The sequence below is a fragment of the Hylaeus anthracinus genome, unplaced genomic scaffold (assembly GCF_026225885.1).
Source record: "Hylaeus anthracinus isolate JK02 unplaced genomic scaffold, UHH_iyHylAnth1.0_haploid 11982, whole genome shotgun sequence".
Taxonomy (NCBI): Eukaryota; Metazoa; Arthropoda; class Insecta; order Hymenoptera; family Colletidae; genus Hylaeus; species Hylaeus anthracinus.
In genome coordinates, this window is record NW_026534330.1 from 9,270,427 (window position 1) to 9,382,130 (window position 111,704).

General features: G+C 37.0%; 1 long non-coding RNA gene across 1 annotated transcript; it reads right to left on the minus strand.

Annotated features, from left to right (window-relative positions):
* Positions 1–3,950: 3,950 nt before the first annotated feature.
* Positions 3,951–74,157, minus strand: LOC128886196 (uncharacterized). The gene is made up of 3 exons (XR_008459779.1): positions 74,091–74,157; positions 27,509–27,550; positions 3,951–3,992 (listed from the first exon to the last, which is right to left on the minus strand). It is a non-coding gene; the product is annotated as an uncharacterized LOC128886196 (long non-coding RNA).
* Between the last annotated feature and the right edge of the window lie 37,547 nt (positions 74,158–111,704).

The following is a 111,704-nucleotide window of genomic DNA, read 5'->3' on the forward strand; positions in this document are numbered from 1 at the left end:
TGCTGCAAATAGAAGATCATCATAAAGGTATGTAACAAAAATTTATTTATAGTATAAGAACTCGAAACACTGAACGTAAATATCGAGCATTATTTATGAACTGCCAAATGAAATCGGTTAAAGTAGCCTAATTTGCCAAAGTAACAAAAAAACACTGTTTAATTAAGGATCATTAATTTAATATGTCACGCCATCAATAGATTAATACGACAAATAAATCCTTCCATGAAAAGAACCTCTACTGGATGGGAAATGCGTGCGTTTTCGTTCACCCGTAAAAGCTTTCTAGAAAGCGACGAAAAACGTCATCTCTGGAATGGATAAATCTAGAAAAATACTACGAATACACTTCGCTTCCATTAGCTTAATAATTCTGCAAAACGCTGTCTTCTAAAAATCATCATTGAACACAACGAGCGTATACATTCATTCTCGAAAATTGACGAGTTAATTGTCTGCGAAATAAGTAAGTCTAGTAATAAGATCTTTATGACGTCTCGCACGCTGATTGCAAATGGATTAGAAATCGTTTTCCTCTCCCCCCTTCATCTCATCGTTCGATCAGCCGATACAGTGACTCCATTCAAACGAACCTTGCATTATTTTTTTTTTTTTTTTACTCTCTGGCCGGTGAAATTAGTCCGCAGTCAATTGCCGCCATAGTCCCTGCGGGTTATTTGGATGTCTCTCTTAAACGGCGCAGAACGTCGCCTCAGATCCAGGATATTGCGAACGATGGGATCAACGTACGGAAACAAAGCCGGGCACTTAGCGGCAAATTAGCAATGGTTTGGGGCGCCACTGTCGCTCTTCATTACACCGACACCCTCGCACGCCCACCCCCCGACATCCCCTACTCTTCTGGCTAACCCTCTTAATATCCTGCAGACAATGCAACCGCCTATCCTCCTGCCTACATCGACGAATTAAATCTCCGCTATGACGAAAAATCCCCTCGAACACTCTGTAATCACTTAATTATTTTCCCGACAAGTTTCCACCCCTACTCTCTCCAGTTTTTTTTCTCTATGGGAATCACGTTACCATCCACTCGAACGACAGAATCTAATTTTAAATCGAACGATCTCGTTACTCTCTTTATAGCTTGGTCGCAACGAACTGAGCTTTGTATGCAATGGCTGCATTCATGGACGGAGTGATTAATTATGATGCTTCTTTTGTTAGCGGGTGGATAAATTCTTGGGTTGACGCGAGCTTGCACTGGTTGACCCAGAGAGATTTAGGCTTTTTATGGGAAATGAACGTGAGTAGTGGAAGTATTGTTTTTCTTTTTTTTTTTCTTTTTTTTTTTTACTTATTTGGAAGAGATATGAATAATTTCTTTTTCTAGAGATAGTTTTCAGGAATTAGGTCTTCCGGTTCGTGACTTAGTAATTAATACATTCGTGACCGCTTGCGTGAATTCACGTCACTTGCATCGCAAGGCGAAAGATGATTCAGTGACTTACAGCATGCAAAGTTCTCGGGAGCACAAATGTAAGAAATGATGACCATCGACAGAAACCTGTCAAATTATACTAGCATACTAAACCACGTTTTAGGATAGAGCAATTTAAGGGAAGAAGGCAAATTTTCTATCGAGTTCATTATTAAAAGAAAAAAATTGTTGAATGTAGCTATGATTATCACGCGTCCAAGGTGACTTTCCTCTTTAAAAATACACCATTCGAGCCAATGATTGGTCCAGATCACGTGCAACGTACGATACATCGTCGGAACAAAATGTCGTCGGTAATGGAAGAAGCGGTTTCACTTGACGCCGGCCGACGATCACCTTTACATTTTACATCGACATCGTCACGATTTATTTCCAATTTCCGAGCTAGCGGGGCGGCTGCACAGACATGGCTTTCCTGTCTCGGAAATTGAAGGAAACCGAAGAATAAGGGGTCGAAGGTAGGAGGAGCGGCTTCGTAGCGGGAACGAAGGTACCAGGTACCGAAAGTGGGATGAAGGGCGCCAAGGGAGGCAGAAAGTAGGAAGGCTCGTGTAACAGACTCCATTGTTAAAGCTTATTCAGAATCTGCCAATAGCCTGGGATTCAATTTGACTGGCAAACCATTAACGCCATTTAATATACAGTAGGTGAGAGAGCGTCGGGGAATACCTTGGCGTTTCTGTTGTCGGATGAGGACACGCAAAAAATTAACGGGGCGGGAATACTTCCGTGAAACTCGATATTAGTCGATAGACGGCCGCGATGCTTTTCCTTCCATCGACTTGATTGATCAGTCCGTTAATTACTGTAGGATCAACGAAAGGTTTCGCGCACGTTTCTCGATAGCTGCCCGAGGGAGGGTAGTACAAAAATAGCAAACAGGTTAATTTACATGAATTTTGTGAGAGCACAGAAAGATAGCAGATGGTAGGTATTTCGAAAGGAAAAAGATAATATTACTGGTGACACGTAATTCTCTGATTAGACTTGGGGTATCGAAGAAATTAATGGTAGTGTTTAACCCTTAGAAGCTTGATTTTCCAAATTAAATTTAAAACAATATCAATGTATTTATTATTTGAACAGTTTTGACAGCTGATGTTTATTTTTTTAACTTTTGTTCGAAAAAACATTGTGCAATGGTAACATACATACAGCCAAATATTAAAAACAAGCAAATCGCAAGTGTACTTAGGGGACTTAATGATTAAAGACTTGTACGATATAGTAGTATAAAATGATGAATATTTTATCTAAAATATTTTGTATAAAATGATGAGGATTTTATTGCACAAATACAGGTACTTTAGGTATTTCAAACTCTATTTAATCCTCTATTATACAATATATATTACATGTCTATATGTATCCATGACATAATATATGTAGATATATCTAATTTTATCTGTACAACAATTTTACTATAAATATATCAAGTGTTTTGCAAAAGGGGTCTTTATTTTATGTAATTTTATGTTATTGTATGCATTGCATTAAAAGAAGTTGTTATTGTTTTTAAACGTAAGTGTCATTGTTTTGCAACGATTCAATAAAGAATGGCACGTGAAAATCATAGAATTTAAGCATTGTAAAGAATTACCTTATTGAATTAACTTTTTTCTTTAAACTTTTGTAGTCGTTGCCTCTTATTTCATAGAGACTTTACCTGTTCAACGAATGATCTCTATGCGCGAGAATGCAGCATGCTGCAAACGGTTTGCTTTCAATTATTATTCACGATATTGTATTCTCCTTGAACGTACGTCTGTCTAGGTATCACGTGATCGCGCAATCATAAATACCGCGATGCGTCTGATTTTATGGAAAAAATTAAACGTCTACGGCTCGAGATGCTGCGTCTTTAAATGGAGAAGGAATACTGTATTCTGAATAATTTGTACGTGTCTGTGCATTGTATCGACAAATAATGAATGCCGAACGAACGTAATTTATTCATTTGTATGTCTCCCAGACGGCAGAGAAATAAGTCGCGGGGATCATCAATGATCGAGGGAAATGCACCACTTGAAAATTAATCGGCCGTTTAAATTCAACGATATCGATAACACTTTTAACTATTCTCTTGTTCATTGTTACGTTTATTCTCTGGAATCAATATTATTTTATGAAGGAAATAATATTTCGAAAATATCAACGCTTTAAATATAAAAAGCTGTTGCAAGTTCGCATTACTTGCTGTGTTAGTTGACACGTTCAAATTGGCCATTAACTCTTGTTGTTCTACGTCATTGACTAAGGCTGTTATTGCTTCTTTTGTGTATAGATAAATGTTTATTCCGTGATTATGTTTTTGTTGGACCAACACACAATATTCACCGTTCCGTTTATTTATTAATTTCATATTTGTTCCATGCTATAAAAGATGATTTAACATTTGTCAAATCTTAGTGCATAACGTTCCAAGTACCTCAATTTAAAATAATTTAATATTTTTTCATTAACTATGATCTATTTTGATAAATACCTGTAATGAGACCATTTCGTGGAAAGTTGGCGTGGATTCGCGACTTACCTGAAACAAGAAAGAAAATTTGTGTTATACTTGGATTATCACATAAATTGAGAATATTACTTTCCATTAGGAATAATTTGCAACCATTTCGATACTATATGTATGCATCACTATTTTTGATCTTTTGGCTTGTACACCAATATTGGTTTAATCTTTTGAGAGAAATTGACACATATGTGTACGTTTGTATTTATATAAAAATTATTTAAAGTTAGACAGCATATTTGTATGCTAAAAAATATTTACAGATACAAATTTCTCTGGTTTGTGTATATCCAATTAAATCAAAAAGAAAATATTCATTTCAAATTCATCTCTGAAACGGTTAAAAGTCTATAACCTGTTTATTCTGTTATTATTTTTGTTATTATTATTTAAAATGGTAACAATTGGTACAAGCTTCCGAGGGCAAGGTAAAAGATGATTCAGACACTTATAACACGCAGTTCTCATCTAGAAAGACTCAAAAACGTTTCCTCCTGAGTTTTTCTTATACATAGGTAGTGCTTGAAACGTCAACACCAGGTTACCCAATCCGTAATAAAACAAAAACAACGTTTCTTCCCTAACAAAGATTCACTCTATCGTCCCCGTCAGAAGTCTCCGTATCACCGGGAATCCGGGGTGTGACGAAAAGAAAGCGGGAAAAATTCCGCTGAAATATTAAATACACGCGGCCAGCAGTTTCACAGGAGCGTGGCAAAAATTGCCAAGTTTCACCGAGGATTCTTTACAAAGCCTGACTTATTTAGCCCGAAGCTGCTCGTGCTTTTGGCGGGGGAGGGGACGCGGCTTTCCCGCAACCCCTTCCGACCCCGCCAACCTACTTTCACCCCCGACGATTCGCGATTCGGCTAGGCGCGAAGGGACAGGAGGTGGGAAAGCCTCGGATGGTTGCAGGAGCGCGGTGAAAGGACGAAATGCTCCTTTGTCGGCGCCCTCCGCACCGCGGAACTTTATTAATTGCGCGTTTTGTTATGCAGATTCCTGCAGAGCGAGACCCGACCCAGCCTCCTCTTCCTTTCTTCTGTCTTCGGCAGCCTACCGAGGCGAGGTCTCGAGCGACTCGAGCCGGTGACTCGTGTGTCCAGGACCTTTAAAAGATTACTCTCGAATTCGTCGTCTTCAATTAGACCTGAAACTTTTCCCTATTTACACGCTCAACTTCGACGCCTCGCGCGGGAGATCTGCCACCGGCGCTGATGAAAGATGAATTTGCCTTTTCACGGTGGGACATAATACCTCCGCGGAGTTTCGAATCGGCGCCGGATCGTTTATGGTTCGTGGCGACTCTTGGGCGAGTTGGGTCGACGATCTTTAAAAGTTCTAGTGCGACTGGGCAGATATGGGTTAACATTTTTTAACCGACTTCGAAAAGGAGGAGGTTACTCAATTCGACATGTATATATATATTTTTTCATCTTTATGCCTGAATTTGGGTTAGTTTAAAACATGTTTCATCTTATGTATACATCGACCATAGTATTTTTTATTTTACGCGTTTATTTAAAATCGTTTTAATAACAGAGATCATTAGCAACTAACTGAAATCACAAATTTTCGTTCAGTCATTATATAGTACAATGTTACGTGTGTTTTTTTCCAGGTTATTTTACTTAAATTAGTCAAAAAATGATCACTTAAGCTGAATTTAGTCCTCTCAATTTGAAATACGTTACAGTCCGTTAGAATATGAGGGATTAGATAATAGAATTGGGGACTTTGCATTACAGACTAGCCATTAAAATATGACATATTAGAAATGTATAAAATGTTTTGATAAATTACATGATTTTGTTTTCATTTGCAGGATAACAAATAATTCCTCTAGATCGTCTCGGTACGCGTTTAAAAAATGATAGAAGTAAGTGATTCGATCATCAAAATGTAATATTAGATAAGTATGTTCATTATTGAAGAATATCAAAGATAAAATCCTGATCAACTCAGAGTACAAACGTTTCCTAGAAATAATGTAATTGTAAAGAGTTCGTTCCCTACAAAAGGCAGGTACGAGTTCAATTAAAAGGGAAACGTTAATTGACGAGTTCAGCTGACTGAATTTACTTCGCTGTAAATTACGAGATTAAGAAGCTAATCACTCAGGTTTGTTAGAGTCTGCTAGAAACAGACACTTTTATTTCAATCGTCAGATTCCTCAAATGCCGATGAGAAGACCAGGGATGTCTCAATCCCGACGGAGATTTAGATCGTCGTATATTATGTCAGCGACACGTTTTAAGAAGCGAAGAGCGAGGAAAGGAATCCAGGCTTTGTTGAGAAACTTTGCTCTTGGGAATTCTAGTCCTGGAAGGAGACGGCGCCTAGCAGCTTTTAATTTCGTGCTAAAAAAGGAGAGATCCTCGCGTCTTCCAGCGCCTATTCATGGAAATTGAACGTTACTCTCACACCAACGAGACGTTTCCCTTGATTTACCGGCAACTCTGGTGAAGAAACGAAACAACGAACACCGCGAAGCCGGAAAATCACTGAAGTTTAAGAGGCGAACTATTTTCATTAAATATTTGTCCTGAACTCTAGCGAAAAGATACTCTTCTTTAAGCAAAAATTATGATTTTATGCTGACCATATTAATATGTTATCTTTGACTGCAAATAATGAAACCGTAAATCAGTTCATAGAAAAACAGGTTATTAAATAAATTCAGAGAATATTGGGGTGAATTAAACTAGATAAAACTTTTGGTGGTCAATTTAATAAAACTCATAGCTGAGCTAGTTAATGAAATAATTTTAGGGATACATTCTTTTGTATAACATTGATTCGGTAAATTTAGTTGTAATATTTGTTAGGTCTCAAAATAATTCTAAATCAAAGAGTTATTTTAATAGTATGTTATATAAGCCTCGTGTATTTTTTATTTTTAATGGAATATTTATTCTAATGGTTATATTCCAACTTGGTAGATTTATTTTGCTGGCAGGTGGCTACTACAAAATTTATTAGTTTATAAGTTATATTAAATTAATCTAAAGGCGACAAAAATGAAAGAATACACTATACCTACCAGAAGAATTGTTATGACTACATCAATTGAACCTAAATAGAAATTTATTTTATTCTCCAAATATTATAACATGAACTTTACTTTCAATCTTTTTTATATTCTTGCATATTGTTTGCATTTTGTACATTCAAATTTCCTATAAGATCCGCAGTCTAGTTATGACATGTACATATATATATATATATAATATGTACATATGAATGAATGAACAGTTGGTAACTCAGTGCATATCACAGATTTTGATTTCTGTCATATTTCACGTTAATCGATTCAGCTAAGAAAACTATATAAATAATTAATTATCAGCAATAAAATGAATATCTATAATCCAATATGTTACCTATTGCTTCAGTTGCCACATAAAATACTCAATACAATTGCAGCACTTTCAATAAATACGCAATTATTTAACACGGTCGATCGAGAGTTCATCTCGAATGTAAACAACACCCTCATCGATTCTCGAAGAGGATTATCACTAACACAGCGAGAGCCAGGCAGGAGGACAGTTCGTCCCGGTGTCTTTCTTTTCATTAAAAGCCCTGGTGAACTTTTGAATGAAAATTCGCTTCAAGGACGCTCGAATTGAATTGCTCGCGCCTCCAGGCCGGTATCACGCTGCTTTCCTCTCTTTCTCTCGCTCCCGGTTCGTGCAATCCGAAAGTTTTCCCGCGCAAAATGCGAGCCGCATTATTTATCAAACGGGAGCAGCTAGTCGGCCGGGATTTTAACGTGGGCGCTATCCTGCCTGCTGCCGTCTCGTTCTCCAAGGTAAACAGTTTTCAGTTCTCGGTCGGCGAAGAGTCTGGCTGCTTAATATTTCAGACGACCCCGAGCTAACTTCATGCATACTTATGTGGCAACGCGTGACTCCCCGCACGAGATAACCCCCCTCGGCAATATTCTACGCTAGATTTGGCCAGATTTCGGAATTGCCAATTTTTATATTGTTTTCCTTTCATTTGCCACCCCCGCGTGCCCGGGGACACTCGCTTTTAAGGGGCGGTCTTTTATTTTAGGGTCAAATAAATTAATTATTTGTTGATAGTCTGGTTGCTGGAGATCTTTTAAACAATTTTACTGAATTACTGGATCTAAAATTAATTCTATAGTACTCAGTTGTGTAATTAAAAATTGTCTAATTTTTCGTGGATATTTTCGAGAAGAAAGAATTTCCACAACCACAATGCACGAGCAATTAAAATTACGTTCAACTTCTTTATTTGCAAATGGTAGAACATATGAAAGAATTCACACAGGAGAGGAATTGTTAATTTATAAACTACGATCGATAACTTATTAATAAACACACACATTTTACGAAACACCCGCCAGTGTTATAGTTCGAAATTCGATCGTACGATTTCTCGCTTCTTTTTCGCAGCACAAAGGAATTGAAAAAGCGGGCGAGGTGATATTTTGTAGGGTGAAATTGTAAAAGCAGCGTTTAGCGAATGCACGGAATATTGATTCGTGCGCGTGAATTAGTCGCTTTGACATAGCCAACGCTGTTTAACTTCGTCGGCGGAATTTATTGAAATATTGTATGGTACTCTGCTGACTGCTGGGAAAGCGTTAGAGTAAGTGCTTTAAATGTAGCATTATATTCTACCAGTATCCCGTGGATTTCGTATTTTCCTGTGAACTATATTGCGAAGAATGCAGTGAACTAAATAATTGAAAAAAAGAAAGAAAAACACTTTGTATTCACTCGACAAGGAATATCGCATGAAAACGCTGAATTTGTTGAGAAGCATAATGAAAACTCTTTGATCAGTAAAAGTGAAGTCTGTTCCCTGTAAATGACAAGCAAAACGTTCTTTGAAAATTGGTTAAAGACAATTTTTTTCTCTTTCGTTAACGGTTCCTCTTTGTTACAACGGTTATTGTACAAAGTGTCCAGTGTTATGCGAAGCAAGTTGCTTTAACGAACGCAGCTTTAATTAGCTTTAAATTGAGAAAGATGGAAGTTTTGTAAAGTCAGTTGTGCATAAACGTAAATTTCAAATATTCCTATGGGTAACTGGACTGAACAATGTTTAAGTACGGCGTATTGAGTATCTTAAGTTTCATTTCTTCAAGTAATCGTCAAGAGACATTTACCACGATATCAATATTATATGTTGTTTGCACAATCATGGTCTCATCATGTTTTAAATGCCAAAGCTTAGAAACAATATAGTTTAAAAATAGATGTAAACAAAAAATTATACATATCGAATCGAGTAACTTCCTCCTTTTCAAAGACGGTTAAAAATAAAACAATTTAAACACACTTTTATAAATAATTGTATGTTTGTACGAACTATGTATAACATTGATGATTATGGCAAACTGTCTTCATATAATTCCACAATTATTTTAAGACATTAAGTTTACCAACTAGATTAAAAACACTTCTATAAACAATCATGATCCACTTATATAGTTTTTAAAGCTATGTCAAATTCATAGAAACCGTTAATGTTCTACAAAATTTACATTTTAACCAAATCTACCATCAGCAAATGACATTCTGAGTGGACAATTTTCATCTAACAGCTAAGAGTACCATCAATTTCACAATAAATTCGTCCCTAAATGATTTTTCGGTTAGGAAGATGATCGTTCCGTTGGAAGTTTCTGTTATCTTTTCACTGGCGTGTACGAAAACGTCATCAGTCTCCGGTTCGCGGAATCGCCGTCAGGTTAAACCATGTAATAAAAACAGAGAGTCTCTCCTTTCCTGCGGCGTTCCCAGCACCCACGGAAGGGATTCGGTCAACAATATGGCAAGGTGTTTGATGAGCCAATCGATCACGGCTCTCTGTCAGCTTTCGAGCTGAAACGAGCCGCGCCCCCTCGTGTGTGCGCGCTAGCACGTGCCTGATCTCGTGTGAGAGCGTACGAACCTCCCTCCGTGAGTTACGTACCGGCCACGAAACCCTGTCCGCTGGAATATGCGGAGATGGTCGTCCGTTTGGCCAACTATGAATATGCATTTGGTGATCTTCTTTCCTACTAGCTCTATTTCTGTGCGGCACACGGGCGAACGTTACGCGCCTGTCCCCGTGCTCTTGTATGCACAGAAGGATCTCGATTAACCGGAATTCGATTCTATGGTTTCCCATATATGGTTTCACCCTGTCACCATCTCTACCATTTGATGTCGAAAGTAGGAAAATCTTAGTCTCGTAAGTGGACAAATTTTGTTCTTTTTATATTTTTGTTGCTTGAGATTTAATTTAATTATATTGAATAAAATAATGATATGAGGGACATGAAGGAAAAGAAATGTCATTTCGCTGTTTTTCAAAGCAAAAGCTAAAAAATGAGTCTATTTGGCATCTAACTTTTATGACTCTTTTCTAATAATGTATTTATGATACTATAGGAAATGTAAAAACACCTTGAAGAATATGTATTCTATCAAATTTTAATGTAAACAAGAAAAATCCTATAGTTTTTATTATCATAATCAATATACTATTGTACCGTAATATATTAATATATGGAGGTAAAATAATTATGGCAACTAACACTTCTTATATGTCCAAACTTTAGAGACACCTTGTACAGAGGATAAATATTAATAAAAACTACCCAAATGAGAGTATTAATTATATTAGGGTCACACAGACCCAAGGAGAATTTTAAATTCACGATAAATGGCAAGTTTTCATCGAAATTATCTTTTTCTGTACATTCAGAGTATTTACGCACAGTTTCCCAGACAGAATTATACTTGAATAAGACGACGAATTGTAACGTGGGTGGCAACCTGTTAATAGTAGTTATGTAGAAGCGGAATTCTAAGGAAGCAGAATATCTGTAGCGGTGTCCTCATCGAGAGTTTGCAAGATACTCTACTCCTTCGGAAAGGTATACATTGGAGAATCTGGGCAAGACCATAAGCATAAGCACACGACTCGAGGAAGACGAGGGTTGCATACAACCGGTCACTGCAGAACACCAAAAGATTACTGGATGCAAAAGACAAGGAAGTTTTCGACGAAATTGAAGTGGTAGGATAAATACTTTAACAATATTCAGTGAAACGTTTAGACCGAACTATCTTAAAACATAATATAAAAGAATAATATATTTATTACGGCTTGCAAATAGAAAATGCATACAGAGAATGGTATAAAACATGAAGTCGAGCTGTATTGCTGGTAAGTCTGACACGGAGAATTTTACACACGCAATGGAAACCAATTTGCAGTACAGAATTCGACGAGATAGAATATCGTCGTTTCGATTGTGTCCCGTTTGGTCGTGTTTAATTTCAAATACGGCTTAATTTTATGATATCAGTTTTATCAAACGCGAAAGCGGTGAGTTTTTTTTACCGCGTAACGTCTGCTTCGTCAACTGAGCATCGCAATTATTCGATTTTATCGTGCATACATAATTGCACCGTTTTTGCTTCGCGAAGCCCTTTATGATGCAAGAATTAAGCCCTCGAGGGCTTGTAATTTCTCAACGAGGGAAAAAATACGTTGCATCAACGTGAACCCGGTTTTCAGCGGTCTCTCGGAATACATTTAAAGAATTTTCATCGCGGCTACTTCTTGATCTTTTCTGAAACAAATGTCTCGTATAAATATTATTCAAGGAACAAAATTATTTCCTTTGAAACGTCCTCGATTTTATCTTTTTATAAGAAAATACGCCTATCAGCGTAATCGTGGTGTACACTTACAATTAGATGACCGACGATTAGATCACCTTTCACATTTAATTATAGTCATGTGTACTTCAATTTAAAATGAAATGAATCAGATATATTCTATTAGGTATAAATCAGGTCAGAGGCCAATAGACACACATGTGCATATGTAAACTATTTTCAAAAATGATGAATAGACAGTGGATTTTATGTATTTATGTATTATTTTATGATTGATATTATTTTCATCAATTTATATTTATATCGAAGAGTAGAATACGTAACTGATAAAATATAAGAGAAGTCTACAACTTCCTCATCGTCGACACAGGAGAAAGCAAAGCGATACAGACACATTGCTTGCCAGACGAATATATTAGTTATTAAGTATGCCTCTTCCTCGTGATCGCCAGAAACAAACAATACCATCCCTTGAAAATGAGAAATTCCGTCGTATTTTGTTTACAAGCTTGGTTCCCTCTCTTATTCTTTCCCATCGCTGAAGGTGATCTGCATTGTTAATAATAGCGTTCGTGAAGCAAATCTAAAACTTGAGAAGGACAAACGTATTTTCCTGATTAGTAAACTGTACGCGTTTTTTCGTCAAACTGCAAATATATAGACGGTAAACAGAGAACTATAGTCATCTCTGAGTCACCGTTTTCAATGATTTACTAGATTATTTGTACCCGTAGACTCAGAGAATTAACAGAGCATAAATCAATCTTGAAATGAGATGTTTTTTCAAGCAAATTATGCAAACATCTTGACAAGAGCATATTACACGTTGACGTGAGTGATGTTTTATGGCGCAAATAATGTACTGACTTTATTTTTCTTCTGGGTGCGTGAACAGCTTAGAACTGAAAACAAGGTTTGTTATAAATAAAATGAGGTAGTTGTCTCAGTAGATTTTGAAAAAAAAAATGAATTAGAGTCGAACGAACGCGTCCATAGAATGGAACACTATGTGCTCGAGGTTCAGATCCTATTAAAAATTAATTATACCTTATTTTTTGGATTCTTATTCTTCTTTTTAATTTTCTCTCAATTTTTGCAACGTTCTTATTATTTCATTAATACTTTGCTGAAATAAAATTAACTCCTCTACTCTATATTTTTCATTATCAGGTTTCCTATCTCGGATACGTACATAACTTTTGCGTCGGTGGTGTGTCGACTCATTTGATCGAATACCTTTTGCCAGGGGTAGAAGTGGGTATAGTGTGTCTGGTTACTCGCGATAAATTGTACAGCAGAGTGGAAGTATTGATTGCCGTTCGAGTCATTCTATCTTGATATATTTCTCTCAGGATACGTGGTCCACGTCAACGTAGATTCTATCTTGCCGCGTCAAATATTGCGGCTCGTGTAAACACCGTAGGGTGGTAATTAAAGCAGGCCCTTCTCAAATTATAAACGCCAGACTGGAATTCGCTTGTAGGTGAAAATGGGCAACCAATTTAGGAAATTCGTCGTTGGACACGGTGCATGCAATCTTCTTGATTGCAGTCGCGTTATTTGCGTGGAATATCAATTTTTAATAATAATCGAAATTATTTGTGATGTCTGCTAGGTTGAGACGAAGTCGTCCCCACCCTTACTTGGTACTGCTCGCCTCGAGGAAGATCTTATAAGCATTCGACAAATACTCTGGAAATAATATTTAGATGCTTTATAATATTTGCATTTTTAAAATTTTCAATTTTTCGTGCAATGTAACAGTTTATAATCTGATTAGTTATAATCAAATTATGCGGCAGTCGAGAATACGCGAAAGAATGATTGGAATTATTGACTACAGTTCGTCCAAGTAATTTTAAAATTGATTACTATTGGCATATCAGCTTCGCATGAAAATTATAATAGCACGTTTCACGATTAGAAACATGGAAGGAGTAATATGTAAGCGTTGGGTCTGTGGACGTTTCATTAAAATGGGTTTATCGTTAACAAAGGAGGAGGACGTCGAGATAACACCGCATATGGTAGTGTATATTTTATCAATATTCTATCTACCTATGGTTTAAAATTGTGAATTTAGTAATTGTGACGACTCTGCAAGATTGCCATAAAACTTGACTGTAAGATTAATGCCAGAGAACTGTACCTAATTTTCGTAAAATATAATGAAAATTTAATTCATATATACGTATCGAAATATCACTTGTGTCTTATTAAAAAACAAAATCATCACTGAAATTATAATTAAATATTCATAATTACATATCTCAAGCATCACAAGATTCACTACTGTTAAATATTGTCCATATCCACTTATATTTTGGGAGAATAATAATATAATTTCACAGTCAGATTTAAGAAAACCCAGACAAAATTATTTCATCCCTGTATAACATAAGTAATATTTAATCCATCATCTGCAAGTCAATTTTTGTTCATCCGAATCAAGCATTTCGACCAGGTCGCTGGGTGTAGTTGGTCACGCGTTCCCCGAGAAGAAAAGCGCAAGACTTAATTCAACGAGATTTGACAAATGGTAATGCTCGCGACGGTTCTTCGAGGGAAAGGGGTAAAAATGGTAGCGCGCACAGTCAACTAGGAAATTGGTATTACATATTTATACGCGATTCAGCATTGTCTGCTAAAAAATGTTCCGCCATTTCGCACCGCCTTCGCGCGATTCGTCGTTTCTCAGCCGTAGGTCGGAACACGCCCGTGCTGGCCGACTACTTTTCCGCGCCCCTGACAAATGATAGCACTGTCAAAAATGCCGTCTACCGCGGGCGTCACCTGCGTCTACCCTCATAAGTCTCTTTTTTGCTGAAAATTATTGTCGCCGCTGCTCTACTTCAGTTACTTCATCCTTGATCACTTTGTTTACCCTGATGCTACGCGCTCGTAAATTTGCCCTAGCTTCGGAAAGTAATTTTCCGATCTGATTGATACGGTCCCCCTTTATCCTCGAGTGATCATTCGTTCGTTTTGTCAAACTGTCACACTCGACTAATCAGTAGCACCCCTAATTCGTTAAATAATAGATGCGTGAACGTGGTTGCATAACAGTATTTGTTAATCAATGATAATCCGAGGGAAATGCCACACTTGGCTTGCTTGGTAAAACAGTTATTAGGGTGTTTCAAATTTCTGAAATATAATAAAATTATACCGCAGATATTCTACTGAAGTATAGTAATAGTTTCATTATATGTGGCTCTTGTCATTTGAGAGGCTAATTTTTCTTTAAACTCTAGTCAAATGGAGTAATTGGATTCATACGTTAGAATACTATGTATATGTATATGGAATGTATAAAGTGCATCCTAACGTGTAATTTTTTATCTTAATAATTTAGATAACATTACAGTAAAATGCATAAAACAAAACTGTAACACAAACTTCGCTGTTTGAAAATTCTGTCGTATTTACACAGTAAAGAAATTATCGATATTCAGGCTTTTCATTTTCAATGAAAAATATTTATTTTCGTTCCTTGAAGAGATTAATAAATAAATTCCGCATTGTAAATCAAAATTTTTCATTCTCCGACTACACACAATTGTCCCAATATAATCACAAAACAATACCTTGGTATTAAACGAATTTAATGGCGCTAATTAATTAGCGTTAATTAAGCCTTGAATGGTGGCGGTCGCTGAAGTTCGCCGCAAATTCGCAAGCTCTACTTATAACAAAGATTTCCTGCCTCCGCGAAGGCAACAGGTTGTAGAACTAGAAGAGGTTGCGAACTTGGGCGAAGGTTGAATGTGGCGACATAAGCTCGCAAATTGTCTCCATTTCCGTGCAAAAAGCCTGGAGCAAAGTTTGAGGAACTCCCGTACGTTATAGTGCCAGCATGTGGAGAGCGAAACAAATTGTTACTGGAGACATTCTAACATTTTTAATCTACTTAAAATCACTTACGCGTGCAAACAATTGTTTTCTGTCTTTTGTTAAGTGTTTTGAGACACTAGAATGTACATTATATCAATAGCATCATGCTAGAAAACATGTCTTGGAAAATTGTAGTAATTCAAATAAAAAAATCAAATGTTCAGTTTATTCGAAAATTAAACATGTCTTAATCATATAACGTGTCGATTTATTAACAATTGTTTAAAAGTACCTAACAATGGTAATAACTATTAATCAGATAGTAAAGATTCGGTCTTTCAATTTGCATTTTGTTAGAATCAACTCGGACGATTCCACCCCGAGTTACAACACTTCAAAGTCGCCTTCATTTTTATAAATAAACAATTGGTTAAGAGTATCTGACAATGATAATAATTACTCGTTACTATGTAAATTCATTTGGTCAAACTTATTCAAAAATCAAATGGAAAAAGAACGATATTAAAAGGATTACTCGAATGTTCAACAGAAAATTTGTAACACAAACACGATGTATGAAACGAATTGGATTAACAGTTAATAATTAATAAAATTAATATTCATATACAACAGTCATCGAACAATCGACGTTAAAACAAACGAACGAGTAAATGTTTCCTGTACAACGTATTTTAATGATATTCAATTTTATCAGTCGAACGAGACAAATTTATTAAATAAATACACGTACTTAGTATGATTATATTTCACAGGCGAATTACGAAACTACGACTTTAACGTTTCTCTGATCAATTTCTGCCGCATGCGAGCACATAGCTCGATTCGTTCACGATTTAAATGTACGTTAACGAATAATTTCGTACCATGGAGTATTAATGACGTACACGCACCCACAGATTTTTCATTTCATTGCACACGATCGATCATGACAAGTGGACAATATTACTTAAATTATTCTCGTATGGACATAAATACGATTCGTTTTGTCGTCGTTGAAATATTAATTACCCTCGACAGCCGCGACGCTTTTGACGCTAAAAATCGTTCGATACAAATTTCGGGAATAATACGGACTGGAAATTACGTTCTCCATGCTTATTATCCGGAAGCCGAGTCCTCGCACAAAAAATAAACAGAATTTGGCTTGTAATGGCGTAGGCGACCAGAGTTGTAAACTTCGATCAATTTAACTTTGTTAATAATCTTCGTCGCGAGGTCGGAATAACAAGATAGATTCAGTATTTGTGGCGTTTGGAAATTCATTGACACTTATCAACGCCTTTCTTCGAGTAAGATTCAGATTTATTACATAATAAAAAGAATATAAAAGCTTGAGACACTTGAAATTTATAACACATGTATATTAATGTTTGAAGAACAATGAAAAGTCTTACTACGTATGGGTAACGTGACGATGAATTAAAGTTATTCTATAAATCCTAGAGATCCTAGATCAATCGACGATTTAGTCGATACAAGCGTAACTATCATTATCCAAACGAACCGAAAATTGTCAACGATCCATCGATTCAAAACTAAACGTAACCCATGACAGCTCGGTTCCCCCAATTAACAGGATTTGCAATTACAAGGACGGAGAAACTACGTATCTCAAGATTATAGCCGATATCTCGTCAGATGTCGATAGTAACTCCGTAAGCGGATTACGCAAAGTGAACTATGAGCTCTATGCCTAAGTACTTCGTCGCAATATCGTAAATTGATAACTACTGCGTTTGCATCCATCGTGATGCCGTGTATGAACCAAATCCCTCAGGCTGTTGATGGAAAGCCAAACAGAATTTCATCAGCAGCCAATGAATCGTAATGGCGGCTTATATGCATATACAAATATTATCGAAATTCGTTTCTTTGCGTTACGCGAATTGATATTGCCACATGTTAGCGTGCAAGTGAATTCTTTGGCAGAAATGCTACGGAAAAAGGAAAGAAAATGTAATTATATTCATTATTTATCGAAAAATTTGTTTTTCCCTTGTTTCGTGATTCTTGGAAGTATCATTGCCACTGATGAAGTGCCTTTCAACTGTTTTAGCTTTGCAATGGGGAATACGGAAGAGAAACATGATGGCGGATATTTTGTGTTAGTTCAATTTTGAATAGTTTTTTTATGAACTATAAAACTGGAAACTTCTTGTTTTTAAATCATTTAAAATTATTACAGAGGTCAAAATGAATCCAGGATATTCAATTTCAAACCTTTCAATTTTTGTTCGGAGTCTGAAATCTTCCAATTAGGATCGTTTCAATTGAACGACCGGAGTTATATTTAATAATTTAACGATTCTAAATAGGTACCTACGAGTAATCGACACTATTTTATTTTTCATTCAAATATTTAAAGGGATAGAAATAATTCTTCGACGTTGTATAACTTTCAAAAGCACAGCCTAACGAAAAGGCTCGGTATTAGTTTTGGTGAAGAATATATATGCTATATCAAAGCACAGCTTGTCAATAGTCACTTGGCGTTTCGACATCATTCAACCCGTTCGGTGCTAGAATTTGAAAGCACGGCATTCGGTATGAATGGAAATCTGATAGTTCTGTTTGTCAAGCGTATTCAACGAACGCGAATAGGGGTATCCACAGGCAATGCATTGACCGATGACCGAACTCAGCATTCAAAGGATTACGCTTTGCGCTCTTGAGACACGCTATGCTCGCTATGAAGTTTAGTGACAATTATGTACAAATTTTAACGTTAACGAATCCATTTCTTTATTCTACTTGCAAACACAATTTTAAGATATTTAACGAAGCTACAACAATTATTTTCTGATTTAAGCAAAAAGTGATTTAACTTTATAAATAGGAGGAATTTGTTTTTTCCAGCAGACTGAAATGACTAAAGTAAAATTTAACGAAACTGATTATTATTATGTCACATTTTTATCTTTAGATTTTTTTCAATTTAACAAGAAAGATTTTGGTTAATGGCCGAAACATTGTTTAATTCAAGAATAGTTTTGGTAAATTCAAATACGTTTTCCTTAGTTTTTAATCATGATTTCCCAAGTGATTTCATTTTCATTTTGTAAAGGCTACTTTAGTAGATGGCTATGTACTTTTCAGTATCTTCAATTATTTATAGTTTGAACAGTTTAGTACCCTTTCAATTATTTATATACATGTACAATTATATACAAATTTTCCAATGTTACTAACTTCTTAGGGCACATGTAACGGGAGAGAATAATTTGTTTCTGCCATTCTTTTATTGGATTTTAAAATCATTGATGTCTTCTGCTCTTAGTGGAATCATACATATATTTTACACTGTATAAAAGTAATAATAAATAGAATAAAATATAAATTTCATTAACAGGACAAATATCTGAATGATTTTGAAATTGAATGTATATAAAATTCAATATACATATACATAATGTATACGTTGACATTCATTACGTTTCCAGCGATTACTATTCGTCACCAACGAATAAACTTCGACAACTATTTATACATCGTGTCATATTTTAAAACAAGTCCCAGCCAAAAGTCAGCAATTCCAATTTTTATCTAAATAAGGAAACAACGCATTTTGTCAATCGAAGCTACAGAAACGAAGATAATAAAAACACAACTGAATATCAGCGAGTCCGTGGGAGCAATTGGAAAGAAGAGAGAAGAAATTGTATCATCGTGGTGCTAATTTGCATAAATTGCGTCGACGCAACAACACCCTACACTCCGCTAACTACGACAGCTCACGGATAGGACGATGCAACGAAGAGACCGCGGTCGACCGAGGAAGCCGAGATCTTTATGGTAGCAATAAAGCCAACCTCGCCAGCTTCGCGTTACAAATGACTACTGGTAGCTGAAAACTATTGCCCCTGGTATACGCGTGCCCCTACCACGGGACCCCTGCAACCCCAGCGCAACTCCTGCTTCGCCCTGGTAGCTGCTGACCCCACCAGCCCAGTCCCCGCAGCTGGTTAGGTGCGTGAAATAGGACCTCTCGTAAATCCTCGTAACGCCTAACTAACTCCCGGCGCTGTGTGCCTCGACTTTCTTTATACCGCGACGCCCGATCTAAGGATTACCTTCCGTTAATAATTGTTATTAAGTAACTATGAAGGCACACCGGATCGCTGGAATTCCTCTTCCACAGCGGCGCTATCCGTTGTAAGCTTGTACAGCAGGATGGAGCGAAGTCGTCAATTTTTGGTAATTAAATTGGAACTGTTTGGGGGGAGTGTAAGAAATGAGCCGCTCATTGCACAAATCGATTAACACCATAAAAAAGAAAGTTGAGAAATGCGGTCAAAGTGGCCTCTGAAATAAATTATTTATTATTCAATGAGAAAATAAATTTTGTCGTTTAATGTTGTTAATCTTTATTATTCAGGAAAGTTATTATAAACATAAAAAAGTTATGACTGTACATAATACAAAACAAAAATTACAAAATATCCTTTGTAATATCAATGTTGTAAATATGTGGTGTTTCGAATAAAAAGATTTTCATAATCTTTTCATAACCAGAAATAGAATTTGAAATGACGCGAATTTACGTCAGCGGTCGCGTGTTAAGAATTCTCCCGGTAAATCAAATACTACCCTTAAAATTCCCTCCAATCTTCATCGAACAGAAAACATTCGATGATTCCAGGGTACGAAAATTCTCAGCGCGAACCAATTGGCGCTATTTATCAGGGAGTCGAAAATTCGCTCGTAATTTTGCCGGCACGTCGACGATCGCTGGCGGCGCTGCTTCTCACTCGATGCGCCGGAAATTAAGCAGACCGTGATATCTGATCGTTGTACCGTTTTATGTTATCTTTCGCTTCGTAGCGTTACATTTTTTCCCCTCTCTTCTCGACGATCGGTTAGCAGCCGCGGCGGGAAAAGCGATAGGGGTTTCGGGAGGTGAGCGAAGGATGGTTAGTAATTAAGGGTGAAGGGTAGGTCGGCAAGAGTGGGTGAAGCGTTTCTGGCAATTAATTTTCGCGCCGTTTCAGTTTACAGTCCCGGCCTGTATGCCTCCACGCACAATCCTCCCCCTCACTCGGTCCTGTATCCGTTCCAGGGCCGACGGAAATACAAGTATACGTGGCACGGAGGATGTCAAGGAGGCGGTTGCGCGACGCTTTTCACCACCGTTGGGCACACGGCGGTTTAGGCTTTTGCTCGGTTCGAGTGTTAATACCATGATTAATATGCGACACCTCGCTTTTCACCGGGCCATCCCCGCGGCTAAAGCCACCCCCATAGGTCTCTCCTTTCACCAAAACGCGGCTCGCGCTCTCAGCAATCCCCGCAAACGCTCTCCCCGTCCCCATCGCCCACGCATCTATACCTATTTCTAACCAGCATTCACAGCGGATGCTTGCCAGTCGCAACAAATTCCATTTCGTGTTCATTAAACGCGTATTCGCGCCCGCCACTCGCGTCTCGCGGCCGGGGTATTGTAATTAATTATGCCCGAGCGGACAGCTGGGTTGCCCGCACCCAATCGGTAGGCGGAAGTTGGCATCGGACTTCGACGATCCGTCCATGTTTAAACGCGGTTGTCTGCCGAGCAACGCTCAGGCGGAATTTTTGCGGTGACTTAACTTGATCCGTCGAAACGCGATTATAAGGCCAAGAGGATTGGCGTCGCGCGGATTTTACCCCGCGGATTAGACACGTGCCGCCCCGGAAAACGTGGCGGTACGGTGGGAGAGGGACGAGCTCTTCCTTTTCCGAAATTTTCCAATGCGATCGGGAACGAATGGAATAGTGTTTTCTAAGGCCGATCGCACATGGCGCAACCGATTTGAAATTTGTGTTGCAAACCGATTGCGCTCTTTGTTTTACCTACTCGACTGTCTTTATTTTACCTAGATTCACGGTCGCATGCAGCTACATGTTGCTGCAGTTTCAGAGTGGTTTAAAGCTGATCGGTTGCGCCCGTGTGCGATCGGCCTAAGGCAGTTTGTAAAGGGTTGTTTCAATAGGAACGACATGTTTTTGACCGTTTGCTCCCGGAGCCATTTCGTTGCGGAATGAGCAAACAGAAATCGTGTCGCGTTAAGTAATGTAATTTATCAAGTACGTAATTTACTGTACTTGACTTTACTGTACTTCATGGTACTTGAGATTCCAATCAGTCTGTTGAAGAATTGGTCGGAATTAAATAACAGGATGGATGATTTCAAATAAATTTGTTATTATAAATATATACACATGTAAAATTTATTCGCACGCGTAAAATACGACTCCATCACTTCCAACTAGAAATAATGGGAAATGAATAAGCTCGTGAATTAAATCGTACATAATTGCTCTCGTATCAATCAAATTTTCAAAATTCATTTCTCTGATAGCATAGCCCCGAATTAAATGATTTGATAATTTCATTTTACATTTTTAATGTATTCTCAAACATTCGGTATTCTATATCATTTATTCCTCGTATTGCTCTCCTAGTGATGCAATTATTAAACCAATTTAGACGATTGTCAACAATATATTAGAAACAAAATCAGCAACAGTAACAAATTTCGACATGCTCGACAATCTTATTTCCATGCAGTTGCGAAAGGAGGAGCCACGGATTTGTAATACAACACACAGGGAAAAAGAATCCCCGACCGAACTGTATTGCTCGCAGTTTGTTTCGTTTTGCAGCTGTCGAAGGAAAAATTCCTCAGAAATAAAACGTAGATACAAGACATCCTATGTTCTTTGTCACTGGACACGCGAAGCAGGAAATAACCCAGGGCAGGTAAAACGAAAGCGAGGTCTAAAAAGGCTACGAATAACGTCAACTTACTGAACGACGCAAACTGCATAAAAGCATCGATCCAATTTGACGCGTAATGTGAAAAATAAGGAGGAGGGAAAAGAAATGTTAGACGTCAAAGAAAGACGCAATTATTCACAGCAAGGTACTAACAGTCGAATCAATGTTTAATCAAAGGAACCACGTATTTTATGTACGTGTTTGTTATGGTGAATTATGTATGCATAAAGTGCATGAGCTCTTGACGTGAGAAGTAAGTTTATAATTGTTTTGTATTTTGACTTAATTTAAACCTGGTTGTGTGAAGACTTTAAGATTCTATGCGAAATGTGTTAAGCAAGTATGATAATCCTAGTTGTTAAACATAGTCGCTAAATATCAGTAGGTGTACATGTTGCACTCACACAGTTAAAGAAATATTAATGAAAAAATTAATAAAATAGTTGAAGAAATAGAGTAATACTGAATATCTATAATGAATTAATCAGGCCTACATGGAGCTAGCTGAAGTGACGATAATTAGTTGAAACATTTCGCTGCTTCACTTATAAGCAGTGCCATTTAAAGTATTAGTATGATTTACAACAATGGTGATAAGAATTGCATTATCTAAAAAAATAAATGTTTATAATTGATCTCACCCTCAGACGCATTGTCTAAACTAAAAATACAAAAATGTCCCTGAGTCCTGCGATTAACATTGATACCAGAATAAAATACGAAACAACTCGATGATATTTCAAATGGAGGAACAGTGATTCCATAAACCTTCATTGGATCCAAACGAGAATGACGGTCCAGGTTACGCCGGGGTCGCGAAACTGCATAAAGGTGTCTATCGATTTGAAACACAAGATATCGAAGATGGCAAGACGTAGGAAAAGAGAGTAAAGGACATCGATGGGTGGAGGTGAGAAACGGGAAGTGTCGCTACGTCGAGCGAATCCAGGAATAAGAGGAAGGCGATGTAATAAAGCGAGTCGCGAGTAAGGCACGTCTCGAAGGCAACAGCTACCCTTAGAGTTACAATCTTCTTCGATTTCAAGAGGTCGACAGATCAAGCTGCTTACGCAATATCCGCTGTATTCTTACGGGAAGCACGAGGATGACCCTCGGAGTTCAAATAAGCATCGGCTATAGTACATCTCTTGCATTTTCTCGTCGTTTCGAACTTCTGTTACAAAAGAGGAGACCTTACTCCAAAATTTGTCACAGATCAAGAGGTGATTCTATGTGGTACACTTTGAAATAGATATGAGATTATAGCGAATAGTTTTTTTTAATGTTCCTATCGTTTCGCGATTTTGGTAATTATTTAAAAGGATAATCTACAGACTACACATTTGGTAAATATGTTAAAATGTTTATGTAAATACAGCCAGTCCCATAAATATTCGTACCCTCTATGTCTATTGAAGAAGTTTGACTAAATTGAATAATAGTTTTGATATTACCAAATGAATTGTTCATTATAAATATGTATATGAATAAGCCTATACGTGTATATATTTATATATACTTGAATATATATTACAAACATACACTTGGAATATGGATTATGTTATATTTATTTCACAACTTTAGCAATATTTCACATCTAAGAATTTGTAAAATATGCTGCCATTCCACCATAAAAAAATGTGTACAATACATAAGTACCTAAAATATTTCTCCACTTTATAAACATAATCACTGTTATTACTTATTCATTCCTGTACGGTATACAGTCACTGCAAATTTATTCTTCTTCTGATGTGCCCCTTAATAGAACAAACACAAACATTCCGTGACACGTCGTCGCCCAAAGTTCTCCCATGTCAGACTCCAAAAAGCTCTAGATTCTGCTCAAGGAACAGTTTCACATCGTTTTGCTCTTATTTTCACTCCGTTGGTTATCGATTTCCTTTTACACGGTGTTCAATTTTTCGGATAAAATACAAAACGATACACAGGGTGGTATCGAACGAGTATAGATAAAAGTTTGTCCGTCCCCTAGTAGAAAAATACTAAAATCGGCAGCTTCCAGTCGTAGGAGAACGAAACGTCCCCCCTCCCATCCACCGTTACCCTTCCTGTAACAGGGCTTGTTTATGAGTATCGTTTGAGGCAAAGGACCAGCAACAAGCTTTTGTCAACGCAGATACCGATGATATTGAATTTTCACGGTATGCCAGGACAAAGTACGCCGCTGCAGGGGCCGTTCGCAGAGTACACGAAGAAAGTGGCAACTCTAAGTGCATAATGCAACCAACAGTACGCACTAGGAAGACGCAGACTGGTCTATTCGACCAGTCAGGCCTCGCCGAAACCACTGGACGACCAAACGGCTCGTTTGTAATAGCCCGGTAATCGTGTTTGCTAATTGAAATTATGTCCTTACTGAGTCGACGTGACGCCGCACCCTCGCTCGCCATGCATCACGGTAGATAATGCACTATGCAACGGGAGTCACGCGAAAAAGGAAACAACAAGCGTCGATATTTCATTTTTTCGTCGTGGGGAAAATTCACGCACAGTTTGAGGGAAACTTTGATTGAATTTCCAGGCTGGCTGAGAGTCGCAATAAATTTTGACGAAATATTGAATCGAAAAAGATTTCCGTTTTTTTATAAAATTATGTTGACATAGGTTCATGCAAATATTGATATGGTGCATTCTTCTGGTTGATATCGTTTGCGTGTCGTGAGTTATGTTGTTATTCAATAAATGTTATTAAAGTATCGAGTTCACTTATGTATTTGAATTTTAATAATTGCAATTATTTTACATTCACTTCTAGTACAGAAAATGATTATTTACTTGTGAGGTTTCTTTCAATTTCTCTAATAGTTAGTTACAGATGTAGGTATCGTAAATTTTGCATTGTTACTCGTTTTAACGCGTCCAATTATTCTTCATTGCTTAGAGAAAAGTGCTATAGTTACATTTTGCGTGAATGTAAAAAATCCAGGAACATGATCGAAGTGCAAGGATTCTCATTCCCATCACGTGCGATACTACGACCAATAAAACTTTGTCGACTTCCAGCGATCACGCGAACGACCTCTACGTTCCTCAGAGAGAATAAAAGATCCCTGAATAGAAATCGCGGCTGATCAATAAGGAAGACATCGAAACTCATTTTACGACAGAGAAAAGCTTCTACTGTAGTAGTCGCAGCTCCGTAGCGTTTATTTATTAATCCACTATGTCGACTAATACGCAACTTTCTTCTTAGATACATAAATGGCGCCAGTACAAAGATTATCGAGAAAATTCATTTATTTTTTTCTAAATAAATTCAACAAGACTTTTTTTAATTCGAATATTCTTAATTCTCTAATTAGTCTGTAATGAACACTTAAGTTTACACTTAAATACAATTCACTCTATGTGAAAGTACATTCTATGAAAGAATTCTTTCTGCTCAAGCTATGATTTTGTAAAAAAATTCTTAATTTCGAGCAGCATGTTTATTGTTCTTATCAATCAACTTGATCCATTTTGTGTTCCCCATAATCTCTCCTTTGATCTCGTGATTTCCTCAAAATTGGGTCGCTTTTGAAGATTACTAACGTAAGCTTCTTTTTCGTCAAGCTTTCCATCGCTTGAGTAACTCTGAAAATCTCGACAAAGGAAGCATTGCCTTGGAACGATAATTGTTTTGAAAAATGTTACTACAGTAACATACATACATGATACATAGATATACATTAAAAAATGGCTGGTGTGTGTGTTAGATAGCGTGAGTCATATTCTGTTTTGCTTAGTATACTTTAGTTTCACGTGATTTGGATTAGTTTAGCGACGTTTGCTTAATTCTGTCCTGTTTTTTTTTTTTTTATTGTAGTTGCGTATAGTTTTGTCTAATTTTATTTAGTTTAGTAAAATTCAATCAGCTTCGTCAAGCTATCACCAACGATATTGTATAATCCTCTTAATACATGATGCTCCACTTTAAAAGAATTATTTGCGCCCTCAATGAAAATTCAACAAATTGTCCAGTTTACTGTTTACTCGATTACTGAAAACAGAACCGTTAAAACCCCGACAGGCCAGCAAAACTCTGGAGAGGGTTTTGAATTTACGCGAAACCCCGTAGACGCCGAGAGACTCGATCGTCTGGCAGTTGGGAAGCCCTCCTCGAAGAAAGCAGGAAGAGCAACCAATAGGCTATGTATCGTTCCGGATGCAATTGGGTTATTAATTAAGGGTATAAGCTGCCGCGAGAGTGGTTCGTGGACAGAGGATCCTTTTCATCGAGTTTTAATGCCCGTGGTAAAGGAGTGGGCGGGAGAAAAATATTCGAGTGAGTTGGCTAGCCTCTGTGGGAGGCATAAGAGAATCGGTGCAATTATGCCGACGTTGTTAAGGACAGACTTTTAATTTCGCGAATCCTTAATTATTTCCGGGGCTAGTTTTAAAGCCAGACTGGTTCGGCCGATATCAATCTGCAAGGTAACTTTGTGTCTGTAATTGAAAAAGCTTGAAACCCTCGTCCCCTCCGCCCCTCGTTCTCCGCGTGGAAAGAAGGAAACGGATCCCCCAGGCCCACCCTATCTACGAATCGTGCCCCGTAAATAAAATTCTGTTGCCGGTACTTATTTCTTTTCCTTTCTCATCTTTTCGTGGCTTCCGCTCCGCTGTGCCCGCGAGTCCCTTTCTATTCTTTCTTTAACCCGATGGTTTGCTGATTTTTTATTGTGAACGTGTAACGGTCGTTGGCCTTTTATTCGAATCGTTCGCCCCCTCCGCGTTTCTATGTTTCAATCTCGGTACAAATTGCTTCTTAATTTCTCCGGACTATTTCGGATTGAGATTTAGACACGGTTCTGACACTTAGGGGCGAGGGCACCTGGTTATAATAAAATAATAATGTTTCAGGAATTTTTTAAATGTAAATCTCTGGATAGAAATTTTTAAAACATTTACTACTTTAAGATGATATTTTTGAAAAGTTATAAAAAAGATTTCAGTTGAAAAAAGTTTACTCTTTTAAATGTTATGATTACCTTTCTGGCTAAACAAGCACTCTCGATTTTGACAGCAAATCAAATATTCGAAATTTCATTTATTATACACAGTAATAATTATTGAAGGTAATAATTTTTTACTCTAAAAAAAGGGGGGCTTACAAAGCCTTATAAATCATCATAATATATTAAAAAATAAATTGTGTACGTTCAAAATTTGTATAATCAATTGAGTTCCGTAAATTTTATTACATACGAGGATTTGCTTTTCGTATAAACAATAGATCTAACAATAAAAATTGTAAGTGTACGTACTCATATGAAGGATGATGCTGCAAAACCATTTTGCTCTCGGATCTGAAACAATGAACACTTTGTTAATTCATATTAAATAAATTGAATCGAACGTGTTTTCCAATAGGAACTTGAAAATTTTGGTTTTCTAATAACAAAACACAGCCTATTTTTGCGTTCAATTATAATTATATGTACCTTCATTTGCAATCAAACAAATCCAATATACCCCCTACCACTTAGATTTGATTAAAATCACAAAATTAAAAAAAGGAAAACACTTTGGAAAGCCCTTTTCTTCCCATGTTTGTTTTCCAAACAATTTCTGCTTATTTCAATTCGAAATCAAATTTATCCAGTGCCGTAGCACGACTGGTCATTCTAACGAACACGTTCCCCGAGTTTATCCACGGTGAAGTGTTTAACTTGCAAATTTCACAGATAAAATCTTCATGAAACGTTCATCCTTCGGATATGGTGGATCGTAAACTTTCATCGACGGCGCGCACCATTTGTGGTCAAACATGATAAATTTTGAGCGGAGTGGGTCGGGGGGCGGACGGGCGGGCGGTGTCCGTAATACGTGTCCCGATGTTATGTCGTTGATCCAAGCGCATATGTGCGCGTGAAAACGATATTTCACAGGCAGTTTGATGAGCTCCCCACATTAAGCCGGGGGTAAGTAATTATCGACTGAGCAATGACCAGAATGGCCGGGTTGGGCCACTCCCTCCTGGGGTGTCCCAGTGCGTGTCACCGCATTAACCACCCCTATACAGACATCGTTCTCATCAAAGTTCAAACGGTGGATATCTCCGATATGTCATTGTAACCTCTCCATGGCTTAATTAACGAGACTTACCGGGGGGTGGGTGGGGGGAAGCTATCCACGAATGGAAAGTTACTTTATTTTCGCATTTTCCACCCGTCTATGCCGTGTCCAAGGTGTTTTGAAAAGTAAAAGGCAATATTATATTTTTACGTTTCGACACTCTGGCAAATTATTTTACAAATAAATAAACTTATAATATTGCAGAGTAGGCTTTACTAGCAAAAATTCATACTAAAGAGTTTGAATTTAAATTACGAAATAAGTTCATGTACTTGGAAACGGTTCCGAAGTAATATAGGGGTATAATTAAATAATGAGGTTGTAAAAATAAGGTCGATTTGATTGTATCGATTGAACTCTTTTGATGTTACAATTTTTCTTAGACTTCTGGAATGTAAAGTTATTCTTCAGAAAATTACTTTTTAAGCATGTTATAGTTTATAATATGTTCCAACAAAAAGATACATTTGTGAACTACTGCTTTTACATTAGAATCACGTAATTTATGCCTGCTAGGGAGCTAATCACATGCAAGATGTTTTATTTGGAGGAAGTGTGCGTTCTATTTTCAATGATAGACGAATTGCTGTAAAACGAGGCCAAGGAAATAGCAATCTCGATCTATTCTGGGAGGAATATCGTTCCGTGTTCGCTGGTAATGTTCCTTTCTTCGTTTCACCCCTTCGATATCAAACTACCACGAGTCGAAGAAAGCGCGAGCAGTTTGGGTGGCCATTGCAGCAAGCGAAACTTCGACACTCTTGCACTAATGAGAAACTATTGCAAAACGTGATTTGAATGTTCTATAGTAATTGTAGAATCGTTTAAATTGTGGCATTGTTTCTATAGTGAAAAGAATTTATTGAAACATGCATTCTAATGACAAAAACGTGACTCACGAAGTAAAAAATGTAAATACAAATATTTATGTACTCGACAAATAATGTTATTTTCATATACTATAAGCCCAATCTTTTGGAGCACGTACTTCCACTCCAATTAATTCTGAAATAGTCACTGATACTGTACGTTTTAAAAAGTGTTAGGCAAATAATAGATAACTTTGTGAAAAGTTATCTGGACAGACGTTTATTATGGACAGATGCCAGTGGGGATAAAAAAAAAGTATCAGATCGTTACCTCGCAGCTCATTAAATCTGGTTATATTACATCAATATTACAGCTGAAATATACTTTAATTAATTAAATTCACGACTTTGATATTAATTCATGATTATAATTAGCGCAATTCACGGAAACGTCTGGCCAGAGAACAATGGAAACCTCAGGAACAGTTGTGTTCCTGGAACTCCTGGAAATATATATTCGATTTAATACATTCCTCTTTACATATATAATATGCACATGTTTCATTATAAACATATTAAAAAGTTTTATCCGGAACTCTCAACGTTAAGCATGGTTTTTCACAGCCTGAAAACGAATCTGGCGAGAAGCCAAACGAACTGGATATCCTTCTTCTATTTGCAAAAGGAATCCTTCAACTTTTCGTATGCAAACATTGAAATTGTGAAAAATAGAATTTTCACTATTCGAATTGTTCAAGGAAGCAGCAATTAAGTGGATACATAATTAAACATTTGTGGTACATGTTTGACTAAACATTAATAACAATTTGGGTTCAGAACAAGTATTCATTCGAGACATCATTCGTGAGAAAGTCAATATTTTAATATCTATTGAATGCACCAACTAAATATTAATTTCTGATAATAGTTAAATTAATTATTAACAATACTTATTATTTAAACAATGGTGGAGAATATGATTTTGTTTCACGAATTATTTTCTCGATGGTTCCAACGTGTCGTCGAATCGACCGTCATGTGGTTGTTGTTCGCCCTTTCCCTTCTCTACTTCGAGAGGCACGCGCGAGCCGCGACCCTCGACACAGGTATACGAGGGGTGAAGCTCATTCTTCGACGATCCGTCGGTCGATATGGATCTCGCGATCGGGCGTCCGCGTCTCGTGTCCCTCCTATTTTTCCTTGTACCTTAGTTTGCTTGGTATTGGTTGTGGGTACCTTAGTTTGGTTTGGTTAGTTCTAAGTTAGTTTTAAGGCATGCGTGTACAAGTGTCTGTCCTCTACCAAACAATTATTAATCATTTCCTCAATTCTTTTGATTGTTCGTAGATCCATATTGGACTCGCAATTTCGTTCTCCACTTCGGTCACTATTACTTGATGTGATAAGTGAAGTGACCAACTGTGTAACTGGACAGAAAGGCGGTTACCGTTCTCCTGGTGGATCTGTATTCGAGAGGACGACAATCGGCTCCTCCGGATCGGTTCTCTACTTCCTGCATCACGTTTAGTGTAGTCCAAGGCTCCCGGCGCAGTGCAGTAAGTCCAAAGCGCAGTGAGACGGGTGCAAGTCGGGTCCTACAGTGGCTCCCAACGGGGTGCAGGGTGTGGAAGACTGGTTCGGAGGCGTCGGTCGTCTTCCTCTCGAGTCCAGATCCAACAAGAGGAAACGGGACTGACTCAGTAAGTCCGTTACATGGTCGCATCGTGTCGCGATTTCCATTTAGCTTTCATCTAGTTCAAATAATTATTTGGCAGAGTCAGACATAGACTTTGGAAATCAAAGGGAGTTTGTTTTCTTTGATTTCCATGGTTTCGTACTTAGTATTAAACTCGTCGACTCTATGTAGAGTATGCATCTACGTATGTATACTCTATGTAGAGGGAGATCGAAGGAAGTTTGATTCCTTCTATCTCCGGGTCTCCAGTCGTAGCAACCTCCACGTGGTGAGACCTGGTAATCGGTATTATTCGTGACGAACAATCCTTCGTCGCGAGTAATATCGAGCTAATGGCTGCGAACTTAGAATAAGATCTTTAGATATAAAAAGTGTAGTGTAAAGTGTAAAGTCCAAAAGTGTAAAATGGAAAGTGTAAAGTGTAAAGTGTATCAATATCGAGATCGCAAGATTCTCGTCTCGTCTCGGGCGCATCACTACTAATGGAGATTAGTAGTTTTTGAACTGTTTCTGAAGTATTAGACCTGATCTGCAGTGTTATTTATATTATTATATTATTTAATCTGAATAAGTAATGAAATTGTAATTGTGTGTAGCATAAGTTTTATTTTTGTTTCAAGAAATTAAAATGTTTGCTTTCCTATACGATAATTATATATTTTGAAAGTTCAGGAATGAGAATACACAATCACAATCATAGCCTTGCACAATGGTATACGTTCGTAAACCAAGAATTACCTATATTTATATTTACGTTCTCCTTCTTGATAAACGAATCGAGATATTCTTTAAATAATCTCGCAATCAGCGCGGAAATTGTAAACCACTCAAGAATAATGATTCCCGAGCTGAAACCGAATTCCTGATTTGTTTCACCGATTTTATTAGTAACCTCGTTAAACTATGGGAGAGAAGCAGCTCTCTCGATCCTAACTCGCAATCAGTCGACGACTCTCATCGGTGTTCAGAGCTTCCTCTCAAATTACCGCAGACGATGGTCGAGACTGGCGAAGTCAATGGACCGTGCCTTCGTCTCTCCTTCTAGTGAGAAATGGAACGGTGGCTCCTGAATTGGGGCGACAAACCGAGGATTTTCATGCCCCCCAAATCATGCCACCTGACCAATGAATAGTTTTCGGACGGTATTATAATCCAATGCAAGCCAAATTGCGTATTCTCATACTCCTCAGGCGATACCACTCAGACAAGGTCCATTTGTTTTTATAATTTCGTCCAGGCATCCAAATATTCATACTCTATACAGTGATCACATAATAATGAAATATATTCCCGTATTTATTCGTTTCTATAATTTTGTCGAAACCTTCAAATTTTCAAAACATCTTAAAATTTACGAACATATTTCAGTCTTCGCTAAAATTGCATTTAAACAGCAAATAGCCATAACACATAATATTGTAATTTCCTAATGACGTGTATAGTCGTCACAAACCTCTGGCTGGTTAATTATGATGTCCACTAAAATAATTATAACATTGCCAATAACCAAGTAGAAAAATTATTAAAAATAATTGACTTATACTAAACCGTTTATAATTAGATGGCTGGGTTATGTTAAAATTCCGTGTACCTAAAAATTCGTACCTTTAAACAAAAATTCATATAATCCCTCAAACGCATTTCGATAAGAAAGCCAACTTGTATTTCATATTTTCTTCTCGGCTTTGAAAGACAAATCGCAATGCCGATGCCATCCAAAAAATGTCCTTTGTATCGTGACAGAGATCTGCGATATTAGTTCTCGTTGGTAGACGCAACAAGCCCGTCGTGGTGGGCGATTCCAGTCTCGGGAGGGGAGAGGGTGTCATCCCGGTTCACCCATCGCCCTACACGGTTCCCTTTATTACTTTATTCCTCGGTTCCTCCGCATCAGGGAAGAAAGGAACCGTGCTCCTCCCGAGACAAGGACAAAGAATTGAAAGATAGAGAGAGGAGTGGATAGGAGAACTGCATGGCGGAGGGCTGGGGGAAGAAGAGCCGAGTATTATGAAAGTATTTTCCTAACCGACTGGCAAAGCCCCGAAGACATTTATTCTGCGAAAAATGAAGTAAAATAAATGTAATGTAAAGGGCAAACTGGCTCCGGTACCAAAGAGGGCGTTGGTCCACGGAAGAACCACAGGAAGAGAACGAACTGGAAGGTGGAGTGTAAAAAGTCGATGGAAGAGATATCTGCAACGAGCTATTCTGTCTTTTAAACCACGGCATTCCTCTAGTGCCTGTTCTTTGCCCCGAAGGAAAAGCCTTCCTCCTTTAACGTTGGCACTTCTTTATGCTTCTTCAATATGTTCTTTTATCGAACATCCGCCTACTCCCTCAAGATTCACCCTCGTACGGTAAAGCTCCACTTTTCAACGTGACATCTTTAATTCTTTTTTTTGACGTAATCGTCTTAGAAGGAGTGGGGGAGGGCAACCATCTGAGAAACGCTTGGTGACACCCCGCGAGATTTCTTTCGTCTCCGTCGTCAGACTTTGCGACTACCAGTGGCGAAAGGCGACTTAGAAGTATGTCAACGGTAACGGAAGGTATGGTCGTTATGCGAACTATGTTATAGTTGGAATACTATCTTCTTGTAAACGAATGGTAGTTTGGCTAACTTTTAGTTGGGGGGTAGAAGGTATTTGTATAACGAGCAATTTCAACGATTAGTTTCTATAACTGTTTATTATTTCTGAAATACAGAGCATATTATTATAATAAAATATGTGGTCGTCTCATTGTCATTGAATTATTTCATAGATTAATTAATGATTCTGTTATTTTCATGTATATCTTGATTCATTTCTATATTTTTACCTCCATTTCTATTATTTTTGTTCATTTTGTTTCAGGGATCACATGAAATTATTTTAGCGTCGAAAAATGTTTAATAAATATATCGAATACAGGACTCAGTAGTGTTTTAAATACATTGAATATACCTAGGAAACTATATTTCGTGGAGGACTCTGATTCGGTCATTGTACAGATTGGCAGGGCTTCGGTATCTACAAGATAAACATTTAAAATGATACTAAAAAATTAAATAATACTTCCCAGTCTTCCCGATAATTTTCACTAAGATTCGTGTCAAATCATCTAACCTAAATCATTTCCTTCGTAATCTTGGATTTCTGACAACATGAATGTTTGATAATTAATTTTATTTACAGTATAACAACAATATATAGAGTATATAGACTATACGCTACCATACTTTAATATTGTATATTAAATTCTAAAAGGTATCGCGATGGTAGATAACGATAATTTTTATATAAAAGCAAACGTACGTGTCAATAACCCTCAACAGGTTAAAAATGCTCATCAACTAATTCAAATCGACGGTAAACAATGACGAGACGTCTCGTTTGCGAGGGTCGCATTCAACCAGGAGAGCAACTATCGATTCCCGAGGTCGTGCAAGTAAAACGGGACCCGAAACGAACACGCCTGGCGGAAGACGACAAAAAGGTAAGGCAGATATTTACCAGCGTCTCCTCTTACAACCTCTGCAAACTTCTATTCCCCTTTTCCGCGTCTTCGCGGCCCCCGCCACGTGTTTACAATCGGTTACTCGATGCTTAATCCGATGAGAGTGGAGAGCAATGCGGAGAAAGAGAAAACCAGGCTGAAAGGGATGGTGAGCCCGGAAGGCGGAAGGAAGAAAGACTGCTGCGGCGTAATTTAAGATGAACGCATCGCGACTGCACGGAGAATCGAAAAGAGGAAGGAGGGAGAAAAGCGAAATGCTTTCCCCGCGAGTTGCCGGCGCTGGAATTGTAACGGGAGACGGGATGGAAGTTATCAAGCTTCGAGTGAATCGAGATTCGCTGTTTTCGGTTTAATCCCGCGTCACGGGCAAACAGACTGATTCACTTCGAGCCCCGATGAATTCTCAAGCAGACGGTATTAAGCAAGAACAAGAAAATACAGATACATTAGATGTTAGGGCGACGTTAGAGATCGAGAATGTATTGTTCTTGAACGAATGGAGATCGTATTCGTTAGAACTGGGAGAGTAGCTCTAGTAACACCTAGGGCTAACAATCAGTAAGATCTATAGGCCATTTATCGATGTGAATATTAATCACAACAAAGAATGTTCCTAAATAATATTTATGATGTATGAGATATTCAACTGTCAATCAATGAATCTCCATGTCAGAAATCATTATTTTATGTACTACGTGATCCTTAATGCAGATGCTAGTGGTTATGTGATAAACAGTTAGTTGTTTTTTATTGGGTGGGAATCCCACATGACCCGGGACAGGTGGTCCGTCTTGAACATCAGAAGATTTTTCAGCTATTTCCATCACCAAAACCACAAAAAAAAAAAAGAATAAATGCAAATGTTAGTCGCCAGAAGTAAGAGTGCAGTCTTAGTCTTAGTATGATTAGAGCCAAGCACAATCTACAGATAGTATCATTTATAGGTCAGTGAACCATCTTGTTTATTAGCAGATAATTAAGTCATACTGTAATAAGATGTAAAGAATGCCTAAATAATGTTTACCACCTATGTAGCATGAGTGCTTCATAGGCTGAAAAATTCAACTGTTGGATGTGACTGATTGAGTCGAACGAGATTGACTCCAAACAGTGGTTGAATCGTACGGATATGGGCAAAGGCAAATCGAATACGACATTTTTAAAAGCGATTGGTTGTACTGCAGGTCTAACAATTGTGTACATTGGGGAGCTAGGTAGATTGCCTTGGGATGGGACATAGTCTCGGTGACCAGAATTTTTAGAAATGTTTACTTCACTATTTTACTCCGTTATTCGCTATTTATATTATCAATGAAAAGCAGGACTTTCCCAAACCACTTATATATCATTTCATCGGATGTTGCCTTTAGTTTTTGAAAGTGCATAAAACAATAAAACATTTGGTGACATCGTCTGATGGAAGGTGCCTTCTATCTTGGCAAAATTCTGGTTGTTTGATTTGATTTGAAAAGTCTATAGAATACATACATGTAAATAAATATACTAATAAATATATTGGATTGCTGGGAATTCTTGGTAGGTAGTACAGATTTGTATATATGGAAATGGTTGAATACAAGTAACATGTTGCGTCCTTTAAAAGGTGAAAAGGTTACGGAACAAGATGGTACCTATGTAATTCAATAAATACACGGCAAAAGTTAAATGTGCCTTTGAGTTTTTCTTAAAAATTGGCTCGAAATTTCTGGACAACACAATATTAATTATACGCTACATATACTATATTTTAAAATATAAATAAGGTATAAAAATTGCTGCAACTAACTTTTTACCTTAAGAAATACAAAAAGAAACGAACAAGCTAAGATACATTTTGAAAATGACCGTCACTTCGTAATATATTCGCAGATCATAATAAGTATTCCATCTCCCCTTCCAGAAATGAAAGCACAGTGTCATTACCAAAACCACGTCCCGATATTACACTTTTCTGTACATATATTAAATTTTCACCATCCAACTCAGACTACTCTCTCAAGCTAGACAAGGGAAAGAAAAGAACTCGACCAGCGTAAAAGCACAATTAAGGAATATTTTATGCTCAAAGGTAAAAGCTACATACTCCGGGGTTCATTTAGATTTCCGCAAGGTCTTTTAATGCCTTCCATTCGAACCCGCTCGCCAACTCTGGATACGGCAATAATTGTACAAAAATAATTATTTCGAACGGAACGAAATTGTTCGTTAATTTTCGCTTCTAATTCGGAAATACTACCAAGGCGCCGGCGGGACAAAGTGTGCCAGATGAAAGGGAACTAATGAAAATTATATGAAAGAACTTTTGTATAACAAACCAACCGCGCGTGCGATTATTTCAATTTTTTTTCGCCCCGAAACGGGCTTTGTAGCCGTTGGAAAGTATGGGGAGAAAAAAAAAGGGGAATCTCTCGTTTCGTTTTGTCTCATTAGGCGACAAATATGCCCCGTGGAAAAACAAAACAATATTACATCGCGGGGATGATAATGTGGAGAGAGAGGTTTAATTGAAAAGTCGTCTCGTTAGTGCTTTCTGGATCAACACAATGTTTCGTGTTTCACAAAGCGTTTAAAAGGGACGACCATGGGAAAATAACCACGAGAGTAAAATTCAGGCGCGAGAGCGGTCCGCGTGTACAGATTAACCGTGAGGGTGAAAAAAAACAAAAATAGTAGAAAACGGAGGGAAATCCATGAATTTCCAAGAGTAATACGCGGTCGACGAGCTCCAGTTTGTCCTGGGGAGAATCGCAGGGCTCGTGATTTATTGTTTAACGGATGCGCTCAATTAACGCAATCCCGATATCAATTCGTGATTCGAGCTCGACGATAAACAAACGAGAAGGGGTGAGCTCATTTAATTTTTTGCTCTCCGTTTCGCGTCCAGCCGATTATTCGTAACAAATAGTCTGTATAATTGCTTGCACGTTTCAAGTTCAAGCACATCTGGTAATTGGTCGTGTTGCTTTTCTAGATACATTGATTTCCAGAATTTCTCGTGTTACCTCAACTGCAATGCGATGGGGAATTGTTATCGATAAATATATGGTTGTGACTATATTTACGAATACCAATTTAGGGCATCAAATATGGAATACAAGTGGAATAATATTTATTCATGCTTTGGTTTATAAAATATTCATTTCAAGCACACATGGTTATTAGTCGTAATATTGTACAGATACACTTAATCTGAATTGATTAACTTTTTTTTAGGAATAATGATTTAGTGCATCAAATATGGAATACAACAAAGGTAATATTTGTTCGTGATTGGTTCATCGAATATTCGTCGAAATTATTAATGGTTTCGGATATTTGGTTAAAGTGAATCCGACAAAGAGAATTCTGATTATTATGTCAAATACAATTATTATTGTATATCTTGATATGTAAATTAAATGTAGCGAATAATGGTGGTAAGGTTCATCATTTAAAAAGTGTCATTAAATTTATGAAAGAACTGTTAATTAGTGTCTAAACTAAAAGGTTCGTAACAAAGTGTAATAACAAAAAATGTGTCTACCATACAAGATTAAAAAAAAAAACATATTTATATTAAAAACACTATAGGATAATAAGACGTTTTGGAAGTAAGGTCTTTAAATTATGGTTGATCAAACTAAACCTTCCGAAGTCTTTTAGAGTTCCTACAGTCGCATCGAACCAAACAGCAGACGAATCGTATTCATAAATTCAACAAAAGAGAACGAATAACCAATTCATCGAGTTTCATTAATGTATTCAAAGGCTGGCGAAATCGACGATATCTGTAAACCTACTTTGAAATTTCACGAGGCCTTCTTTTCTTATAAATATTCAAGTGGTCGCAAACCCCTTTCTCGGTTGGGAAAATCGTGCGCTTGAATTTTTGAAACCTAATCGAGGGAAAATTTAGCGGCCACTCCTATTTAAATGAGTACCATTCACGTGGGAAGACTTTCATACCGGGTGTGTGCCGTTTGCGAATAACAATTTTATGAAAAGTGTACACTGTTCTACTCTTTCATTTTTTTTTAAGTCGAGGTCACCACACGACGTTTCGTTTAATTTCTATAAATAAATAAGTCACTTTTATTGTGTTTTCTTTTTAATTTATTCCGGATGAAGTAACAAATAAAATTTTCTAATAAGCCCAACAGTTGTAAAACTTCGATGATTGAGTGTATTAAAAATGAGAGATGTTTGCGTTATTTACAATTTGCCATATTATGATTTTTGAGAAGAACATTGGTTTAAATTGTTTCCGAAGGTATATTCAACTACCCTATGTCTCGAACAAGTTTTCTGGTTTATTGTACTATACATATAATTTATCGATGCTCGTTATTACTGGTTCTGAAGTTTACTTAACTAACAAATTTCAACATCCACGACTGTTTCAAATTATTTACTCAGCGAGCTGTTACGCGTTTCATTTATTACCATATCATTGTGTACTGATTTATAAATTCCTGTTGATATTGCTCTGTTAATTACATTAATTTTCCATCTGAACGACAATACATATCAAATAATTCGCTGGCTACGAAACCCCGCAGGGAACTATGCAAAAACTCAAGTAACGAACAGGGTCGTGTCATTACCCAATCTTTTTACAGGGAGGATTTTTTAACAATAAGACTGTAAAACGTAACGGCAAATAATGTGTCTACAAGAAACAAACTGGGATGCAAAATAAAACACTAAATGCGGCATGCATTGTGAAATCCTCGAAATACGTTAAATTCAATAGAAGAAAATAGCACCGATATTCGATATCGCTTCTATTAGTATTTTCCAAACGCGTCTGTTGTTATTTGTTATTTCAAAACGTCAAATAAAATTTCGATTCTTGCAAATAAAAGATAAAAATATGGCCCTCTATGTTTGCAAGTACTGTCGCGTGTCTGTCAATACAAAATGTCTGATAGCTCAAAAGTCGACATAGAATTTTTAGTGACACATATTTTTCGAAATGGTTCATGGAATGTGTGCTATGTTAACAGGTTAACGTTGAACGGAGAATTTTTATCAATCCATTCCGAATTTCCAAAATTTACCGTTCGAAATAGTTTGTTTATCTTGTAGGAAACAAATATACATGTCGACCTTCATTATTTAATAAATTCTGGATTTCAGAAAAAAATGTAATAATTAGTTCAAACGGTAGAAATTATATTAACATAAAAATAAACGTAACTTTATGTGCAGCGACTTGTAAATTATCAAAGGGAAACAACTTTCACAGCAATATAAAATACACTAATACTGAATCAAATTGAAATTTAAATATGTTACAAAAAAAAGAAGAAAAAAAAAATACTTACATATATCATTTTAAGATTTGCGAATCTTACAGTGCTTAAATTTATCTTTAACGTATGTACTTCTTTGCACTCATTACAATTCCGTAAATCAGCCGCATCAAGTATAAACAAATTACATCCGTCAAAGAATTTAGAAAAATTTATAATTGAAAATAGCCACATTAAAATCCGTAAAATTCCAGTGTTAACCCGCGTTGTACTTCCTGTGTATGCCTTTAAAGTTTCTCGTTTATCGTCCGAAAGGAAAAATCGAAGTCAAAGCTCCGGACCATCCTCGGGGCGTTTCACTTTGTCCGTTGGACGATCACCAAGAATGCAACATCCGTGTTTACTGGAAGTCGACAAGACTTCAGCGGTTTGCTTCACACATGGAATGACGGTATTCGGTAGTCCGTGAAACGGTTGGCTTCCTACAGGACACGATTTCACCGAAACTCTAGCGGAAAGTTCACGGAACGATACATTCGATACCGCTTTACCCTTCCCTGAGTGCCTTTCCTTCCGACACGTTTCCCTCGCCTTCCTCGCCCTCACTTCCGGCGGAGCTATATAGTATATGTATATATCTGTTGCGTCTTCTTTGGATGTTTGGACCGAATCGAAGGAGGGGTTGAACAAGACGGAAAGGGTTTGCGGGATTGTGAACACACCGCAACAGTATCGTCGATCCCTTCGGGGCGACTGTAATTTACCATGCGGCTCCTTTCAGTAACGAGGAACTGCGGAACCGCGCGAATGCACTGAAAATTTGACGCGCTAACCCCTGAAAGTGTTAGAAAGGATTACCCTAATAGGACTTCAGGATTTTGGTTTTTTAGTAGCACGCAAATGGTATGGAATTCGTCCCATTTTTACAACGACTTTAAGACGATTAAACACGAAAGATGGTATTGTTTAAGAGTTAACAATGATCACGCTGATAGGTGTGTGTTGTTATTAACCCTTCCAGACCTGAATTATTTTTTTCCTTGTACTAATGTACATTAATTTTTAGTGTTAACTTGGGCTAAAATTAGTATGAAAGAAATAAAAAAAAAAAGTCCTAATAGTGTAGCTTTCGAAGAAAACTGGTCTTTCTTCGTGTGCGTAAATAAGGACATTCGCCCTAAATGATAGCGTCGGTAATTTTTAAATTTTGTGTCCTTGATTGTAGACGCCAGGTCTGAAAGGGTTACAAAAATGCTAGTGATAAAGCATTATCAAAATGGCACATTAGAATTTTTTGAAACAACATAATAGTACATTCGAGTGCAACATAAAATCATGAGATTCTATAGGCAAAAATAATTCGAAAGTGTTAAATAAAATTTTTCCACATAGTGCTTCGTACGCCTGAAAATTAGTGTCAGAAGCACGCGAACAATTCCATCAATCACGTCTATCAATTAAACGGATCGCGCTGAACGTCACTGGCGCGTTATTATGCAAATCGCTCACACTTAATTATGAGAAAATAGTGTTTCTAGCTATAAATTATTCCTTCTACATATGGCGTACAAACGTGATAGACATTCATAGCGTGATCCGTCAGTCCGAATTCAAGTAAAATGCACGCGCGCCCCAAAACGGATTCAAAGTCAATTTCCGTGAATTCGAAGCTTGCTACGAAATAATTTTGCTGTTCGCTTTCGATTAATTTTTGTATAACAAATTATTTCTTGTCTGTGGCATTTACTGTGAGGTATTTTCCACAATCTTAGTTGTTATCCATAACTGAAAAGCCTATTGTCAAATTAGAAAAGAAATATTGATTTTTTAAATTGTTTCACTATTGTTTATAATGTAAGTTTAATTAAGGCGGTTTGTAATATTTGATTACTATTGAAACCACGAAACTTTGATCATTATTATACTCTTTGAATTATTATAATTATAGATATATTCTAATGGCCATCAGATTGAGACAAATTATTTACAATATATAAATTAATTGTAGAGATGGCGTTATGGAGATTAAGTTGAGAACTTTGAAGGTTGGTATTTTGATGTAATAAAATAAAAAGTACGAAATTCTATTGAAACTAGAGTTATAAATGATTGAATGTAAAGGCACAGAATGAATTTCCACACGTAGTATAACTATGTATATGATCGAGGCCTCGTTTCGCGATTATCAAAATTGCAACACAAACACACAGTTACAGAATTACTTTTCGATGGAGTAACAGTGTTTGCTCAACAATCGGGTGCGTGTACGGAAATGTTTGAACAAAATTTTACAAACAAGTTTCGTCGGAGGAAAGCGTTATTCGAATTTAGTTTTACAGAGATTTCGTGCCGCTGCGAAATGCGTTGTCGTAATAATATCGCGTCCCGTAACGCGTGACCCGCGTAAATCCTCGCCGTCGGACAAAAAGCACGACTGACAAAGCTCGCGGATGCTCCTCTGTTTGTATTAAACAACAACCACACGGGGTTAGGCGATCTAGCTAGAAAGTGTTGCGCGGGATGACACCTGCCCGACATGCCAATTGCCACAGGGAATATACCGCACTCCACGCGTTGTGTTAAAACTTCTAAGTAGGCGAATATCAAATAAATAACATACGGCCGTCGCGAGTTGTATCCCGGAAAGGAATGCAACAACACGGTCGAACATTCTACGTGAAGGAAATCCTACAAATTTTCTTTAAAAAGCAGATTTCTCGATGTTGAGAACTATATTTATAGTTTTTAGCAGAACCATTCGAAAGTGTGAACAAATATTTTTTATTTGAGAATCATGAATTGACAGTGGTAAAAGAGTTGATGTTCTGGAGTATATTTTTATTTATTTCATTTTATGAAAGAATTAAACGATAACAAGAAGTAAAGACTACAAGGACTGTATTAAATATGATGAAGGAGGTTTGATTGAAAAAGCTGATTTTTAATCTAACACTTGATTTTTTTGTCAACAAATTCAGAGGTAAATGTTTAGATTCTGGTTAATGTATTTGAAATCCAAATTCCTTATAAATTCGAATCATGAATCAATGATAAATAATAACTGTGAAATCCAGTGTATTACGAAACGAAGTGTCACTAATAAACAACAATGCAAATAGAATAGTAATCTCTTGCACAGGTTTCATGATAGATTTAATAAAAATAATATGTAAATGTATTTGTATGTATGTGCTATCTAATAAATATTCGTCCAAAGTTTTCCTGTTAGTAACTTCCACGAAGTTGAGATTGCGAAATCCTCTCGTACTTATTCGATACGTAAAACACATTTGAAGTAGCGTGAAACCTTACAGATACTCTAGTTTGCACATCCGTCGAGATATTCAAATCTAGGTCATTCGAAATGCCGTACACTATTTCTTAAGATGAAGAGAAAATAAAGCTGTAAAGTTAAATGTCACGGTGGCTGTCAATTAAATTCATTTTGCAATGAACAAATTTAATTAAAAGGCTTAAATTTCTATATAGAACTTAACAGTTCTACTATGCAAATAAATCTTCAGCTATTACATCCTAGATAATTGTTCAGTATGAATTCTAATTATTTAACTAAAATTAATTTAGGATCTGTTCCAAATAAAGTTTTATCCACTAATGTAAATAGGAAATCCATGACCATAGGTCTAAAAGGTTTGAAGAAACACATTCTATTTAAATCTACGAGGCTAGACACTCTGTTACAATCAAATGCGGGAAAATTATCGATGGGGTCCCTAATGTCATCATCAATTCATGGAGCAGCGATTACGCGCAGGGCATTTGTTTCGCGACCAGTCTGTTCGAAATAAGAGGACGAGAGGAACAAGGTGGCGACTGTCAACCCTTGAGCAATTTTAAATGCAAATTAAAGTATTGGTCCCGCCTGCTTCGGTTACGGTGAACAGCAGCAGTAGCGAGCCTCCTCTCTACGATGCATTTGCATATTAAGTGGTCGCGACCCGATAACACCCTCATACCATTCAACCCCCGTGGAGCTCCACGATGGAATTTCACGAGCTTCGTTGGCTTCCCTTGTGCCGTCGGCAACTGGGATACCCTGTCGTCATTTCGACGATATCGCGCGCCAGACAAAAATAAGAATTCGTCGGTGTATAAAATGGCAATAATTGACTACTGGATATAAACACAGTGTAAGAGATCGCGTTACGGAATCCCGCGAAAGATATCAAGTTCCTTGAATATCGCATTGGTTGGACCTCGGTAGCAGAGTAGTTTTAATTTGTTTGGAATTTTACTCGAAATAAATTCGTATCACCCTAGTTCGGTGTGTTTTAGACACGGCCCAGAAGGTATTTTGATATGGCATTCAACAATTTATGTTTCGTTGAAAGTTTTGAGAAACTCCGAGTTTCTTGATTTCATTGCTAGCAAGCACGTTTCATTTTAGGTTAATGAAATTATAACATGATCATTTGGTATGAAATGAAAGTGAAATATGTAATTAAAAAAAAAAAAAAAAACAAATTCAGAAACATTTGAACTCTCAAGTGTTACATAATATAACATAGATACATTAATATTAGGTTGTCCCAAAAGTTTCTTTCGTAATTTGCACTCAATTATTTTGTGTGGCAGTATTTATATAAATAGATAACCTAATTTCTTAGATGTTGATGTTGTAACAGTACTCGAGCAAAATGAATCGTACACAATTCAATAATGTAACATTAGACATAAAATATTGTGTATGTGTTACTTATTAACAAAACGAAAGAAACTTTTGGAACAACCTAATATGTTCGATCGTTTCAACCACTTTATCATTTGAATTATAAAGACATCTGAAATGTTATTTAAAGTAAAGGTAATAAATTAATAATATGGCCAAGTCAAGTTCCCTCGAGTGTAACAGACTAAATTAATTCCAAACCTTCGAATAGTTCCAAATTTGAGGAAAATTACGACAACAATGGTGACAGAATCCACTAGGCCAAACGAGGGAGAATGATTGTCAGAATTGGTCCCGATCGTTCAGGGTTAATTATTTAGTACGTTATTCACCCCCCCCCCCCCCTTCCGGTGAGACAATCGAGCACAGCCGTCCTGGCAGACGGTTTTGCCCGATGAACCTTTCAGTTCCTACTAAATCTTCATTCGCCAATTACTGATCTATTTCAAAAATTCCACCGAGCAGAAACAATCGTAGACGGTCCGTTCCGGTTCACTTAAAAAGCCTCTTCGAAAGTCCCCTCCAGAGACGATCCTTCTTTAATTAAAACAAGATCCAAATTAATTCCCATCAAAAACAGAGAGCGCGCCGCTTTGATGCTCCTCGCTACACGGATTATCTTTGCCCTAAGGGTAACTTCCTTGGTTTTGCCACCAAAGGAGGAAGACAAAAAAACCGACGGTAAAAGAAGGACCGACTCGCGAATGAGGCGGGTCGGAGGGGGCGAAAGGGTGAGGCAAAAGAATCCAGAACGTTTTATACCGCCTCGGGGCGAGTTTCGTCGCTTACGCAAAATAAACTTCGACGAATGGCCTTGACGGTCCTGGCGAAGTAAACTTCCGCGCGTGGCGGTGTAAGAGAGCTCGAGAGAAAACGCAAGAAGAAACTGCCAACGAGCAGGGACAAAAATGGCCTAGTACGAAGTAGGTAGGAAAAGGGTCTCTTGCGGTACATTTGGGTTTTATTGAATATAACGCGTGGCGGAGCCCCAACTGGCTTCCCAAGACTATCTCACTTCCCTTTGTCACCATTTCGAACCCCCCTTTCAACCATCCCTCCTGCGCCATTCTTTATCTCGCTCTTGGCCCGTTCCAATCTCGCCCTCTCTCTCGGTCCACCATACCTAGATGCCACGGTTATTATACCATACTGGTTTATGACATTTTTGCGTGCATTTAGACAGTTTTTCTCCCCACCTAACGTTACGTCCCACTTCGTCTCTCTGTTCCCTACACGTGCTCCTTTCCTACGGTTAGCCCCGCGGCGGGTTAATGACTCCGAACGCGGGAGTCGAAAACCCGCGTCTGCCGGACAAAGGTTGAAAATCGAGAAACCAACCCCCTCGTTCGCTGTTTCGTTATCGAATTCTAGGGTGGGATCGTTTTCACGGTCCTTTGGCGTGTTCTTTGCCTTGGGAAGCTTTCATTGGGGCTACCGAGTGTACCGCAGTGGTCTTTAGTTCATCGAATGTGGCGAAAAACTATAATCGCAACCCTCGACTTTCCACGTTTGGGATTTGGAGTCCTTGATCATATTGTAGGGGTGAGGGAAGTTGGGCCACTGTGGTTGCGGTTTTGTTGTGAAAACAAAAAGGGGTTGGGTAAATTTGATTCGAAGTAAATGTAGTTAATATATTAGATTGTCCCAAAAGTTTCTTTCGTTTTATCAATAGTTAATTCATACACGATAGTCTATGTTTTATGTTACATTACAAAATTGTGTACAATTTATTTCGCTCCATTACCGTTACAGCATCAATGTCTAAGAAATTAGATTGTCTACTTATATAAACACTCACAGAAAATAATTGAATGCAACTGACGAAAGAAACTTTTGGGACAAAAGTTCAATTTTCAATTTCATTCGAAGTAAAGATAATGCATACATATATCGAATGCACCCAACCCAAAATTGAGACACAAAAGTGTTATCCCTCTGAATTACAGTGTTCAAAACCTACCACCTAAATATTAACCAATAAAATTTACCATAAAATGATATCAACAGTTTGCGATGATTTTAGAGATTATTAACCTATCTTTGTCTGTATTTGGTATTGCCAACGTATTTCATCTTAAAATCCACGGAAACTCCGGCCGCAGTAATAATTATCGCTGAAATTCAAGCTCGGAGAAAGAAACGTTACCTGAATCTCTCTATTCATTTCCTGGCGGAATAAACTAATCATAAACGAATTCCGTAACAATAAAATTACAACCATCTGAAAATTAATAACCCGCCAAAGCAGTTCAAGCTCCCCAACGCGCGCGGAAAACTTAAAATAATAATGCGACCGTGGCTCGAGTATTCTTCCATTCTCTCTCATTTCTGCTTTTATATTCCCGTCCAGCCACGTTTCTCCCCGCGGCGCCTTATTATTCATGCGCCTTTAAACGCTCCCGCATGGCAAGGCGTACGAGAAATGCTAAACGGCTTCATCGACCGCGGACGATGAATTTCATTGGCTTCATCAGCGGCATAGATCAACGAAATTAACTGCAAACATCAGCGAGAGATCAACGATGATACACCAAGGGAACCAGGAACCGACTGGATTTGTACTGTGGTACATTTGCGTACACCAAACAACGCCAAACGATCGAACTTAGATCGAATCTTCGCTGTTTCGAGATCTGTGTTTGTCTGAAAAACGAAGAAATCATCGCAGAGATTTTGAAGAGTGAACGTTTTGAAATTTAAAGAGGCGTGACAGTGGTAGACAGACTTCATTATGATAAGAGACATAAGTGGCATATCAGAAGTACCAAAGAATTGTATGCTGAAATAAAATGGTATTTTATAGACAGAGATGTATGCCACTGTCTAGTCCAGTGATTTCATATAGCATTTCAAGGAATAGCTCAACAAATTTGGTGCATTTACTTCATGCACTTTCTACTTTGTTAACAAAATGTTTGTATTCCATGGAGAAATACACCTTCCCATTTAATTCTTTTCAAAACATATATGTATAGTAAAATTAACAAAAGAAATTGCACTACCTTAAAAACAACACTGCCTCTGGTATCATAAAACCATTTAAAAATAATTTATATACCATTTGTGATATCTGTGTAACGATTCGAATATTTATGTACTACATTTGCAATGTGTTTAATACAATTTCTTTAATCACTACAATTTTTGAGTGTATTTACTATCTACAACTGCTACCCAGTTTTATTTGCAAAGCCTAGAATATTCATTGTTCGCGCCACCTCTAGGAAAAAGTTAGTGCCCCGTGGTGTAAATGGTTCTAAAGCGTGCGAGCGCATGTGTTCTCCTTCTGGCAATCGTACACATCGCCCAAAATTCGCCGTTCGGTCTCATTTGCTCGCCATCGTTTGGCACATGTTGACGTACCTGTGGCGGCACGCTGCAGCCATACATTCTGCGTCATCTGTTGCTACAAGCCTTGCTCCGTTTGCATGCGTTTAGAATATAAATAACGCGACACCGCGCGTTGCGCGTGACATTCTTGTAAATGCCAACGTCCATGCGGGGCGTCTCGATGAGCGACGAACGCGTCTCCAACTTTGATCGTTTTCATTTTCAAGCTTTCAATTGTATCGAGTCCTGTTTTTGAGCGAAACGAGAAACTCTTTTCTCGCTTTCAGTCAGTGGGAATGTTGTCGACACTGTTGAGTAGACAGGCGAAAAGCGATGCGCGGTTTTCAGATGGCAGAGGTGAGAAGTGATTGATTACTTTGCGATTTTGTGTATGTGGCTGATTAGAAACAGTAGTCAGTGTAATTGTCGTTAATTGAAGGAGGATTATTGATTGTTAATTAGTGATCGTGAATTCCAAGTTGTAGTGCGACATTATTCATTAGTAATTATGAAATGTATTTGTTATGTAGAGGTACGGGTTAGTAATTCGTATTCATTAGAGGAAAGATTATTTAATGCATTTTAGTTCAAAAACGATGAAAGATGATATGAAATACGATCATGGAATTTTGATTAATTTTGAAATTGGTTATTGTACATTAGAATATATGAAATAATCTACACATAAATTCTATACATTAGAAATTCTATATAAAAATAAAACACAATTTGATATGCATAATTGAAATATTACTAATTTTTGTAATTTATTTATTCATGAATATTCAATCAATTGCACCTGATATAAGTGCCTCTCAAAAATATGTAACATTAGAAATATTTTAATATTTCTAACTTCATTATTCCTGTTCTCTGAAGTCAATCAGACTAGTAATTTCTATCTCGAAAAAAAGCCTGATGCTACTCTCTAATATTCTCAAATATAACATTTCCACACCAAACTTGTGTATACATATATTCACGCTTTAAAAGTTAAACATCCAGCAGTAGATTTCACATCGAAAATTCCCAAAGATCACTTTATTTTTCATCGTATCTGTACGTCCACAAGTTAAACGAAAGCCATTCGAAATACTCCGCCGAACTCTCATCGAAGCTCAAACCAAGCACCATAAAAAGAGAGCCCAAAATTTCACCCAAAGAAAATCGACGAGCTAATTCTTCCAAGCCAAACGTAACACGAGTCTCAACGTGTCATACATGTCAAAAGCTCCCCGTTCTGTTTTCGATAAACGATATGCCACTAAATCGCGCAGTCACTCCTCGGAGGCATTTTTCCAAGCCATCCCCTTTCCACTGTCCAGCATCGATTTCCATCGTAGATTACGAGAGCGTTGGTTTTTTGGCGTCCGCGGTATCGGCACGTATCGGCCGGGTCCTCTTCTTTTGTCAGTCGAACCGAGCGGTAACGAGAGAACGTCGTCGCAGCGATTCCTCTCTCCTTTTTTCATCCCCCACATTTTTTTCTTTCGGGTTCTTACTTGAATTCTCGGGTTTAACGCGGCTTTGTCGATGCGCGATGGAGGGATGCGACGAAAAAAAAGAATGGAGGGAAGAACAGGGAACACACGCGGAAAATGGAGAGAAGATCTGCAGATCGCATTCGAAGAGAGGAGCGCGGAAACTCAATGCAAACGTATAGAATAACGGTATCAGGTTTTTGGTGTGATCGGATCGGAATACCCCGGCCAAACGCAACCGGCTATGCGTCCACGTTAGATTGTGATATGCCCCTGTGCATTTCAAGCCGAGAGGGTAATTGACGTTTAGGCTGAACTCCGATATGACGAGTTCGCGTTTTTCCTCTGTTTTTTTTTTTTTATCGCTGTCTGATAGACAGATCGCGTGCATTTTCGAGCAGTGCATTATGTGATTGACGGTCGTCGTTTCCGCACGATATTAAGTGATTATCGATAGGCAATTTTAATGCGTAGATTAGTTTGTACTAGGGTAGGAAAGAGGGTTGGTCGAATTCTGCCTGGCAAATAGTTTACGGCGCACGGGAAAATAATTTTGGGAAAAACGAAATTGTGAAGGCTAGTCGATGTTATACCTTGAATTCAAAAATTTAGGGAATTCTATTTATGCTAATTTAGAATAAAGATTAGACCTTGATTGTGAAGAATATTAATTATTAAATTATTATACAATTAAGAGAATATTTTTTGTTTACAAGACCCACATGGTTAAATACAGATAGGTGAAACTTAGGACTCGGAAAACAAGAAAGAAAATGGTTAAAAGGCTGCAAAATGATTACAGTGAATAGCTTAAAGCAAACATAAAAGAGAAGCTAAGTAATATAATATACAGAGAAATTCTATAAACACTGATTTTAATATCAATAGATAGAAGTGAAAAATGTTCTGACAACACTAGTCTGTTGTTATATTTGACAGAGGAATATATTAATCAACCAGTAAGTTCACAAAATTTCACCCGATAAAATTACGATTTAATCAACTGTCTGTGCATTATTAAATATTTTCTACATACATTTGTTAGTGTTTACTCTTTCTCACTGAACTATTTTTTTAACGGAATGTGTCTATTACAAATGTTTATTTCGACTGCATAATGCTCACGTTAGGCAATTCGAGAACGTGATTTGCATAGTATACAACACGATATCAATTAATTCATATTGTAAATTCAATACTAATGGCGATAATGAAATTCCATGTAGGCTTCATATTGTTAAGCACCTTTTAAATACAATACTGAATTGTTTGTTCATGCTATGTTACTCAATTTGTAATATGGAATTAGACACGAGGTACATGATACAACAAGATACATGTCATGGAATTAGATACGGAGACCCAAAACAGGAGGAAGACCCAAAACAGACTAATTGTCAAGTGCATAATGATATATCTATTACTATCATGGGGGTAAAAATATCTGAAATTTGCAGAAATCACTTGTGTCTACTCGTCCTTGAACGCTACATTGGTTGATTTGAAGACAAAAGTTCAAGATGTTTAGCAAAGTACAAAATAAAACACAAAATATTAACATATTAATAATTAATCAATTTTGGTTCTAATTCAGTGGTTAGGGGCGTTAATGTTTCGAATAATTTTCCTCAGTTAAGATTTTGTTTCACTGCTGAAAACAATCACGTTTCCTTTGCATTCTATTTTTCTTCAATTTCACCCTTTAATGGGTTTTCGTTCCCAAACGCGCAGAGAGAGGCAAGCCAGATTTTCCATCGCGAAGATGGAATAGCGATGAGAAAACGAAACCCACCGTGTCCTTGTTCTTCAATCCAGTTGGATCAAATAAAGGAAGTTACACGCAAACGTATGGCATAACAGTATCGACTTTTTCTGGTGTCTGGATCAGAATGCAGTCTCCCTTGAGAACTACGTACAGTTCGGCACATGCACATATCTGCATTGCTGTATGCGAATGGGAAAAACTACGTGCAATAGTCGAGCAGAGTCTCTCAACTCACCAAATAGAGTATTCCGAAACGGTGTACACGACACTCGTTAGTGGCTTATTAAACATCCCTCCTTTAACCAGCAACGCAAATATCTGAATTTTCTATTTATTCGAAGAAATTCTTTAGAGACAAATAAGGGAAAAACAAGTTTTCTCCGATACACTTTGTTGCAACGAATATTAACCTAAATTATGGGTCCTTCAGCAAACAATCATTTATTTACTTTCGACTAATCAATACCAGAAGTCATTGTACCTAATTTTTATTTTATATCTCCTTCACCCATCTACATCATAAAACTCTCTTTTTTAATCATATTTTATATCCTCGAGAAAATATTATAAAGTTTCATGATATAGGATATAATGTTCACGAAATATAATTACTGCTGTAATCAAACTCTGTCGGTAAAAAGCTTCGCGTACGGGGTTCGTTACATGCGGAGTGTTGACGATAAACAAAACAAAAAAAAAAAACAAAAAAAAAATAAAACGAACGGTAGGAAAGTTCGTCGTCACCGAGACAGCACATGATAACCACTGATCGCTGGACAGCCAAACAATAAAGGCTTTCGTACAAAGCCCAACGGCATTCCTATTCATTCACACATGCAGGAAAGTCCTCCGGACAATGCTAAAGCTCGCCAGTCCTCCACAGTCGGGAGGCTCAATATTAAAATACTTGAGCATATTCCCCTGTGACTCACGCTAAACGCCGAAAAGCTCAAGACTCCTCTCTCAAAGAAGACAGAGCTCCCGGAGAAGGACCCTTTGCTACCGACGCAAGACATTCCACGAATTCTGTTCGAGCGTTGTCGCAAGGTGTTCCCTTCATGATCGATTCCTCCCTTTGATGCCTCACTTCCATCATCGCTGCCACCGCTGAACCTCCTCGCGTATCACGATTTGACATCGTGATACTTGCACCGCCACACGAGATGTTCTCGAAAACGCACTTAATTCCTTATTATTCTAACAAATTGGCCAAATAGAGTTGAGTGACTTTATCGAATGCTTGGGTTTGATTTAATTATCGTTCTGAAACGTCTGCTTCAGATTGGGGTTAATCTTGGGAAGACCGAGGGGAGGCTTTAGAATGAGCACGTGTAGTTCTATATAGTTTATGAATTAGGTTGGTTCGTCTAGTTATTATTTTCCAATCGATTTAATAGTAACTATTTATGTTTTGCCAAAGGAAAATAAATAGTGTAAATATAATAATAATATCATTTGTTGAGGGAAGTGATTTTAAGATATCATAAGACAGAAACAAATTTCAAACTAATTTTGTCGTTTATGACACGTTTTTCAACAAATATAATATTATTGCTTGTAAATTTTCTATTATTTTTCTTCCACAGACACGACGAGTTAACTTAATTTAAACTTGACGAAACGTAAATTCATGAGTAGTTTTAGATAACGACAAGCATCACAAGTGTTATAAATTATCCTAAAGTTTAAGAAAATCCATTGAAAATTTCTTAATATAACAACAACAATATATTGTTCGTATCATATAATAAGTTTTGAAATTGAAATTAATCTTAGTTTAATTGTAGGAAGTATTTGTTTCCGTTATTACCTACATACCTCAAACTATAAATGTACACGCCAATAAAATCAACGGAAAAAATATAACAGGATCCAAACAATCTTGTAGCGTACAATCGATGCGTTTTACTGTTTCCAATAAAGCTGTGAAACTGCGATAACAGACTGCTGGCTATATTCCATCTACAATAGTTTACTGTTCGAACAAAAGCGAAAAGGATCAAGGGGGACTTTGTCCAATATTTTTGAAGCTTTTGCAATGTTTTTTTAATAATGAATGCTCCCCGTATTGTATTCAGACTCCGTGGATACGAATGCTGCGCACGATAAAAATTTTGAATACAGTCCGTAAAAAGACAGTAAAAAAACAAAAAAAATTTGGCATACAATATTATTTTCGCACCGATGTTTCTATGATATGAATGAATAAATGAAATTATATATCACAATTCCTTCTTAAGACAGAAAAAACACCAAAATACAAAAATACTCATCACTTCAGTTATCAACGATCCAAACAACAGAACCACCCACATGTCTCATGATCTGTTCCACTTCCCAAAAGTATTTCTCAAATTCAACTCGAGTCCCCTTTAAGCAGTAAACGATTCGGGAAACTGTCTCGTATGTTCCCAAACCACTGCAAAACGCAATCTCACACAGACCGAAGAATCGAGTCTCATATATTTACCATTTCGATTCCCCAGGTGTCCATCGTACATTTCACGCTTGAGGTCAGAGGAGACGAAGACCTCGTGGTTATCGGGCCCGGTATGCTCGCGACCGCGTACACGCGTGTGGGTACGTTTGACGTGTTTTAATTCGTATTGGAAAACACGGCGTGGGAGTGGCCTGGCAGTCGGCGTGGATATAATCAGTGCCTTGAGCCTCTGCGGCCACCGACTCGTCCCCGAACCTCTACGCCGTCCCACAGGGGATGCTTCCCCTCTTTTCTCGGTTTCTCTCTCGAAAGACATTCAGGGACGGTCTTGGGACGTCTACTGCGTGCTCGTGTACACGGAACACGAGGCCTGTGTGCATGGACGCGTGGCTGTATGAGTGATAGAGTGGAGAAACGACAGACGAAACGCCAAAAAGACACTCGGCACCATCGCAGAGGGTGACGAGCGTATAACGGCGTTCCTCTGAATAATTGAACTTCGATCCTCGCTTCTCGAGAATATTAATGGAAGCCTCCTCACCCCTCCCCGCCTTCTCATTCCTTTTCCTGTTCACCCTCTCTGATCGAAACTGTCATCCCACCTGTATATTTCACGTCTTCGTTCTATAAGAGGCGTTTGCTGCAGGTTATTGCGAACTTGATAATTCATAGGAGATTAACAGTGCCGGAGACTTTCCGTTGTTTTACCCGACACGTTCCCGTTGAATATGTGTCGCGACTTTAAAATGCCTGGATGCGAAAAGTTTAATCGCTTAAGATAGCGTTAGGCGATCCTGTTTGGGGCTGGATGGCTCTCGAGAATGGCCTCTCGATGGGGGAGATTTAAAAGTAAGGAAAAGGGTTATTATAGGGTAATTAATTTTTGGAGGAATTGGAGTATTAAGGGTCAGTTATATAACTGAAATTTTAGAGAGTTGTACTTTAATATGGATCAAATGTGTCTTGACAGGAGTTCTGAGAATTTGAATGACCCTTCATGGGTTGCTTTTGTATATTTAGGAACAAAAGAAAATATCCTTGGATGAACTTTATTGGGCATTAAAAGTTTTGATTATATTTTTGGATCTTTTTCAGTGACATTTTCTAAACAATTAACTTAAATAATATCGAAGGAAGTGAATATATTGAAGAAAGCAAAATTGTGGAAGAAGTACTATAAAATATATAGAGGAACTGTGAATTAATTTGTTAAACATTAAACATCGAACACATATTAATATTAAGAAGAAAATAATTCTGTATCGAATTTGAACCCTGTATTTTATGTGGACATTGTTATTAACATGAAATATGGATTTTGCTTATTCTTTACATACTGGCAGTATTGGTTATATTAACTTCGTTACACCCTTCTTTCATTGTCTCCGATTTCCATTTACCCGATAGCTAATTATAACTCCCCTCTAGCTGGGTTTTGACATTCTCATTAGCATCGGTGCCGACACCCCTTCCTGCCGTTACTTCGTCTAAAGATGAGATTGCTGAAGAAGTGAATGGTCATTACCGAATCGATAAATCACTTTCCATACAATCTGCATCCAATGATTTAAACGACACCCCAAGTATGGACCAAGCCAAGTAAGACTTCACAGAACATTACAAGATTGTGTACCAGACAAAGATTGTTGAGAAAAATGTCAAAACTACGTTGATAATATAAAACCATAAAGAAGTTGTTAAAAAATGTCCTCGTGTCCCTAATAGTTTTTGAGCTAGCTTCAGGAAGTAAAACTTTTTAGGGGTGTTTCGTCCATTGAACTTAAGTTATCGCAGCTACATATCCCTTACTTGAAGTTAAACTACGACCTCCAAAGTTTCATCGAAACCTAGAGTTAGGGTAGGATACCTTCTAGACAATCTCATCCACATACGTACTATATTGTCTTTGACAGACGATTGCAATGAAAATACTGCAAATCCAAATATCGAGAACAAAGTCGTACGGCCACTGATTTTTAACAAATCTGCTCGTTCCGAAAACTTCAATTTTTTACGGTGAATTAAGCCAAGAGAGGAGATGCGAGTCGAAAGAACCTTGACGAAGAAAGGAACCGCTTCATCTCGGGGAAGGTCAGCCAGTTGAAAAGACAGGACACGAGGGTCGCATCGAGAAGGATATTAGGGGACCTGGAGATCTGGAGGAGGAGGGGGTTGAATGTGCACCAGGAGGGCCAGTTTCATTGCAGACATAACCGCACTTTGCTACATTAGCTTTTATGTTAGTACATTCGACCATGCGGCTTACCTACCTCTTAGTAACGTCCATCTCTGCGTTAGGTGGACGTATATATACATTTCGTCCAGAGCGTTTCTAGTTGTAACGCTGTAAACCCCGAGTAGCGGCAACCATCCTCGTTTCCCAGTGTTCACCGTACAACCATTACTTGCAAGGTACCTACGGTTTTAAGGCTTATCTAACGGCTTCCTGATGGGGGAACCTCGACTAACTTAAACACTCGTTACGAACCGCTGACCTTCGTTGCGAAAGTTAATGTTTTCGCTTCCCCGACATCTAATTCTTTCAATAGGTTTCAGGGGATGTGTCAAACATGCCCTGGCAGTTTAGGAACGCGTGAGGTCTCGGAGGATAAAAAAGCTTTCTAAGGATTACAATATTATCGAAGAATATTCAGTAACGTTCGTAGCATTCTTTATCTAGGACAATATTGATCGTTAGAGTGAAATTAGGAATTGGAAATTAGAAATCAAAAGACACTAGATATTTTAAAATAAGTTGCTTTGAGTTGTAGTGATTTACAGTTTCTAAAACCTTTAGAAAATTCTCCTTTATTAGCGATTATAGTATAGCACAATTTACTTGTTTGTCTAGTTTCTGTTTAAAATATCTTATTATTGTGTTCTCAGAAATCTTGAAGTTTTTCACAATGTGTTTTGTATAAAGTTATATAACAATAAGTTTACAAAATCTCAATAAATTGACATATCCTATTCACCTACCAAAAGTAATAAAAAACATCACCTGCTCTAAAGCAATTATATCATTAACTCCTGACAGTGTTATACCCGAGTCGCATAAATCCATGTCTTAAACAACATTACAATGTTCAAAACGATAAAACTTTGTTTCCGTCGTTCCGTCTGAACTAAGTTGAAAGAACGGAGGCGCCAGAGAATACTTTGTTAACATTTCAGACGGGACTAGCGATAAAGTTCTATTATTCTGTAATCAAACAAAATCGAAAAAAAGCTCGCGCGAATAGGTCTTAACGATTTCTCATAATGTTCGATCGACGATGAATAGTCCAACTGGGCGCGAACCGTTCCGGAACAATCCCCTGGCAGACGCATTCAATAAAATCCAATTTGGCGGTGGCTCGTGCTCTCACCAGCAAAATTAGGAATGTGTATACGCGGTTTGGCTGGGAATATACGAAGTCGACCCTAGGGCCAGCAATTCTGGGCATTCCTGCAAATAATTTCGGGTCACCTACAGCCTAGAACATCCACCACCGTAGGGGCAATGGAAGTGCGAAGCTGATTTCCAGTGGAATGAAATGGTGAAAGTGGAACTCGTGAAGTTCTCCTTCCCTCGCCATCCGAAAGAAAAAGGGAACAGGATGAAAGTTCAGGGCACAAAGGAACCGAAGTATTTCCGTTGAACGCACAACCACGGACAATTGCCTAATTAAATTTCCGTTCTAGTTTCATCGAGATGGAGCAGCGACGAGCAAGGAAATTAAACATTGTAGACTTCAAGGATGATAACGTAGAGCGTACAAATAACAAATGTATTAAAATTGAAGTATTGTTCAGCGTTAATCGGAACAAACCGGGCCCGGTAAAAACTCGTACCAGTTCGAACAAGCGTATGCTTTTATTAACGCAATTAGAAGTTAAATAACCTTTTCGCAGACAAGTAAAATATATAATAAAATCGAGGAGGACTTACTTCTGCCCGGGTATCTCTAGGAACGAATGTTCAGGATTCATTAAAAATTTTTTCTACGGCGAAATATCTCCGCTGCTTAAACTACGACGTTTTACCACATCCACTGTGCAAATTTATAATATAGCTCGAAACCATTCCAACGAATCCGGAGATATGCGGTCGCGCAATTAAGCGTAGACTGAGAAAGGTTTCAAGTGTTTTATTTTCGGATACTACCTCGTTTTCTTTTGGGGAGGTGTTATTAAACTGTAATTACGTTGGCTCTTTCCCTCCTCTCTGCGCCACCCTTCGTATCTCGACAATTTTTACTTAAACGTGGAACTTAATTAAATGCAACTTTAAGGTATTTTGTAACATGCGGTATTCGTAGCGTAAAATAGTTGCAGTAAATTCTGGTGAGAAATTTGTTCGATAAGGAAGATTTGTTTAATCTTGAAATCCTAGTTCTGGAATTTCAGGACAAAAATATATAATCCAATAGCCTTCTTAATAAAGAATTGGAATGTTTGAATTCTTGGATTTGTAATTATTTTAATTAAAATAACTCTGTTTTATATGGAAACTTTGAGTATAGAAGAGAGTTTGATGAATATTTTTGATAAAACTTGGAATGTTATTAAAATTCTTCTTAAATTGGAGAATTTGTAAAAAAATACATATATACGTATGAAACAAAATTGATTATAATTGATTTAATAGTAAAATGATTCTATCAAATGTACCGCGTATAGAGAATTAATCTCGTTTCCCCGTCTCAAGCGTCACAATATACATCCAAAGTGACTTTCGCTCTGGTCTCACCAGTGCTCCTTTGCGTTAAAGCATGAAACCCATGAAACTTTAATTTATAAGGTGTGCGTAAGTACACGGCTGCCGTTGTGTTTGCAACCTCCGAGGCAAACGAGGTACGCCAAGAATTACATTCGACATTTAGTATGATCAGTGCTTTTTCCTTTGATGAGTTTCGACAAAGCCCTTTGCAGGATGCAAAACGAGCTTGCCAGGCAAACCCGGGGTGTTGTTTCGGTAACGGTGGCACGGTCTATAATACAACACGAGCACGACCTCGACGAGTATATACGAGCACGGGGAGATAATTAAGGTTCGGGACAACCTGCGGGGCTTTTGTGCCGAGGTGCGTTCGGTCCTGGAGAGTTCCTCGTTGAACGGAACAGAAGGTTACCAGAAGAGAAGGGCGAGAGCATTGGGTTCTGATTTACTATAGGAACAAATTTATAGCAGACTTCTGCTGTTAATTAAGCAATTTACGAAAGATTCTAACGAGGCGGTACTTCATTCCCTAGGATCTTTCATTCCATCTATCTATCGCCACTCTCAGCTGTGTTTTATTCTATAAAGTCTTCAGAAAAAGGACCTAGGACTTTAAAGGTCAGTAAGTAGGTATTTCATAGCACACTTTTGCTGCTAATTAAGCAGACTTCGAAGAACTATGAAGAGGACTTATAAAGCTTATGAATAGCACTTCATTTTCACATCATTATTCTCACCCTTAGCTATGTTTCGTTGTATAGGATGCTCAGAAAAAGGATCTAAGACTTTAAGGGCCTTTGGTATTTATTTATGAAATGCAAACTATGAAAGACGTATGAGACTTTTCATTTCATCTATCTGCCTCCACTTCGAATTATGTTTGCAAAAAGAGAAGAAGAAATAAGAGAAAATACAAGGTGTACTAAATATTAAATTCTCTCTTGAATTTATAGTATTTTTATCTAGTTTTGGACAGTAAACTAATATTATACTAGTAAAATAAAATATATGCATATCTGAAGTCTATTTATGTGCATATCTAGAATGAATCATTTATTTGAGAACATCAAACCTGTAATTTACACAAATTTCTTCAATGAACATAGAGGGTACGAATACTTATGATACTGATTGTATCTGTATCTTTATATACATATTCTGATACATCAGCATTACCACATAAAACCAAACGGGTACATAAAAAATATAAGTACTATTTCTCGAAAGCTCCGCTGGCACCCTACTCTTGTTATCATTTATGCTTCCACCCTCGCTCTCATTTCCCCATTCATCGTCCTTTTTCTTCCTTTTTCGAAACAGTTCAAACCCCGTTCGTTCCGAGTGTCGCTAGTTCCAAAACAGAGTTTTCGCTCACTTAACTCGCCCCTTGAACCCTCCCACCCGTTTCTCGATCTTCGGGTAACGCACCCAACCCACCGGCCGCGAACGACTTCTACGTCACTTCCATTCCAGGCTTTCCCCTTCCAATTCGCGTTAGTCGTCTTCGTTTTGCCCGAGATTGTTTTCCTACCGTCTCCACCGGGTCGAAATTACACGCGAGTAATTTATAATTTAGACGCCGAGAAGCCGGGACGACGACGACGAAGGACGAGAACGGAGACGCCGAGGTCGACGTCACGGCATCACGAACAAGTTGGGGTGGGTACGTGTATGCCACGTGGGTGTCAGTTTCGTTTAATGTTTTCGGCTTCTAGCCGGTTATTTTCTCAGATTTCCTAGATTGCCGTTGCGGGCGAAACGGGAACCGAGAAGAAGTTGAATAAATAAAAAAGGACGTCGAGTTGGTTTGAGTTTCATATGGTTGATTTCTGTTACTGGGGAATATTTATAGGCTTGTATCGCCTCTATCGAGTGATTGTTAGGGCATTCGAGGTAATTCAAAATGATCTCGGAGTGGATTTGTTCAGAATTGGAAGTGTCAGAGTTAATTTAACGAAGATTGAAATTTTAGAAATTGTTTGGGGATGTATCTCTGGTGAAAGTGTTTATCGAGTTTTTACTGAAATGCTTGAGAATGTGTGTTTGTAAAAATTATTCTTTTTATTTGTGATGGAACTCACTAGAATTTAAAATCAACAATGCTATTATTTACCTCTGCAAAAGTACCATTTTAATTCATAATAAATGTTGAACAACGAATAGATTGTAAATAGATATATGTGTAACAGTGTAAGATGTATTGTAATGTTGATACTTTGTTTCTATTTCTTTTTAGAAATAAGAAACTTTCGTTCGAATGTCAATTCTTTTCCTATACATATAAATATACAAATATATATTCACAGTGTAATGATCATACATATATGAGAATCGTGGACATTAACTGGATCTGTGCACGATGTAATATTGCCTATAGCGCAAGTGAGTAATTCCTGACTAGATCGGTTAGTAGGTACAATTGTCATCTACATACTTTAATGCGATCGAACTTCGAGCGAACTTATTACTCGACCCCATCGCTTTATCTAGTTTAAAGTTGGCGTATGAATTTTCCAACGCCCGTGATATCTTGCCGTTTGAATCACACGTGACGCAAGAATAGTTCTGTCTCGCAAAGCAAAAGTGCCAAACACGAGTTGAATATAATTTCGAACTTTAAATTGAGAAGCAAACTTCGTCATTGCATTTTCCGTGAAACGCTAGACGTAACGCAGCCGTATAACCGATAGACGCTAAAAATCACTTCAATTTAGACTGCACGTGACGCGAAACTTGCACGAATTCCTCTTTATGGATTAAAGGAAAACTTCGTCATTATTCTAATTGCTTACGATGCTCCGTTATCCGTCGACGTGTAGCGTCGGAAACTTTCACAATAATTTACCTTATGAGTTACTGCTACACGATAATCTTTCGTATAACTCCCTTTAACGGGGGTTACTGACACGCGTCGCGTTATTTCATCGACTTGATGATATTCGATTTTCTCCACGAAATCCCCCTGGCAAATACACAGGTGTTCAATCAGTCAAATTAAAACAAAAATTGTTAGTTAAAACCGTAAGACAATTTCAGCATTATTTAACTGCTTCAGTTCGTAGACTTATGTTCACCTATGCACACAATCTTAAATAATAATATCTGCATAGAAATTGTTGAAACTTTTACATTGATTTATTAAAGAATCTATAAAAAAAAAAGTCAAGTTACGAATTTATTCTTTAATAAATTAAATGAATGAGGACCTTTGAAGAAACTAGTAATTCTTCAAACTCAATTAGCATAATGAAGCTTTTCATTTAAATATTAATTGCGATGTCTGTCAATGGACAAAGCGACTAGAATGAAATATTGTTTAGATGAACGAAGTGGATTATCAGGAAGAACCCAGGATCGAATGAATAATTTAATAAATCTTACGAGAATTAAATATGAATTACGACTGTATAATCGTTATAACATTGTAACTCGATAATATTAAATTTTCCCAACAAAATCACCCATACAATTTATATAATTCTATGCATTTTCATAATGACAGTTTAAATGATTTTGGTGTGCAGACCCGTTCTCTATCGTGAAAGTGTTTGAGTAGGTATACATAGGTCGGTACAGTCTAGATATTTTTTTAGAGATATAGAGGTCGACGAGGGCAGAGGAGCCGTGATGCAATTTTCGTTGCCGTCGATGCCTCCTCGCCTTTCGGAATATCTTCCTGTTTCTTCGTGTCCTATGGGGGTGGGTGGATAATTTCGTAGAGCCCTCGGATTGTATTACCGAGAAATCCATAGGAAATAATCACTTACGTTTAAAATTGATATTTTTTTTTATATCTTTCCAACGATTGCCTCGAGATTCGCTGACCTCTTTTCCAACCCCTAACTGAATATGGCGCGAAAAATAAGCGCAACGGTGGCAAAAATGTCTTATAAAATATTCATTCGCGAAGTATTGAATAGTGAAGGGTATAGAATTTTGTTTCTTAATGAAATATAGTTCATATAAAATGTATTTGTTTTTCTATTTTAAAGAAGTGTTCTTTTTCTCTAGGTTAAAAAATAGATCTGACTGTTTTGTTTGTATTTTTGTTGTTTAACATCTTTAAATTATTTCTATCACAAATATGAAATAAAAATTGCTAAAGTTATAACTATTGTAGAATATTGTGTGTAACCAGTAAACAAATTCAACAGGGCTGTCGAAAATTTTACAGAATCTAGTATGTGTATGTATAAATAAACGTGACAAATTTCATCAATCAATGTCAAGCACATTGATTGCAAAAATATCATGAAAAGTGCCTCGAAACTGGTCAAACAAAAATGTCTCAAAAGAAGAAAATCCTAAGTTCCCTTTAAAAAAAACCAGAGTTGCTTATATAACATGTATATAAGGACGTATGAATCCTTGCACGTTATTAATCGTTTCAGGAAATGTATTTACTTTATGAAACGCGAGTCTCTATCGACATCTTTCTAGAATTAAATTCCGAAAGATTCCTTTTTGTTTGGAAGGAAATCTCGCGGAGACACGCTATAGAAGCGCACGATTTCGAATGGAGATGGTCCGACGCGCGTGTGCCCACCTATGAGACCTGTAAAATATTCAAAATCCATACTCGGGTGTTTACAGGGGCGGGTGAATCCGTATGTCGTAACGTTGGCAAGGTTTATTATATTTTAGACGTGTCTCTCTCCGCTTACCCCACGGGAGGGGAATCTGACGGTGAAGAATAGGCGGAGAGAAAAAATAGAGCAGACAAATCGAATCGAATCGAACGGGATATATTTGATCGATTCGAGACACATTCTGCCTCGAGCGTAATATCCAGCTCAAAGTGTTTTTTTCGTCCATTTGTTTTCGCGGTGCATTCATTCTCAGTTTCTTTAATTCTCCCCGAAGACTAAGCAAGAGACTTAGGGAGAAGAAAGAATGTGGATAACAAATTTTATCGATTTTTATTAGGATTGTTAATTTACATTTATTATATCTTTGCCAGGATTCGGAAGTAAAAGATGTGGTGAAATTTTATGGAGATTATTCCACATATTCTACATTTAGAAACAACGTGGAAGTACCTTCAATTGTTACAACATGAAATTTTACGAATTTTAACTGTTGATAAAGGTATATGTTAATTGAAAGATTTGTCTTCCATTTCTTTCTTTATATTATACTATTTTAGATTTGAAATGAATTAAATTTCGTTTAATCACAATTTTTTACTTCGTATAGTAAGTTTAATTATGTCATAGGCAAAAATAGACCGAATGTTTTAGTTTTGTTTATATATTAAGACATGTGAGTAATACTTCTTCTGGCTACTGAAAACATTCTATACCAAGAAAAATGGACAGAGAACCGGTGAAAAATGATTAGCTCCACCATAAATTCTACCAATGGTCGACGCGAACCTCTTCGATACGTCTCCCAAAAGTATCATTGAATTGCTAATGATATTTTACTACTTTAACGTATTCAAGAAGAAAGTTGCTTCATTAAAAGGAACGAGGTCTCCCGACTCGCCTATGAGAAAAGAACAAAGTATTCCGGAAAAGAATGCGCAAGAGAACGAAGGAACAAAAGTACGAGAAGAGACAGAGCAGAATAAGAAGAAACCGATGGAGAGAGAAGTAAGAACGAAGGGGTAGACACCATTTTTCAGTCTAGCATCCATGAATCTGAAATTGAGTGGATCAGCCATCTGCGCCACTGCTGCCTCTTACCAGGTAGATCCCGGAATGTACCGAATGCGTATGCACCCAATGCTTCTTTGCTATACAGTATATTGCATACGTAGTCACTGTTATCCACCTCCGTGCACTCTTTTTAGTCTTAGCGTTTCTTTGCGAGCCTACACCGTTAGGTTCAGGTGGAATTCAAACTGAACGAATTCGAAGGACCAGCTGGTCGCAACAGCTTCATCTGACGACTATCAATTCGGTATGTAAAGATGGAAATATTGTACAATAAAAATTTATGATGTAATAAATGTTCATTTGTAATGAAACAGAAGTCAAAGCTAGTATAATTTGTAGGAAATAAAGAAAAAAACACGTGTTTCAGTAAGATGCATAAAATGCACATAAGGTACCTTCAAGTAGGTACACCCTATATAGTGAAATTTTGTGAACGATACGGAAATTGTGATGAAAGCACCCTATATTAAATTTTTTAGATTAATTTTTTAACTCCTGGGAGAATACAAATCCTTCTAAACATAAAATGTAAAAGAAATATTGATTCACGAGACTCGTGGAAAAAAACTATTATACGTTAAAAAATGTTATTTCAAGTGTATCACAGTGGTAAACGAAATAAATACAATGTGACCGAATTAAACGCTAAATAATATGTAATAGCTGAGTGAATCTTTACTGATAACATGCTTCTCCAGTATCTGTTTCCTCGTTTTATTCAATCGTGTTTCCATAAACTGAAAATACCGAGTTTTTACGCGCAATTCTTCACGACAGCTTTTCATCTCTGTTCCTTCATCGAAAAGAAGTAGTTTCCACTTTACACTGTCTTCTTTAAACGATATGACACAGTTGCGGCTCGTGGAGGCGTGTTTCTTCCTACACTTCTCAATATAGGCGGGGGATTTATTTTTAATACGCGCAACTCGTAAACAAGTAGCCATAAAAAGACAATGTACCGGTTGAGTATCTACACATGCAAAATCGCACCTACTAACCAGGACTCTGTGTAGCCATGCGAGACGTTCCACTTCCCGCCCGTTAAAAGACGCAAGTAGTATACCTCAATGATCAAGGCGACGTTGGATCTTTTTCCTATATAAAGCCACGTAAACTTCAGAAAAGAATTTCCACCTTCTCTTACTCGTAAAGAAGTAACTCGCGATGCCATACTAAAACATTTTGTTGATGTATACAACCCGTTTTTTATTACATTACGTGTAGAAATTAATTATATACCCATGTGAAGTAAATTTACCATTTGTTTTAAAAAATGTATGTATTTTTAGCGTTATTGAGTTGCGTGTTTCCTTACTCCGAAGGTTGATACTTTCGTAACAAAGTGGCGAGTAAATGTTTCTGTTTATTCAGTAATTCATTTCTTCTGTCTTATTTACAACCGCTTCAATTTTCGAACATTTGAGAATTAATTAATTCCACCTCGAAACAATTATAACAGAAGGGATGGACTCGTGTATTAGGAGGGATGGACGCATGCTGGGGTAAACTTAGGGTCACGCATAGTAACACAACGACGGACATATGCTTTCCAGTTTGCTGCCTTATTTCTTTAGTCACCTTTCGTCTTTTTCTCTTCCTTTTTCTTTTTCTTTAATATCGTTGACTGTCCAAGAATGCGGAATATCTTCTAGCTTACTACTCTTCCTCTCTCTTTTCCCTCTTTCCTTCTGAAGCACATTCCCCTACGTTTCTTCCCCCCCCCCCCTCGCCATTTCTTTACGAACTCTTTCCTTTCTCAGACCCCAGGACCTGTATATATCTTCTTTATCCCTACCTTTTTCCTCACTGCAAAACCTTCCATCTTTAAAAATAAAACTCCGAGATAATACATATGCATATGCCTGAACACGAAAAAATTAAAAATTTTTCTGTTTCGTTTAAGAGAAATTGGACCAACAGCAAAAATTTAAGAAAAAAAATACCACCTCGATCTTGACCTCGATAATAAAAACATTGATAACTACTGCTTTGAAAGTAAATTTTATTGGTTCATGTTCCTCGGTAGAAATGAAATACGTGTTCAAATATAACATAACTTCATTTTATTTTAATCAAAATCCTAAAGCTCTTTTCGGAGAACCTTTTATTATCAAAGAAAAGGAAATACTACGTATTAAGTTTATTTTACTGTGGGCCAGATTTCCTGAAGTAATCCTAAATCGGTATTTAACATTTGATTGCCATAATAAACAGCAAGGAAATATTTCGTGCTTTGTTAACTGCGCGAATTGAAATATGTTTTCCCCTCGTACTGGCTGCTTGCTCTTTCAGCAACATTCATTCTCGCTACTTCGACATCAGGGAAATGAAAATAAACGTGGCGGGTAGCATTTTGAATGCGTTTCCGTAGTACTGTCGACAGGATGATAAGTATTCGTTTCGGCGTCTTCTTCAACCTTCGAGGAAAATCGCGAACGACTCGCGTTATCAGGCGTTATGTCGGTGAAATATTTTCATCTCGATGGTAATTCAATTTTTAAAATGACGAGAGAAATAATCAATAGGGTAATCTAACATTTTATCACGAAATATTGAATTTTTTTGATAATTGCAATTTTAGGAGGTCCAGACGAATATTTATGACTCGTTTGTGATTGTTAAAGGGTGGTCCTCTTTCCTCGTTAATATGGAAATGCAAGAATTTATTTAAAAAATGGTTACAGTGATCACCAAATTGTTATGATAAATAAAACCAATAAATAAATAAGTAATAACTATAATTAATAAAAACCAAACTTCTCGAACCCGATTGTTTAAACAGGAAAGATGACAAACGTTGACCTCTTTTCGAAGCTTCTAGATGTACGTGGCCGTCAATAATTTCCTTTTCTATCAGTCTGGAAGTATTTTGAATATACTCGGTGCCGACAGGAAGATAAGTATCCCCTCGTCCCTCTCTTCGCGCCATTCATCCAGCGGCAACCGAAATCCATGGAAGCGCGATAAAGTAATTGCGGTACAAAGTATAAAATATGCAGGAGGCCATACGGAGGGAGGAGAGCGAGCCACGGGGGTAGATGAAGAGGAAGACGAAGGCGCTGACGAAGAGCAAGTAGAAGTAGTAGACGAAAGATAAGACAAGGGTTGCTCGGTAAGCGGGGCAAAAGCGACGAGCCACGGCAGGGGTGGCCGCGAATTATAAGTTTTAATTACTGGAAGATGAGCAGATGGATTACATCATACCTTTTTCTGAAACTCGCTTCTAACGGATCGCCCAAGCTATCTCGGGCGTCATTAGGGAGACAAGATTCGTGTAGGGTGTTGAAAACTGACGCCAAGGAATTTAGGACGTGCTATGTTTGATCAAATAAAAACACTGGCAATGTAGTTCTAAAAGGTATAAGTTTAGAATTTATCATTAATTCTTTCGATAGGAAAACTTTCGAACCTACAACTTGAACGTTGACGTTTTAATTTAATGTCTGGAGAAAGGATTTATTTAGTATTAAAATTAGAATGGCATTAGTGTCTTTATAAATAGTCGAAATCATTATTCTACTGTTAAAGACTGTATGAAGTTTGGACTATTGTGAATAAAAGACACTGAATTTTTATACTTCTTCCATAAATTTTCAACTAAAATAACCTTCTGGTACATATTGTTTATGGAATCAAATAAGGATTTTGTCAACTATATATTATAATAAAACAACTGGAATGTGGTTACAGAATTTTTAAGTTATTACTTTGGAGCTTGTCATTAAGTATTGCTTTTAATAAAAAGAAATTTTAAACTAGATACTGTGACACTAAAAGAAAAAAATTTAATTTAATTTCTGAAGAGAGTCTCCATTTTGTATTAAAATTTTAATGGAAGAATTTCGTATCACGTGTTATGCAATATTACCAAATGTTTGCGGGAATTGGCAGTTACCTTAAAAGGGATTCTACGATATCTGGGAAATTTTTTTCGTGGAACGTCTACATCGGAAATTTACATTTTCTGCGTCTACTGGCGCCTGTGCTTCAGACCTCTAAAAATCGATCGGATTCTAGGCTGCGCCACGTTCACGATAATTTATCATCTTGGAACTGCCTGCCATTTTGCGTAATTGAGGAACCGATGGCGGATGAAGACTTCGGCGCGAGAAATTGGCCGTTCGTGAAATTGATTGCCGAATGGATCAGCTGTGCAGAGCTCAGACTTTAAGTGTTCAAGAATACCGGTCTTTTAGCGACACTTCCCCCGTAATTTTTAGCCAGCTTTCCTTTAAAGTTTCCGCCCTCTTCGAGAAGAATAAATTTCGCTAGTTTATCAATAACGTGGCATTATTCCAAACGTTATCTTCGTCGTTAACGAAGTTGGCCGAGTAAGTAAATTTAATGCTACAAAGGGCTGGGTACGTTTACGTAAGTACACGGTATATATAATACTATTGATCGGAAGGTTTGTTTGGTAGTTCAATGTAATACAGGAAGGTATTTTTAGTTCTCTATGCATAAGGTTTATTGTCCTAATGTTTTCAATCGACTATTGTCGAACCACTCGGTGATTAAAAGGAAATTTATAATAATAATATAGGATGGATGTAGAAACTATGGGAGAAGAATAATAAGAGCAACATACGAAGAAGCGATGTCAATTGTTACATACTATTTTGATATTTATATTTAAACAAAAAATTGTCGAAGAACCCAACATCGAAGGATATAACTATTGCACGGAACTGCAACGTCATATCGCGTGACATTAGAAATTGAGAAAACATTTAGAATTAATTATGAAACGAAAATTAATGTATTCTTGCACGCGATGCTCGTCTGGCCACTACTGTCTGCTACTACTGCTCCACGTCTATCTGCAGAGCACGCACGTATTTTCAATTTTCATTTATTTAGGAGTGGTCGAACGAGCATTATGTTATATGTATTCCTATATTTAAGGATTTCATTCACCATAAAAAAAAAATTGCATTGTGTCGATGCCAAGAGAAAAGACAACGTTTAGTGATTAATGATCTCTCACAACGTAATTCATTCATGATTTTTCTAAACAATTATAAAGTGTTTTCCAAAAGAAGCTGTAGAATTTTGCATTTTAATCAAATACAAGGGGCATAGAATTTTCAGTCTAATCGAAATAGTATGAAATATCACGTTAAATGAAAGTACACATGAAAGATAATGTCGTTTAAGTATTCGCTATGATTACGCTGAGAAGTATAATTTGTTATTAAAAATTAAAATTCTAAAGGCTATTTTGAGAAATCTTCGAAATCTTTGACAACCCTTCTAGTTTAAGGATTTTTCAATATTATCATAATAAATCAAATAATAAGTCTATCGTCCTAAAAACTGTATTTTTATTAAACTCAACACACAAATACGAATTTAAATCGGCAAACCATTAAAACCATTAGCAGTTGAATAAATAGTTTAGCATTCAGCGAAAGACAAGCGAAAACATGGAATTTCAGAATTGAGAAAAAGTGGACAACGAAGGTGCGAGAGCAATTTTTTCTCACAATTTCAGTACTTTCGGGGTTCGGAGATATTCAATGACCGGGTGTGTAACAAACGCCAGAAATTTTTCAGTTCGACGAATAGGAATTCACCATCGAATGCCTCGCCGTGCGCGACACGACAGAAAGGATGCTGATTGGTGTGCTAGTGCAGTAGAAATGGGTTTGATGGACTAGTGCTGGGCTACGCGTAGTGATCGTCGCTATGGCACAGTTGCGTCGATGAAACGACGCTCTCCGACCATTTCTCTTTATGCGACTGGGTAAAGTCTATGGAAAAGAAGCTAGAGGGTACTCTAGACACATTTTTTTAATACATACAACACGAAAAAAAATTATTATTGCTTGTTTTAACGTCTTACAAAAACGTAGTTTCAACTAAAAATATTGTAGGGATTTTAAATTTCTATCAAAAATTAGGAAATCAGAAAACATTTATTTCTCCAATGGTGTAGCATAGATAAATTATTCGTCAGTAGTAGGTATATTGAACAGGGCACAGTGATACCTTATTGTATAATATTATTATTACACAAATTACTGCCAAGCGTAGTCGACCTTTTTAGAAATATAGTCTCCTTGCTTTTAAGCTAGAAAGTTCGTTAAGAATTTGATTACTCTCTACTTTACCAGTTTTTACAGAAAGCTACACTCAGATATGATAATCATGTTTTCGTTATTGATTCTTAAAATTTCTCCTATATTTTTATTTTTCACTGAAGCGTCATTTGCTTTCGACTAAATGTAACTTTAACTACAACACTCATAAATTTATAAATCACCAGTCTTCGGTACAAATTTTTCTACGACGTATCGACAAATAGAAATTCGGCCCTGTAAATTCCTCCTCCATTATTCACGCATAACCAACTTTTTTTTTTTTAATACAATGGAAATGATTTGCATGAAATATGTAATACTTCCAAACCATCCTTAATTCGACACGTTTATTTATCGCAGCATAAGCAATTCATATGATCCTTGTCGAAACAAATGCCGCCATCGACGCGCAAATGGACTTATTGCTCAACCTAATAATTCGCCTAAAATCTATTTACCCCGAATGAATGGACGCCGCAAGCCAAAGCGTGCAAAGGTATGTTCATATTAAATCTGCGGAAACGTAATCGTTTCGTATGGTAATTCCTCCATAATTGGTGTTGGAAATTTAGGTTTCACGGGACCATCGATGAATTCATACAACCGCTTTCAAAACGTGTATCACGCTAATCGCTTGTTTTCCCTCCGCATGATTGGACACGCGATACCGAGAAGGAAAAATATTCGACGGATATTTCGATTCGTTATTACGCGAATGAAACTCGATCACAGCGGTTGCCTGTGGCCGTGTATTACCGGAGCACGTATTTTCCCGGATGAGCCAATGCGCATACGATTGGCAAACAACGTTGATCCTTCTATTATTCGACCAGTGAATGCCTAATGACGATTAACGGAATGTTTAGAGCATTAATCCCGGGCATTAATATTTTCCCCACTGTGCCGCCATCCGCGCCCTTCGCGCAGCTGGAAACTTGGGAACGTGGACGCATTAATGTCGCCCAAATGCGATTAGAATCAGTATTTTCGACCACAGGCTATCGGTTCCTGATGAGAAAATTAATTGCAGTCGATTTTAGCGGAAACTGCCGCCGAATGATCACGCCTTTCTAATCTTCATTATATCAATAGTGTCTGAAATTCAGTTCCGCCATAATCTGGTTTATCGAAGATTTGTAGGGTGGTTTTTTTCGATTTTAGAACTATTTTAGAATTAAATTTAATTTGAGAAATATTTGAAAATAATTATTTTGTTTAATTATTTATGCATGAGTAAGGGATTTTCAGAAGAGACTTTAGGATTTTGTTCCTTAATCGAATACGAGCGATATGGAACACGAGAAATGCATTTCAAGAAGATTATAGTAATATTGTGACAGATTTAAACAAAATTAAAAAATGTTAAAGTTGTCAGAATTTTCAGATTTTTAATATATTTTAATTCTTGAAGTAAGAATTATTATAAATTGTAAATTCGAAACTTGTGACTACCCCTCATTGTATAAAACATTAAGTACATATATTTATGTACTCTTCGTAATGTTACATTCTCTAATAAGAGTACATGAAAACATCAAAACTATCCTTCTTATTGTTTAGGTAAAATTTTGAATTTATTTAAAAATTTTCTAGCGTTATCACATTCTTCATTGGGAACTTTTTAGAACTCCATAAACGAGCAACTTACTCTTCAAATTATGCATTTCTAATTTCGATTAAATTTCGAAAATTAAAGTAAGTTGTTCTATATATTGCTAATCAAATTTAGGAAGCTATTCCTCGCTTGCGTAACTTTTGCAATATAATGTATATGCCTCGACGCATCGAATATCAGTTTTCATAGTAACACAGAGGTGATACAAATTTTACGAATAACATACATTCAAAGACATAAATTTCAGAGCTGGTGGAAATCGATGAAATGGCACTTCGTTGGTTAAACTTGCGCCATTAATTACTTGCCATGACGTCGTAGAGAAGGAAATAACAATCGTCTATGAAATACTCACGCCTGTTTTAGATCGGCATCTCTCATAAGGAGTGTATTCCCTACTTAACAATGGCTCCACGTTCGGTATTAGAATACCAAGAATTTCTCATTATACATAGTATCGCGTTTATGCCTATTCCTTTTTCGAAACATAACACGACCAAAATTTTAACTATAACTGTTTATTCTAATTCTTTTTTCAGCACTTAAGATTCGAAATACTAATTATAATTCAAATACTTTCAATTCACTTGACACATCCATGAGCCTCCATACGTTTCAATTTTGATACTATTATTTTCTATAAAAATGCGACTTCTCTAGTTTTCAAATGAATTATTACTTTATTACGCATAAAATGTCCTCTTCCTAAACTGCTTATCAAGTTGAAACTCTGTATGATATCGTTCCAGCAACTAAATTTAGGAAATGGATCAATCGTTTACGTTAAAATAATTTCGAGGCTTGATTACACGAGAAGTGGGCCGTAAATCCTCATTATCGAAACGTGGTGTTAATAACTAATAAACTCCTGTACTCCGTTACTCGATAAAACCAAAGAATAACTAAACTGTGCGTTATATTTTCCCCAGTGACTTACATATAGGTGAATCGCGAGCGAAGAGTTAATGTTTGATCGGGCGAAATGCCGGAAAAGTATATCGTCATTTGATCTTCCGGCGGATATGCGAAAAGAGGTCCAAAGTAGGATTAATAGCAGGGTAAATTCGTGTTCGTTGATAAGTGAAACGGGCACGAATTGAAAAAGTTTTCCGCCGGAATGGCAGCGGGCATTTGCGAAGGGTTCGCGTGCAGAGTCACGATAAATCGTACGAAAGACATTGATAGCGAATAGCTAGCCTTGGATATTGCGCATTTACACAACGAATACGTACGGGGTGGGTCAGGAACAAAGAGATATCAATTTTAACACGTTGACCGCCTCGTCACTCATACATATATAGGTGACGGCGATTTTAATTAAAAGAAGAAATCGAATTAATCGTGAAGATGACGTGTTAAAGAAAATAAATTTCAATAGGATTCCAACATTTTAATGGCAGGCCATTTGACTAAAGAATGAAACAAATTAACACTGACAGAAAATATTTTGAATGGTATTTGTAAAATTTCATGACATGGGATTTTCACTAAAATTTTGAAGGTGAAGTGTCAGAGAAAATGAATTTGAATAGGGTAATTGGAAATGAATTTGAATAGGGTTTGAGTAGAGTATGTAATATTTGCTATGTACAAATTAATTTCAGTTGACAAACGGTTAAACACTAACAGTGTATCGTAATTTAAATTGTTATCATACTAAACATTCCCGAACTTCTTAAAGTGTACAAATATTACATATTTGTATAATAGTATATTTGAATATGTTTAAATATTATATTTACCTATTTGATATAACTCGTTTGCATACCCTGATCTATTTTAAATGACAAGCGTTTCCTGTCTATTGATAATAATTAACGTATTGACATCTTCTAAATTTTGCTGGCACAGGATTAATATCGCACACGTATTGCAATATCCACGTTCAATATCAAAATTGCGCGAAGAGTAGGATTAATGTAGATTAGCTTCAACGGTATCATTGGTTCTCTATAATGTAATCTCGCGCTGATAAATTGTCATGAACAAGTGAGAAGGAATATCAGGAATATCATAAATATTATAATCACAATTTCATATTGCAATACTAATTATTTGGAATCAAGTTATACGAAAATCTTAGTTTTACATATTAATACTTCAAAGTAATAATAATGTTTGTAATAAAAGAGTGAAAGGCTGCAAAACGTATTGATTCGTGCGGAATGCCTGCTTTAGATATACTTTCATGCCAGAAAAGACTCACTAAATTCCTCTGTAATTACTAAAAATCGAAAAATAAAATAGGTTCTTTTAATGCAACAGTAAATGGTTTTCCAAAAGTGACTTTAATAAAGAGTTATTTAATAAAACATTTACAATATAAAATATACTCTCACTTTAAATGAAAATACAATTTACCCTTTATTAAACCCTTATTAAATAACCAAGACACACAAAGTGCCTATATTTTTTCTTACCAAGGCAAAGAATTCAGGCTCGAAGGGACTTAACCCGTTCACTGCCAGACAAAGCGTTTTGTCTTGGGCGCCAAGATTGAATACAGATGTGTAATCTAGATTATTATTTTGACAATAAAAAACGATGTTAAATTTGCCGTTTTAAAAAGAATATTTACGATCTTATTTTGCAATAATTAGTGACTCGAAAAGCTATAAACTTATACTTGCAATTAATTGCAATTAATTTGAACTACGAGACATCTCGTACTTGTCAGTGAATAGGTTAAACGATAAATATTCAACACCTGATGATACATAATAGATTATTGTCCGGGAACGATCATATTTTTATGCGGAACCACTCACCAGTGAAGAAGTGATACGGCAAAGAAAACACTCGTGCACCGACCGGACTGAGGAGCGGCTGCTGTCGTCGATCCTATTCTCCAGTCCTTCTCGAAGGGTTTTCTGCAATAGCAAGGAAACAGAAATCTTGATACGAGAACGATATATAACCATGCAATAATATACTCGATCGTGGTTTCCTGCTCGCAAAAGGAGGAAGTAAAACTCCGGTATGCGACGAGGTGGTCGTAGACGTCGTCGTCGTCGTAGTACGGCGACGCTACCTTAGTTTTATCGTGCACCCGCGCTTATATCGCGGTAATATCTTGCCCGGTAAATGAAAAAGTTATTGTTTTCCATTCTACTTCCCCCCTCGGCCATCCCTCGCCTGTCCGAAGTTCTTAACCGTGGAACAGACGAAAATCTTGTGAACCTTCGGGAGGAAGCTTCCTCCTCCGTGAAAACATTCTTTCATCCGAGAAATACGTATTACAAGCAAGACAGCCGTTTTAGAGACGTAATATCCTGTATTACATACGTACCCAACCGGAAACGCCCAAGGAAATCCTCTTTTTAAGCAACGAGCACACCGATTCTTGCGAAAAGCCCGTCTGGACGATCTACTACCGTCGCGAATCGAATAATTTGAAATCGATTAGGCAGGATTTAAGGTGGGAATGTGTAAACAATTTGATAAGAAACAGGACGTTAGTGTCTTTTTATAATTCTATATTTACTTTGATTAAATCTTTAATCTAAAGTTAAATTTATCAAATTTTATGTTCATGTACTGCCAGTCCCATAAATATTCGCACCCTCATAGATTTGAAGTTGCTAAATAAATGTTTCCATTATATATTACATAGGAATGTATTTACGATAGAAGATTTATTTGAAAACGTCAAATCTACTATTTAATTTAGAAGAATTTTTTCAAGGGACAGAGATTACGAATACATATGTATACCAATATTTATTTATCGACAGCTGTGCACGGATTTTGTTTTAAACCTTTTAAAAATCGTAAGAAGCAAGGAAATTAACCTGCCAATAAATTCGATTTTAGCTATCCACTATATACGACTATGATTACCAATCATATTTTAAAAGTACCCTTTCGGAGAAGTGGTTGCAAATTATTTCGACAGCAACGAATATCAATCTTCCCAAAGGATGATTAATTCACATCACCTAGCGACACATCGGTTAAAGGGCAATTTACATCGGCGACTGGACGACTCCTCTTCGCCATAAATTGTAACAAGCAAACGCTCATAAATTACCGAATTAAATATAAGAGTGTCGCGAGACACCGCGGAATTATTTCCGCTTAAAGGCGGAAGGCAACCGCTGTACCATTGTTTCGTTCGATTTGGGTGTCTTTATCGTAGCCCGCAGTCAGTGTGGCGAGGGCTTGACAGCCCTGAACCCCTATGATTGATATCTATCTCCTCCTCCTCCGCCTACACCGCGTCTTCATCCCTGCACAGCAGCCCTCCTTTTGAGTAAACTACTATGCTGCATATCCCCTTTTCGATTATATCGTCCCCGTCGGTCCCTCCTCCTACATACACGGCCCAGGTTCCACGCTCGTCCGTGGTAGTCCGGGTCGATACGGCTATTATGAAAATTGAAAATAAAGGCACTTTTGCACCCACGCGTAGACAGACTCGATCGGCCGCCTTCTCTTCCGCTCCCAGCTACCGGGAAAAGAGACTTTGTTAATTATTTCTTCCAGTTACCGATCGCGTGTACTATCCCGGAAGGTCTCCTCCGTCGGACGGAAATATTCTTTTCGCGAACGCGATAGGAGATTGGCTACCAGAATTGTAATTTCCTTTGTCGTGCGCCCGTCTCGGATGTTATTACCTTTGTTTCTCTTTAATTCGAAACTCGAGGCGGGGGAGTATGATATTAAATATCATACTCTTTAAAGAGCTGGAACCATGACTTCGTCGCTAGAGTCCCGCTGTTCTATTATACTGCGAGGAGCCTGTTCGACTCTTTGAGAAAATTTGGTTTGGTTAAACGCTGCTGACTTCAGGAAAGTGTGAAGATCGTCCACGAGTCAATCGTGAAATGCTAGGTATGATTCGCTTGAATCTTTGATGATGTATTATGGCGTGAACGTGTTCGATTTATTTAATTATTTATTTGGTTGTATAGTAAGAATAAAATAAAATGGGAATTATAAAGGGTTAGTAAAGAGGTCTTCACTTTGTTTTTTGAATAAAACGCGTGACTTGAGAAATATTCGATTGTTTTATTTTAATTGAAAGTAATAGTGATTGAAATTTAAAATGGAAGGTGAAGTTTAAAAGCCCTTTCGGACACCTTTTCAGAGTGAGACAAGCATAACATGGAGAATCAAATCGAGAAGCAATCTCTGCGCAATATTATTATTTATTTATCCCTGCAAGTTTATCGTTAACTACATTTTTCAATGGCGTGGCATTGCTCTAAATTCACTGTTGAATCAATCCATAGCCTAAATTAACGTTGCACCTTCGAATGGCGAACAATTGAAGACGTGGTGGTTATGCGAACGTTACCTAATAAAATATCCGTGTTCGTCGCGCGAAACAACCAATAAAACGCAACGATAATGATGGGAGATACGAGCTAGACTCGATAGAATCTTTCTAAGGTTTCCGGCCTGCAATAACCCACCCTCAGGCCACACACGAGCGCAGATAAATAGATGCATTCAGTTGTAAACGTAGTCAGCGAACGATTCGTGCAAACGGCGAGTCGAATCATACATATTGGACAATATTGGAAACTGTATTGGGAGACGAGTTAACATGCATGTGTGCTTTCTCCGTCACCGCGATACAACTCGGGTTTATTCGTTGATGTATGCGCGTGTGCACGTGTATAGACGCATGACAGTGTTCAATTCAGCTACTTGGCCGCGATTCCCGTATGTGCTCGCGATATCGGACACGAGAAGAACTCGAACGGTCAAAACGGACATGGATGAATAGGATAAATTTTCTTTGAGAAACGAATCGATAACGATAGGATGAGAAGCGTCAGGTCGATGATCGCATATCAAATAAGCCATGTCAAATTTATTTGACGCTGGATAAATTTGTATTTTAATATCGTGTTGTAAAATGTATGTGTGGAGTCATTTTTCGTGTTCTAAAGTAAAGGTTCTTTGGTTGGGATTTATTGTCAGGTTCGATGGAAACATTTATCGTAACGTATTGATATTTAAATCATTGTTAGACAATTATTAGAATTGAAATAAAATTGCATAGACGCATCAAAAGAAATATTTTCCTTAAACAATATTATTTCATCTTTTCATCTTTGCACACAGAAAATTGATATCTGGATTTGCCAGCGTTTACCAACACACACAATTCTAACACATCTGACAATCACTATAACTTATATAAAATGAATAACTTGTATGACTCGTATAATTTGTATAAATTGTTCAATTCTTATGACTTGTACAATTAGTATAAAAAGGAAATCTCGTTCCTCGTTAAATGATACGTCTGTGAGTGACAACAACGTTTCTACGACAAAGAAAGAGTGGAGAAAACGAGTAAAACGAATTGAAGAACGAATTTTCAAATGGTTAACATTCAACGACAACTACGCCTGTCCATTACGCGACGCTTACCCCTCGGTCCAATGACAGGTTTAATTATCACCCTTAGTCGTGGACACGTGAATTTCTCAACATTCCGCCAGGTATTGATTTTGAACGGCGTTCAGAGCTTTCACTTACGTACGCTGTTCCATTCAGTTCATACTATGCGAGACGGAGCCTAAAGGGTATAGAACCCGGTCTATGAATTTGTATAGTTAAGAAACAAAAAACGTATTAGTGATGCCCGAGATGCATCGTGTTAGTGTTAAATTCGGTTAGGTTGAAATATGGTTTTATTTGACAATTAAATTTCTTTCGCCTAAAAGAAATTTAAACGGAAAATATAGTTCATTAAATTAGGCAAGTATAGGTATGTACGCAAGTTTCAAAATTCCTGCTCGTCAGCCATGGCCATCCCCTACCGCCATGTTAGTCATTTCAAAAGAATTGACTCTGGAGTATCAACAAATAGGAATTGGAATTTTGAAAATGCATTTAATTCACGTACGAGCGACGACGACTCCGCGCGCCGTCTTTTCACCCGAGCAGAGACATTCCGAAGAGAAATTGAAATTGCAAACCGGTCAGAGGGAAAGCGGCCGTTTCAAGTTAATTTCATTAATTAAATATCCTTTGTGCTAGGCAGACATACGGCGAGCCCGTCAATTACAGACCCGGTGCAGGGAATTCGACACGCGATACGATTATTTTGCAATCAATTAAACAACGGCGCGGCTAAACGTTGATAAAAGGGATTTAAATTACAACTGGGTATCGATTCACGGAACGCTGCCGGCCAAGAACTCAATTTTTCGCGTATTTCAGCTTCCGCTCTAAAAAGAAGAAGCGTTTAGCGTCGTGTGTGCTTGGGGTCGAGCCGTGCTCGACTGTAATTGCAATTAATCGATCAAAGGGTAGGAATGTTGTACGATGCTAAAGGTTTCAATTTGTAAAAGGATTATCTATTACGTACCACGTACAGATAATTGTGAAGACTATAAGAAACAATTGGATGCACTGATCTTGTATATTCGTTGCACATTCTGCCCTCTTTTTGGAAAATTTCGTAACTTCATATTCAACGTAGAGTACAGATCTTTCTCTCAGAGAATATAGATAATTTCTTTAATTATTCAAAATGGAAGATGAGAAACTTTCACAGTGGCAGAAATTTATCCAAGTATTTTCTATCGTTTGGTGAATCAATACCATCGCTCTCGAAAGGGATACTAAAGGCAAGTTTCTAACAAATACAAGAGGCCCGTTAAGTGCCCTCAAATGGAGGATCCACGGATGATCCGATTATTTATGAAACCGGAGTAAAATCAGGATTCTCGAGATTCCCCGCGGTAGGTATCTCCGTGAATAAAATTCGACACGAAGACGCGCAGTTTGACGGCGTCGTGACGGTCGCAAGGACGTCGTCTTAAAGACTGCGAGAATGCGTCGTATAACCTGGCTGTGCCGTGAGCTTTAGTGGGAGGCATTATAAAATATAAAATATCCGTCAGTCTGGCTCGTAAGCTGCCGTAAATGTTAAGCGCAACGCAATGCCAGCGTTAAAGAGGCCGTCCGGCGGAAAAGGTTGAGGGTGCTCCTTTAGTGGCACTGTTAAAGAACGCCAGCTTTAACTCTTCCCTTCCCTTCAATTCCTTCGCCCCCCAACCACCTACGTCTTCCTTTTTCCTTTCGACGTGGAATCTTTTTGTGCGAGAGTCGACTCGATGGATAGTTCCACGGGATACCGAACATGTCGCGTAAATATTTTAACGAGTATTTAAATAAATCATCTGGAGGTAAGGGCTCGCATAAATGCACGACGAACCCGTCGTCGGATCGTCGGGCGTTGCTCTTATCGATTCTCGAATAATGAGCAGTAAAGTTTGTTCGGTCGACTTGCACTAGGGGTATGACTATGTGTATATTTTCAAGTGTTTCGAAGTTTCGAGGAGGAATCAAGGAGAATTATATGAATTGAAAGAATATGATAAAAGATGAGTTTGATCTAATAGTAAAATAACTGTGGACTGTGCTATATTCCATTGCATAGGGTTATTTATTCATAGTTCTTTCATATTCATCTCTTCTCTATAAAAATAAACAAATTTGACAAACCTTGATTTATTTCAATTTCTCAATGAGTAAGAAACTCAATTTAAAATATTTTTTGAATAGTAGCGCTATTTTAACAAATTATGGTTTGATACGTTGTCATCGTCGTTCTTAATAAACGGCATACAGGTGTCAACACGTAAAGAAACATGAAATAAAAACACAAATAAATGTATGAATCCAATCAGTGTGATATTTTATGTATCTTTAACCACAATATAATTTATCGATAATTTTTAAATTGCTTCTATAAAGAAGCTTTGAATTTTCTATTGAGCAACAGATTTGCGGACACAACTATCCACTCTAACGGCGTCAACGTGCATCTACGTCTCATAGTAAGAGGTTTTAATGTTATACGACCACCGTGAAAAATGGCCATTAAAGATAGAGCGAAATGGAAAGATGGTATAGTCGTGAAGGAAACGATAGAGGGACGTCGTGGATTTTACAAGCGAGGTGAATTAAATGCATCCTGTCAACTCCCTCCAAGGGTGGCGACGTCACGAAGAAAGAAAGTTTCGATTTTCCTGTTATCGGGACGATGTATCGATTTAATCCCATCATCGAAAGCCGAACGAATATCAAGCACATCAATCATCTCCGTACCTTCCAAACGTCAATCACGACCCACTGAACGACAAGTTATTATTAACCAATAGTCACTGTGCGAGTAAAAGGATTGTAGTTGTTTACAGTAGTCGTTACATTGAAACATTTTTCATTTATCCATTCGTCGCTTCAAAAATTACGAAAGTGAAGGAATTCCAAAATGTAAGTAAAGATATATCTAATTGGTGATATAATATGAAGTTAGTACCATTATTTTTATAATCCTTTTTAACTGATTGTCTGCAAGCAAGCACTCTAAATAAAAATTATACATTTGAACATACCATATAATAAATGACACTTGTCTGCTGTGTTAAGAAATATTAGAAACAATTTACCTCGAAACACAAACTCTAAGCTTTGCAAAAGATTCACAAGTTCACCAAATTTTAATACAGAATGATCGACAACGTCCAAACGACAATCAAAGGGATCCGAAACCCAGACTCCCTCGAACGATACCTAACCTATTTCCATCGGGTCACACTTAAAGCAATATACATATAAATTCCATTCCAAGGCAGCAAAAGTTCCTGCAAACTATCGCGACTCAAGATAACTCGTAATTGCATTTGCTTCTCAGAAAGAACGCTTCGGGAACCGTCGTTGGGGAAAAATGCAAAAAAAAAAAAAGAAGAGAGAGGAAAATGTTGCGACGATATTCTTTCAAAGGGACGAAGACCTTATTAAGTCCCAAAAGAACAGGGTAATTCGATTTGATTTCCATAGGCTGCATTTCTGCCCGACATCGACCACCTCCGTCGAAGCAATTACTTCTCGCCTTTCCGTGGCCGCGAGGGTGTACGTACGCAAGGAACGTATCAACGGCAGACACACTTTTAAGCATAAAAAGTTAGGATCGCGCGACACGGCAAAGGGAAGCAACGGTCGCCCGAGGAGCGCGCACATCAAACAGAATCGCGTTCTTCGGAAATCGAATCGAATGACGTGGTTCTTTTGGGGTTTAATAAAGTCCTCATCCTTTTGAGAACATTGTGCCCCGGCCCCCTCTGGTTAGTCTACCTTGGAACCCCACATCCCCGCCCGCCTTCTTTCTGATACGTCATGGAATGTTCGGGGGCGGAGAGATTCGCAGAAATCCCCGGGGCGAGTCGAGCGGGAAAATAAGTTGGACATATAATTTGAGAAGCCGCAGGAAAATAAGCAACAGCGGAACTTCATCCCCGACGGCGTCAAAAGGCAAAGAAAGCAGAAGACGAAGTCAGCGGACCGGAGATGAAAGGCGACTTTCTCTTCTTGGGCACGTAAGAACCGTGGATAGGAGAAGCGGAAAAAAATAGATTGAAGACCGCCGGTGGAAGCAAGGGTTAAGTTATTCCGGTCGCTCGGCGAACTCGACTCCGGGTTTCTTTACACCGCGACTGGAACTGCGACTACTGGACATTTTTGATTGGCATTACGACGCCATCATTCCCGTCGAATTATGCTCAGGCGTACTCGATTTATCGAAACTATGCGCGAATGAGTTATAGGTGAAGCTTTTAGTTTGCGTTCATTGACTTTTACTGAAATAATTTCGTTTGACTTTTGGAGCAATTTATTCAGGTTGATTTTGTTATGAATGTTGTATGTTTTAGGTTTGGTGTACAAATAATATCGTACTGAATATTGGTCAAGTTTTGTGTATATAAGAACATATGCATATTAGAGAAGAAACTGAAGTATGTATAAGCGTTGGAAAAATTCTAAAAGAATGTATGACCATTAGAAACATACTACATAGAAGAATACATGAATGTTAGAATAATATGAGAAGATTTGACAATTGAAAAAAATAATAAAATTTTTGAAAACTTCACTGTTTAGAAGTTAGGAAAATGTAGCAATAACCAAGAGGGTAGATGGACATTAAAATTGTCAAAGAATAACAAAAATGGCAGAACTCGGCATAAAGTTTGTGGTCATCCTGAAAATATATAAAATAAAATTTCATAATCAGAGTTCTGTATACATACACAGAAATTGATCCACAGTATTATATAATTATCATTTGCTATGTGAACATACTTAATAATAAGATAAATAAATTTGAACCAGAACTGTGGTGGTGGAAATAAAAACTTTGAAATTCTTCTAAAAAAATGTACATATTGGAAGATCTTTAAAAGTACATATTTCACTACAGATTTTAACGTGTTAATTGCAGAAGAACATTCTGATACTATTGACGCCGCGTTTATACAATATTGGAATTGTGAAATGTTATTTACAATTTGTAAATTGTTACCAAAAAACTCATATCGCCAGTGAAACATGCAACATGCATGCAAAATATATGACATATTTATTCATTTATCGATTCTGTAAAGTGTATAAAATTTATGCAATATGGAAAATATGTATTCACATAAATATTCGCAGTCAAGCGATCACTATCAGTAATGCAAGCATTTAACCGTTCGTTATAACTTTTAAGTGTCATTTTAATCGTTTCAGACGAAACAAGTGCACATGAATACAAAATTTGATCCTGAAGATTTGTTACTGGTAAGATTTATTTTAATTTAAACATAATTCAAAGAAATTGACTTCAGGGATAATGCAGAAATCAACGAAACCAATCGTAGGAAATTCCAATTCGATGTAAATTTTGATTCATAAAATAGAGAATATTACAGTGTTCAAGCTTAGAATTCTAAAAGTTTCCCAAAGGTATTTCGTTCATGCTTTATTTTTAGCCAGAAAATGAATTCATTGTTTTTTCATAGTGTGCTTTGCAAGGACAGAAAATTTTGATATGCACATCGGACAAAGCGAACTAGGAAGCAGACGGAAAAAGTACAATCAGTAGAGGCAGAACACGCCAACATTATATAATTCTGTATCGAAATTTCCCTGTAGAGGTTGTTTTACAAATTTGGCTGCGAAAAAAATTATGAAAATTGCCTCGTTGATTGCCCGACGGAAAATTGTTGTTCTCGCAATAATAATAACAAGAATGATCCAGGAGGAATAGCTCTATAAATATCCAACGTGAAAATAACCTTAACGTCCAGGTCTTTTGACGAGAAAATATATGTAGAGAAAGAATCTCGGAGATTCCATATCTCTGACAAGTGAGCGCTGCCGCGCCTACACAGAGACCGAATCTTTATGTGTTCATCGTGCGCATAAGTGCACGTACACGTGCAATATGCACCAACCATCAACATGAGACCGGCTTTGGAGCCAACAGCGGACAATGCTGATTCGCTTTTTCTATGGAACTCTGGAATTCGAGATGTCAGCCAGCTCATCCAATTCTGAATTTAATAAACACATACCTGTCTGCGTGAGAGCCATTGAGTGCGCAGATGTTTGACCCGTATAGACGCAATACGCGCAACAACACTGCTCGAGCCATAAGAAATCATAAACAGGAATTATAGAAGTAGCAAGAGTGGTAGCATATTTTTAGCGGGGAATGTAAGAGGATTTATGAATTTATTTTAAAGGGACAAAGTCAGAGAGACTATACATGTAGAAGAAAATTATATAGTAAGTACTTTCATGTAGAATTTAAGCTAATAATGGACGTAATGTATTGTTGGTATGCTTTGGATCAGAGACGAGCAAAATACGTATGTATCTAACGAAAATAAATACTTTCGACTTACATGATTCAAGCAACTGTTTGCCATTTAAATATTAAATAAAAATTAGAATCCATAACTTTCAAACAGACTAGACTATTTCAGAAATTCGAACTTGTAATCAAGTAGCTTCTTTTCAGTTGTTAATAACCCTATGAAGTGGTTGAAGTTACTATAAATACCTGATATATATTCATAAATACTAAAAGAATGAGTTTTTAATGGTCTAGTTCAATTGAATATTGTTTGTTTCCGAAAAGTGTTATATATATACAAGAGATTCATTCTTCCTCTTCAATTATATTCTATTTGAAATTTTTTTTTTAAATATTCGTGAACGTCTAAAGATTCATATAATCCAGCTATCCTCCTAATAAATAACCCAGTTCCAACGTAACGCCACTTAATGCGACCAGATGGCCCTAGCGCGAAGAATTAAAGGAACGTGATCGTTTTCCTAGGAAAAACACATTTTCTATCCCGCAACGTGTTAAACGTATTACGGGGATTCGTCGAGTAAGACCAACTCGCAGAATCAATTTTCCTTTGTGACATAAAGCGTGGAATCTCCGCGTTTAATGACCTCGGGGCGATAGTAAGTTGACTTAGAGGCTCATCGTCGCGAAAACGTTTAAAAGCCGGTCGTTACGCAGCGAGGACACCCGAATCGTAGCACATTCGAAGTAGACTTTACGGAGTCTTGTACAAACAACGGTTTAACGCTGGAAAGGGTTAATGAAAGCCGCCGGTAAACACCGGGAACGATGCCGTATCCAAGGAGTCCTGGGAACGATGGAAATAGGCTTAAGGGAATAAGTAAGGCACTACCCCATGGAACGTTCAGGGTGCAAGAAATAAGTAAAGGACGAGCGTGAACGTGGCTACGGGACGTCGTGCCGTGGAACTAGGGGAATTGGAACAGATTTAGTTGGTTTTCGGCCTTCTCCCGTTCCTTCCAGCGGCAGGGATCGACGTCAGGGGTTGTCTCGTTGAGGGCGAACAGTCCGGAGGGTGGAAAAGAGGAGGGTTGGTTCTTTCATGAGTTTCTCGTTCCTTGATTACGCTCGTGTCCGTATCTTTTGCTACACGGATACGCTTAGTTATATCCGGCCAAATTTCGCAATAATTGGATGAATTTCGATCCTAACAGGAGTCTCGCGCGCGGTGTGGATCGTCACGGACTCGGGATGGAGTGATCGACCACCTTCATCCGACTGTTGATTTTGCCCAGAAACGCGTGTAAAGGATGGAGCCGTTAAAGAGCAATCAACGACTCGGGGAACGGTGAGACTATATTTTAGAAACGGGAAAGCGGCGCCTGGTTCAATCTTATTTTTGTTTAACCCATTCACTGCCCACTACGAGGTATCTCGTAGTTTGCGCTACAAGTTTAGATTGATTAGAATTGGCCAGTGAGTATTTTTATTGCTGTTTGAGTTAAGAATTATTAGAAATGATGAATTAAAATTGAATATATTTAACATCACATTTTATTATAAAAATCATAAGTTAGATAATACGGTTATAACATATTAATTATATATTTTGGTACCAGAGCCAAGAACATTCTAAAATTGCCTGACAGTGAATGGGTTAATGAACTCAATAAAATTTACCAAATTTGCCCAATTTACAAGAGTGAAACCAGATTATTTCGAAACAGTAGAATTGTGTCTCTCGACACAATTACCCAAGTGACTGGCAGGTGTCTTCCCGTTGACAACCTTTTTAGTGGAAACTTGCCACGAAATTACAAAAGGCGAGAAAACAATGAAGCAATCATTCAGACTACTTCGGACATATCTCGTGAACGGATTCGCAGCGTCTATGGTAAACCCCAGCTTGCTTCTGGCTTAACGGAGATTTCGCGCCAATGTTCAGGAAGCCAGGCCGCATTAAATGCGTCAGGCTTCCGAAGGAAAGATCTAGGTAGCGATGGTTAGGTGGGAAAGAATTTAGGGGCTGACTGGTGGAATCGCTCGGTGAGCACAGAAGGAAGACGAAGAACGAAGGAACTGGCTGCTAGGGAGCGAAATCGCTCGGATCTCACGGATTTTCGGATTTTATGCCTCTTAGGCATCCTTCCCATACGTCTGCACGCGAGTACAGTTTTCCTTCTTGCTGTACCAACCGACGTACACGCGGTAGTCCTGCTTCGTGTCCTACACGGGCTTGCTTATCACCGAAGTACCTTCAGACTGCGTTGAAAGACGATTTACGAATCGATCTTCCTTGGTGAGAAGGATAACCGACTACAGAAAACTTGGAGCCTCGAAGTTTCTTGATATCCATCAAATTTGAATGCTGATTGACTGCTATTTTTTTTAACATTATATGCATACATATAATAAACTTTGTGAGTTGTTGATTTATCAGTTTGTTATAATAGCCAACTATCATCTTCTAAGTGAAAATTAATAGCTGAGAAGTTTATTGGTGTATGCGTAAACCCCTGTCACTTGATGCGATATTAATTATCTTGAATAATTAATTTTCTAAGTAAAAATCAGCTTATAAGTTTGGATTATAAGTTTCGAGATATACGTAAAATTTGAATACATGCCGATTGACTAGCATTTCATACAAATTACACGTATTATATTTATTAGCATTAAGCATTAAGTGTAATAATGTTTATCGATAAGGATCCATTTCATTGATTTTAATTTAATCCACAATATCCTTTAAGAAGACACAGGACTCAGTCATCAAAATCTTGGTATTAATTAAATAAATTGCCAATCGTTATTAAAGCAAGGAAAGCATAAACTGAATACATTACCTTATATGACATTTAAATACTTCACGAGACTGTATATTATGCAAATAATGCAACAAATTAGAAGATACATAAATATACATAAATTGACATAAATGCAAATAAATACAGCTTCACTGAAACAATCCTGGTCGTTGCTTCAACATAAAGAACGTTTCACCATAGACCCGCATAAATCTACCTTGATGAAAAAAATTTACCCAATTAATATAAAATCAACTACAAAAAATCAAATGTACCTAGAGAGTATTGGGGAAAATTGGGAAAGAAAGAATGGGCTGTGTAATCAGGAAGGGAGACAGAGGTAATCCCTCGATGCTGTTAGGATTTCGATCGAACCTAATTAATTCCTAGGGGCAGCAACGGTAATATTGCTGGTGGCACAGGGTGTCCTCTCATCAACAAAGAGAACCGGCAGAGTCGCCGATGCTATCAACGAAATTGAAATAATCGCATAAAGCCAGAAGCATGAGCATTTACTGGATACCTTCGTTATAATCCCGGATAGTTAATGGCAAGCAATGAAGTGCACTTTTGGATAATGCAGAATAATTGTTTCTTCGTCAACACAATAACCGAGGACAGCTGCGTCAATAATTAAATGAAGACTTTTCACTTGGCGTTAATTAATTAACGAAATAATTAAGTATTGAACCGCAGAGTTGGTGTATCGAATACATATGTAACCTATTTGTTATTGCTAAATACTATTACATTTTGATGAAAATGTAGGCTAATGTTTATGTAATTTGTTTGGTGATTTTCGAAAAGTTCAAGAGGAAGTCTATTTTAAATGGTGAATCGATGTCATCAATCATTTTAATCAAAGGAATTTAGTACTGAAACATTTAGTACAAATGATATGAAAATGTAATTATAACGCGTACATATCATTAATTTCATTCTCTCATAATATATGTATTGTTGTAATTGCAGCAGTTATAAGAAAAAATATTTCACAAACGCACAATTTCAAAAAAAATATACATAGACATCCATATTTATTTCTATTTAACAATGCAAATATATTCTAACGGGATAACAAATTTTGAAAATGACGCAATAATATAGAACTAATCGTAGGAGTCTTGAATTCGATCAGTTGTAAAATGAGGAATTAATGTTTGCAACATTTTGAGTCTCTAATGTGGCTGATAAAATCATTCAGTCTGCGGTTTCATGAAAACATGCTTGAAGTTGGGGAATTAGATGAGCGTCAAATGCAAGCTTCGAATCCAGTGGTAACGGTAAACGAAAATTGCAACTATATCTGTTGGTCTTATTAGTTTACCGTTAGTTCGAAAGTTTCAGTTTGGACTGATCTCGCGATAGATAGACTAACTATATCTGATTTCGAAAATACATATTTTACCACGAATTCTAAATGCTCTAATATGACGATGGAGAACCTGTGATTTGGAAGTTGGAGAATTTTCGCATATTTTAAAAAATTACACATTATATGTTTCCTGACCTGGAAGAACATTTCCACAACTATTTCAAATAATCATAAGATAATATATTATTTGATATAATATTATGGCAATCTCAATTGAATTTCCATTAAAAGTGACTCCAAGAATTCACAGCCTCTAGTAATTCCAATCTGAAGTATATTATAAAAGAAATCTTAAATTCCTTCTTAAAAAGACAACCATCCATCTGAATTTATTAAAACGTTAGAATAAAAAATCTCAATTATATGATCCTCAAAAATGATTTACTCTATATTTATGTGTAGGAATCTCTCGGTAATTTTGAAAAATATTGTTCACACATTTTATGACCAATACATTACAAATAGCCCACTTGATACCAGTCACTCTTTTCCTGATGTCAAACAATTCTTGAGTAACTGTATCAACTTCTCATTTCCATTTAAAACGAAAAGAAAACGCGAGAAGCTGAACTGATAAAATAAATACACGGAGCCCCATATGTTGGTCCACTAACGATGTACGTACATTTGAGCAGTAAATTGTGCGAGCTACATGATATTCCACAGAGAAACGTGAATTCGCGCGTGTACGTAGCACACAACACACATATACGCACATAAACCAACCGCAGAAATGTACAGGAGGGTAAGAGAAGTTTTGAGAGCACTAGGAGGTATAGAAGCTCATCGACGCGTCAAAGTGGTCCCCGCCAATTTCATAGGGAGGTGAGCAAACAGGAGTGCTTAAACCACTTTTCCATTTAGAACTGTCTTTTCATGCAAAAAGCTGGAAATGTCAATCGTACTTTCATCCGATACACGAAATCATTTACAGTGGCCACTTTTCAAAGGAGGGCTGGAAACACAGACGGACGAAGGAACAATAGTTTGTTTAACAAAGGATGGAGGATCGTTGGTTACAGGACACGTGTAGGAACGTAAAACGATAGTAATTGCAGCTGGAGTATTTTCGCATATATTCGTAATGCAAACTTGACAAATAAAGACACTTGGAAACATAATTTGTTTTTTGTAGTGGCACTAATTCACTATCTATAACTCATATAATAGCTGAACTCCGTTATTGAAATTTGTATCAGATAACATTAATAATGATATGCCACGGTATATTATTGAAGTGATCTCAAGTATAGTTAAAACAAATAATTTATGTTTTAAAATACCACTATCTGTAGCTACATAAGCTATATCGCTCATACAATAACTCAATTGTATTATTGGTATGTTTATATTTAAAAGTAAACGAATATATATAAATTTTTTTTTTTTAAATAAACATACCAACATGGTATCTGCGTCAATCGATCTCCAATGAAACGATTAAAGTGTACCATTAATACATCAACGATCCTTACGGATCTAACAAGATTGTTATATCCACTTTTCCCTTTAAAACTGTCTCATCATGCAAAAGGCTGGAAATGTCAATCGCCTTTCCATCGGATGCACGAGATCATTTGCAGTGGCCACTTTCAAAAGAGGTCATGGAATTCAGATAAACGTCGATCGCTAGGGAACAATGCGCGTACTTTGTTTAACAAAGGACGGAGGATCGCCGGTTACGGGGCACGTGTAGGAACGTGTAACGATAGAAATCGCAGGTAATTATCGACGTTCGTCATAATCGGGGGGTTACATAACAGTTATATTGCACGCGTGCATTACGCAACGGCATTATTTGCGTACAGCCTCTATAAATCCCATTAGCCTTCATTAATGTTCATCCGTAATCTGCATTAAACGAGCTTAGTTCCTAACGAAAAGATAACGAAATACTGCCAAGGCAATTACTAGAATAATTGCCACCGGATTCGCAAGACCAGTTGCCGTATGCTATTTATCGAACACATTTTCCGATTTTCCGAATCGAGCTGGCGGTTGTAACTTTATCGCGTCTATCGGGTTTCTCGGTGAAAGTTCGCCGAAATTATATTGCACCGCCACTGGCGGAGTTGCTTAGAGGTTGTGACCACGTTAAATTAGCTCGATGTATGAGACAATATATCAGGCAAGCAGAAACTCATATGCAAGTGCATGTAGTTCTATTGAATTCCAATTATAATTGCAAATGACCCTGGGGCACGTTCGGCGACACATTGTACGCATGAATTACGTGTACGGGCGAGGTGCGATACGGTAATGCAAAAACTATAATTAGAATTAGAGGAGTATTTTTAGTTTGAATTTATTTTGTTCGTGATGGTCTTGAATATTTATTTTTGGAACATTTTCAACGAGGGAACATGATTGTGTCTGAATACTATTGTGAATAAAAAGATGAAGAAACAATTGAGTTTAGAATGTTACCATTGAAGAATATTATTTATTGAAATGATTAGTGTCATTATAGACTTATATTTTTTTTGGCACCATTTGGAGAACAAATGTTTGAAATACTACACGTGAGTAATGTTTTATTTGCTTAAACGACGTTTCATGTGCACAAATCAGACACCGCTATTTTTGAAATGATATTAGCGAATCACAAGTATGATAATCATAATGAAATACATGATATATAAATATATCATTATGCTAGATTCTTTTACTCTAATCATATGAAATAATTCTCTACTTGGAACAGCTATTATTATTACAATTTTTATTTTCGTTTATGAACCATTCCATAGAAAATAAGGATTCAAATTAATTTCAATAATAATAATTTCAAGCAGTTGTGTCTTATTTTCATTTCAGTTGAAATTTTCACCAGTCTAACGCCAATCTAATAGATTTCAGTCTTCTTCGAAAAGACATTCACTGTCATAAAAAAGAAAATTTCGGAAGCTGGATATACGTTTGCGTATTGCTGATCCGCGCGGTTCTCCTAAATATATATTATGTCTCCGAATTATAACAAGCATTCCGAGATTATGCAAATGTTTAATCGCGAAGGAGCCCACTAATGGGAAGAAATTGCAGCGCTGGCGTCAGATTAAGAGTCGCCCTCTCAAGGACCGAGCTTGCAGAGACAGCGAGAGCAACCGCCCTAAGAACTCCTGCTACCTTTAACCGCTCGCACCCTTTTTACTCCGCCCTGCTTGTCGCCTCCGCCGAGATAAGGATTTAATTTTTGGCCACCTTTAATCCTAATTCCGAGTTACTTGGAAAGCGGGCCACACCACCTTGCCGCGTTCACCCTTTTCCAGTTTCTGATCTTAACCGCGAGCGACGATGAGTCGTTTTACCAGCGGGATGATCATTACTTCCAACCACTTGCATCAACGACGTATTTCACACGTTCTTTTCTGCGATTTTCCTTCGACTGCGTTCTTACTAGTTACGCGTCGAGGGCAGTTTATTAATTGACAATTATGAGTTGAACGGACAAATACAAATAAGTCGATACTAGAACTGGACACCATTTGGAGAACAAATGTTTGAAATATTATTTTAAATATTATAGGTAGTGATATTTTTGTAAATAGAATATTTTTATTTTCATAAACTGAAGCATGAAATGAAATACTTGTATCTTAAATTTAGATATGTATCTATTTCAAATGAAAGAAATATAATATTTTTTGACGATAAAAATATATTCAGGAGACAGATAACATTATAGAACAAGAAATAAATAATGTATAACGTTTGTATATCTAATACATATACTTCATAAAATACCACACTTCAATCGTCCCTAATTATGAACTATTGAACTCACGGCATAAAGATAACAAACAGGAGTTTCTTTTAGTAGATAACGCGTTATTCAAACTTTTCACGAGAAGTATCCTCTTTAAGGACATCCTATCGGGACTATTTCTTTAGGCGATAAGAACTTTTGTATCCACTTTAGCCAGAGTTTTATATTAGCAATACAGAATCGATAAGGACAAAGATTTTTTTGATTAAAGCAAAGATGGAACTCACCATTGAACATCAAAATAATGTTAAGATACAAAAAATATGGTTTAAAATTGCGATAATAGAAGCTGTACATAAATTACGGAAATCCCTACAATGACGGGTGATGATAATTGTCTGGAATAACAGTTCAGAGGGAAAAAGATTACACCCATACTTTACCGTCATTATTACTAATCTCTGATCTCTAAACAAGAATGATACCTGGAATTGTATTTCAGTGTAAAATACACGAAAATATGAGAACATTGTGTTGAGAAAATGTAAATACACAAGAACGAATAAATAATTAAAAATAAAGTACACGTTACAACATTTACGAAACATACTTTGATTTACGTTTGTGTTCTTCAGCTGTATCTATAAAAACAAAAATTTGCAAATAAACAAAATCCTAACAAACTTCAAGGAAGAGGCTATCTAAATATCGAGAACCTTTATCACTTTCAATCAAGTACAACGCCAATGAAAGACAAACGTAGAGACACTTTGCACGACGGAAACGTTCCCGCTGGACTAATTGAAAATGTTTCATCGCCTAAAATTAATGTAAATATTATTATTCCTTTCCACTCTCGCGCGCCGCTTTTTCGGGATAATCGCTCGGATAATAATAAGAACCCTCCCCCCGGCCGCTCGTCGTGTCCCGTCGTATTTTAATACGTCGTCGACTGGCAAGCGACAAAATTCCTCGCAGGAAAGGCCCTTTAGTTTTAATCTCGTTACTTAAATTCTATCAAGGGGATAACACCTAATAATTCGTTCCTAGGACGAACTCGTTAAAGAAGCTCAACTTGGTCCCGATATAACTTTGTTAGAGGGTGTGCGTAAAAACATTCGACCTTCCTTTGAATACAGGCTGAGGGAAATAATAAGGAATGTAATTGACACGAAAAATGCAGTTATCCGCGCCAAAGTACCCGCGTAATCGATGAACTCGCAAGGAACATCCGCAAAACTGTCCCACCCTCGTTTTTGATGTAACTTTGCAGGTTTATGAGACGACCAAAAATACGATTAACACTAGTAACTCGGGCAAAAGGTGGATGGGACGTTAAACAATCGAAGGGGACAAAAACACTTTGGAAAAATAATTTTACACCAGTATTGAGAATTTTAGTGTACTAATAGTGTGTCTTAGGAGATATGCAAATTAAAAACAATGCCAGCGTAAAGAAATATAGTGACTTTTTAATGAAAATTTTTGTTTGGACGGATTCGTTGTTATCTGTTACCGTTCATGGCACGATATCGTATTGTCAGCAGTGTAGCGTCGGGTACAAGTCACAAAAACAAGCTGCGCTGAAAAAATACGATTGAACTGGTTACGCGAGGGAATCGATTTATCGAATGTAATTTTACACCTATCTCTTTGTATTTCACTGTAACTTTCCTGGAAATAACACGAAACCCCAACGGCCACTTTTTTAACGAAATGAATTGTGTTTGAGGAATTAAACGAATGATGTAGACAAAAGTTAATTAATAATTAATAATTCGCATTGTATTTAATGAGGGGGTTCGATAATATTATGTAAAATATATATATAGAATGATCAATGCAAGCTCCTATTGTGCTCGACTACTGCATAATAATAAAAGAATATTCTGCAATACTTGTCCATCACCACCACAGTATATCTTCCTATTTTAATGATAAATTTAAGGAACAGAAAAATTGATTTTTAAGTGAAAATAAGTTATTGATAATGATGCAAATTACTCTAACAAGCACTTTACGTATCTCAAATTTTCGAACCTCTGATGTAAAAGAACGACAATCTTCGTTGCTAATAAATTCAAGATTTGAATATTATGATACGAAGGATGATAAACGTATGTCACGTACTGATGCGAAATTATTTTTATTAAGAGTAGTAGCTCTAGGTATGAAAATCTCGTCATTATGCGTTGAAGGAACCATTACATAGTACGTTCATACCTCGAGCAGATTAATAAACTTCGTACACGTGTTAGTAGAGTTTTCATCTCCATTTTGGCACGCTATAGCAGAGAGCGAGCTCGACGATGTTCCCTGTGAACGAGCGTTACCCAGTTGTACAAACAATTAAACTAATTGTTAAAGTGATAAATACATACGCGCGGGCCGTATATTCCCCCAGGATCGATATACTCGGTGTACACGGGATGTACCCGCGTGTACGTGCTCAACTACACAGGAAACACGATGTTACAGGAGCTTCTCCGAGTGGCGGGTGTTGTTCTTACTCGTAGCGTGAACATACATACATATCCGGGGTGCATGGGATGACTGGACAAAAGCAAGTAGGATAGGAAAAAATGTCGCAATTTTGAAAAAAAAAGGACAATGGGTCCTTTTTAAAAATTCTAAATTTTTTACTACTTCATAGTTGTCCAGTAAGTAGAAACACACGCATGAAAAGAAATATATTGTTATATTAATCTAGAGAATTATTCTAGAATTCTAAGGCCTTTTTTAGGACATTATAAAATTAAAAATCAATTCAAAGATGGCCGATACTCTTGGAAATTATGACTTCGTGTTTCTATCTTATACTTTTATAATCATAAAATAAGTAGTCTACGTCAAGATCATAACATTAAAGTGTAATACAAAATTATTTTCTGCCTCATCGATTATTGCCTCTGTTACCAACTACTCTACACACCTTGTTATTACATTTAAATAATATTTATGTGTAAGTGAAAGCGTTCTTCGATTCACTCGTATTTCAACAGAAAATTGTAACGTTCAATTAGTATTATCAGTTTGCGATCGTATTTCATGCCATTTTTTTTACCTTGAATCTTTCGTTTGAAACTTTTTTTTCCAACTGACAGCTAACCGATGATGCATCGAACGTTGAGTACAGGAATGAACACAGTTTCCAGTAGAATTAAACATGCACAGCCGATAAACATCTGCGCTGCCGGTTTGGTTATTTTCCGTTTCAATTTGTGCGTAACTTAGTACCGAGGGTATGGCTACATCAAGTAATGAGGTACGCATTTTCCGTGAAAATGGCTAAATACCATTGCCATTTCATCGACAAATTCCGAACAAACAGTTATTTCTGACAAACGAACCAGTCTCATTGAAAGTTGTTACATTGAGTTCTTTTTTCTTTGTTCTGATTCGTGTTGAGCCATTAAAATTGAGCAGTATGTTGCTCCAACGTTTCATTGAAAAAAGTAACATAGATATTTCTCGCCAGAATTTGAAATTAAAATTCAGAAAAATAAAAGAATGAGGAACTTTATTCGAAATTATAGTACAGATTGTTACCTAATCGGGTATGCAATTACTTCAAGTATCAATGTAGCATTTGATGTAGAAAGTTTGGCTGTTTCATTGACAGTTGGTTAGATATATTTATCATTTCTGTTTTACATAAATCTCAAAAAAATGTTTCACGGTTCTATTCAACAAAATTTTGAAGTTACAAAACTATTTTCTCCATCTGAAAATTTTCCATATTTTAAAATGTATTAAACCCTTCTACTAGGAACGACAGTTGCGTTAATACTGTAGAAAAGTATAAAATGTAAAATTTGAAACATTTTATACGGGCGAAATTGATGTTTAAATTATTAAATTTAATTCTTCCTTTTTACTGCGAAAAAGTAAGCATGAATTTGCTGAAATATTCTGTTTTTAATTATTATGCTACTAGAACAAAATGACGAAACAATTGTGAATCGCAAAGGGTTAATCTAAACTTTCTGTTTGAACTGTTATAACGGATTATGTGTATTCTCTTGAACGTGTGAGCAATAAAGATAAATTTATTTATTTTACATCAACGTTTCGGTTTATGTTAAAGATATCTTGGAACTTTTTCAGTAAAACAAAAATTACATAAGAATAATACAGAACGTCATAAAAAATGGATATTAAAAAAGAAAAGAAGTGCTTAGACAGTAGAATTCGGATGAAAATTAATGGATAGAAATTTAATATGTCTTAGCTCCTCTAAATAAAATTAATTTGTTAGATTATCCCAAGATTTACCAAAATTGTTCCGATACCCTTTTTCATTCTATTCGCTTATAAACATCCACTTTTTTCAACCATTACAGATTTTAAAACGTAATAAAATCTTTCTTTCACCTTTTAATAATCTCGCGCAGTAAACAAAGGGCAAAATGGATATCCATTTAGTTTTGTTATTGCGTTTCAATGGCAACAAATACAATTTTATCGTCAACGCAAAGTACAAATTAAGCGTATATTATTTGCGTTATCAATTACAGACAGTTTGATTCGGGAACGAAAACTCTCGTACGAAGCGGTAACAAATACACAACCACTCGAGAAAGCTAATGAAACGGAATTCAATTTTGTTTAGTTATTATACGAGTCGCACTTGAAATCTCCAGTGATAAATGGTTTTTACCGTTTACGACCATATTATTCGCGAGGCTTGTTATCTCATCACTGCGCGCCGTCTGCCGTACTCAAACAATTAATTTTTCAACGAAACAGGTAAATTCTCCGGCGCAATCCCCGTTATTAATTCGTCGAAATGTTTATTCAACGTTCCGTCCGCGCTTCGTACGTGCTTCTAAATACACCGTGGAGAAAAATATCGACGATTGTAAATTCGCAAAACATTTGTTGTCCTCGTATTTCAACAAAACTAAGTTTTTCGTTTTATATTTTTATTATTTTTATTGTGGTACGTTGAAATTTTGTTTATCATTCTATCACCTGTGTCTTATTAATGTCGTGAGAATGAAACTTTCACCGTGTTTGCAATTCGAAGGATAACGTGCATCGATTACTACATATTTCCGCAATTAGATAACGTAAACGCGTATTCAGTACCTCCGATTATAGTCAAAGTTTCATTAGTTATGGAGAATTGTGTTGACGGAAGATGTCTCTCATAAATTGTATGCGACACGCCACGGTTCTGAATTATTAAACCTCGCGGATATTAGACCCGGGGAATTAATCGCATGTGTGTGTATGCACGTGCATAATACACGAGTTGCTACGACTGACCGAGCATTAAATATATCGCACTCTTCCACGAGCGGAGCTTCCTCGCTAAAGCTGCTTTCTGCTCCCTGCTGTGAAATTGCTTCAAGTCTACACCGATGAGTTCGAAGAGCTTTCGATATTTTCGTAGCTTTATGTATCATCACGCTTAAACGAAACCTCGCTAGTGAATTTTATATTTAAAACTGTGACGTCGTATGATTTAACTATAACACCTAATGTACCAGTCTTGCATTTGTCCATTCTTTACATTAATTTTATTCTTGCTTTACATTACTTTACATTTGCCTTTGCTTAGATATCCCTCTATATAATTCTCCAATTAGGGATGCTAGTGTTTAGTTTGTTCGGTAAAATGTATGGTCATGTTTAAAATAATATTTCAATGTACCATTAAATTAATAGCAATATCCATATATTTCAAGCATACAATTTACTAAAAATGAGGAACCAAATGTTTTCATCAAAGCGTTACTAATTATATTAACGAAATAATTTAAAAGAGTTGATGATCGTGTCAATGTCGAAATTAGATGCACCTACCTTAGCGTATGATTAAATAATAACTATATTATAATGACAACGAGGGATCAATTATTCGTACGATTTCGATACACTCTTTAGGTGTAATGGTTCGTAAATATTTCATCGTGTACGTTTTAATGCTTACATACGTCGAAGGTGTTTCGTGTACTCTGTCGAAATAAAATTTCTCAGCTCGTTAATTTACATTATTACTATAGGAGCTTTGTTAATAAAATATCTATGATCGTCTGACGAAATTACAATAATTATTAAATTGTAGCCTCCAATTTTAAAAAGAGCTTCTTTCGATTTTATCTCGATTGTCCTCCATAAATATTTCGTTTTCTACCTTCACTTATCTCTGGCTCTGTTGCTTTGCTTTTCCTCCCCTTCCGTTTTTCTATCACCGATGCCAGAAATTACATCGAGGCTTACCTCGCTTGCCACAACACCTGCAACGTTCCCACCCTGCCATCAGGATATCTATCGACTTTCTTTAATCTTTATAGTCGAAAGATCCACAATCCAGATATTTTTACATCGGATATACCGTTTATCGAGAATTACGTGTTCTACACGTGTTATTGCGCGTGACAGTCCACCACGCGTCCCTTGGTAACTTATATATTATTTAATATGTAAAAACAAATGCTAGATTATTCAGCAAATGAGAATTGTTCTTAGTGATTCGAGCAATTTATTAAATTAGAAGTATTAACGTTTTCCATTCGTTGAATGTTCTCGGTAAAAGATTTATCATTATGTCACAGTATAAAATTTAAAATAACTTAATAATATAAAATTGAATAGAACGTTATTTGATTAAACACAGTAATGACGTTAACAGAAATGGAACAGTGTTCCTGTGAGTATAAAGTTTCGGTTGATATAAATTGACATAATTTGACATAAAATTTCTGGCTAGCAAAAATTATATGAAGTGAGAGATGACACAAAAATTTACTAATTTTCAAAATAATGTAACCCGACAAGCAAAAGTTACATAGCCTCTTTATAAATATATATCTAATTTCGATCGTATGTAAGCACAGAAATATAAAATAACGAATAGTACAGGAGTGATCTTACGTAATGTCGAATCAATAAAGTTACAGTATTGGTAAAAACCGGAGAAAAATACCAATTGTCTTAACTATGAGTAACTCAACATCAATATATGTTAATCGAATCTTCATGATGAAGTGCGTGTCTGTAATCTGTCGAAACGTGTAAATGGAAAAAACATTTCAATTATTTTTTTCAAGTTACTGTAATGATTTAACATTTCTTTAAGTATTAATACCCAACAATTAGTAATTGCAGAATATTGTATTCACGTGAAACATGTTAATATTACGCTTCCTATTACTATTTCAAATTTCAAGCAGTTGCTAATTATAAAGAGTGCAAGTTTGCACAGGATTCCGTTTTCATTGAAAGACTGAACCGCAGGAATATATCACGGTACATTAATGAAGGCGGAAAAAGAAAGATACCCGAGCTCTTCAGGAAGTGAAGCACTCAAGAAAGTTAAGTTTACAATCAGGTACGTTGAGAGGAAAGGCAAACCTACCTTCGTCCTACAAGTTAAAACCGCCTGGCGCGGCTAATAGCTCCGAGCACCGAATGACACGCGACAAAATAAAATGTCCTTTCTAAAGAGGTTCTTATTTCAGAAGACATCGCGCGCGCACGCCGTTCTGGAAAGGGTATAAAAATGTTTTCCAGATGCAAATGAAATGTGGCTATCGTTACCAAGCAAAATGCTAGCCTCACAGGAATACTGTTTAATTTTTCTTTACCTCTTTACTTCGTCATATCACATATAATATTAAGTGGATTATGCTCCATTTTATAATATTGACTTACATTAAATATTATGGTATCAAGTCATTTTATATTTTATATTATGGCACTGACACAGCAGTACTTATCAGTGCAATGAAAATTGAACAACGATCACACTAAAAACATAGAAATAGAATCCTTGGGGATACAATACTCTATTCATAGAAACATACGTTTTATACAAATTTTTGTAACTATTGTTACATAATCTGATTTGATTTACTTATTCTATGTTCACTCTGCAGACATCTATTTTCGAAAAATGAAGGTATTAGCACTTTAGACTATTACCATAGTAATTCTTTGATGGTTAAATGCCACAATAATTATGCAAATAATTACAGATTCTGGATTAAAAATTTACCAATGAAATTTCTATATGCGATTAACTGCAATTAATTTATTATTAGCACAACTAACTTGAAATGATTAGTACCCATTGCTACAACGATTTTCTACATTACACTCTGTATATAAACAACGTATATAAACCACGTATTGCATATAGACTAAGAATAATATTTAAAATATTCTTTCTTTGGATTCTACGGGGTGTGAACCTAAAATTGGCGGAAGAGAGCCTAGAAAGAGCTCAGTTAGCATGTCGAAACTCGTCCAGCGTAAGAAACCCTCCCAGAACATATATAACATCGGGAACGACATACTTTGCCGACTTTCCGTTCGGTAACGCGTAGGTTGTAGATCATTAAACGAATAAGGAAGAAGTTTCCCTCGGTTGCTCAATGGTAAGGGGTAGTTGAAAGTCGTTGGAAAGTGAAGGAACGTCCCGTCGGGGGTTTGGGAGACGACTTCTTGACCTTGCGACTTCCGTCTACGACGTCGTGCTCGTTTCCGTGGATTGTGAAATTACCGTGTAAACGCAACTGAAAACGCTGGGCGTAAATACGATTCGGGACCAGAGATGCACGAAGGAGAACGTCGAATAGACGAGGGGTGACTTCGAACCGACACGGCGCGGCGCAGGGCGAACGAAATGCGCGACAAAGTGAATTTCGGGAGTTTCGTGACACTTCCGACGATATTTCGTAGGAACAGACGTTCGCGTCGAGAAGATGAACATCGAGGGAAACGCCACGATGTCTGAGTCGGCGAAATTTTATAACAAATTATCGCGAAGGTTCACTGTTTTTTTTTTTTTTATAACTTTCTGAAACGTAGGAATTGTTTGTTAGACGCGTTCGTTTAATTAGTTTGTTTGGAGATTGTTCAAGTATTTTATTCCATCTATTAGGCCAATTCGCTTGAACTCTTATGGTACAAGAATTTATAATACTAGTGACAACTTTTTTAACACAAATATTTGTACTGTAAGTTAATTTATATTTAATCTTCTGATATTGTTTTACAATTTTCTGCTTATTGACAGACTACGGATGTTTATACATGTATGGGTAATAAATGTGCAGAAATAGTTTCAATAAAATGAAAAGCGAGGAATGTTTTATTTTGTATAAGTTTGAGATAATTGAGAACAATTTATACATAATGATAGTGATTCGTTTAAAAGGATTTAAAAGTTTTATTTTTATCTGTCATGGCAGACATCTACTACGAATATTATGTTTCACGTCATGGAAGTAAGTGAAAATTCATATTGGATAGACATATGACATATGTGTAACTGTGTTAAATTTGTTAAATAATCGTGCAAAATATAATATGTGGCACTCTTTGTTATATGTAAACATTTTTAGTATCGTATTCTATACTAAATTACCCTGATAATGGCTTCAATAAAGGGTAGACAAATTAATTCGTGGTTGACAAAGGAGCTGTCATAGTTGTTTTAACATCGTGTGTTTATTTAACTACCTATTTGTCTTTGAAATAAAACTGCAGTTTATGAGAAAAATCTAAAGGAGAAACCTGCATTGCATACATTACAATATACGTAATTATTAAAGTTCACGTATTCTATATTGTAATTTGTAATTTATATATTTTAATATTCACATAAAAACAATTCTTTTTCCGTACTCGGAGGAAAGTTTTAAAATATCGCAAAGCTCGCGGACAGCGACCCTATATCCTCTAAAATATTTGAGAACGTAAGTAATCCAGGCCGAAGAATCAATTTCGCCAAACTCTTAAAATTCGTCTCGAAAGTAGCAGGCGGCTTTCGAATTGAAACTTCTGATCACAAACATTGCTTTATCTACGGGAGAGTGATTATAAAGTTATTTAAGCCGTGAGTTCTGATTGCGAAGGGAGATTCAAATTTCAATTAAAACCGAAATTAAAACCAATTAAAAAAACCGAAACGAAATTCCCCGGTGACATATATTAGATTTTCCAGCAACGACTAACAATTCGATCCGTGAAATTTCTTTGAAAGCGATTTAATATGATACTTAGAACGCGAGACAGCGACTTCGCGAATTATGCGCGTTTAATCGCCCCGAAGAGTAGTTTTGTAGCGCGTTAGTTAGACTGTTGGAGTTTCCAACAATTGAAAACGGTATTAATAGTAAGTTTCAAACTGTTTAATGAAGAAGTGTCAGCACAATAGCTTCCATTCGAACTTCACACTCCAGTTCAATGGTATTAAAAAAAATTCCACTCGTTTTTCGCGTTTGCTTACTCGTTGGAATTGATAGCCATCGTTTTAAAAGTTTCTCTATTAACTGAGAGACACATTTTCCATTCTAACTGGTTCATTATTTACACGGCTAATGCCGTTCACATCTTTTGCGTACGAATTACGAGATCCAGCAAATCACTAGGAACGTTTTTTTACCAACACATTATTCTGTTAGGAGATGTGAATATCTGCTGATTTTACTAAAACCCTCAATTTCAATTTCCAAATTATCATTAATGCTTAACAAAATAGCAAATTTCCTTCGTTTTTTCAGCAGATATTGACGTCTTCTAACAGAATAATTTGTTCAGTAAAAAAACAAATTTGTTTGTTTGAAATATATCCCAACACTTTACCTATAGACAGCCAATGCATCGATTTTTCAATTCCAGTATCTACCTACAGAAAACTGTTAACTGAATCGTTAATAGTCCACTTACAAGGTTCGAAAATAAAACGTCGAAATTATCATATCATAGCCCCGTAGTTAAAGTGTTAACAAAGAAGAACATATTTTGAGTTTAATACTTGTACTGTAAAATTACGCCTAGTTGTGCATTCAAATATATATTTAAATCTTTATAGAAAATTCCTGAATTTCTCTGCCCAGACCCCTTTAAATACATTTGTTTTACGTCTAATTGATCGGTTGATCATCAGCGAAGAATTAAGCTAACTTTTTTACTTAGTAACATTAAATACTATCTTAGAGATTCCTATAATTTAATATTTACTATTTATTCTTAGTTAATTCGATTCGAGCGAAGCGAAAAGCCTGTTCCAAACGTTCGCGCCGATTAAAACCCATACAGAAATTTCAGTAGAGACTTACCGCGATAGTCAGACAGCATCAGCCACAGGTTCGTCGAGAATGGTCGCGATTACCCGCACAGACGGTCGATCGCGTTGGCGCTCATTACGAAACGGGTCACAACGCCTCTTCGTTTCACAATTTAAAGCACGATGACCCCACTTTTCCCTGCGTTGTTCATCAGGAAGTCGAGGTGTCACGTGCAACCGAAGTACGAGTCGACAACTCGCGGCCCCCACGTGACGTGTCATGTGCGTACCCGCATGAAACAGGAGCAGGTGCCATTGTCGGCTGCGTTCAATTAAAAACGAGACAACGAAATTGTTTTCGAGTCAAGTTCCACGACAATGATCCGTAAACAAGAAAAATACCGAAAGAGCTTGGGAATGAAGAAGGAAAGTATCGACGAATAATCACCAAGGGTGGTTCGAGTCTTGTTTTCAACTCTTCGTAACAATGACATGACTGTATGGACAGAAGACGGCTTGTCAGCTTGTGAAAGCTTCGAGGAAGAAGTTTGTAGAGGTTCAGAAAAGTATTTTTTACGAATGTAGAATACAGATGTGACTATTATTAGAAGTAACTGAATAGAGAAGAATTTATCAGGATTGAGGAATTCTGGTAAAAGTTTATAGAAAAAGGGAATAAGATAACTCTAGGAATCATCGAGATCTACAGTTGTGAAAGCTTCAAGGAAAAAGTCTGTAGTCACTTAAAAAGGTATTTTTAGAGAAGAGTATAGATGTTACTTCAAGGAGAAGAATGTATCAGAATTAAGAAAATCGTGAAAAAGGATATAAAAACATAGAATACTCCAGTAACGAGTAATCGTCGAGACCACTTGTGAAAGCTTCAAAGAAGCCTGTAGTTTCTTAGAAAGTTGTTTTCATAGAATATAGAATACAGAAGTTACGTAACGGGAAAGAATATATCAGAACGAAGAAATTCGTGAAAAAGTTTATAGAAAAGTTGAATACTCTACTTATCGATACCTTCTACACTAGATTTGCCAACGTCACCACCACGAGAAGTATCACTATCGGGATTCGAGTACCCCCTGTCTTTCCAAGAAGCTCCTCACTCGAGGAGTGCGAACCTCTCCGATCCGCAACAGATGATCAGACTTGCGGAACGCGGTTCGCGAGAGTAGGGATTCCCCGAGGTTCGAGCAATCCTAACTGGACCTTCGGTCCGAAATTACGTCTCGGAATTCTATCAAGTCCCTAGTGAATAATTTACAAAGTACATACTATCGGTCCAAGTTAATCGGGGGAGTACTCTAACACGCGCAACGTCGGATCCGAGAGAGGCTCGAGGTAAAGGGTTGTTGACTGTGCGGATGCGGACGTTAGACTGAACCGGCGGTAGGATCACTTCGAGGATCGTGTTGGACGGTCATTGGCGATCGGGAGTGGCTCCGACTTGATTCCGTTGGGCGCATGCGCGCCCCCTTTTTCAACCAAAAGACCCCACTAACAGCTCAGGCGTCTTCCACCTTCCTTCGTCTCTCTCCTGGAGCCACCAACACTATTCAGGAGCGCCCTCCGCCTAAAGGGTAGGGTGGATAGGTGATACGGTGACGAGACACCTATATGTTCGGTATATCGGCTCCATCCGGAGGGTGGAAGGAAGGGAAGCGTTGAGAGCCAGTGGAAAGGGTGCGCGCGCGAGTTTCAACCCCTCCTCTTCTTGCTCCTCTCGTAACGTCGTCGGAAGAATGGTCGAGAGGGTCTACTTCCTCGGTTAGACTCGGCTGGAAATTCGCAGGAGGAACATATGCATCCCACCGAATGGAATCGTTCATTAGACATAGCTCTACGGAACATTCTCTTCGCCTTTTCGCGACGGAGAAACTAGGACTAGGATCGAATAAAAACTACCCCAATGCGATAGGTAATAGCGATCTTTGCATCTATTTCCAATCGAAACATTTATTAATATGTAAGTATTTCATCCCTTTTACCAGACGAAAGGATTAAAACAACTTTCCAGTCGTTAATATCGTCTGGTTTCCTAAAGCCAGAGGGACTTCGATAAATAAAAAGTCTCATCAAGGCTTCCGTCTGGAGGTCTATAAAAAATTTCATAAGCAACCAATCCGAGTGTAATATAATGTTAAAATACAAGCAAGGGAAAAGTAATAATTGGTTCCGGTACTTTTCCCACACTTTGGACTCTATTTACTATTTATTCCTGTAAATCTTTGATTGCGCCGGACGGGGATAGGTGGATAGGCGTTATCGGCTCTACCCCAGAGAGGGGATCGGGTAGAAGGGATGGGGTGCGCGCGCGTTTTCGAGCCCTCCCTTTCTACGATCGTACATCGACGAAGAAAAAGAAAAGATTCGTTGCACCCGCTCCCTCCCTCTAACCCGACGGTGGTGCCAACGGTGGTGGGGATTTTAGACGCGAAAGGAGTATTCTTGAGAGGCATAGAAGGTATTCCGTCCAATGGAAAAGTGTCTTCTATCGTTTGCGAGATCCTTCTGGAATTAATTAACGATGATTCAGAGTTCGTGCAAGCTGGAAATGCATGCGAAACGAAGATGCTTGTCAAAGTAGAGTATACTGGCATGAGGGGGTAGTATCAAAATCAAGGGTAGTAAAATGGAACTGTACATCTGCTATGATTATACTCTCGACAAAGTGTAGAAAAACATTAAAAAAACCATGAAAAAAATTACTCTTGTTCTATTATTTCTTTCGATAGATGTCAAGTAGCTTTAGTTACAATAACTATACACCATCAAGAAATAATTTTTCATATCAGTTATATTTATATAAAATAAAGTAACGCGAGCAAATTCAATTATTAATACAATTAATCGTACAATAACATACAAAAAAAAAATACATGCTTCTTAGGTATAACAAAATACCTACAGTGGGTGTAGAATGTATTCGTACACCGATCAATTTCCTAAAAAGCTTTTGTGTGAACTTGTAGTTTCTTAACTTCTTTTTTTATAATCAATGATATTTTACGTATTCTCGGAAGTCTTATCACACCTGCCTTCCTTTCGGTCAAAATATCTCCAATTACGTCATTCTACAATTGGTGTTCACAAAAAAAGAATTACCACGAAATCGAATAATACAAATGAAAAAAAATACATAATTCTCAAGAATATATTTCAGTCATTAATTTCTCTTATCAAATGTGGTATTTAGCATAAAATGAAAAGCTACGAATTTGATAATACTATCGTATCATACTTATTCTATGCACGGTATTTCGAGTTCCAGAAAAATCCAAGTTTTCTCACGCGGGGGAGTTTAGACGTATTCCCTGTCCCAATAGAATGAAACTTTATCTCCCTATCACGACTAATAGGGAAAGAGTGACATGTCACACGATATCGTGACTATCGAGTGACACGGTGTTTTCGAAGGATAATAATAATGCAGGGCTAAGATTATCATCACGCGTCGTGTGATTCGTGTACCAAGCGAATGAATGTCCTTAATAGGTGAGTTTGTCAGATGATTTAGACGCATAAATAAGAGGTTTCCCCGTAGATACAAACATACACACACACACATACCCCCGTCGTGTTGTCACGAAGGAGGGAATATCTTGATGGAATCTCGACAACACCCATGGACGGTATACGTGGCATAACACAGAACACCTTATTACCAAAGCGATTGAGGCATTGAAAACTGATATTACTTAATTACACGTGCTCGTCGTAATTTTCGTTAACAGCGTCCACACAACTCCATTAAGAGGGTGTTTTGATTTGGGGAAGCCGAGAAATGAAGGGTTTTCGGGGATTTCTTTTCCAGAAATAAAAAGGAATATTCAAACAGAGCTAAGTGCATAATATTGATTAATGATAAAATTACTCTTTTATATTTGTTTCGTTCTAAATTTCTTTTCGATAAATATGAAACAAAAACTATGAATTGTACAATAGTAAATGAATGTATTTAACTGTACGTATCATTGCAATTTTATTATTAATATTCTGAGAATAGGTAACCATGATATTTCACCATTTGTTTAAAACAAAGAAAAATCAAATTTTTTTAAATGTCTATTCATGCGACTATGGTATCTACTAAAATGATAGAAAAATAATAAATTATCAACTATAAATTGAATTTGTAAAATTATATATACACCAAAATATTTTGTCACCTTTCGAGACATTTATTCCCAAATACAAAATCATTAATTACCATACGAAATATATTATTACTTTCTTTAATCCAAAGAAGTCTCCCTTTTTAAATGTTTGCGTAAGAGTTATAGGTTCGAATGGAAAACCCCGTCTTTCCGAATATTATAGCACGTATAATCCAATTATCAGATCGAGATCGTGAGTCGATCGTATAGCATTTGAACATTTGATAAGCAGACGTCACGTACGACTCTGTCGCATGATTTAGGCGCTTCACAGAGGGTCCGGTGCACAAATTCTCACACATTGCCGCGCGGCCAGGTATACACGCGTACTTCGGTGCTGCAGGAGCGTGATTTGTCAACCAATGAAAGGGGGTGAGGGCTAGTTAGAGCTGTATTCATTACAAATTACAGACCGTGGACTGGTTTTATGATACCGCAGGAACGCGAGGCATACATAGCCGTAGCCCGTCTGCTTGTTGTGCGGTACACCCCCTTTTAATCCACCACAAACGTTCATTTTCTGGCCAATTATCGCCAATTTTCGTTAGAACCAAGAACTCACGGCTGGCTGTCGGCTGGACGGCACGGGTGGAATCTAAGCGCTCCGCTTCATCGTTAGCGACTACAAAAGGACTGATTTGCATCTCTGCTTACGCGTTTCTGCACTCATTCACCACGCCAGACTGGATTTTGGCAAATGCGAACGAGGAAAGAATTACGTTGCTATAGGTAATAAGATTAAGAGGTGGGACGGATATTTTATTTGAGCAACAGGCAATGATTGAAAACTGTAGAGATTTACTGGGATTGTTTAGTCGACTGAATAAGCTTCTATTTAATTCTGATAAGCTTCTATTTAATCTGACCCTAATTTTCCTATGGTTCGTACTCGAAACTTGCACTTGAAAGCATGAACCTACGTAAATTCAGAAATTTGTTCCGATATTTCATAACAAAATTTGTTTACGAAACATGAAAAAAGAAAGGGTTTATTACCAAAGGGTATTTTACAGAGTTTTTCATAAACTTTTACTCGTTCACAAAAACAGATTTAGCGAAAGTTGCTATGATTGATAAATAGATATAAGAATGCAAAAAAATTACGCAGAAGATAAAATCAAAACCGGAACTACGCCTGGTTATAACTGAACTCTTTCAGTCACATAATTTAAATTAAAAGTAAAACTCAAGTTGCACAGAATACAGTCCCATTAATTATTCAGCGTAGAAATAATATAAAACATAAAAATAAAATTTAAAGAATCTCTAATAAATGAAATAAAATGAAATAACATGTTTTTTTTTATTATAAAATGATTTACTTATTCTTACGCATATTAAATTTAAATAAGTATTCCACCTCGCACAGAAAGCTAAGCAGAAGATGAAACAATTTTTAATCCATCTAAACCCCAAAGAGTTAAAGGTATATCGCTTATACTCGCATGTAAAAAACAGTAAAACGTGTCAATCTCGTATCCAGGGTAACAATCTCACGCTGGTGTCACACGGTTACACATAGTCGTAAAATGGGGATCCGATAAAATTATAGGATTGGCACGCGGAGATCACGAGATCAAACAACGCACAATGAATTCTATCTATTTTCCGTGCGTCGCGCACGAAAAGTCCATCGAAGAATTTACTATAGAGAGCTTCTACAAAAAGACAGATGGGGAATAAAAATTGAAAATCGACCCTCGAAACAAAAAACCGTGCGATTTTTTCAACCGTGATGTTGATCGACTGTTGCTTCGAGTCGAAAGAATACAAAAATAATAAATTTATTGAAGCCAGATAATAGAAGAAGAATTAGTATAATAAATAATATATATATCGTACTGCGTTCTGAATATTGTTTTCCATTCAATTTTTTATTTTAATACTGCGCCTCCCTTTGCCCTAAAAAATCAGTTATACTGCCTCATTTTGAAGAAATATCGTTATAAATAGGATAAATAAAACAAATTAACTAACAAGTAAAATTATCCGAGCGAATGGCGAAGCATAGTCGAGTTGTGAAAAAGCAACTCCCAATCAAATTTACTATGATGTAAACGTTTGTCTCATCCAATTATTCAGTGTATACGAAGAAGCTCATAAAGTGTTTCGGGTTGAACTCCCTTGATTAATGAAAACAAGAGGCTTCGTAACTTTTAACCGATCGTTCATATTGAAATTGAAGTAAGCGAGAAGTGCCGTAGACCGTTCGGATTGAGAAAAGAAACCTACATTCGACGCTGAACAATAGTAATTACTTCTGCTTTGAAATATTAGCTGTCTGCGCGAAGCAGGAATGGAAAATTAAATTCAAAATGATTGGACCTGTTAGAAGTTTTAACACAAGCTATTAAATTCCATAACATCGAATCATGTATCAACTCGGAAAATTATATCAATTTTAGGGTTCGTTATATCGGCTTTGTGCAAGAATGAATTCAATTGTTACGTAAATCAACAAAAACTAAGTATACGTTATTTGCTGTATTTATCATGTTATTCATTATGCAGTCTACCTACAATTATTTTTATTCCGATGTGCTCAATCTAACGGAGTAATTAAAAACAATTAATAGTGTATTTTATATTTTGTAATCTAATAATGCAATTTATAAACGTCGATCATTCGTAAATTATTTTCCAAACAGTGGACAAAATCGATTTTTATTTATATTCATCGCGAGTGATGATTATATGATCATTCAATAAAATATATAATTGATATTAAAAGTATAAACATTTAATTGCTTGTGTACGTTATAGTACGATTCTATAAAAATAATTCCTCGAAAGGTCATGTGATGATTATTATATTACACACGCTTGAATTTGTTTTTTCATGAACTTCAATATTACAACAGTGAAAACACTAAATCCTATTTAAAAAAAAAAAACGCCAATAAACTTGAAATAATTTTTCTATCTATTATAGTACGTTCCCCTATAAACCAAACATTTCTCTCATGTGACATATCCTCGTATCACAAATATCAACATAGATATTTCATGGTAATTAATTTTAGAAAACTTAACCATGTACATTTTTGTCTTGACAAATAGTCATCAAACATTTACCACTCCTGAGAACGATCTCAGAGGACGGAACCGATGGCCACAAGACTGTTTACAACGTCGATGAATATTACATCGTGCTTGCAACGCCGAAAAGCATGCGTTATGAATAAAGAAAAATTATTCAAGAAATTTAATTGCTCCTCCTGTCACCAACGGCGTCGATCTCCAAGTATAAACTAATGCATATTTGATGTTCCCACCTTAAAGGGGAAAAGAGTACATCTCTATGCAAAATGAAAACTCTTCATACCGGCGTTTAACGCGGTTGATTACCTTGCTTAAGCATTCGAATTAATTCGTTAATATCGCAACGAAACGTGCATAATCGAGTCCGACGTGGACACCAACATTACAAATAAAATTCCCCGCTCGCACCGTGGCGCATCCCAAGCTCCCTCTCCATCCCTGAAATGCCCGGTAAAACACGTCGCCTGCATTAGCAAAGGCCAAAGCGTTAAGTTGAGTGCCGTTAAGTCACGTCAAAATTATGCGGCACGGCAGTTTGGACAATTTTCCAGCCGTTTAAACCGCAATATCTTCCCGTTACTGACGTCTACCCGTTCCCTCTCACAGAGGCGAACAGACGGGGTTGAAAATCTTCTACGCGATCGCAGACTAACCCCTTCCACCCCCTGAACCCCACCCCATCGGAACGCGCGTTTCCACGCTTGTATACGCGCGTGTGTCGTGCCGGTTCGCGTAGTTTTCATCGTCGTTCCGTCGGTGCAGATTTGGAAATTATGCAAATCCTATGACGAAGCCCGGTGCCGGCCGACCCATCAGGAAATATTCATCCTCCCCTCCGTCCCTTCGGATGCCTTTTCAGCCCTGCTGGTTTATTTTTTGATGTACGTGGCATCTTTCGTTCCCGGCTTTCGGGATTTCCCTTCTCAGCGAGTCGATCTGGCACTTTCATGCGGATGAACGTCAGCCAGTTCCTTTTCGTTAGAGAACATTACTTTCAGCTTGACATCGGGACTCCTTCTTGCCTTCCTCCTCATTCTTTCGCTGATTTCTTTTTAACAACTTTTTCACTCCCTTTTCGCTGTCCTTCTCGCGGATCTTGGAGATATTTATTCTCATAAGCTCTCGACGTCGAATGCTCCCATCGTTATGTCGCGTTGTCGAGCAAGTCGAGCTTGCTAATGAACATCGATTTTCACTCGTCGCGCAACAACCTGCTTCTAAATTGAAAGATCCAGTAATTTATTTTTATGGAGATTCTTCGAAGAATCGACTCCGGAGGATCGACTATCCTCGGGTGATAGATACACGTCGAGTGACGCGGAAATAAAATTAAGCTTATTACGTCTTGGATTTACTCCGATGCACCTAGAGTTGCACTGAGGAATAAATGAATGGGATATATACAAAATAAAATACTAATTAAATTGACGTCAATTTTTCTAAAGGATAATTTAGTAAATGTATAAATTTACTTGAAATAACTTGTTATAAACTGATTGTTGGCATTGATAAAAATAATAAGCAGCCTAATTTTTCTTTTCGAGAGAATTATTTGCCAAATAACTTTTTAGAACTTCTTTCATTGTATAAATATGTATGTCATATATAAACACACACACACACACACACACACACACACACACACACACACACACA